Source organism: Convolutriloba macropyga, chromosome 8 (assembly GCF_964194025.1).
Source record: "Convolutriloba macropyga chromosome 8, txConMacr16.3, whole genome shotgun sequence".
Classification (NCBI taxonomy): Eukaryota; Metazoa; Xenacoelomorpha; order Acoela; family Convolutidae; genus Convolutriloba; species Convolutriloba macropyga.
The window spans coordinates 3,079,071-3,223,249 of NC_134475.1; the positions used below are offsets into that span (position 1 = coordinate 3,079,071).

General features: G+C 36.8%; 4 protein-coding genes across 6 annotated transcripts; 1 reads left to right on the forward strand and 3 right to left on the reverse strand.

Annotated features, from left to right (window-relative positions):
* Positions 1-5,103: 5,103 nt before the first annotated feature.
* LOC142344390 (triosephosphate isomerase-like) lies at positions 5,104-6,088 on the reverse strand. Its single transcript, XM_075395996.1, has one exon. The coding sequence runs from the start codon at positions 6,055-6,057 to the stop codon at positions 5,314-5,316; it is 744 nt and encodes a 247-aa protein (XP_075252111.1). The 5' UTR covers positions 6,058-6,088; the 3' UTR covers positions 5,104-5,313.
* Positions 6,089-6,162: 74 nt separating this feature from the next.
* On the reverse strand, positions 6,163-19,604 carry LOC142344387 (dynein axonemal assembly factor 10-like). The gene is made up of 7 exons (XM_075395995.1): positions 19,361-19,604; positions 19,190-19,290; positions 11,694-11,815; positions 11,186-11,299; positions 7,584-7,699; positions 7,087-7,319; positions 6,163-6,806 (listed from the first exon to the last, which is right to left on the reverse strand). The coding sequence occupies exons 1-7, from the start codon at positions 19,577-19,579 to the stop codon at positions 6,599-6,601; spliced, it is 1,113 nt and encodes a 370-aa protein (XP_075252110.1). The 5' UTR covers positions 19,580-19,604; the 3' UTR covers positions 6,163-6,598.
* A 694-nt stretch (positions 19,605-20,298) lies between these two features.
* On the forward strand, positions 20,299-108,107 carry LOC142344391 (MAGUK p55 subfamily member 2-like). 3 transcript variants are annotated; one of them, XM_075395999.1, is made up of 11 exons: positions 20,299-20,330; positions 48,268-48,356; positions 84,615-84,970; positions 86,017-86,266; positions 91,116-91,294; positions 92,172-92,306; positions 101,710-101,881; positions 102,917-103,084; positions 103,387-103,556; positions 106,821-106,991; positions 107,349-108,107. In XM_075395999.1, the coding sequence occupies exons 2-11, from the start codon at positions 48,281-48,283 to the stop codon at positions 107,523-107,525; spliced, it is 1,854 nt and encodes a 617-aa protein (XP_075252114.1). In that variant the 5' UTR covers positions 20,299-20,330; positions 48,268-48,280; the 3' UTR covers positions 107,526-108,107. The 3 variants fall into 3 exon arrangements, with proteins under 3 accessions (XP_075252114.1, XP_075252112.1, XP_075252113.1); XM_075395997.1 differs by lacking the exons at positions 20,299-20,330; positions 48,268-48,356 and adding an exon at positions 67,006-69,474; XM_075395998.1 differs by lacking the exons at positions 20,299-20,330; positions 48,268-48,356 and adding an exon at positions 67,006-69,450.
* A 34,434-nt stretch (positions 108,108-142,541) lies between these two features.
* Positions 142,542-143,864, reverse strand: LOC142344321 (uncharacterized). The gene has a single exon (XM_075395909.1). The coding sequence runs from the start codon at positions 143,862-143,864 to the stop codon at positions 142,542-142,544; it is 1,323 nt and encodes a 440-aa protein (XP_075252024.1).
* Positions 143,865-144,179: the final 315 nt, after the last annotated feature.

Genomic DNA, 144,179 nt, shown 5'->3' on the forward strand with positions numbered 1-144,179 from the left:
GATGTTTTTCTCACCAAAAATTTTAGTTTTAAATTGATCTTCGGACCAATAAAATACGATGCAATGATAACAAGTAAAAAACAGAGAGGTTTTTGGTTCCAATAACAGAAAGGTTTGCTCTTTAACTGCAATAAAAATAAAAAACAAGCTATGAAAAATTTCATCCGATGCTTTTATTTCTATCCAATCATAACTTTTAAGTCAACTGTCGAGAAAAAAATCATAGATCAACTAACGTCGTCAAAAAAAAATGCTCTCGAACGACAGGCGGGGTAATTTAATTCAGAATTTTAGCCAAGAGATTTTAGCGATAGAAAAACTCCCATAAAGGAGGAGTTCAAACCCCTGACCTCCTGGGTTATAGATGCAAGCGTTCACCACTCGGTTATCAGTCCCTTATAAAACCTTGTCTTACAATAGGTTTTGTCTTAGCATCAGACTTAATTTCAAAATAAGAGCAATTTAATTTGGGTCACGGAAGAACAAGCATGAAAAATCGGAAGAAGCAATCGGAAGAATGTTCTAGGAGAAAACGGTCAGGCAAAAAATTTTAAAGATAGACACGTTTACAATAATTGCTTCAAACATCGTTCGCGAACGAAAATAGATGTCATATTGATTGCTCAATGATTCAGTTTATCATTGCTTCCATTAACAAACATGTGACATTTAAGTTAAAATCAAAACAACAGGATAATTCTTACCAAATGCTTTCTGTATTTATTTCAGTCCATACATACTAGTTTCAACTGCTACTGCCATGTGAAAAAAACACTGAAAAATCATTCTTCAAAACGTTTTTTTTTCACATTACTGGCTCCACTGGCAGGTATCTCCCACTAGTTTAAATAGAAACAAGTATAAATTTAGCAAAACGCTGCTTTTTTCTTTGGTATAATTATTCTATTTTGATTGCAACTGTGGCACAAAAAACAGTTCTAATTTAGCCACTCAATGATTTTATACTTTAAAGGTTTCACGAGGAGGATTAAATTGCATTTAATTCAAATAAAAACGCTAAAATAATGAAACATTTTACCAAGATCAAACCAACCTGCAGATAAAACAAAGGCACTTAATAAAAATTCTTCCATGACCTACTATGATACCTCTATTCTTTTGCTTCTTCTTTTTCTATCTTTTTAAAGCGGCAATGTAGGTGCTAGCGCCAAGTGCTAAATTGTAAGAAGACCGAGTTATCGCTGCAATTTCCTTTCTAATAAAGGTTTATTGCTAAGTGCTATTCGGAGGGCGGTTTCGGTGAAAACGCTCTTTTTTGCTATAAGTTTTTTATTCAAGTATTTTAGCAACCAACTGAACTGGAGCGAGCAGGGTCGAGCCAGTGAATTTCCAAATAATAAAGGCGTGCTGCATAAATTTGCAGAAGTCTTTTTCAACCAAACAAAATTTAGCATCGTCATACCTACCAAACGAAGTGTTCAAGAATATAGAAACAATTCGACTGATAAGATAATTAGATAATTTTTGGTGAAATATAGTTTTTGTCATTTTCTTGACTCTATGCTTTTGTTTTAGGCTCATGCTTTCAATTTTATTGCATAAAAAGCTAGCTGTATTAAAATTTTGTCTTGTGATGAACTGAGAAATTTAAAATACATTAATAAACAACATAGCTGGCAGACTGCCAGAAAATAGCCGCAATAGCTTCGTAGATCTGCAGTCTCGAAAAAACATTAAAAGACAGACCCAAAAATTTCGTCTTTTTATTGAAGGCTGATATGTTATATATATTTTGATTAAAAATCTGTATAAGTTTTTGCTGCCTCTATTAGCTGCTCTCAGATAACCTTCACTTAGAGTGACACACAACCAATTGACCTTATCTCTTTGAATTAAAATAAATAAAAGTCAATTTCACAGTGAGGAAGTCATTTTTGAGAGTGAGGTAAGTCAAGTGTGACCAAATATGAACGAAAAAACTCGCTCCACTAAAAGCAAAATGACGTCACACAGGCACTTCAGTTGAAATTGCATGAACGAATGAACAAAAAGCAGATTTGAAGTGGTTGTGACGTCATATGCTCGTAACAAAAATCGTGACGACGAAATAAAAAAAACCAAGAGAAGGCCAATAATAGCCCCAGCTATCGCTGTGCGGCTATTAAAAAGAGGTCCGAATAGCAGAACTGTTTAGATTGTCAAACTCTTAATTATTGGTTTTACAAGATTTTTACGATTTGGCCGCTGGATTCGTTAAAATAACTATTCTGTGCCTGATTATTCCCCATTAGGAACAACGATCCCTTATGTTTTGGGGTGCAATATGATCATATTGACGGAAACTGTTTGTTAAGTGTCCAAAAAAGCCAAAAGCTGTCGATTATTTCGGAGTTTTGAAAAATTACGAAGAAAAATTGCATTTCCTGGACATTATTTTTCAACAAGATAATGCTCCTGTGCATAAATCGAAGATTATCGGCAAGTTTTTTTAAGAAAACGAGTGGAAGGTACTAGAATGGCCAGCATACAGTCCAGATCTGAATCCTATTGTTTAAAAAATTATGGGCAATTTTGAAGCAACGATTTCGAAAACGAGATTTTTGGAAAATTTAGAAGAAAAAGTATGAAATTTGGAATGAAATTAACGAATACGTCATGAGAAAGCTGTATGAAAACTATACAAACCTTCTACTAGACGTTAAAAAAGCTAAAGGTGCAATGACGCGTTATTAGAGAACAAATTTCAACTCAAAATGTTATATTATTTGATGTTTGAATTGCTTTTTAAAAAATCTTTAGGTGTACGTGGCTTTTTGGTACCTTAGTGTACTTCGCCTTCAGTTTTCGAAAAAGTCTGATTTATTTTTCGTCTAATTTGAAAAAAAGGAAGAAAGCTTCACCGGTACTATTGTCTAACCGTTTGTCCTTACTTGGGTTAATTTCAAAAAAATTGCGAACTACTAAACGCTTGCGAACTACTAAATTATGAACTACTAAACGCTTGGTTTAAAAATTTTTCCATCCGTAGGTTATGAGCCACAAATAAGCCAAGAATGCGGATACGAGATTTGAATTTGAAAGTGGCAAACAGTGAACGTATTTGTCATTCAAATTTATTCCCGGGACAGCAAAATTAGAGTTAATACAAATAAACAGGTTGATTCAAGGACAAGGATGTAACTTCACCCGGTTCATTTTGATTTGGCTGATTTGACTACAATTACAATGATCAATTAATAAGTCTACATTTGTTGACCTAACACAAATATTTAACTTACCCTAAGATACTAAAAAACGCCCAATCCTGCTTTCGAAAAAAAACATTCTTCAGTTTCAAGAATCAAGATTCAAATTCATTGCAGTCTATTTTAGATGGTTCTGGAGATTAGTACCAAAAAACCAATAGTAAACATTCGCATTAGGTTTTGCTGAGGACACGTTTCCTTCACAACTAACTTTTGTACCATTTGGCTCTTTTGATCCGACTTCTAAACAGTACCTATTTAGAAGTCTTAGCCTAGCTCAACTGCTCAAAACAATGGATTCCAGTATTCGCCATCACTCTAAATTCTGGCAAGTTGATTTCAACAAGAAATTACAAACTTTACGAAAATATTTACAAACAAGAAATTTACAAACTCAAACCAGTAACTCCATTGAGACCTGCCAATAATGAGACTAGACGACAGGAGACAACACAAAATAAAACAAAAGAACGTCAATTACGGCCATATCCCAAAAATAACAAAATCCATTTAATATTTTGTAACTAAATATGTCCAAAAGTCATAACAACTATTAGATTTCATTTTTAGATTACCAGATGTTAATGGAAGCAGTAATTAGTGCAACTAAGACATACGACAACAACAAACAAAAACAGGTAGAACTTAATTCAAACAATTTACGAAAAGTGCTGAAACTGTTAACCGCAAAAATTATTAACTGCTCAACCGAAAGATCATATGTTCACTTAGGCATCACTTAGATAACATAAAGAAAAAGATATCGACTAGTATCAAATACAAACTTTTCATGAAAACAAAAAGTCATTAATTATGCTTATTGCTGCTTCTATTATCTGCCCTCAAATAACCATCAATTAGAGTGACACGCACTCAATTGACCTTATGTCTTTGAATTACAGTAAAGAAAAGACAATTTCAGGACGAGGAAGTTATTTTTGACAGTAAGGTAAGTCACATGTGACCGAACACTTAATCACGCGAATGAACAAAAACTCTCTCCACTAAGAGTGAAAAAATGACGTCACACACGCAGTTCGGTTGAAACCAATGAACGAATGAACAAAAGGTAGAATTGATGTGATTGTGACGTCATATGGTCGTAACAAAAAATCAGAAAGACGAATAAAAAATATAGCAGGACAAGTCCTGACGTACAATTCAAAGAATTTTCATTGACTAAACAGAAAACTAGACCTAGAACGGACTATGGATGGATTGGGAAAAACATTTAGAAAATCCGATCCAAAAAATTGAAAACAGTAAAAACCAAAGTGAAATTGCTGCATGTGAACAAAAAACCACTAGCGAGAAAGCAATTTTTGTTCAAAAACTGTTTTCTCACTACTTTAAAATTAGAGCGAAAAAATTTCACGCCGCAAAACCACTCGCTTTTTCGCTCCACTTCCTGTTTCGGCGTGACCAATATCACTACTCCAATTTGACTTCAAAAATCATGAAAATGTGTGAACAGATCTTAAAAAAAAGACAGCGCCCCAATACAATTCAAATTCTTTGAATTGTAAAAAAAGACAGCGCCCCGATACAATTCAAATTCTTTGAATTGTAAAAATTCTTTGAATTGTAAAAAGACATGTGGAGTCGACACAAAGAAAGATCACTAACAAGTTCAGCCGCCCAAAAGCGTTTATATAATTAGCGATCAATAGGAATAAATAAACTGCAATATTTGTACGGTAATAAATTATTCATTACGTTAATGTTGAGCAGCTTTAGCAGCAGACAAACAATTATGCACGAACATGGACACCACACACATTGTGAACAAAATTTCGAGCTAAGCAAATTATGAAGTACTCTTCAATTCTGTACAAATCAATTCTGTGCTCTTCGCGTTGTATCTCTGAGCCCAATGAAATTTCCTGGGAGAAAAAACCGGTGTGCTAAGTTTTATTAAGAAAATATTTAGTCAGTTCAATTGAAACTTTTTATAGATTTTAAGTTAAATCGGCTTTGGTTATTGGTTACGATCATTACCATCATTAAATGCTAGGACAGATTTTCAGTCAACTCAAAGTGCAAGTGCAGCGTATTGACCAGTCGATGTTCTACCACAAAGTTAATTCAGTGAAGAGTTTGTTGCGGTTCAATCTCGCGCGTTTATGATGTCAACAAATTCAGGTTTCAACGAAGCTCCTCCTACCAAGAACCCATCAATATCTGGCTTCTTTGCCAGATCCTTGCAATTGGCTCCAGTTACGGAACCTCCGTATATTATCCTGATACTATCAGATACTTCCTTCGAGACCTCAGATGCCAGCCATTTTCTTAGTTCCTCATGGACTTCTTGGGCCTGGTCAGGAGTGGCAGTTTTTCCGGTTCCAATTGCCCACACCGGCTCATACGCAATCACAACTTTCGACCAATCAGAGATTGCATTTTTGATTGCAGTCAGTTGTCTAACATTGACGGCTTCCGTTTGGCCCGCTTCTCTCTCTTCAAGTTTCTCGCCGATGCAGGCGATGACTGTCAAGTCGTTTGCCAGCGCATGAGCGCATTTATCAGCTACAAGTTGGTCCGATTCCCCAAATACATGTCGACGTTCGCTGTGCCCAAGAATCACGTGACTAACTCCTAGATCTTTCAACATTGCAGGACTTATGTCACCTGTGAAAGCGCCTTTCTCAACTTTGTAACAATTCTGGGCGGCAACAAATAGAGAAGAATCGAGCTTGCTCTTAGTATAGTCTAAGTAACATTGAGGGGGTGCGCAAACTGTCTCAACACTGGTGTTAATGCTACCATTCAGTCGCTCAACAATGACATCGATGGCAGCTTTGTTGCCATTCATCTTCCAGTTTCCACCAACAAAGAACTTGCGCGCGGCCATTTTGTTCAATCTGAAAATAAAAGTTTCTATTTTTTATCAAGAAGATCTAAACATCAAAACAACACATCTCAACATTCAGTTAACACATGGTCGATTAAAAACTAATCGATGGATAGCGTTTAACTATTTGCAATAATTTACAATGAACATATTTACATCTGTATACTGCTAATCAAGAACAAAATGAGAGGTAAAATAGTCAACTTTACAATATTTAGCAACAATCAACATCATATACGGCGAAACGAACAAACAGCACTGTTCAAAAAACTTTTTGTGGCAGAAAAATATTGCATAATTAAGTAGCTCCAACATATCACTCAAAATGAATTCAGATCTTCAGGTTCAGCGAGACTTTTGAGAACATCTAGAGAACTAGACAACTAATTGCTGGCACCAAAATCCAATCTAATTTTTGATTATTTCCTATTGTAGCCAAACAGTTGGTCAATATAAAATGGATGTCGGTAAACACAAGCATTGACGTCACTCTACAGCTGTCTATGATTACAAAGGACTGATTACTAGTGACCTGTAGTAGCTATAAAGTATTGAGTTTGGTGACAATTATGACTCGGAATGTCTGGTCAAATGCAGTGCACACAGCCAGACCCATCTTGTCTGGACTCCAGTCGAGTGATGCTATCGGCTGACTGGACATGATGACATTCTGCACACTCTGAACTGTTCCCACCACTCCCTCTTTAGTCCCGTCACTGCACTCCTTCACACGCGAGGAAGGATAGGAACTGAAAAACGAACATACTAATCGTCCAAACAATTTTTCATTTAAATCTGGTTAAAAATTCATCAGAAAAAAAACTTTTATTCAAGCGCATCATCGGAAAATGGGCAGCATTTAACATCTGAAGATTATATAATATTAAAATTAACCTCAGATTTTCTCAAAACGACACTTTCATTTGAGTCGCACAAGGAAACAAAAACTTTGAGGAAGAACATGTTTTTGGTACCAAAAATAAGCAAGGCGCTTCGTTAAGAACTTAGCTCACAACAAAAAGGACTTACTACTTCCATAAATTGAGACCCCCGCTCCCACCACACGTGACAAATACGTCTCTGTTCTGTGGTAAATGTCTCACTGCCCAAATAGTGGACTTATGTGCCTTCTCCGTGAGCATGTCAAAACCCTTAGTAGGATGCTCTGTACGCATGTCGAAGAGGTAGAACTTTGCTTCTAAGGTCGTCGCAACCAACTTATTCATCATGATGTCTTTTCTGTCAAACTCCAGACCACAGATCTAAAATAATCATGGCGCAGATTCAATGCAACAAATACGAACAGAAATAAAAACAAACCTTTCAGTACAAGTATTTTAAGACGCTTTCCATTAATTCCCAGAGTACGTGAAGCCATCCCCACTCAATATATTGAGTTTCTGCATAGTTTTTGATATTTTGAGCTAATAAATCATATTAAAGTGAGAGCGTGGAATTTGAGTGATAACAACCCCTTAAGGTGGGAGTGAACCCAGTTTCTGGGTGGAAAATGTTACATTTCTCACCCCGTTGCCAACATTTTTCTCCCATCTGACTGCCATCTTTTTCAAGTCGAAAAGTTTCAGGTCTCCGTTATCGTAGCCAGCAGCCACTGTCCTGTCCTCTGCACTGTGAGAGTCACCTACAATCAATTTCATGGAGTAATTTTAATTAAAACTAAGCATGCTACAAAGCTGCTGCATAATGGAGAGAAATCATTGCAGCAAACATTTTCTTAAAAAAATTTAAAACAACGAAAAAATATAGAGAATTGAAAACCAAAAGTCTCCAAAATTACTTAAAACTCAGCACAAAAAATAAATTCTAGGGGAGAAAAATGAACCTTGAAAAGTTGAGATGACTGGGTAAAACAAACTCATGATAAGAAAATTATTTTCAATTTAATTTGTTTAAAATGTGTAGCGTTCCAGCGTTTTTTAAAACATTTCAAAGCACTAACATTATAAGTTGTTCTTTTCAATTTACGGTGGAAAATATAAGCCAAAGAAGTGCACACAGGTCAACAGCACCGTATTAAAAGGAGGCCGAAGAAATAGGAAATGTCAGGTACCAATTGAAGAACACAACCGACTAACACCGGAAGATTGCTGCAACGACAGGCGGGGGATTTAATTTAGGAGTGCGGCTTAGAAATTTTTTGATGGGTGCAAAAACTATGTGGACTTTGAACCCGCGACCTCCAGGATATCAGCCACAACACTTATATTAGCAACGAACAATAAGAGCAATCGAGATATCTCAAAACCGTAAAAGTGAGGCGTGAAAAAGTCACTGGAGAAGTCAAAGAATATTCTAGAAAAAAAGCACAAAAAACGTCGAGCAAAAATTTTCCATAAAAAGACCAACACGTTTACAATAATGGCTTCAAATTTCGTTCGAGAGAAATTAATAAACTTTAATCAAGCTAATTTTTCCATTAATTTTCCGTCGCCGTAAAAATTATCCTTAGAATTGGCATTTTTTCAAATCGAGGCGCATGCCAACATGGAGGCTTATATCTTGAAAACTCTAATTGGATTTTTTACTATTATTTTTCATCTTTTTGTGTGAAATGAAGACTAAAACTTTGTCAAATTCTTCAAAAAATTTGATTAGAATATCCACTTGCAAAATCGAAGAGCTAAACAAAAAATTTTGTTTTTTATTTAATCTTTTGGTATCGGTACCTAAACTTTTAAGTTCGTCAGCAAACACGGTGATGTGATTACGAAATTCAAATTAACATTTTGAGCCATATTAATACTAAATCAACACTCGTTTCCAATATTTTTTTTCTACAAACTAACCAACAATTGCTTATTCCTTTGTTTGCAATAAAACGTTAGAGCAAACGCAAATTAAAAATTTTCTTACAAACTTTCTAATAAAAAAATTGAAAACGTCTGTTCTCAATCAATACCCTCCAAATAATAACCATATCCGGAAGATTGCGGGAAAAAAAGCCGCCGTTGACGTGCTTGATGCACATCGGGATTGAAACAGGAATAAACATAGCCGGCAGATTGCCGGAATAGCTGCGAAGGAATAGACCTGCGTGCCATATAATAGAGACAGAAACAGATACAGATCTAAATTGAAAAAAAATCGACGCCTCTCAAAAAAACGAGGTAAAAAACATTCAGCGATAAATTAATAAAGCTAGTTAAAATTCATTCCGCAGAAGCCTCTTATTAGGGACCTGTACTGCACAAATGAGTACCTTTGACCTTAAACAAATTCAAACTAAACTTAAATTTAAAGTGCAAAAGTCATTTTATTGAGTGAGGTAAATCACGTATGATCAAAATCTAATCACGCAAATAACCTAAAAACTTTTGCAAAAGCGAGTGAGAAATGACGTCACGCGCGCAAATGCCGTTAGTGAGAGGAAAAAGTCATTCAGAAAATTTGACTTTTTCAGCTTTGGTGTGTGAACAAATGTAAAACGAAAAAAGAGCGTCAGACGACGAAACAAAAAAAAACAAGAGCACCGCAATATAGCTTCGCTCAGCTTACAGCTTCGCAGCTATAAAAAGAAGCGACAAACTGACTGAATTTTTTAATGTTCTTTTTTCCAGTGGCAAAAAGTGTTCTAATTTGGCGAGAAGTTTCAGTTAGATTCTAAAACTTAATTCTATACTTAATTCAGCTTCTAAACGAAAAGCTAACAAGCTTAATACCAACGTCAGCTACCAAACACTCTAATGAACTTTAATAACCTAATTATCAATGACGGGGCTTTATCGGTTTATCCCGTCTCTTTTAATTTTGATTTTTTGACTGACAATATTCACTATATTGCGTAATTCAATGCAGTCAGAAGTCAAACGTGAAAATCGCGACTTATGTAAAAAAGAAAAACGTGACCAACAGGTGGATCGAATTTTTTTTAAAAAGGAGAGCGCCTAAATAATAGCCGTAAAGAGGCATAGACTGACGGCGGCTATTAATAATACCGTAAAAATAGATCTTCATATCTTTGGAGTAGTTTTTACCCACTTCAATTTTCCGGTTCTGATATATGATTCGAAAGATCAGTGTTAAGCTGTCCTGAATTTTACAACTGGAAGCAAGCAAACGTTAATTTTTCAGCGTAACAAACACTTTAATTGATGAATATGATTTCCCAACAATTTTTCTTCTCATTTGATGCACTTTTGAAAACAAATTATTGATACTTTGCTATGTTTTAGTCTACTAGTGAATCTATTTTACTTTAACGGAATTTCTTTAGCAGTTTCATACTAATAAGTCCATAAAACTATCTATTGAATACTCTAAGCTGATAAAATTTATATATTCACACCTTAAGATCCAAAATGGAGCGTGAAAAGATCGATAGTAAGAAAGTTTTGAAAAAATGGAATACAAATTTCGAGGATTCAATAACTGGCATATCCGTCCAAATTTGATTGCACCTAAAAATTAGCTCAAAAAGATTATTTTTATTGTCATTTTGATAGATACAACCAGCGTCATGGCAAAAATAATTGAAATATTCAAGTATCTTGAGTATCTTCTTGAATTGAAGCCTAATCTATTAAAGCAAAAAAGGACTAATATCGGACAAAATTGCTCTGAAACAAACGGTGGACGGGGCGATCAATTAAAATCTGCTTTAGCTTGTAGGGGGGGGGGGAGGTATTGCCTAAGGAGCTGCAAATGGTTTTACTCGAATACATTCATCCTTTTATTGTTTATAGATTGAAATAGAAAAATGGAATAAATTTTGGAGACTTCCCATTTGATTTTCGGTTGCAAACTTCCGCCAATTAAGCTAGGCTACTGTAAAATCTGGAGGAAGCAAGCAATTTTTGAAGGATGCTCAGACGAGGAATCGGTAATACAAAAAATTGCATTGAAAAAGACCAACAGGACTACAATAAATACTACATACTTCGAGAGGAATTAAGTTTTTAAATTTCAACAACGAGTGCTACAATAAGTTCAGTAAGTCCTGCACAAAAACTGTTATTAAAACGTTAGTAAAAACCTGCAACAAAAGCCATGATTATCAACCAATCACAATTATAATATTGTGAAAATTGTTTCCCTGCCTGACCCCCTGTGGGCCCATATGCATAACACCATTGATGATTTCGTACAAGACAGATGTCAAGTAACCTACCGAATGCTACCGCCCAACAGTCCCGCTTTGCCTCGCCTTCTTGGGGCTCCATTCTGGCGACTGGATAGTCACTTTGCCTTGTGTCCCAAACCCGAACAGCCCCATCTCGCCCCCCTGGAATCCATGTCATATATATCATTTATTAATTTAGACATCCATTCAGTTCGATATGAAACATATGAAATGCTAATTACACTATTTCATTTGAAATTATATCAAACAAAATATTTTAACATTTAAGCATTTTACACTATTTTGAGGGACATTTTTTTCATGACATTGGTCGAATTATGCAATAGAAAGATGACGATCAATCCTTTCCTTACCACAAATTTAACCTCATCCATATAAAAATTTTCAAACTGTTGAATCATCAGATTTATTTGTCGTAACACCCCAGTCAACTCCGCTAATTTACACGTCGGCGAATGCCCTAGCCGAGTCTTCTAAACTATCCTCTTACAATTTTAGCTACCCTTGATTGCGAATGAACAAATTTGGTGCAAACCTGTTACCAATTCGGGTGCGCCCTCTTGGCCTAGACCACCCGCGCCGTCAATCGCATTTATAATTTCTGAGTGAGCACTCTGATGTGAGAACACTGGCGCTTTGCTCAAGTTCTCGATGTCCCTAAAAAGATATCTTCTTGATACACGTATTTCATTCCTCCGTGGTTGGACGAACTAAAGTTACAATAACAATTTTATTAAATGGCCCCCCTAGTATGTACATTTTCTCCCCACTCAAATTTATTGAAATGATCACAAGATTAATAGAAATTGTAACATTGATATAGAACAGACTCCAAAATCTCTTGGCAACCCTTTGTAGTCCCTGGGTGGCCCGAAAACGGCTTTCAAAGGCAAAGAAAATAGATGAATGTCACAATCCTATGTTTATGTCAAATTTTGCCATCGGAGAACGCAATTTCAGGAATAGCTATACTGAAGAGACCTGTCTTATTAATCAAATGAAACCATCAGAATTATTCGAAAAGAAGAATATTGAATGGTATTTCAGAGACATCAAGATTGAAGATGTGACGCTCACACCAGAAGAAAGTCTTAGAAAAAAAACAGCTGTCCCAAACCTCGAGAGTTCTTGACTAACGAAGCCGTTAAAGTTCAATGACAATTCAATCTCTTATTCAATGACCGCAGTCTGTTAAATGTAGAAAGAAGACGCTACAGCAGCAGTTCATGTGTCTCTTCAGGTTATCATAGCAATTTCCGACACCTAGTCAAAAGAACATCTAGACGTAGGTTTTTTTTATTGAAATACCAATTGTTCACAAGTGAGAGTGAAAACTAATTCGGCAAGCAAGCTTATGGTGGTTTCGAAAACTATCAAAATTTGCAAAGCTAAAATTTGAAATATGAAATCAGTTATTAAACACAATCTCCGACCATTACGATTACAATCGAGATTAACAAAAAATGTGTTTGGCTGTATTCTATAACACTCCTAGAACCAAATCATGCACAAGCTCAATAACTTGTTTGAAGATTTTTATGCACAATATCAAAGATTTCCAGCTTGAAGCTAATAAGCTCTTCACTATAGGCAATTGTATTATGGCAAAAATAACTAGGCCTTCCTGACTTCAGATGACAAACATGAAAACCAACCAGCAAAACTTATCGAATCTTTCGGCTAATGTCAACTAATTTGCAAAGCTATTTTGGTAGAAAACAGCTGATAATTGTGTTATTCCTAAAAACTCAATTGACCTCAACTCAGTAGGCCACAACCTTCTCTCTAGTTTCCAGCTCCATGATATCAATGAATACAGAACAACGTCTCGTAACGGAAGCCAACAAATCGAAAAGTTTAGCTTCTGCTGCCGTTATGATGCAGTAGCAGACTTAACTCCTACCTGTTTCTAACCTGTTTGCAACAGCAACTTAAATCGTTTTATAAACGAGTTGTATGACTGGCTAATCGGTTTCGTCAAATTGTTCACATCAACTCGAACTGGCTAATCGGCAACTCAAACGCATAAGTCAACTTCCACCTCGGGTTTATTAAGAGATATCTAAAAAACTACAAACTCAAAAATATATTTATAAACCCGAGTTAGCGCTGTAGAAAAGATAACAAAGGATGCAGGACTTTGAATTTTTTTGATGTAAAAAGAGCATTCGTACCAAACAGAATTGACGTTTCTTTATTTTATTTTACTTAAACGATCAGCTGCGTTCTGCAAAGACAAAATGTGTCTCTGGAAGCCTATTCGAGGATAGAGAAAGTCGATATTCAACAAATATTTCCGCCCAGATTTAACACAAAACTCACTATAAACGATAGATATCAGTGATACCATCCTTTTTCATTTTGTATTTTGGAAAGATATTTGCAAAATACAAAAATTCGGAAAGACAAAATTTTGTGAGACAATCTTCCTAATGTCCTGGCTAAAATTTTTTAGCTTTGACTTCTCAAGCACAATTTACAAAACAGAAAAGGGTCACAATCTGAAGTAATGACTATCATCCGGTCACTGCTCTGCGTCAAATCTTAAAATAATCGAGAAAATAATGTAGCTTTCCACATCAAAATGTTTTTGTTTCGTTTGCTCAAAACAAATTAAGCGAACACCGCTCAGTCATTATGCAACTCATGTATTGCCTTATTTGCGTGTTTCAAGCAAACGAAAAAATTTGTTTCCATTCTGCTTTTTGATTTTTGAAAGCTGTTGATGAGATAAATCACAATTTACTTCCTCCGGAGCTATATTTTAATAAAAAAATATAGGCGACTCTGTAATGTTCAAAATGATCTCCACTAGTTATACAAATTTGAAATCTCAAACGCAACGCTTGCATTCGTCCCCTAAATTGCTAACTACACTATAGCTAAAACTTTTTGAGCCGACGAGAGTGATGTCAGTCAGAAAAAAATTTCAATCGCGGGAGAGTTATTTTCGAACTTTCATTTTTAAATTTTCCTATACTTCGCAAACAATATATCTTTTGATCAGGAGAAAGCTTTTGCCGCAAACAGCTCAGAAATGAAGATAATTGCCGTCATCCAGTTCTGGATAAGGATTTTGAAGATTCATTAGCATTCGAAACAGCCATGTATATCGGACTATTTTCCCAGAAACATTCTAGACTTTCAACCTGCTTTCTCCAACTGAATGTTTTGAAGCAAGGAGCCGTAACTTGTGCTTCTTTCTGGTAAAGCTGAAGCTTTTAATAAAGATTTTATTACAATATTCTGTTACTAAATTTGCGAATGCAGAGCTTAGTGAATTGGTTTGCAATGTGGCCGACGTCAAAGAGGTATTGCTGTCATCAACAATTGCAAGCGGTCCCGATTTCGTTGCAGTAGTCTTTGAGGGTTGAAATGTCAAGAATCTGTTTCTACGTCTGCACTGACTCATTATGTTCTGGATTCTTGAAAAGCTATTCAGATAAAAACAAGTTCTCATAGACCTATAGGTAACCTTGAAACCTTTAATTGCTATCAAAACAAGCCTAAAACTAATACAATATCATAATCAAATCTCATAACCATCAAAAGCTGCAAAAACATTGCATTCAAAAGCCGCACGTGAACAAAAAAATTTTGCTCGCTTGGAGAAAACTTTTTGACACATCAATTTTTCGATCTCTCAAAAACAGCAGTATGAACAAAAACCACTCCCTTTTCGCTCCGCATTTCGTTGCAGTAGAGTTTTTGATCGTTGAAATGCCAAGAATCTGTTTCTACGTCTGCACTGACTCATTATGCTCTGGATTCTTGAAAAGCTATTCAGATAAAAACAAGTTCTCATAGACCTATAGGTAACCTTGAAACCTTTAATTGCTATCAAAACAAGCCTAAAACTAATACAATATCATAATCAAACCTCATAACCATCAAAAGTTGCAAAAATATTGCTTTTAAAAGCCGCACGTGAACAAAATTTTGCTCGCTTAGAGAAAACTTTTTCACACATCAATTTCTCGATCTCTCAAAAACAGCAATATGAACAAAAACCACCCTCTTTTCGCTCCGCATTTCGTTGCAGTAGAGTTTTTGAGGGTTGAAATGTCAAGAATCTGTTTCTACGTCTGCACTGACTCACTATGTTCCGGATTCTTGAAAAGCTATTCAGATAAAATAAGTTCTCATAGACCTATAGGTAAACTATCGGAGCTTGTCACGTGCTGTGAAAGAGTCATCAAAATTTGTTTGCTTTTCTCAAAATATATGCGACTCTCATTTTGGCTTCATCAGAAACTGATCGCTTCTTGCAGTTGCTTTGATTTTAATTCTCCATCCTAAACGTTCACATTTTAAGGGAAAATTTTGTTGCGTCTAATTCAGCGCTTGATCTTGGTGTAACTATTAAGAAAATTTGGTGGAGTAAAATTGTTTCAGTAAAGCTTCAGAAGGGTTATTAGAGCTTAAAAAAATCGAAACGCACTCTGACTAAAGCTCTTGCAAGTCCACCAAGGTTAATTTATACCACTCAACCATTATTTCAGTCAATTCCACTCATCAGAGTTGCGGGCGCCTTCAAAGACAGATTTGAACAGATAGTAAATTTTTCAAAAGCAGACATCAAAATGGATTTGGAAAAACGATTATATTGAAAGGCTACGCGAATGTAGCTTGCTGCCTGCCAGTTTATTTCTGGAGATCAAACACTTACTGCTCGTTAAAAAACGTTGAGTAAGGATTTTCATTTCAATGTTTATGATTTCGTCAAATTTCAGAAGCCGAGTTCCTTTCAACTTTGAAATTCAGTGAACAGTAAATACTCGGTTTCGATTACAGGCGAGAAAACAGCATCGAAGGAGAGCGAGATTTATTTTGGTCCTAATGAGATGTAACGTCTTGGAAATAACGTATTGGATTTAATTCAATTGCCAATTATTAATCGCCAACCCCTGTATCCGAGATCGCAATCCAGCTTCGCGCTTCTTAGGAGCTCAAAAATCTGCATCCGAGGATCCAGGACGCTATAGCTCACGCTTCAATAGGAAAGAGTATCGAAACAGTGAGGTTGTTAGTTTAATTCATATATGCGACAAAATTTACATTTCTCTTACTTTTGACATTTTTTGCCTCTTATATTATATATTTGCTGATAATCGTTTTAATGATATATTTTGAAAATACAAAATTCTTCATGTAATGGTAATAGTAGTTGTTCAGGCTTCTGCAATGCATGGGTTGGAGCACCCTTATTGATCGCTATAAATGAGATTGTTTCAAAATTGGGTTGCAGTTTTTGCGCACGGAGCAAATTCTCAAAGTGCACAAGTCAATTTCGTTGAAACTTCTAAAAACGAATTTCCAATAACTTTCGCTGATCCAATATTTTTTATTTTTGTTGTCTGTAAGGTCTGTGTTTGTTGACAATATTATAGAGATAGGCAGTTCTCGACCAGAAATTTTCCTCGCTTTTGAATAATCGTTTTTTCGTAAGTTTGATTTCACATTTCGCGCCTTGTCTCGTCCGATTATTGTTGAAATGTATATATTTTGCAATGACAATGTTGTATTTATTGTCTAAGAGATCACATAATAGTAATAAGCTATGAAGTTCGAAGTAAAAAGATAGAGGTCGAATTTTCAGTTTGATTAGTCGTTGCTTATATGTGAGAAGAACCTATTATCCATTTCGTCGCATTTTTTGGACTCTTTCGATGAGTACTAGATCGCATTTGGACGGATAACACACTTGACATGCGTAGGATATGATTGGTACAATGTAACCCTTGTATGCGTTTAATTTAACTTGAGGCAGAGTTTTGTGGTGATTTCTTCTGAGATACCAAAGTGCTTTAACAGTTTTCGAGGCTCGTTTGTTGTTTGCGTTTTGATGGCAAGTGAGGTTATCACAAACTCTTATACCAACACCATTTTGATGAGGCGAGATGCTAAGTTTCATTTTTTATTGTGGAGCGTCTTTTTTGAAAAAGAGGATCTTGCATTTACTTTCGTGTAGGCCCATTCCGTTGTTATTGCACCATTCATTTAGTTTTTTAAGATCAATTTGAAATTTTTGTTTGTTATTAGAGCGTTGTTTTCTGTCGTCGCAGTAGTTAGCTATTAATCTGAGCGCTTTTCCCCGATCCCTGATACCGAAAGTTTTGCAACAACGCTGTGGTGGGGTACTGTATCAAAAGGATTCTGGAAATCTAGGTAGAAAACGAAAAGTTCACCATGTGCATTTGAGTTGCTTTCTTTGTTCAGTTTGTCTAGAAAGCAAAACATTTGAATAATTGCTGAACGTTGAGGCCGAAAACCAAACTGGGAATTGTGAAGTGTTTCTTTAATGTGCTCACAAAGTTTCTCGAAAAAATTTGAGGGGCAACATGAGCAATTAATTGGTCAATAAATATTGATTGCGGCTTATCGCCTTCTTTGTGTATTGGTGTTATGTCACTTTCTTTCCAGTATGCTGGAAACTTACCTTTATTAATTAATGTTTGAAAAAGGAGAAGTAAGGCTCTGCTTATTGTTTTCAATAGATTTTTCAGAAGCAGGTTACTTATAATGTCATCGCCGTTGGCTTTTTTCGTATCAAGTTTATTTAATATACTTTCAATTTCTTTTCTGAAATTTCAAAGCGATTCAGATCTTTTTCTTCAACATTGAACTGTTGCTAAACTTTTGATATTTTTGAACTGAAAACACTCTGGAAAAATAAATTGAAACACTCGGCTTTCTCTTCATTCGTATTAGCAGTTCGTTCATTTAGGTGCATCTTGCTTGCGAATGGTGACTTTTTAATTGATCGTAAATATTTTTAAACAACGCTGAATAGACGTGTCGCAAAGATCTCGCTTTCATAGATCACTTGATCGTTTTTATAAAGCGTGTTGACTTTTTCTACGGGGCATACTACTTTGTTTAGTGTGGTTGGAGTAGGACTTGGATGCGCAATTGCTTTTCGTTTTTTTTTCATTTCATGGGATGTGCTTTTTGACACCCACGGAGGGAGCTCTGATCTGTGCTGAGTAACTCTTGGGACACTTTGACCGAAAAGGCGATTGATCCATTCATACCATTGTTTAACGAGTTCGTCAACGTTACTGTAACAATAGGAGTTAAATGGGTTTTTTGAAATGCTGCAGTTGAAATTAATTAAATCTATTCTTTTATAAGCGTATTTTGGTCTGCTGTGATCGATCGCTTGATCGTATTTGAATTTGTATCGTGTTATGTAAGCGTAATGATCTGAGCACTTTTTGTTTTTGAGGGCATAATTATTACCAATTTTGATTTTTGAATTGATCCGAAATTGTGGTTCGTTTGTTAGGAAGACATCTAGCTGTTTTTATACCCCGGAAGGTCAGAAGTTTAGCATTTGTTCGAAATTTTCATCTATGAAATAGTTGAGCTAGGTGTTGTCAAGTTCATCTGGTGACGTCATTTGTTTCGAGTCATTGTTTGAGAAGTTGAGATATCCAGTAATGATGATTGATTTTGGCTTTGTTTTCTTCTCTAAAAACTTTAGCATTTGTGTGAGGTCCTCAAACTTCTGATTTGCATCATCTGTATGGCCTGCCTTTAGGTGTTTTGTAAATGCAGACGATTAGGATTGAGTCATTTTTAGTGTTAATTTTTACGATTAGGCAATCTTCGCATGTGTTCTTAACGAATATTTCTTTAGATAGAATGTATTCTTTTACCGCCACTAGAACTCCTCTATGTTTTGAGAGACCGCTTTTTGATGCTGTCATTTCTGTGAATGACATAGTTTTTGAGAAAGAGTGCTTCGTTTGGAACTTCTTCTGTTATTGTAGGGAATAATTGCGTTTGCAAAAGCAAATCGTCGTAGTACATCAATGAAACTAAGTAAATTGAACGTTAGAATTGATATCTCTTGATTTTTGTCTGGACTTTTTACGAGTCCAGTGGCAAACCGATACGTGGTGCTGGCAGAACCCCGGCCCAGCCAATGATCACCCACTGATGGTCGTTTTCATAATATTATTTTTTTTGAAATTCGGAGAGCAAATATGAAAATATTCGGAGAGCAAATAAGAAAATATAACCCACCAGATCTGCAGATTTCCCTTGAAGTCGCCAGTTGCAATCTGCCGCTGTTGTAGAGATGAGGCCCCGAATGTGGCACATTTGAATGAATTCGTTTTTTCAACCTGAAATGACGTGACAACTTAATTTTGACGGAAGTCTATCAGCAAAAATGCTTTTTAATGCTGAACGCACATCAGTTAACTTCGTAACTTCACCAGCTCCAGAGGTCAGTTCGTATATCTGCATAGTTCCGGTCCCTCTTGGTCTGGAACCCAAAACTACAAAACGCGCACTGCGAGGAATCCACTTTGCATCATAAAGAGTGTAATCAAGACTCTTTTCTACATGCGCAATGATTTGTGGTTTTGTGAACTGTTGAGCTACTCCGGGATTCTCAGGTGCTGGAGACATTGCTTCTGAAAGGTCCACATATATTTATTCAACCAAAATTAACGTTCCAGCTCTTTCTGATAAAATGGATCTTGTGCCCCCAATACGTTATGAGAGAGAGAAACACTTGAATGCAATCTGAATTATAAAAACGATAGGTTAATTCAAATTGAAATTTAAATACAAAGTGAAAAGTTTTTCTAACTGATAATAATGAAAAAAAAAACAGTGAATGAAGTTAATGATGATGCATTATTTAAAGCGGAAATCTCTCCAAGTGTAACCATATAGAGCTATATAGAGCTAGAGGACAATTTTTTTACTATTCTATTTTAAAAAAATGCTGTAAAATGTAGGTCTTTCCCATTTTAGCCCCCCCCCCCCAGCTTAGTGGTGACAGATAACCTATAGCCCCCACAATCATGGTAATTATACCATAATGTGGGGCTATAATTTCATGGGGTCGGCTCTAACGGGAAAGACCCTAAAACGTTTCCAATTCATTTTAAGTCTGCTTAAAGTTTCTTATTGCACCTGGTAAGGAAATCCGGATCTATTCTGTCCCCCCCCCCCCCCAAGATTAGTTAGCATAAATCTTTTGACCCCCAGGTGCACGTGCTATTTTCTTTCATAATAACGTGCTATATAACAACATATAATTTGTAACTGGGGGTTATAAAAAACACTGGGGCGAAACAGAATAGATCCGGAAATCCAGTTCATGGAAGTTTGGTGAAAAACTCAGCCTAATTGTTGTGATAAACTTATTAAATAGTATGAACTTGAACGTGGGAGGCTAATTAATTTCGTTTGAGCTTGTGTGTGGTTACTTATTGTGCATTCAGAGGCCGGATATTGTTTTTGGGTAACCTCAATTACAGATGATTTAAGATTTCGGCGGAAGAAAGAAATCTTCAAGAAATATATGTGTTTACTACGTGGAAGCATTTGGCGTGAGAGTTCTCCGCATTTCCTTGATCGGAGTGAAACAATTTTACCGTTTTCCTTCGCTGACCGCATGCGCTCCTCTTAAAGATGAGAGCAAAGGCTCATCTCACCCAGGAACGCATAAAGCACGACCAACGAACCGCATGCCTGAACATCATTCGATCGCGTAAGAAGGATCTTATGGAAAGCCTTCAGACCGAGCAATGCCACGTAATATAAATGGCTTCGGAAAAAGAAGCCTTGAACTGGCTGAGCTCAAACGTTGCTATTTTACCCTAACGAAGTGAAAATTGAAAAGTTTACCCTATCACATTCTCTCCACTGTTCGAAGTGGACGTTACCCACATAAGACACAACGAGCTCCTAGACAACTTTGCTAAAATCATGAATGACGTTTGCCATCATGTCCATCAAGTTTGCCATCAAGTTGAGCCGACTCTTCAGTTGCTTCAAAGCGAGTTCTTCATACACAAAACTACTAGCACCGATGAAAACGCGCGACAAGACATTAAAGCGAATGGCCTATGAGGGACGAGGGTCAGCCGTTTTTTCTTCGACGTGAAGATCTTTAAGCCAAAGGCCAAGTCATGCCCGAAAAAATCAGTACCAGCGTATGAGTATCATGAGTCGTTGAAATGTCTGAAGTATGAGGAACGAACACTTGTGGTCGAGAAGAGAAACTTTGTTCCGCTCGTGTTTTCCTTTATCGGGGGCGCAGGACGGGCCGCAACGCGCACTATTAAACACCTAGCTAGCGAAAATGCTGAAGGGAAGGACGAGTCACACTCCGCCGCAATAACGTACATACGTACAAAAATAAGTTTTGCTCTGCGCAGCGCTATCATATGCCTCAGAGGGTGCCGTGGTTCCAAAGGGCCGACCGACATTGACAGCTCTTGCAGTGCCAAAGTGCAGGAGGGGACACTACACAGAGAATTCTAAAGCAAATGACTGTTTTGATCGGGAGAAATCCCTTCTGTATAGAAAGTCCCCAACAACAACAACAACAACAACAACAACAACAACAACAACAGCAACAACAACAACTAGATTAAAAAAAAGTAGCTTATAAAGAAACTCATTTCTTTCGACTCTAATTCAGCTCTAAAAGAGTTATAGTGCCTTGTCTTTGAAATTATTTACGGTGCAGTGATGTTTTTAATTATTTTTCTCATGACGCAGCTCTAAAAGAGCTATAGTGCCTTGTCTTTAAAATTATATACGATGCAGTGATGTCTCATAGTGGGGATCATCCGATAGATTGTCCCACGTGGCTTAAGAGCAAACCTCCCTTTGTATTCCTTTGAGTTCTTTTAGCAACCATAGTTTATTCTCAATGCAGTGAAAAATTTGGCGTGAAAGTTCTCCGCATCTGTTTGACTGAATGTTTTCCCAGTCCCTTAAAGCGCTTTTCGCTTCATCCCACTGACTCCCCAATTTAACCAAAAGTAATAATGGCACCACCACCGCCAACGCCCCTTGAGCCAAAATGCAATATTTGTATACAGCAATTTATTCCAGTAACAACTGCGATTTTTGTAAACTACAAAAAGGTATACGTTCATCATGCTTGCTTAGGAATCACGAGCTGTTCAAGTTTACAAGGAATGGTTTTCTGGTCGTGTGAAACATGCTCGCCAACATTTGCAGCTGTGATATCAGCCCTTGACAGAATTACAGCTATGGAGAAGAAAACAGAATGCGTCGACTCACTAATCCGCGATGTTGCTCTGCTTCGAAATGAAGTTGTGTTGCTTAGAAAATCAAATTTTCCATTCCTGAATGCGGCTAAATTGAATTCACAGAAATAGGAGTAACAACCCTTCAGTCTCTCAAAGAATTTTGGGCAGCAAAAAGAGAAAAGCTGCACAGTTCGTTTTGAAATCTACCCAAAGAAAACTAAGGCCTTCAACGGAAGTGAAGACAGGAACAAACACGAGCTCTTCGATATTTTCAGGTGTCAAAAAACCTGATAGACGACGGCATAACTATGTGGGAAGACTAAGTCAGCATATAACTACAACAGAGATGCAACAGTACTGTGCTAGAAACGATGTGGACCTTCTGGACATCCGTCAGATCTCTAAAACAAATTCAGTGCTTAAATCCTTCCACTGTGTCTTTAAGTTCGATGCTGAAAAAGATGAATCACCCAATTTCTGGCCGAAAAAAAACTAGTTTCAAGATTTTATCTAAAAAACACTGCACGTGAATGGCTATCTTGTGTTGATCAAAAATGACGAAAGACAAGAAGCTCCTTAATTTTAGAAAACTCAGCTCAATTTTTTCTTACACAATGCGCGTTCAGTTCGGATTAAGTCAATAGAATTAGGTGCCATACTTGAAATAAACGATATTCATAATGTGTGGAATCTTGTATTAGTAATACATCGGATGACAACTTTTTCCTCCAGCAATGTTTTCCACGCAGATTTAAGTTTTATAATGCCCCACGACTCAAAAAAGAGGTGGAGAAATCTGTATTTTTTACACATCTGACTTTCTATTGAAAAAATTTTCAATTTATTTTGTCTGAAAATTTTCAGTGCTGTTTGATGCTACTTAAAGCTGAAGGAATAAATTTACTATTAGTTGAACGTTTATCGAACTCTTGAAGGTAATATCAGATATTTTATTCAGAACTTCAACAAATTTTCTGAGATGAAAAGGTTGCTTTACGGCAGAATTCTTCTGCTACGTGATCTGAATATCTCTTTTACGACAACCAATGATGCCTCAACTCAATGGAAATTATTTATAGAAGAGTTCAGCTTATTTACGCACGCAGAAAGCGAAAATCATAAAAAAGACGGCTTTTTGATCATGTCATATCCTCCAAAAATATTCGCTTTGAGGTTACAACAAATTCGTTCCTTGCAACGTCAGATCATTCATTAATTTGTTTCTTGTTGAAAAAATTAATTGTAACTAAGCCTAAGCAACAAATTGATAACGAAATTGGAAAAAATTCAACCCCAATATTTATGTGGAAGCTCCTCTAAATTTTGAAAGAAAATCATCCCGCAGATGTTGACAGTGCTGGAAACAATTATCTAGCAGCAGAAACAATCTTGGAGACTCTTATTGCGCCTAAATCTAAGACCCTGACAAGTCACCGATATCCGTTTTTGCTACAAGTTGTTGCTTCTGAAAGAGAAGGGAAGAAAATCAGAGCGTGCTTTTCGAAAGACGAAGAACATTAGCTTAAAAGCTGCCTTTTAAACGAAACGAAAAACATTTTTTCAGACGTTTCGTCAAAAACGTGCTACTTATATCTAAAATACACAAAAGAATGGGTCTACCCGTCAGAAGTTTGCTTCATTGAAATCTTTTCCAAGCAAAGAAAATTGTCAGTAGCCAAGATATGAAAGCAAACAAGCTCTCGTCTCCGAATTTAACAAACTCTTTAAGCAAAAATTAATAATATTATAGTGACAATTGATTCAATCACGTCTCATGAGAACCAATGCATAAGACGGAGCAGGATGTGTTTTTTAGCCTAAAACTTCTGAATGACTTGAGAAAATTAATTCCTCTAGCAGTACGTCTCCGCCCGACAGAATTCCGACGCGTTTTGTAAAATTGTTTTCTTATTCTTACCTATCCGTGCAGTTGAACCCTATAAATTCCTCCTTAGAGCATGGAATTTTTCCAAAGGTTCTAAAAACAGCTGTTGCAAACCCATGCATCAAAAATCAAAACCTCGATGGTCAAAATTTAGCGAATTAGTGTCCAATATCAAATCTAATCTTTATCGCAAAATTATTCGAAGGAGCTGCAGTTGCAACAACTGAGAGATCATCCTAAAGATAACAATATTTTATGCAAGTTTCAGTGCTTATAGAAAGTTCTTCTAAACTGAAACAGCACACCTGAAAATAACTATTGACATTTTGCTCACTTTAGAATTGAGAAAAAACAGGTGTCACATTGGACTTGATATTTCAGTCGCATTTGTTACAATTGACCATGAAATACTTCTGTCTGTTCTTGAAAATTTTCTAGGAATGGGGCATCGTGTTCACAGCTTTATCAGGAGCTACTTTTGTGGTAGATCATAAAAAGTTTTACTTGATGACATTTTTCTTCGACGCAATCAGTAGAAACAGTTGTTCTGCAACGTTCTGTTTTAGGCACTCGTCATTATTCTTGCTGTTTGTTACCATTAGAGCTTATATTTGTGGAGTACAATGTGAATTATCATTTTTATGCTGAAGACACTGTTCTTTATGTTGTCTACACTAACAATGTGACCACAAATATTTTCGATTCAAAATTCGGCACTCTGCAAAAATGGTTTAATGGTGCAAAACTTCAACTAAGCACAAAAAAAAACAGAAATTATGAATATTGCACGGAAAAGCTCGGTGGTCTGTGATATTCAACTGCCAATGGATTCTAAAATTTCGGATAATGTGAAATTTTTGGATTTTATTTTAGATGATAAAATCTCTCTCTCTCTCTCTCTCCAGTCAAGTTAGTTCAGTGTGTGCTGGTTATTACTATTTCTTACTTAAAGTCTATTCCATCAAAGACTCCAGTCAGAAAAACTCTTTAAATGACTTGTGAGAGTTCTAAATTTTAATAAGCTTGATTATTGTAATTCGCTTTATCATGGGTTGCCCGACCTTGTCCTTCAAAAATTACAACGAATAATGAACTGTGCAGGCCGGTTCATTTTTACGATAAAAAATTTAATATTTTCAAGACTCTTCTGATGTATCGTCGCCTTGTTCACAATCTGCGGAGGATTCAAGAGTATCTTAACTCGCTGTTATCTCGAAATGGCAAAGTGACAAGATCTAAATTCATTTATAACTTTCAAACTCCAACTTTGAAGACAGTTTTGTAGCTTCTCACGGATGGAATCGACTTCCTTCGACGTAAAAGTTTCACCAAACGAAAACGCTTTCCGAACAAAGCTCAAGACTTTTTTGTTCCAAGTAGTTAATTGTACTGCACTTTTTAGTATTAAATTAGTGCTTAAACCAATAATATTAATAATAATAATAATAATAATAATAATAATAATAATAATAATAATATTAATAATAATAATAATAATAATAATAATAATAATGATAATAATGATAATAATAATAATAATAATAATAATAATAATAATAAAAATAATAATAATAATACTAATAATACAAATAATAAAAATAATAATAATAATAATAATAATAATAATAGTAAAAAAAGACAAGAGTTCACTAGAAAGATCGATCTTCTGTGGTCTTATATTTTGATATTATTAATTCTATAATTTAATTGATAATTAGCACTCAGGACCCTAATACATTATTTGAATGCTTTCCTGATACTTTAGATGTTGTCAGAAATAAAGCAAAGATTTTTTGCTGAATGCGTTGTTCAATTCTCAAACAATTATTCGATAAGCGGAGCTCAGATGAAGACTTTATAAACGGACAAATACGACTACGACTTTTCTGAACAAATATAAAGGATTGTAACAACGACGACACAACTCACCAAAAATTGTGCGTACTGAAAAAACCAAGACCGAAAAGCAAGCAGATTGCAGTTCCTTTGACCCCACACTACACTTGTTGAACTTTATGCAACGTAGTCTACTATCCAACGCAGAGAATATTGTGAGTGTCACAGATATAAAGAAAAAATATGTAATAAAATCCTTGGGTTTCAAGGTTAGAGATTTAGTTTAAAACTTAAATTATTACCTGATTCATGGCTGACACAAGGATGATGGTTGTCAGAAAATAGTATACACATTTGATTAGACAAATCTCGGGCTTGGAGTTAAATCAACAAAATAGAAATATCTTTGTTGACTTTGTGAACTTGTCACGATGATAGAAGTGATATCGCCTACCGACCAAAGCTATGATTGAATTCTTGCATTGAACACCAAACTTACCATCAGAGCTAACCACTCCAAAGAATCTTAATTCATTTGAACCAACTTTTCTTCCACATTAATTTTCTTATTGATTTAATTCTAACTCTGCATTTTAACCAATTACCACGTTCAATAGCTAAATATACAAACTATTGCGCACGGGCGGCTAACATAATATCATCAAGAAAACAGTTTATACAGTACAACGAAAAAGTTCTCTGTACATGGCGCATTTTGTGCCTTTGTGGAAACTGCAGCCCAATGTCAAAACTCAAACTCTAATCATAAAAACTTGATCTAATTTTGATCTTGCAGGGTTAATAACCCGTGGATGTGTAATGTGATATCCGTCCAACTTATGCTAATAAAGTTTTGGTTGGGTGTGGGGCGGGGTTCTAAAACACTTTACTTCCCCGTTATAAGCTGAATAAAATGTTCAAAGTCAAAGCCTTGCATTAAACTGCGAACTAGAAATAATCAGCAAACGTTACAGAGCTAAATTAAATTAAATTTTAAAAAATAAAATTATAAGAAGAGTTGTAACAGATGAGAATATTAAAGAGTTTTAGTGCTTAAGAGAAAAACAAGGGCATTTTATGAAATGATGTTTTAGTAATGGTCGTTGGTTGTGTTCATGTTAATGGTTAATCTATCTTTTTTTAATGGTTAAATTATCCAATCTATTTTTACCATTTTCTTTTATCGGTTTGTTATTTTCTCAAGGTTATTCTTACTCACATAGGTCCCTGTTAGTTAAACTAACTGATAACAAGTTTAGCTGCGTGACAAATCCCTTTAAGAACAATCAATCCTTGACGTATCCAATCAAGGTCACAATCTGTGATGATTTCCATCATAAATTTTGATGCTTTTCTTTTTGTTCTGTATAAATCCAATTTACTCTTGATTATAGTTTGTTTCCGCTGCTATTATCAATTGTAAAATTGCCGAATTGTGTCTGTTGTTTGTAATTTACAAACATGTCATACGTTCTGTTCTTAGGTGATACTACACTGCCTCCCTCTTACAAAAATGATAGTTTAACTAACTCAGAAGCTTTTTCTAGATCCAATTTCGAGTTCTAATAGTCTTCTGCTTTTTCTATTCCGTATCATAAAGGTTCCAGTTTTTCTCGTCCTCCGTTATATTCTTTGCCTGAAAATAGTTTTGAAAACATCTTTCCGAACACCATTGTCTCGAGAGCACAGCAACAATAAATTTCCGAAATTTTTAAGAATTGTGGTGTTTCTCGCTTATGAGGCAGGAACATAAGCTCATATAGAATAGGAGGAATAGTGAAAAGACTCTGTGTATTTATTGCTTCCATCCTCCTCTGGATGACTTTTCTTGACGTCTGTTCCGTTTTCACCCTATTTTTTTTCCTGATATCTTCCTCGGCATTCTCCAGCTCCCGAGCTAAGCACTCCCACAGATCTACCAGATTGACAAATACCCCTGTCTTTCACTTTGCTTGATTTTTAGCCACTTCCATCTGCTTCCAGCTGCGTGACATTTCAACAGACTTTCTGTAGGAATCCCGCTAAACCCCAGCGTGTAGCAGTAACAATTTTGTTTCTAAAAATGTATCATGTAATATTTAACCTTCTATCTTTAACTGCCAAAGCTCCTCTTTGAGCCAAATCCCAGAAGTTTCCGGAATTAAATTTAGTCCCGTGTATCAGTTTCATTGTTGGCTAATTCGGGCAAAAATTTAGACTTTTTTGTTTATAAAACTACAATGTTTGTGTCATCGTCACACTGTTTAACTGCGATTTTTCTTCTTGTTTTTCCCCTAGAACGTTGTTTGTGTTGATGAAAATACTCTAAATACCCCAGTGGATGAGTGGGTTGATGCGCAAGTACAGGATTATGGCAACTGCGTAACGTATCAATTGACAGGAACACCCGCATGACACAAAAAATGATTTTTAAGCAAATAAAAAGAGTAATCAAACTGGTGGTGACCTACCTGGCTGCATGCCAGATTTGTTTCACATGTATCTTATCCCCTATGAACTGTTTTCAGAAGACACCCTAACTGGTAATTCCTCGGCACAAAACAAACTTTCTGTGACACGGACGACAACTTCAGAGCAATCTCGCTCCTTCCGTGTGCAACCCTAGAGCGTTTTGTTAATTTAAAAAAACTTGCTGCAAGTTTTTTTGGTGTAGTTAGAATCTTAGCTCTCTTCAATTTTTCTGTGTGACATTTTAATAGCTCTATTTGTTTCAAATTTTTTAATATACTTCAAAAATAACACAAAAAGAATTGATCTAGCTTGTAGTCCTTGAAATTTGTCTCAGATATATCTGTTGGTGAAAAATTGCGTTCACTGATCATCAAGGTTCATTCATGTAATATAACCTTCTATGGTTTGTTGCAAAAATTTGAAAATCGTTTTTTTGTTTGTCCTTGTTTTTTACTTGAACTACTAAATTTCTTTTTGCGTTTAACTTGCTGATAAAAACTTATTGTTTCCAGCGTTGACTGTCATTACTATTGTCCAGTTTGAAAACCTACCATCATAAACATTTTCGGTTTTTCAAATTTTTCAAACGTTTATCGTGCTGAATCTAATTCAAATGTATCACCCTGATATAACAAAATTTGCTCTTGTTTCAGAGTGTCTTTAAAATATAACCAAGTTCCATCAGTTGTTTTCTTAGTTACGATGGACAAGGTTCCTATGAAGATTTCTGCATTTATCATAAATGATGTTCCCTTTTGTTGTTTACCTTTTGCATTGATCAAGTCCACGGAGTAGACATAGTTAACTCTTTTCTCATATCGGCTTTTCATGAACGTTTTTGATACTTTCTAAACAAACTCTAAGTCGCTTCCGCCATCAAACATTCAATTAAGTATTTCTTTAGGAGCACTGAAATCAAAATCATTGAGTCCCGGTAACAACACTTTATGTCCCTGCCATAGTCTTTGGCAGACTGAATTTTTTAAAAGGTAAAATATTGGAATTTTATTCGTTTTCTTGTTGAGATATGTCGTCATTCCCACCATATTTTTCAGCGCGGTTACAGTATATGCAGCTCTGTACATGCAGTTTTTTAATTTACTCATGCTCTTCTCAGAATGCATGAGACCTCCTTGGTTTACCTGCTCCTCTTTGATATGTTTTATCTTGCTCCTCTATGATTTTTGCGTCTGCAGATTGTTCTCAAAATCATACACCAAAATCTCTAAAAATTGTGAAAAACCTATTATGATAATCACTTGGAGAAATTTTCAGTTCAGCTGCCCGTTCTAAGGTGATTTCCACGCCCACTGCACTTTGTTGTATCATTTTTTGAAAAAAAAAACGTCATTATCAAATTTTTCCTCTATAACGTTACCCTTGAATAAAAAAATCCTTCAATCTCCGTGGTCTTGTTTTTCTGGACGCACCGCCTCTTTATATCTTTTTTCGCTAACATTCTACAAAGTATGAGCCGTGCTTCTTTTTAGAAGATCTTCGCATTCACATCTTTCGATTTTTTTCCCGCCAGGGTATCCGGCTTCTGCTGTGTGGCTGCTTTGGGCGCAGAAAATTTTGTGCTTCTGCTCTTTTTGTTTTCCTTAGTAGTCATTCGTTCATTTCTGCTCCCACACCTTGGTGCTTCAAAAAATTCCTCCCTGACCGTTTCATTGTCAGTTACAGTGAATTGGACTATTTTTCCCTTCAGGAATAACTTCTCTTTTCTCTGTGTCATTCAATTTGGGAGTGACTACTTCAATTTCCACAAAGTCCAAAATAGTTGTCCTCCGGAAAATTCAATGGTAATCGTGGTTCATTATTTGCCTTGTTATTTTTTTTCAGTCGTAGAATATCTACTGTTAAAACGTTTGAGTCGGTCGTGGTGGACTTTTGTTTTTTTCTTGTTTTCTGTTGTTTTCTATCTTCAATAACAAATTTAAAACCGTTGATTATTTCACGTGTTGTTTGTGGTCCACTTTAAAATGATTTAATTTTTTTGTCGGGCCAGTTTTTATGTTGGGGCTGAATACTATTACTAAATCAACAATTTCATAGTTTGGGCCAAATGCGCTACGGTCACAGTAAGTTTATTGTCTTTCTTGCTCCACGTCCATGCTTTCCCGTTACAGTTCATGATACGCTTTTAGTTCGTCTTTCAAGCAGTCAACTTAAGCACTCAAGGCAGAGTAGTTTTTGATTTGTATTGTCTAAAGAATGCAATTAGTTGGCAGAGCACCAGATTGCCAAAAAAGGAGGTAATAGAGTGATTTGATGATCTGTATGCCATAATTTCTAGCGGAAGGTAATTGATCCAGGTATTGTGATGTTCGCCCTCAGATTTTGCAACACTCTCTCCAATTGTGCAACTAGTACGCGCTATAACTCTGTTTTCTTGAGGATGATAAGCTGTTTTTGATGTTCTGCTAATATACAACTTTTTAAAAATGCTCTTGAAAAGTATCAACATAAAGTTACTGCCCTTGTCACTGTGAGGATTTAGCTACCAGTGAAGCGCCCTGGTTAATCATCGGAATTGCTTCATGCCGTTTTGTAAACTGATCTCTAAAAGAATGTACTTGTTTCCCTTTGGACTGTGCATAAGTTCAACATAATCTCCAAGGCAACTTGCCAAAAAGATTGTTTTGATTTTCAAGTTGTCAGGTTGTGTATGTTTTTGTGGTGTGGCGACTTCTCTTGACAGCAAACTTCGCAAGAATTTATCTACTCGTGAAGATCTTTTCTCATCCCGGGCCAGTAGAACCATTGTCGTACCTGATCATGAGTCTTAGCCCTGCCATGCCAATATTTCCGCAGAGTTCATGGAGGAAGGAATAATTTCATTTAAAAGTGATCTTTGAAAAACATTTGTGTTATGTTGTTATTATCGCAATACGATCGTTTCTCTTAATTATATCATTTTCTATTCGTAAGTTTGTGAAATCAGACCAAAGTTTCCACATTTCCATGGGGGCTTCTGCCATGTTTTCCCTTTGCTGATGTTTCCCGCTCTTAATCAAGTTTCTCAAAATAGTAAGTTCTGCTGCATTTTATTGATTTTCAACTAATTGTTTCACAGTTTTCCCTAGTCCAAGGGACCAGATTTTTTCGTCTTCCGTGTTTACTAGGATCATTTGATAAAAAACCTTGAAGTCTCTTTCGATATATGGGACTCTCGAAAGGTAGTCTTCGCGTGGAATACTCTTTCTAGCTTCTCCTTTGATCTCGCAACCAAAGTGTCCGACTTTTTCTCTCCAACTGGCAACTAATCTGTCTGGTTCACTAAAACTATATGACCACGTGAGGGCACTATTGTAGGTAATAATTAAAAATTTTTGTTCCAAAAGACATTTTGTGAAGTCAATTGTTGAGTGAAATAAACTATAGAAAAAAAGTCGTTTTGTTGCAGAGTGGTTTTGTTGATTTTGCTGATCGCGTTGTTTGTGTATTCAATAACTCTGTCGTCCCATTGCAGTCTTTGGGAAATAATTGCGCTAATGCGAAACCGAGGGGCGTCGGTGGTTATTTTAGGGGGGTCAGTGTTATTTCAGTAACCCAAAATGCGTGCTTTCAGTAGAGCTTGTATTAGTTGTTCAACTGCTGATCCAAATTTTCGCTCCAAAAAAACGTTATTTTTTGTTTAGTGGCTTATATGGCGTCTCTGTTTTTTTTTCAAATCTGTAAAAACCAACCAGTCCTAATGTAGTTCTCATTTTCTTACAGTTGGTGGGTTTTATATTTCACTGACTGCAGCTACTTTCTCCGGATTCTCCTTCACACCTTTATCCGATACAATTTAACCCAGGAAGTGAATTTTTTAAAAAATAATCTGCTTTTTGAGCATTTTATATTCAAATCAGCGTCTTGCCGCCTAAGTGCGAGATCTAGATGGTCGAAATGTTTTTAAAAAGATCTATTGACGATGATTATGTTGTTCAGGATTACTAAACCCACTTCATTAGAGGTTCCCGCCATCATCAGCTCCATTAATTTTTGGTAAGCCTCTGGCTCTGACGGCAAATTCCATGGGCAGTCTCTTCCACATGTAGTTTTTTTGGTGCTACAAAACCTGTCACGTTCTGCGAATTTTTATCCCGCGCCATTTGAAAATATGCCGTTTTTAAGTCGATATTGGAAAAGTAACAATTCCTCCTAGAGAGTGTTTAACGTCATTTATTCTTGATAGCGGCTAAATGGTTTTCTCGATTTGTTTGTTCGAATTTCTGTAATCTACAACAAGTCCGTAGCTGCCATCTTTCTTTTTCACCATTTTCGATAAAATTGCCCAATACAAATGGGTTGGTTCTGTTAGCTAAGCGTCCTCTGTTCCTTCGAATTTTTTGCATTGCATTTTTTTTAACAGAGCTCATTTTGCAAAAACTTCTGCGGAACTGCTCTCCATCTTCTATGTGTTTTTTGTTGTGATCTGTTTTATTTTGTCACAATATCCTGAGTCATTCGAGCTTCGGTATGAGCTCAATCTTTTCTTGATGGCTCATGAAAAATTTCTTCACTGTATCTTTCTGCTGGTTATTTAGATTAGATCCTTCCAAATTTGCTTGTTTTCTATTTGGAATGTTCTGTTTCCAAATAGAAAACAAATATTCACAAATATTCACTACGATGTTTTGTTTGTTTTTGAGATAGGTGCATATTTTAGTTCTTTTATACAGGGTGACTGGTGTGTCCTTTAGATTTTAAAATTTTACCAAACAAGAACCATCTTTCATTCATATCCTGAAGCCGCCTAAATGCCAGCCAGTTTTAATTTCGAACTGTTCAATTGCTTCCACTAATCCTTTCACTCCCGGAATTTCTTCTGTGTTTTCATCAGCTAATAGATTTCTCATCAGACATTCTTTTTTTCTCTGTAAAGAGTTCTTTTCTCCCGCAATTGCAAAAACCAGAGCACCTTGCATTTTGTCTGTGATGCGCAGTATTGAAATTTTAAACTGACTGCTATATAACTTCTGTTCGTGTAAGTTCAATACACATTGATTGGTTTTCAGGATGTCAATTTCCAGCAGACATTCTTTACTTTCGTCTGCCGTTATCAAAAAAATTCTTGTTCAAACTCAGGTAGTCTTGTTTGTAACTGTAGCAACAGCGTTACTCCTCCTATTATTTTTACAGCTGAGTTATTGGCTCCTAACGTTCGTTTGTTTATGTTTCCACAATCCCGGTGTTCCCAGTTTTTTGTATGTGGACCAGTTCAAAAGCGATGTGCTCCTTCCACTGTCTAATAATCCAACGCATCCGTTCTCATGTATGATTTCTGAGTTTAGACATTTGATTGTATTTGTCGAGCAAACACTAATGACATTACAGTTCCCTTTGGTTTTCTTTTTGAAAGGAAATTTTTGTTTCAAGTGTTGGGAGCTTCCACAAAGGAAGAAATTTCGACTTTTCCTCAATATGTGTTCTTCTTGTCGACAGGCTCTTCACTTGAAACCCTGCCTGTCGTTTCTCCCAGACAGTTCGTCTCTTCCTATATTATATGGTAAAATCTTCTTATATCTCTCCTGTACCATTATATGTAAAATGTGAATACGATACAACAAAAGATATTCAATTTTCAGTACACAAGATACAAGTTCTTCCGCTGGAATCTGAAATCCACAGTATTTGGGACTAACCAAACAATGTCCGGCTTTTTATCACTCAATAACAAGCAATCACGAGCCGAAACAAAATTATAAGGCCTCCCGGGTGCAAAAGGGAAACTATTTAAAAAATTTATTACAAAAATTAGGCTAAAAACAACGTCAAATGAAAATGACGCCAAAAATTGTTTATTATTGCACTTTAAGTTCAAGTGGTTCTAGTTGCATAAAAGAATTACTAATGACGTCACTCGACAAGCAACATTACGATCAGGCATGTAAAGGCATAAACGCTGCGAAAAGAAAAGTGTTAGATGGAAAACCGGTAACAAAGCGGCACTTTATTGTTAGTCGATTTAGATTGTTAAACATGCTACACTTTTTAATGTTCCTGCAGCTAAATACTTGGCTTTAAGATATAAATCAAATGGACTAGCAACAGTTCCTGTCGGAAGGTACAATCGAGGGGGGGTCGAACAACATCTTCAAAGATTTGAAAAGACGAACAGAAAAAGCTGGAATGAAATTTTACTACTGAACGACCTCTTTGGTAAATCAAACACCCATGTACAAAAAATACAACGCGTTAAAAGCTCTGTGAGACCAATTGCTAACTTTTATGAGGAAAATTGTCTATAAAATATTCGATAAAAAAAGTCTGTGCGCGTCGCAATTGTTCTGCGACTGTCAGCTGTGAAGAAACACAAGAATGTGTTCATAATTAAAGACAACTGCGAATTACTTATTCCTGCAATCTGCTACGAAACTGCAACAAAAAAACAACAACCACCTTAGAGCAAGCTGCAAAACATTCCACATCCCATTAGTTGTTCTAGATTTTTCTTCTTATATTTTTAGTGGGATATTTTAAATGGAGTTTGCTCGTAAGCCGCGTAGGACAATCCAATGGATGAGCGGTGAGACACCACTGCATTGTATATAATTTTAAAGACAAGGCCCTATGGCTTTTTCAGAGCTGCGTCACGAGAAATATAAACATAAACATCACTGTATCGTATTTAGTTTAGACAAAGCACTATAACTCTTTTTGAGCTGCGCAAAAAAATTTAATTCCTATATAAATCAATTCGTTTTGAATCTAGTCTCCCTTCCTGCACTATGGCACTGCAAGAAATGTCAAAATCTGTCGGCCGTTTGGCACCCACTGAGCCATATAATAGCGCTACGCAGAAGAGCAAAGCTTATTTTTGTGCGTATGTACGTTAATGGGTCGGAGTATGATTCGTCTTTCCCTTCAGCATTTTTGCTAGCTAGTTTTGTTATAAGACGCGTCAGGCCGAAGAAACAACAGTTGAACCTGGACCCCCATCGACCTTCAGCTTTAATGTCTAGTTGCCCGTTTTTATCAGTTCTATTAGTTTTTTGTATAAAGGGCTCGCTTTGAAGCAACTGAAGAGTCGGCCCAACTTCGGCTTCATAGCAAAAATCATTTATATTTTCAGCGGTGTTTCTGATATCGTTGTGTCCTATATGTGCATACCACGCCCGCTTTGTACAGTGGAGAGCATGTGATAAGGTAAACTTTTCACCACATGGATAATTAATGGGCGCATTTTTGGCCTCAATATTATATCTAATGCAAATCACGTCCCTAAATTTGGATTTTGCTTGTGTAAAATTATAACGCTTAAGCGGTAGAGCTGTGAGCCAGTTCAAGGCTTCTTCTTCCAAAGTTTTCTTATATTACGTGGCGTTGCTGGTCTGAAGGCTTTCCATAGGATCCTTCTGACGCGATCGAATATTATTCAAGAGTGGGGTTCGTTGGTCGTGCCTAATGCGTTCCTGGTTAAAATGATCTTCAAGAGAGGCGCACTTGGTTAGCTAAGCAGCGTACTCTGTTTCGAAATCTATTGGCGCCCTGATATTAAGCATGTTTCCCGTATTTGTAGCGAATACAATTGCCGTGCAGATTGAGACACCGGATAGTCAAAGAACGACGGTAGGTCGTGCATTTGGATGTTGGCCTCTGCCTCTGTGAATATATGCCGTAAGTTTGGGATTTTTCGGATCACAAAATTTAATTTTTGTTGCACGCCTTTTTTGAGGCCTGCGTAAGCGTTCTGAGGGGATGTTTTTGCTATCTGCCCCAATTTCTTCAACAAATTGGAATACTTTCCAGCTGTGTTTACATGAAAATTCTGATAGGTTTTCTCATTGCCTATTGCAGTCTTAGATTGCGGCAGCCGTCAACAATTTCAACTGCCGTCCCCTCAAACCAACTGAGTTTGTTGATCTTTGACGTCTCTTTTACTACTAATTGACACTTCGGGGTGTTCAAGCTGTAGCCAAAGAAGAGGAGTAAGTCCTCCAAACGTCCTACTGCGTCAGGCAAATTCTCTTGATAATTTTAACTGCCAGGTTACGGTTGAGGCAGTTGAACGCGTTTTTTGCGTATATTAGGAGAAAGGTTTTATTTTCAGATTTTTCATAGTGCGAGCGCAGAGAGTGAATTAATGATCAATCCCGCATTTTGGCTTAGGCAAAGTTGTGTGTTGCTGCCCAAAAAGCGTAGGTTGTTTTCGATACGCTTGATGATGTTTTTGCCTATGATAGGACGAACTTCTCTTAGGCCAGTAGGCCGAACACCGGGTTTTTTATTTAAGGGGACTAGTCTGCATTCATTGTCCTCTTCGATAAATTTTTGGATACTTTTTCACTGGCCAGATGAACAGCTATGTTTAATAACACTTCTTTGAAACACGTGAAAATTAGTCTCCAATCGTTTGCCGCACGGTCCGTGGTTGCCCTGTGTTTTCAAATCTGTCTTTTTGACTGCCAATGCACCTATGTTTTCGAAGACTCAATCCTGTACGAAGAGTTAACCTCGAACAGGGTGGTACGGGATTGACTCAAACGTGTTTTTTGTCAACTATGTATTTGAGGTTGACTTCGGAAGGAATCGGGGGCTTCTTTTGAGCAGCGCAATTACAGTTTTTTTGTTAATTGTATCGTTTGGTGATATCCCGGATGATAGTTCACCAGTGAGACAGTTAATAGCGTTTGAATTTTTTCCGGTCTCCATGAGTTTGTTGAATTGTTTCATTTAATCATTTCTGCCGATATTAGGGATCTTACGAATTTTCTATTGCAGAGCTCTAGCTTCCAGTAGAAGCTCGTCGAGGAAGCCTTGGCAAAATAACTGTAGACGTCGGGCGAGGGTCTTGTAAACTGGTCCGTCGTTGTCGATTTCAGCAAAAGAGAACCAGGTAGGGGAAGATAGCGGCAACCTTTAAAGAAATCTCTTCATAGATGACCCTTTCTGCAAACTGTTTCAAAATTTCATCATTGCCTTCAACTAGATATAGCCCTGCTGTGTTTTTATTCTGTATTATAAAGTTTGGTCTCCAGTGACAAAATTCTTTCTGAATTCTGTCAATCCTATCGGCGTTTTTCGGCAGTGTATGCCAAAACGTTTCGTTATTTTCGTTGTGTTCCGCTATTTTTCCGGGACCCGTTGCGACTATGGGCCCATCATTGCAATCGTCAGCAAAAACCTGGGCTTCCTGTGGAGGTAAACAGGTTGTATATCTTGACTTTTGTTATGGAGGTCAGTGGGCAGGGCTGTAGTGCGACATTGCAATAACCATGTGCTACTTTTGAAATAGATCGCGGACTTTGAAACTCGGGAGGGTTGTCAGCGGAGCGTTTCAAACCACTGCACTTTACGTGAAGCCAACTGCAACCATTGCCGCAAACGCTCGCATTCCTCAGAAGAGTTTTACAATGACGGCATTCACTTTGATCAATGGGTTGAGCGAAGTGTCACATCCATGGTCGTGGGACATTGCGGCAGAGGAAAATGAATATAGTAGGGATCAAAGCTACTAATCAAGGAATGAAGCAATCGAGCAAATAACTGATTGCCATAGTTTGAAATATCTACATTATCTCTAAAGAACAAAGTAAACTAAAAGCTATTGTCAAAACTTAGGCTGAATACACAAGGATAAAAGTAAAAAAGAACAAACTGCATAGCATTATTTAGCGCAAATTTCTTATTGATATGAGGTTCATTAACAGAAAGAATGGTTTTTGGCAAAATTACAGCTGGAGGATTGAATTTCATATATATTTTTTGAAAAGATTATATTTATCTTTACAATATGTGACTGTCGCAACATTTGGACATCGTTCTAATCAGAAGTAATGGGAAAAATCCCTCGGGTGTTAAACCCCATGAGAGATTATATGTATCTAAAAGATTATATCTTTCTGCAATACGTGATTGTCGGAACATTTAGACATCGATCTAATCAGAAGTATTGGGCGAATTCCCTCTGGTGTCAAACCCCAGGAAACAACAACAACAACAAAACGAGTAAATTCATACACACTTAAGGCAAAGTTATCAGAGCAAATTCATACAACAAAATGCTCTGATAATTTAGTCATGCTCGACAGCGTTTAGCCTAATTGTTGTGATAATTATAATAATTAGTTTCATATGGCAATGAATGATGATGGTGGCAGCTGTGGAGGCTCCCGAAACATCTCCTATTCTGGTGGCCGAGAATATTATTCTTCAGGGGACGAATTGGTGGATGCAGATGATCCTGCCTTCGAGACTCACAGGCAAGCTGACGAAGGAGTGGCCTCAAGGATATGGCCTTGCTTCTCAAAAACACTAAGTCTCATATTGATAATATTGATGTTATTTCTAAACAAATAAATTCCGTAAATGATTGTGCTATTTAAATTAATCAAGTTATAATTGATATCCGGGACAAGACTTCAGAGATATGGTGATTAAAATTTAATGGAGTTTAATGCATCAAAAATTTAACTGTTTGTAATCGGTGGTATCTGTAACAATACCACAAACTTGAAGTTCAATGACTTTGCTGTCTCTCCTGTTCCTCTTGTTGAAGATCTGGGTTTGACAATTAGCCATAATATCAAATCGGATCAGCACATCCCAAAAATAATTTCTTTATGTTACTCTTTATTAATATAGCTTCGTCAAAATCTTCCCTCTAGTTTACATTCCTCTACTAAATTGTGCTTATACAAGTCATATATATTATCTTCGCTTGTTTATGCTTCAGAAGTCTGGTTTCCCTCTACTAGTTATTTGCGGAAGCTGGAATTGATTCAGAAAAGGTGCTGTAAATAGATTTCTTTCGGAACTGTTACAAGGATCGACTAGTTAAGTGCAAGTTCCTACCTATATCGTGTTTCCTACAATTCAGGGATCTGCTCATGCTTAATCGTATTTTATTTGGGCTTTATGACATGCCCCTTGGTAAACGTTTTCATCTTGAATCGAATGTTACGAAGTTCCAACAGGCCGACATTTGTTGTTAAAAAGACCACTAAGCAATCTATGCGGAGAAATTTCTGATTCGAAGTGCCATGTATGCCAACCAACTGCACAAAATTGGGTCATTTGATATATTTGAGCACCCTCATTTGTTGTTGTTGTTGTTGTTGTTGTTGTTGTTGCAGCTGTACAGCCGATGGCCGATGGGAGTCTATCCCTGGCAAATCAATTAAAAAAATCAATTCCAGTTATTTCTGCACGTATGGCAATTACCGGCTAGTTGCCATGTGCAAGTTTTATCTCTTGAAAATTATTTGTTGACAAAATTCAACGTCACCTTCAGGAATCTGTTTTTCCGGCATTCCGTTTTCAGAAAGTCGATAACAGATTTGTTTTTGTTGACAGTTCTCGTAGTTTTGAAGATGCACTTACTTCTGGCTTTCTTGAATCTCACCTTCCTCAGATTGAACACCTCAGAGCTTCGTCCTCTAGACTCCGTCAGATTAGGAAAATCGATCCTGTCCGGTTTTTTGTGAAAAAATTTTTAAAACGTGAGAATGTTATTTAGCTGCATATACATTGGAAGCGGTAGTATAATCAGTAGCCGCAGGCTTGTCAGGTACTGTCCTTCAAGATGGCCGTTATACATTTGACAGATCTTCTTTGAAACTTCCCAATGTTTTGAATGTCAGTTTTCGTCAGTTGGACACATTTCATTCCTTAGAGAAGCACAGGAAAAACGAGTGATTTATACTGTCCCAGTTTATTTAACGTCTTAACTTTGAAGGCCACATTTCTCCTTATTGCGTACAGAACTCTATTGGTTTTCTTGAGACGAGCGTTGACATGTGCTGACCAAGAGAAATTGCTGCACACCGTGATCCCGAGATCCTTTATTTCATGTAGAGAGTTAAGTTTCTCTCCGTCCAGGAGACGGTAGACTTGGCTTCCAGGGAGGATGATTTGGGACATTTCTCAACTCCTAGTTCAATTTTCATGTTTTTCACCCCTCGTTCAATTGCCAGTATTTCCTCATGCACTTTTTCGGGGGGTTTTGCAATCGCTAGGACTTTAAGGTCGTCAACAAAGATGAATGGGCTACTGAATTCGAACAATTTGGGTAGATTGTTAATGAAGATGCAGAACAACGAAGTTTCATGAAGTGATCCCTGTTGTACTCCCCTTGTGACATTTACTGTTTTCGAGGTGGCATTTCCACTCGCACGTACTCTTTCCTATCCTTTAAGTAAGCGTATAGGAGTTCGAGGACGCAGTCTCCGACTCCAATTTGTGCCACTTTCTTCAACAACTCAAAATGTGGAACTCTGTCAAACGCTCTGCAGAAGTCCGAGTAGAAAGCCATGATTTCATCGTGCAAATTTTTGTCAAGTGCTTTGTAGATTATTTTCAGGAACGAAATTGTGTTCATTAGTACTGATCTCCTTCAAACAAAACCTTGTTCGTATTTTGTCAGGTAGTCCACAAAAAACTCGTTTAGTGCTCTGTACATTAGCTTCTCCAGTACTTTACTGTCGATGTTCAATAGGGAGACAGGACTGTAATTTTCCATCATCCTTTTATCTCCTTTCTTGTATATTGGAGAGATAGCTTCCACTTTCCAAAGCTTTTGGTTTTTTTGAAGCTTTTCGATGTTCTTTAGCAGTTTGTGGAGGCACATACTCATGTGGAAGGCTGTTTTCTGGAATAGTATAGGAGGGTATCTGATGGGTCCGCTTGATTTTTTGTTATCAAGAGTGACCAAGATGTCAAAGATTTTATTTTGCGAAAAGCTGAAGTTCGTCAGCTTAGAGTTTTCGTATTTGATATCTGAGAGATTGAACTCAACTTTTGGATTGTAAACGGATTGAAACAAGTCGTTTAGTTGAGCGAAGTGTCACATCCATGGTCGTGGGACATTGCGGCAGAGGAAAATGAATATAGTAGGGATCAAAGCTACTAATCAAGAAATGAAGCAATCGAGCAAATAACTGATTGCCATAGTATGAAATATCTACATTATCTCTAAAGAACAAATTAAACTAAAAGCTAATGTCAAAACTTAGGGTGAATACACAAGGATATAAGTAAAAAAGAACAAACTGCATAGCATTATTTAGCGCAAATTTCTTATTGATATGAGGTTCATTAACAGAGAGAATGGTTTTTGGCAAAATTACAGCTGGAGGATTGAATTTCATATATATTTTTTGAAAAGATTATATGTATCTTTACAATATGTGACTGTCGCTACATTTGGACATCGTTCTAATCAGAAGTAATGGGAAAAATCCCTCGGGTGTTAAACCCCATGAGAGATTATATGTATCTAGAAGATTATATCTTTCTGCAATATGTGATTGTCGGAACATTTAGACATCGATCTAATCAGAAGTATTGGGCGAATTCCCTCTGGTGTCAAACACCAGGAAACAACAACAACAACAAAACGAGTAAATTCATACACACTTAAGGCAAAGTTATCAGAGCAAATTCATACAACAAAATGCTCTGATAATTTAGTCATGCTCGACAGGGTTTAGCCTAATTGTTGTGATAATTATAATAATTAGTTTCATATGGCAATGAATGATGACGGTGGCAGCTGTGGAGGCTCCCGAAACATCTCCTATTCTGGTGGCCGAGACTATTATTCTTCAGGGGACGAATTGGTGGATGCAGATGATACTGCCTTCGAGACTCACAGGCAAGCCGACGAAGGAGTGGCCTCAAGGATATGGCCTTGCTTCTCAAAAACACTAAGTCTCATATTGATAATATTGATGTTATTTCTAAACAAATAAATTCCGTAAATGATTGTGCTATTGAAATTAATCAAGTTATAATTGATATCCGGGACAAGACTTCAGAGATATGGTGACTAAAATTTAATGGAGTTTAATGCATCAAAAATTTAACTGTTTGTAATCGGTGGTATCTGTAACAATACCACAAACTTGAAGTTCAATGACTTTGCTGTCTCTCCTGTTCCTCTTGTTGAAGATCTGGGTTTGACAATTAGCGATAATATCAAATCGGATCAGCACATCCCAAAAATAATTTCTTTATGTTACTCTTTATTAATATAGCTTCGTCAAAATCTTCCCTCTAGTTTACATTCCTCTACTAAATTGTGCTTATACAAGTCATATATATTATCTTCGCTTGTTTATGCTTCAGAAGTCTGGTTTCCCTCTACTAGTTATTTGCGGAAGCTGAAATTGATTCAGAAAAGGTGCTGTAAATAGATTTCTTTCGGAACTGTTACAAGGATCGACTAGTTAAGTGCAAGTTCCTACCTATATCGTGTTTCCTACAATTCAGGGATCTGCTCATGCTTAATCGTATTTTATTTGGGCTTTATGACATGCCCCTTGGTAAACGTTTTCATCTTGAATCGATTGTTACGAAGTTCCAACAGGCCGACATTTGTTGTTAAAAAGACCACTAAGCAATCTATGCGGAGAAATTTCTGATTCGAAGTGCCATGTATGCCAACCAACTGCACAAAATTGGGTCATTTGATATATTTGAGCACCCTCATTTGTTGTTGTTGTTGTTGTTGTTGTTGTTGTTGTTGCAGCTGTACAGCCGATGGCCGATGGGAGTCTATCCCTGGCAAATCAATTAAAAAAATCAATTCCAGTTATTTCTGCACGTATGGCAATTACCGGCTAGTTGCCATGTGCAAGTTTTATCTCTTGAAAATTATTTGTTGACAAAATTCAACGTCACCTTCAGGAATCTGTTTTTCCGGCATTCCGTTTTCAGAAAGTCGATAACAGATTTGTTTTTGTTGACAGTTCTCGTAGTTTTGAAGATGCACTTACTTCTGGCTTTCTTGAATCTCACCTTCCTCAGATTGAACACCTCAGAGCTTCGTCCTCTAGACTCCGTCAGATTAGGAAAATCGATCCTGTCCGGTTTTTTGTGAAAAAATTTTTAAAACGTGAGAATGTTATTTAGCTGCATATACATTGGAAGCGGTAGTATAATCAGTAGCCGCAGGCTTGTCAGGTACTGTCCTTCAAGATGGCCGTTATACATTTGACAGATCTTCTTTGAAACTTCCCAATGTTTTGAATGTCAGTTTTCGTCAGTTGGACACATTTCATTCCTTAGAGAAGCACAGGAAAAACGAGTGATTTATACTGTCCCAGTTTATTTAACGTCTTAACTTTGAAGGCCACATTTCTCCTTATTGCGTACAGAACTCTATTGGTTTTCTTGAGACGAGCGTTGACATGTGCTGACCAAGAGAAATTGCTGCACACCGTGATCCCGAGATCCTTTATTTCATGTGGAGAGTTAAGTTTCTCTCCGTCCAGGAGACGGTAGACTTGGCTTCCAGGGAGGATGATTTGGGACATTTCTCAACTCCTAGTTCAATTTTCATGTTTTTCACCCCTCAATCAATTGCCAGTATTTCGTCATGCACTTTTTCGGGGTGTTTTGCAATCGCTAGGACTTTAAGGTCGTCAACAAAGATGAATGGGCTACTGAATTCGAACAATTTGGGTAAATTGTTAATGAAGATGCAGAACAACGAAGTTTCATGAAGTGATCCCTGTTGTACTCCCCTTGTGACATTTACTGTTTTCGAGGTGGCATTTCCACTCGCACGTACTCTTTCCTATCCTTTAAGTAAGCGTATAGGAGTTCGAGGACGCAGTCTCCGACTCCAATTTGTGCCACTTTCTTCAACAACTCAAAATGTGGAACTCTGTCAAACGCTCTGCAGAAGTCCGAGTAGAAAGCCATGATTTCATCGTGCAAATTTTTGTCAAGTGCTTTGTAGATTATTTTCAGGAACGAAATTGTGTTCATTAGTACTGATCTCCTTCAAACAAAACCTTGTTCGTATTTTGTCAGGTAGTCCACAAAAAACTCGTTTAGTGCTCTGTACATTAGCTTCTCCAGTACTTTACTGTCGATGTTCAATAGGGAGACAGGACTGTAATTTTCCATCATCCTTTTATCTCCTTTCTTGTATATTGGAGAGATAGCTTCCACTTTCCAAAGCTTTTGGTTTTTTTGAAGCTTTTCGATGTTCTTTAGCAGTTTGTGGAGGCACATACTCATGTGGAAGGCTGTTTTCTGGAATAGTATAGGAGGGTATCTGATGGGTCCGCTTGATTTTTTGTTATCAAGAGTGACCAAGATGTCAAAGATTTTATTTTGCGAAAAGCTGAAGTTCGTCAGCTTAGAGTTTTCGTATTTGATATCTCAGAGATTGAACTCAACTTTTGGATTGTAAACGGATTGAAACAAGTCGTTTAGTAAGTCAAACTTTTCTTGGAGTCTGGAAGATGTAACTCCGTTTCTCGTCATCATCTTGGGGGAGACAATTGGATTTGCTTAGGCTTTTCAGATGCTTGAAGATCAAGTTTGTATCACTAGTCGACATCACTTTTTCCTGCTACATCACCCAGTTGGACTCCCAAGTTTCTTCTGTAGCTAGTTGGCTTTAGTTCTAGCTGGTGTTTTTGTATCTTAAATCTCTTCATCCGATTCGAAGTACCGGTGGTGATTGATGGTGGTAGTGAATGACGATGTTTTGTACTCCTGGGTGCGTGAACTTTGATAATTTTTTCCAAAAACTCATGGAATTCGTCGCACATATTTTCGATGTTTGAGTAACAGACTGCTTCAAACTCAGCTTTCTCCTTGGTTCCGAGTAGTCTGCGCTACCACAACTTCAAAAGCTGTCGATGGGGGATTTGATTTCCTGGTTTGGGTTTTCCAATAAATAACATATCGCATCATGATCGGAGAAACTACATGATTTTGAGAACTCATCGTCTTTTAGCGCTACTAGAGAGCAATTATCGAATAAAGCTACGCCGAGTAGGTTGCTTCCTCTCTTCTCGAATTCAACCACCTGCTGTAAGAGATTTGATTCCATCAATTCCAGGATTATTTGGTCCTGATTATCATCACTTGTGGAGTTAATCCAGTTGGCGTTTGGGAAATTCATGTCCCCGCAGATGATTTTTGGGGCTTTGTTGGGTAAATTTTTTAGTAACCTCCTTTTTGGGGACTGTAGAAGCAACAGATGTAGACGGGTTTCCGTCCACAACAATTTTACACGTTACGCAGCATTCTGGTTGTTCGTTTGACACTACTTAAGCATTGAAGGTGTTTTTTATTGCAATGAGTACGCCTCCTTGCATGTTGCTTCCCCCTAGTTGTTTTCTATATGATCTAAAAATTGAGTAGTCACTGAGTAAGAGTACGGAATCGTTAATGTTCGCGTTGAGCCAGGTTTCACATTGGCATATTATGTTATACTGAGACCGAGCAATTGAATTTGCCACTTTTGATCTTCGCTCTATGCTCACGAGACTTCTTGCTTTCAGTAACAGAATATTGATGAATCCTAGTCTCAAGTGCTGGTGCAAACAGCCCCTGCTTGAATTTCAATTTTCTTGCCGTCCTTGAAGAGCTCAAAATTGTGAATTTTGAGCTTTTCACTGGGCACTCCTTCTTCAATGAAATCTAGGCGACGCATTAGACGCATATTTTGTTTGTTTCTTCCTCTTTCGTCAAGGCTGGGAGGATGTAGAGTTTTGTCTTTGCTAGATTTTCTTGCATTTCGATACTTTTTGCTACTGCTAGCCTGGCTTCATGATACGTTGCTAATGTTACTAGAAGAGTCCTTGGTTTGTTTTGGCTTTTGTCAAACTCTCAATCTTTGCAGCTCTTGTATTTATGATTTGACTCCGTTAGTGTTCAAGACCTCTTGTAATACGTCGATGGTAGGAACAAGATTTTCTGATTTTGTTTTACTGGGTCCTCTTTGACCCCTTTGATTCGAAAGCTCTTGCCAATGTCGTGATCCTGTGTTTTTGACTCATTTTTTGCCCGGGAAGGGCCTGCTTCAGCCGCTTTGGGATTGACGGCAATGACAACTGCGTAGCTTTTTGCCACTTTATAACATATTCTATTTACGGCATTGTAAATTTTTTCATGCACAATCGTAGTTAACCTTTCTTCCATACTCTGGAGCCAAACCTTCCCTTCCAGGGAATCTTGCTGGGATTTTCCCTCATTTTCTCAATGGTGTGACACCTAATGAGGGAGTCCTTTTCCTCATTGTCGAGACATGCCTTACAAAGGAGTATTGCAAATGGGTCCTAGCTCCTTTATTCCATTGATGGATACTTGCGAGAGGCCATTGAGACAGGGGAAAGAAAAGTAGAAAGGAGTATAGAAATGAAAACAGAGCGGGTTGATAAGTCGTCACTGAACTATTCAGCTCAGAAAAAGGATTTGCCAGAAATGAGGAGCAAGGATTGTCCGGTACTGAGCATTTAAGCTCAGAAAACCAGATTTAGGTACTGAAAAATTAAGATCAGAGACCTAAATTATATATATAGGTTAGGAGGTAATTACTGGACAATTAAGCTCAGATACAATCCTAGTCATGTACTTACTCAAGAATTGTACTGACTTTCGGCAAGTTTCCGTCGTTTTGTTGCTCGTTGCTTGGCTGTCGGTTTTCGTTTTTTGTTCGAAGCGGTTTCAGGTCGAAGTTGTTGTTTCGAATGATGTTTAAGCTCTATAGCTCGTATTCGTGTTTCTGGTGCAGCTCTCGCAGATCAGCTTTAAGTTCAGCACTCTTCTGTTTGAGACGTGAAATTATGTCAGAGGGGACGTTGACAACAGGAATGTTGAGCTTCTTGAGATCCTACAGTATGTCGTCCGCTCCGTCTCGTTTGCAGTATACTATTTCAACGATCTGAAGCAGGGCCCGTATTTCGTGAAGTTCTGCTGTGAGGGGTTCACGTGGATCAGTCGGATTCTCAGTAATGCCTTTGTTGATTACGTCGTGCCAGATGATCGCTGGTTCGTCAGGGTAGTCGTTGATGATTTTTTGCACTGATTTTCGCTGATCGCTCGAATCTTGATTGAGATTAACACCGAAATCGCTGTGTACGTAATGTTTCAGCACTTGATGAGATTTTGAAGTCCCTCAGGATCGTCTGCTAGCGCTTTGTGAAGAGAACTTGCTGCAACAATCACAACCATACTCAGGGGGCCACAACGGCTGCCACGAAATTCATTTAACTTATTTAATCTAAAGTTTTATTCTAATCTAGTCACTACTATACTACTACTACTACTGTTGGACGCTCTTTGTGGCATAGCTGAGATAAGTGGCCCGTTGTTTACGGATTACATAGAAAGTCGTGGCCGTGAACAGCTGGCTGCCATTTTTTGCATGATGTTGCCATGTGTATTTTATTAATTTCCAATAACTAATCAGCTGCTAATTACTTCTAATTAATGTTATTGTTGTTGTTGGGGATTTTCTTTACAGAAGGGATTTCTCCCGATCAAAGCAGCTTTAGAAAATTAGTCTCTGCAGTGTTGACTGTCAGAACAGATCTGCCACGTGCAGACGTTTTCTGGTTTGTACCGCATCATGATATCATTCCACATTTGCTTTAGAATTGTGTGTTTTAGGCCGTGTTGATTTCCGAAGTCAATGCTGTGATGAAGTCTGTTGGCTATCCTGGGTGCGAAAGAAGAATTCGCCGCGTGATTTTTTGAGTCGTTTTTTCGTTAAGTCAAAGTAATCGTCTCTTCTCATTGATCTGTTTCCTGGCAGAACCGGCTGTTTTGTATTTGTCGGTTGAATTTGTTGAAGACTTGATAATAGTAGAAGATCATTGAGGTGATAGTACATTGGCGAGGGTAGTACATTTGACAAACTTAGTTGTTCGATGTAACTCAGTGTCTTGCTATTTGTTATCCAGGACACAACCTTTCGTTGAAACCGTTCCAAGTTTCGCATATCTCCTCGGTTTAAGTTACAGCACGAGGATCCGACTGTCAGACATTATCCGCGATTAATTACAAAGTAGCATTGTTAAGGGATTATTTTCAACCAAAGTGGTGTCTTCTACCCTCATTAACGGTGGTATTTTATTGTGAGGAGTATAACAGAAAGAGCCACATATTTCATGTGGCATACCAAGATTGCAAAAACTTTTGTAACTCGAGTTTTCTAAACAATATATTTTTAGAGTGCATGCAATGCTTCCTGTGAACTACGCTGGAGATGGTTATCCCGAAGAAAATGGAGTGGGGATGAATTCAATGCCAGCAGAAGGTAAGCAAAGCATCATTTATATGATGAAAGGACTCGACCTCTAGAAATCGACCTCTATGCTCTAAAAGCTCTTATAGGCTCTAACAGCTCTTATCTACCAACTGTTTTAGTGGAATCGGTAGTCATAGAGCTGTCTTAAAATAATTACCGAATCATGCTTTAAATATAGTTTTGGCTGCAAAATCGGATTTTATCATAACCGCTTTTTAGTAGCAGCAAATATATTTCGAGGCTTGATGAGATGCAGAACAATGTCTGGGTTTTCACTATTTCTCTCATTGATTTTCGCAAGTCTTACATCTTGTCAGCATTTTGTTCATTGAAAAATGACGTGATGTTTGAGTGATGCGTCTCTTTTCGATCGTATGAGATTTCACATCCGACAAAGTGTGCAGCAACTGAGTGGTTTTTATTTGCGCATTGTCGTTGTCTCTATGAACCAATGTAAATTCTATTTCAGTGGCTTTTGTGTGCCTGACTCTTGTTTTTGCGTGATCTAAATCGGTCTCGCTCGCAGATCATTTCAATTTCTCTACTCTAATACAATTAAGTTGGAGATAAGCTATTGTTGCCTCGAACCGGTTCCACGGTTAGTCTCAGGGCATTCGTTTTGAGAAGAGTATTCATTCTCAAAGTTTTGTTTCTACTGGGCGACATTTCGTGTTCATAAAATTAGCTGACAGCAAGGAATGCAAGCTAGGACTGCCTGAGGTTCAAAAATACCAAGGGCGAGTACCAATGGCTTTCAAGATGGCAAAGAACCGAACGGAAAAAGATTTGAAAAAAGTTTATCAGAAATATATCCTATCAATCGGCTCGGTAATTATACAGATACGAGAAAGAAAATTGCTTTAACAGCAATTTACACGAAATGTGGAAGTTGCCCAATGAAATATATTCTGAAAATAGCGGCTGCATTTCGCAAATCTTGTGATTACAACAGCTGCAGAAATAACGACATGTTTTAATCACGACGACAGTGACATTGTCTCCACAGCAGCGGCTGTGAATAATCTACAACAGATCCAAAGAGACATCTTAATCGTTTTAAGTGCTCTCAAACAATGTTTGTAGCAAGCATATTCGTCCTGGTGGTCTTTTTAATGCGATTTTTTGTACTAACAATTTTTCGTCAGACCGGTTTTTGAAGATGTGGATTGTATTCGTGCGCTTTTAATGTCAATGAGAAGCCAAATTAGAGTCAAGTTTTTAGTCAAGCTGAAATAGTAACAGGAGCGAAATGGCCATTACGTTCGAAGCGTGATTTTATTCAAACTATATTATGGTGGAGTGAGAATATGGCGTACGCACAAATTCACAGTTTTCGAGAACGAGCTTTTACGTGCTGCAATTTGACTCGTTTTCTGTACTTTGTCAGTGCGAATAAAAAGTTACATATCTGATTTAATTGCGTCTATTTGGAGTTGTCTGAATCCCTGAACCGGCATTGATTTTTTTTTACTTTGAAACCATTCATAAAATATTATTGAATTTGTTTGATGTTTGCCCGATTTTTTTTTTTCATTTCTGTTTTTGCAGCACTTAGTCTTAACAATAGAAACTCTCGAAGGTTGCTAATGAAACAAAGTGAATCAGTTTAATCTTTTTCACTTCATAGCTAAATGTTTCTTCGACTTCAACGCTTATTGTTGGTAGAAAATATTGGCGAACTCTTCTTGTTGGCAGAAAATATTAGCCTTTTAACTTTTGTTTTTAGTTGATTTCTGTTGAGGTTTTGGTATGGTGTAGGCATTCTACGGAGTTGAAGTTTTTTTGTGGGGGATTTTAACGACGCTATTTTGGAAAAATAATTTTTAATTTGTTTTTAGATTTTATTGCTTATTTTCGCATTTCACGGCATATCTTTTGTTGACTGACAAAGTTCGGATGTTCAGATCATTGGTAAATTGAGATCTTTTGATTTTAATTCAGGGCATGTACTAATAAGTTTTTTTTTCGTCAGACCATTTGACTTTTCGTCCTCAAAAACATGACAAACGGGTGAAGACCAGATGGCATTATGTTCTCTTAGAACCTTGCAGCTCAGTACTCGCTAAGTATGTGATTCACCGGAACTATGTACGATACATAAACACATAGTATGAAGGGCGGATCTTAGAGTTTGTCCTCCTCTCAGTTAGCCCTCCTCAGTCCCCCACTTCACCCCTCTCCCATATCAGCCCCCCTCATTTCCACTTCAACCCCCATAATCCCCACCCCTGCAATTCGTTCAGGCCGTAAGGGTCATATTTTATACTTATATCTTATACGTCTCGCTGACATTTCATTTTCAAATGAATTTGATGAAGGTTGACTTTTAGAGTCTGAAACAGGATTTTGTCTACAAAATATTGTTAAAAATTTGAATTGCCTTGTAAGAGGAGCTGCAGAACAATTTTCGTAAACAATTTTTGTAAACTTCGTGGGCTTTTATTGATACGCAGGTGTGATTCAATTACGAAATTGTGAACAGGAATTTTATTTTCCGTGGAGTACATTTAAGTCAGCTGGTCAGGGGTGTGTTAACATCCGTTTTTTCGGCTTTAATGTCTGAAGTTATTCATATTTTCTTCTATGTAGTACTTGATTTTGTTTAGAAATAATTTGACTGAAATGTTTACCAATATATGACCACTTTAAAAAGTTCTTGCAGAGAAGCATTTTATTGCAATTTTCTGCAATGGGAAACTTCGGACTTGTTAATGTAGTCTATTTGATTTCATTCAAATCTTTTCAGGCTCTTCTTAATTGCTCTCAAACGAAGTTTGTAGCAATTATATTAGTCCTGTCTGTGTCTTTAATGCGATTTTTCGCTTGACCAATTTTTGACCTGACCCATTTGACTTTTCGTCCTCAAAAATTGGATAAACAGGTAGTGCCCAGCGGGCATTAAGTGCGCTTAGAGCTTTTCAGCTCACTAGTCGCCAAGTATACGATTCACAGGAACTGTTTTGGAGACTTATACTTATGGCGTTCTGAGGAGACAATTTCATGGTGTGAAGGGCGGTTCTTCGTCTTAAAAGCTGTCACCCCCAATCCCCCCTTATCCCATCGTTGCACCCCTTCGAACTGTTTCCCCCCGACTCTGTTGGCCCCCACCCCACTCTTACCCCCCTCATCAGCCCCCGGTTCACCTCCCGCTGCGCTCACCTCACGCCCCCTTCAATTATGCTAAGGCTAGCATCACTATACCGTGTCTAGCTACTGGCGAAGCCAACTAATCGCCGGTCGTTTGAGAGCAATTCACCCGATGTTAGTCGGTTATGTTTTTCTTTTTGCTTTAGTTAAGCTTTCAGTTCCTGTATTTGATTGTTTTTCGCCAGTATTTTGAAGGCTTTAGTTTTGTAGATGTGAAAAAGAGTTGGTGCTTATTCAGTTTCGTTGAAGTTCCACGTTTTGTACATGTGGGAATGTGGATAAAGTGTAACCTTTTCCTTTTATTTCAATTCAACTTAAGCAAGACGGAAGTGCTGTTCGATTATCTATTTGAGTTATGGCTTCCACGTGAATTTGTGATTAAATGTAGCTTAGTTCCTGATTGAATCTAATCCTTCTAATATTACTCGTGTGGTAGTTGAGAGAAAGCGTTGTTGCAACATTTGCGTTGACTTGAACCTTGTATGAAATTTAATTTGTCAAATCTGATGCCGTGTCCAGTATGACATAACTTTTGGGACAATAAATCTTAATGGAAAAGTAATGGTGCTATTTTTATAAGCGGTTCAAATGTTTTGAGCTTCAAAATTTTCCGGTGATTTACGCACCTTAATGGATCGCCCCCGCCCCCTCTCCAGAAACATGAGGAATTGGGGAAAAGTTTAAAATCCCTGTTAACATAAAATTGTATCAGGGTTCCTAGACAACACCGGGGGGGGGGGGGGGGTTAAATACTAGATGGCACAATAAGTTACAAAAGACAATTCGGAGAGCTTCTGTTCTCAATGTGGTAAAGTGTGTTCTTGAATGGTATCAACAGAAGCTTTGTTCCTACTAATACTGCTGTCACGATCACAAAGACCACAATTAACTGCTGCTCTTCCGGGCGTAGTTTGAAATGTGTCGCAGGTTGCAGACCCAATTGAGTGCTGTTAGTCCACATGCCTGGTTGCAGTTATCACATTCATCTGGCGCCAGATACTAACATTATACGTTAGACAGAAGAATGATGCTCAATGGAAAAGAAGGAATCTAATATGTCATGTTTTAACTTCCACGATGACGTTAACAAACAAAGTAAAAGTTATATGCTATATAGCTTGTTATATTGTCTTTAAATAGCATTTACGCTGGGGTTGCAACATGTATGAGGCTACTAATTTGGGTGAGGTGAGGGAATTGATCCAAAATATGGCCCCATAAAGTCACTCGTTCGTGCTCAAGATCTTGTTCGCGAGCGCCTGATGTATTTTTTGTAATTTTTTTTCTGCTTTTTTGACATTTGCGTTTTTCACATTTGCCTTTCTGTGTAATGATGCTCTTAATCAATAGAAAATGGACCAGTTTTTTTGAGAAGGAATGTGAAATATAGGTCACAAGCGTCATGTCATACTGGTCTTATCAATTGAAACTAACTTAAAAGTTCAATTGTTAAGTGTTAGGAAGAAAGAAAGAAAATCAATTTCTCCGCTTCGAACAAATACCCACATTTTAAATATAAATACAGATACTACAACTAGGGAGAGGGTAGATGGACTGTACGACCCGCCTAATATCTGCCTCGTTTTGAACGATGGTCCAATTTTCTTAAACTTTATTCCCAAAAATGAAAAATCCTTTTCCCGCTTTTTTTTTACTATTACGATGTGAAGTATGAATGTCAAAATGTTTCATTTACGGTTAGTTACGTTTATTTGAAATTTCATCGTTTTGACCGAATGATTGTACACTAAATATTGAACTGGAAATGCATGGAGGTATCGTTTATTGGTTTTACATTGATTGATTGATCTGTTGTTCAAATTTATTGCTAGCAAAGTAAAAGTGAAAAGTGCTGCTGTAAGAAGCTTTTGATAGTTAATTAGGTTCACTTGAAAAGTTGGTGACCTCTTTGTTAAAAGTTTTATTAATTTGAGTATTGTAGTAAATTATTTAGGTGCTCAAAATGCATGATGTTTTCAAATGTTCTTTTACTTCAAACATCATTCACTTTTCTGGGCTGCGTTATTCTGCTTCTGAACCATGTCAGTGTCGTCTACGCAAAGTAAAAAATGAGTTTGTCAGAAACTGGTCATACCAAAATTTCGGACGCTGGGCAATTTTTTGGCACCAAGGCACCATTTCCTGGCTGCCGAGTTCAGTTGAGAAAATGAATTAGGAATTTGAGTTTTTTTTAAATGTGAACAATTAAGAGATAGATTTGCATTGTTTGGTCTTTGTTTTCCAACTATCTAAATTTTGTGGTTGGCTTCTGTCAATGCAATTTATGCCTCAAGAAAGTTGCGCAATTGAGTTTATGAGCAGTTTGGCTTCAGAGTTTTTGAATGGAAATTGCACCAAATTGGTTGCATTGTTCAATATAAATGCACTAAGTGGTAGGTAAATTAGCTTTTTCCTCTGTTTATCTAGCTTTCTATGATGACGGGACCTCACCAGGGGATATGCATTTAGAATCTGAGGTCCCGGCGTCGTTAAAGGGCATTTCATCAGCTGGGAGGCTCTTTTCCCTTAACGCCAAATTTCGGCTATATAAGACGGGGTGGGGTGTTAGCGGAACAGATCCAGATATGATATTTTGTTGACGCTTTGTTTGAAATCGCTTTTGCAAGAGCATTACATGTCTTTTGACTGAAATATTTTTCTTTGCAGAAAATTTTGTTTTAGGCAATGCGAGCAAGCAATCTTTGCTCTTTTCTACCCAGGTACTTTTGGTTATCTCATTGTGAATAGTGTGGTGGTATCAGCAAGACAAAATCCTTTGCTAGACCACTAAAACTCGCTCACATTTTATGTCAATACTTTTTGCCGGCTTTGCTTAGTACGTATAGCGCATGCAGGCAGTCAAAAGTTTGTTTGTTTTTTTTTGCCGCTATCTGCTTCAGCTCGATGCTTCTTGAAAATCTTAGTAATGACATTTGACAATTCTTGTAGTAAAATGCCCGAGATGTAAGTCGAATGCTTCTGCCTTGTTAGAAATTGTTTTCGAAACTTAACTTTGAAGAAATTGTAAAGTTTAACTTACCAAGATAATGTCAGGTGAAGTTGGATCAAGTTTTACATTGATTGATTGATCTGTTGTTCAAATTTTTGCTGTTGATTGCTAGCAAAGTAAAAGTGAAAAGTGCTGCTGTAACAAGTTTTTGATAGTTAATTAGATTCACTTGAAATGTTAGTTACCTCTTTGTTGAGAGTCTTATTACTTTGAGTATTGTAGTAAATTATTTAGGTGCTCAAAATGCATGATGTTTTCAAATGTTCTTTTACTTCAAAGATTATTCACTTTTCTGGGCTGCGTTATTCTCCCTCTGCAGCATGATAGTGTCATCTACGAAAAATGAAAAATGAGTTTATCAGAAATTGGTCATAGCAAAATTTCGGACGCTGAGCACTTCCGGACGCTGAGCTAAATTTCGGACTCTTTTGTTATGTCATTGCGAATAGCGTGGTGGTAATAGCAAGACAAAGTCCTTTGTTAGACCTAAAGCTCGCTCCCTTTTTTTGTCAATAATTTTGCCGGCTTTGCTTAGTACGTATAACGCATGCAAGCAGTAAAATGTTGGTTTGTTTTTTGCCGCTCTCAGCTTCAGCTCGATGCCTCTTAAAAATTTTAGTAATGACATTTGACAATTCTTGTAGTAAAAAGCCTGAGATGAAAGCCGACTGCTTCTGTCTTGTTAGAAATCGTGTTCAAAACTTATATTTAAAGAAATTGTTAAGTTTAACTTACCAAGATAATGTCGGGTTAAGTTGAATCAAGGTAACAAAGTTATCGAAATGAACAAAGCTATAAGTTTAGCTGAGAAAATCAATATCTTGTTCATGCGCTCTGATTTTGATAATTGTTAACAGCTGTAAGTTATTGAATCTTGATTTTTGCGATACCTATCTCTAAGTGCTTATATGGTCAGGCTACCTCTGGAAATAGATCACCATCTTAATCTATTAATCAGATCTCTTCTGTAAATCTGTAAATTCTTGTGTAAAAATCATTTTGCTATTCTTTTATTCTGAACTTGGTTAAAAATTCTTTTTCAGCTTGCAAAACGTTTCATTGCGACTGTTGCCTGCGGTTTCAAGTTATGTAACTGTCAGGTCGCGCAGGTAGTTTTGTCTTGCTATCATACTGAACTTTACTAGGTTATGTAATTGTTGCACTTGATCTAGCATGAAGAGGTGTTCGTTCTCTATTGTGTAGTCCTCTAAATCAGGTCTGCTATGGTTGATTTGGATCGACTTTTGTTATGGGCAGGCGTGGTTGTCTGTATGCTAATGGTACTTGTATAGTGATTCGCATCTAATGTTTCAAATTAGCTCTGACATATTAATCCCTCGTGAGACTGTACCCTGTCCCAACAAGTCCCACAGGTCTTTTGCCCCGAGTTCTACTTCCCCCTCCATCACGTGGGTGGGCTACTGCCTGCTCTCCTTTTGCCCGCCCGCCTGCCTGACCGTGTCTGTCCTAGACCTGCATTGACCATTCATTCAATCACTGGCACTTTCCCACCTTCCGAGCCTCTAGCTATGAAAGAAATGCTATTCCCTAATTTAAGAACTACCTTTTCCCTCCCCTCGCTCTCTCTCTCTCTCTCTCTCTCTCTCTCTCTCTCTCGCCCTTTCTGTGTGTCGCCAATGTCTCTTGAGATTTGGTTTGAGATGTAATTTACTGTAATTTCTAACTGTCATTTTCGCTCTATTATTACCTTTTTCAGCATTTCCTCGCTCGTTTTGCTCCATTTCTCCTCCTGCTCGGCGAGATTGAAAGAATTTCAATCTTGTTTTCAACAAGCCCTCTTTATTATGAGCATTATTCTCTATTTCTGTCTCTTTCTCTCCCTCTGTTTTCAAAATCTACATCTCGTAGTGGGCTGAAGTTTTTATTTGTTGTGTAGATTTGGTGTGTAGATAGCTCCAGTCTGTTGTGCGGAGACATCCCTGGGCGCATAATGAAGTTATTTACCTTGGGTCGTAACAATAGCACTGTCTAAATGACGCTCAAAGCTTGCCCCCTCCTTCCCTCTCCTCTCCATTTTTTCAACAAGCCACCTTATCGCCCGTCTCATTTTAGTCCGTTTCATTTACCCTCTTCGGCCGCAACATTTTTTAATTGTCATTTGTTTGTCCACTTTTTACCATTACCGTATTGTGTTTATTAATTTCTGCATACAATAGCTAGACATTGAATTTTTTTTGAGCAGCCCGTGGCACTATGATTAAAAATTGATATCGAAGGACAAATTTAGTCTACATAGCTCTTTAATTTATAGGTGGTTTTTGTGCGTTACCTGGTTGAAAAATTAATTGAACTGTGCCCAATTTCTATTAAATTTTGACCAAGACTATTTTGGATTGTTTTGAGAGGCCATTTTTTGAAACATGCTCAAAGGCTAACTGCTGAATTCACGTCTGGAAAATTTATGAATTTATGCAATTCTAAAGATGTTTTCAGCCAGATATAAAAGTTTTCTGCAAAACATAGAAGTGCCTGCCACCGCTAAAGAGTTCGGTTGAAAATTTATTGAGTCAATTTTGCGAACAGGAGCATTATGGCGTGAAATTTTTGTTATATTTTGTGACTCGTAAGCCTCGTATGAGGTTGTTTGTTGTAAACATTATTTGCTTTTTTTGCTCACTTAATAGGTGTAACGGAAATGATTTTGCTTGATTTTTTTAAATGAAATATTAGCCTTACCATTTTAATTTAAGAGTTGTTTTTGCCTTTATAATGTTATGGATGCTTTTTAACGGTTTTCGTTTCTCTTTTAAAACTTTTCAGAGCCTTAGGTTATTTTTTTGCGTTAAGTGTTTGATCTGGCTGCATAAAATTAAATTTTTAATACTCGAAGATGTGTATTGGTTTTCTGTGGGTTCTTTTAATGAGGTATTTTCTGAAGACTTGAAATTTCTTTTCACACAATGTCTGTTGTGCCTGAATTCCCACATACCCGTAACCAACGCCACCTAACCCCGAACTGTAACTGTCTTCTGAACCTCCATCTATATCTCTCCTTCCAATGGCATACTTCAATTTATTGAATATTAAAAGAAATCTGCTGCATTTTAATTTTATTTTGTTAAATATCTCAATTTTTAATCTGTGTTTTGGTTATTGATAATAGCAGCACTCATTTTCTCAGCCGACTATTGTTGCGGATCTTTTTCTTTGAAATTCATTAGCAAACATTTTCATGATTTTTGAGGTCAAATTTGAGTTGTGATTTTGGTCCCTTCGAAGTGAGTATTGGAGCGGAAAAGCTAGTCGTTTTGCGGCGGGAAGTTTCTTCACATGAATGTTAAGTTAAAGTACGAAAATGTATTTGAACAAAAACTAGTTTTCTCGATAGTGTTTTTTTTTCACTTGCAGGATCTTGACTTTTTTTATTCAATGAAACTTTTTGAATGTTTTGTCAGTTTCGCTTTACCTTGTTTCGCAGCTTGTTCAACATTTTATTTTGACTCTATGCTTGTTTCATTCTTTGCTATATATAGGTTTGTTTCATTGGCTTGTTTCTCCAGACTTGTTTCATTCTTGACCGATATTTGCACTCTGATCTATTTAGTCTTAGTTACCAGGTATAAATTTTAGTGGTATTGATGCCAAACACTGTATCTTCTAATTAAAAAACAGGTGCATATCTAACTACTGAAGTCGAATCGAATTGGCTCGCACTTCAGAAATTATTTTTTATATCATTATTAGTTCAGTTTCGTACTGTTCATTGAACCCCAACAGGGGTTATGGAAGTAATGGTGGCTATACTGGGGCAATCTGCCGGGTATGTTTATTTCTTGAGTCCATCTTGCAGGTTTCTGTTTTTTTTGCGCATGGAAGACACTTGAAAGTCAAGTTGGAAGTATGTATTGTTTAATAGTTTTGGTAAAACTCGGTGAGTTAAAACTGACTTTTGGTGCTCTTACAGAACGTTGACTCTACCTATGCAATTTTTTACAACTAAGCAAATCCTCTCTCCTGGTTCTGAAAAAATTACTTTTAATTTTTTTTTGTGTTTTGTCTACCCCGCTGTTAGATTTAATAAAAATTTGAACTCTTTTTATGCACTTGTCTGGTTAATTTCTTATTCTGGCTCTGTTCACACCTCCAAAACCTCAAATTAGCACTTATTGCTAGTTTTTTGTTTCTCTCAATTGAAAAAAAACGTGTGATGGTTATTTTTTTATAAGTCACTTAGACTCGGAAGTGAAGTTCAAGACGAAGTACTTTCGGATGAAAGTTCAACACATTGCAACTGTATTGTTACAAAAACCAATCTACGTACTTTTTGAAATCCTTTTATAATTTCTACTTTTTTCCAGCCTGTTTTACTTCAGCATCAGCTCTAATTGATTAAGAAGGCTGATCTGAAGAGCTACCAAAATTGTTTCTGATTTTGTTGAGGAAGACTTAAACGAGATGTTTTCGTATTACCATTTTCTTCCTTTGAATTCTTTTTTTTTCTAGTGACGGTCAGAGTATTTTTTATTTCTGTATTCCGTGAAGTTGGAATTTTCCGAAGCTCTTCTTTATTCGTCCGTGAACTATTGCGCTCTTAAAATAACTCATGTACTAAAATCATGTACTAGTCAGGTGTAATTTGAATAAAGAATAAAGAATGGAACTTTTTGATGGTGGAATCACAGAAAAATTCCTCAATTTTTTTTGGTTTTGTTCAGCACTCTGTTGCATTTTTTGTTTGTTTCGCATAAAGTTTTGACCATTTGAACGTTAGATAAAAATCAAGAGTTCAGTAAATGTGATAAATAATTGAAAATAAGTGGGGAGATTAAAACATAGAATTGTTTTAAAAGAAAGTAGTTTGTTTTTCTTGCCCTACAATTGTTTTTGCTACTCACGAAAACAAAGAAAAGCAATAAAGTTCGCTATCAGCCGTTTTGGCATGTAACTAATGAAAATGTTTTCTTCGCAATTTTCAAGGTGTGTTGAAAGATATTTTCCCTGAATTTTAGAGTGAATTGGTAAATTTATATTTTTTTTAATAAAATTTATAAAATTTATATTTACTAGTTGTCTTAACAAAATCCTGAATTTATCTCGTTTTTCCTTCCAAGAATTTATCTTAATGAAATGAGCTTTTTCATTTCAAACCAGTTCAAACTTGTTTTGATCTGAGAGTTTCGAAATGAGCTATGTCGAAACAATGTGATAACTCAAATCACCGGGGATTTATTGATGTGCTCAATCTTTTTGCAGCATTTTCTTGTCTGATAACTATTAGCGGATATTTATGATAGCCCATGTTAAAAACCCTCACTTCCACATCTTAAAATGCCGAATGTCTGCAGTGCCAGAAGTTTCTACTTAGCCAGAAGTTGACTTTCGTCATTTTAAAACGTGTGCCTTTTTTGTTTTAAGCATGGTTAAGTGACTGCAGAACTCACTCCAAAATTCTGACCTAATATCTCGAACCGTTTCGTTTCGCGGTTCTCGATAAACGCCAGAAGTTCTCAGTGACTTCAAGCTGAGTCACGTAACTATTCATAGAGAACAATCACTGTATCGGAATTTTGGGTGGGTGTTGGAACTTATACGAGTCGTCTTGTTTTACCTATTTGTTAAATAAATGCTTCATAGAAGACGTCTTTTGAAAGCTTCTCTTCTGATATGAATTTGGCTTGAAAACATGACTAAGAGGTCTACCCTCGCATTCATGTCGAGTTTCCAAAAATATTTAGCTTTTTGGCAGCTTTAGTCCGACAAAATTAATCACCTTATCGTCGATTGTCCTTCTTTGTTGAACCGTTTTAGAGTTTTTTTGGATCCTTCTATAATAAAGAAATTGTAGCTCGTGAAATTTATCTGGATTTTTCGAATTTTTGTCGAAGTCTTTATCGAACAAAGTGCATTATGCAGCTTAAAGATGGGACGTTTCAATTTAAAAAATCATTGTTTTCTTTAAAAAAAAGTTGGTTGAAAAGAGTTCACCGGTAAGAGTTTGGTCGTACTGAATTATTTTCACTTGTTGTACATCTTCCCGATTAACTCTTTTCCTTTTTCCTTCTTTCTTTGTTTTATCTGCAGAATTTCCCTTATCCCAATACTGCTTTGTTATCTCCGGCGGAGGGAAAGGAGGCACTGAATGCATATCTGACCCTAGTGCATAGATTAAGCCTCCCAGTTAAGAGTAGAGATAGGAGGGTGAAGAGGACTGTTGGAGTTGAAAGGAAGAGAGAGGGGGAATTTGTGACGAAGGTGGTGGGAATGTGTGAAATGAAAGGCTAAAAGCTATTTGGAAATGTGCCAGGCTCAAGGGCTTTGAACTTACCTTTTAATGATTTGTTCAGCGCCTACTGAAATATTTCACGCCTGTAATAACTTATTACTCTGAGCTGCTTTTGTTGTAAAAACATCTTACCTTACTGTTGTCTGAAGTTAATCAATTCTTCCCTTCAAACGTCTTAGAGGACTTGATTGCCCGTGCAAACCTGAAATATTTGTTTGACCTACGCTTTTTCATATTTGATGGCTTAGTTGGACCGATTAGTAGTTGGAATTTCTTGGAAGCAACGCGGTTGTAAACTAAATACCTTTGTCCGAAAATAGCCTTGGAGGCAATTTTGGTACATTGTATGTACACGCATTGAGAAAATAGAATTTGCTTTTGTTTTCATTGTAATGAGAGGCTTTAGATCATTACAGAACGTCAGCAGGTATTAATATCAAATTGCCATAATTGTATATAGCTCGGAAGAGCCTTACATATTGAGTAAAAGCATTATTTTCTATTTCCTTATTTTATATTTTTTGCATATTAAGACCGTTTTGCAATGCTGCTCTCCCATGAATTAATAAAGGAAGAGGGATTTGGCCTACTTATCCGCGAAAATTGCTCGAACAGTTAGAAGCCAATTTAAAGAGACGGTCTGTAGTGATTATCAGCCAAGATTATTAATTTATATTCGTATTATTTATTATAAATATACATTTTTGTCCTATGTGTCAATTGTTTTTATTCTTGCTTGGGGTCTTTTTGCTGCCCAGTCAGCTCAAATTTTGGTCAACTTTGTTTGAAGTGATATCGAGTCTTTCTATGTGGACGTAATTTTAAATTTTTGCTGTTTATATATTTTCATTTATCTAATGAAACTGCTGGTGCGAAACTGCGCGTAGTGCAGAATGTTCCAGCATACGTCTCAAGTTTCCCAGTAACTTGAGACAAAAACTTTTGATCTGAGGGAAAAAGTTCTCTTGACGTGAAGCTCAAATTGAAGTTTTGTGAAAGCTTTTGTCAAAGCTCAAATTGAAGCAATTTTTCAGGAACAACTTTGATTAAAAGTTTCTTTAAAATGAAAACGAAAAAATTAGAACCCTCAATTTGATATGTTTAACAGATGTAAAACCACATGCTTTCAATTATTTTGCCATATAAGACACCTTTTCAGAACGTTAAAGTTCAACAGGAGCAATCAGTCGCAAAGAAAATTTGTCTGAAACAAACAGCGAAACAAATTTGCATAAGCAGCGGTCAGTTCACACGCTAACAGTAGCAAATAATTAAGTGACTGTGCTTTCCGGATCAGATTTTTTCTCATATAAAATGTACTCGACTCATTAAATCTGTACCAACAATGTGGCTCATGAAGTCATCAAAAATAAGAGCAGGCTTTTGTTTCGTTTAAGTTATTAATGGCCGCTGTCAGCCTCTCAACGGATATTTTTAAGCGCTCTCATTTTTTACAATTCAAAGAATTTGAATTGTATTGGGGCGCTGACTTTTTTTCAAGATCTGTTACACATTTTCATAATTTTTGAAGTCAAATTGGAGTAGTGATTTTGGCCAGGCCTTAACAAGAAGTGGAGCGAAAAAGCGAGTGGTTTTGCGGCGTTAAATTTTCGCTTTAATTTTAAAGTAAAGTGAGAAAACGGTGAACGGTGTTTGAACAAAAATTCGCTTTCTCTGCAGTGGTTTTTTGTTCACGTGCGGCTATTTCTCTGATTTTTACTGTTTTTTTTTCGATTTTATGGATTGATTTATTGCTAAATTGTTTTCTCAATCCACTCCTATTTCATTCAAGGCCTAGTTTTTTGTTTGAACAAAATTTTTCTTTCTCGCTAGTGATTTTTTGTTCTTTTGCTGGAATTTCACTTCGATTTTTACTGTTTTTTCGATTTTTGGATTGGATTTTTCTCTAAATGGTTTTCTCAATCTATTCCTATTTCATTCAAGGCCTAGATTTTTGTTTGAACCAAGTTTCTCTTTCTCGCTAGTGGTTTTTTTGTTCACATGCGGCACTTTGACATTGATTTTCAGGTTTTCTGATTTTGTTTTTGGAAATGGTTTTCCCAATTCACTCATAGTTCGTTCTAGGTCTTTTTTAATTAGTCAATGAAGTTTTTTTGAATTGTACGTCAAGACTTGTCTTGCTATGTTTTTTTCGCTTTTCCTTTTGATCTCACGTATTTCGTTTTACATAAGTCACGATTTTCACGTTTGACTGGTGTCTTTTCTCACTCACTGTTTCAACTGAATGGATTCTAAATACTTTCACACATTGAATTACGCAATGTAGCGAATAGGTCAATGTCAAAAGAGCAAAATAAGAAGAGACGGGAAAACCCGATAAAGCCCGGTCTTTAAGGCATAGTGCATTATGTTATCAAAGTTAATTAGAGATTGCTAGCTGACATCAGTATTAAGCTTAATAGTTTTCAGTTCAGAAGCTGAATTAAGTGTAGGTTTAGAATCTAACAAGCTGAACACTGAAATAGAACAATGTTTGAAACTTCGGGGAAAAATTTTGTCAATTTTTATCTTTTTTGTTTCAATCCCGATGTGCATCTAGCGCGTCAACGGCGGCTTTTTTCCGGCAATCTGCTGGCTATGATTTTTTCTTGGATGAATTGAGGCGAACTGATTTTTCTCTACTTTAATTCAAGAAGAAACGTTCAACTGAGTGTGTCACTCTGAATGAAGGTTATTGGAGAGCAGCTAGTAGGGGCAGCAATAAGTTCTTAATCAGATTCTTAATCAAAATATTACATCTTAGCTCTAAATTTTAAAAGGCGAGACGTTTCGCGGTCTGTTTTATCATCTTGTGAGACTAGATCTTCTGAGCTGTTGAGATTTTGGGTTTTTAGGTGCTGTTTTTAGGTTTGACTTTGCTGTTCGCTTTGCTGTCTTACCACTTAGTCTGAATAATGGCAGGTCACATCGGATTTCTAACTAGATATAAACAAGCCTAGTTTCGAGTTGATAGTTTTTTTTTGTTTTTATTTATTGTTTTTATCTGTGTATTCTCATAATTTTGGGGGTTCTTCTTGTTTTATCATTGCGCCTTTGCATTTACTCACGTCAATTACAGGTCTCATTGTGATTTTCAATAAGGCAAAAAACCTTTTTAGTGTGTACAGTTTTTTGTAAATGTAATTTCGACTTTTGGCAATGTATTTCAATAATTTAATATTTTTAATAGCCGCCGTCAGCCTCTCAAAGGGTTATTATTTTTTTAAAATTCGCTTTACCTTTTGATCACGTTTTTCGTTTTACATAAGTCACGATTGTCGCGTTTGACTTCTGACTTACTTCACTCACTGTGGCAACTGAATGGATTTTAAATTCTTTCACGCATTAAATTACGCACTGTAGTAAATACGTTCAAAGTCAAGAGCAAAAAACCAAAATATCAAAAGGAACAGAATAAGCATATGAAGCCCGGTCATTAAGTCATAGCGCATTAGGTTATTAGAGTTCATTGAAGCGATTGGTAGCTGGCATTAGTATTACGCTTAATAGCATTCAGTTTAGAAGTCGAAATAAGTGTAATTTTACAATCTAACCGAACATGCTGAAGTTGCACACCAATTTTTAAAAAATTCGACAAAAATTCTGTCATCTTCTATCTCCGATTTTTCTCTTTTTCTGTTCCAATTCCAATGTGCGTCAAGCGGGTCAACGGCTGCTATTTTCTGGCAATTTGCCGGCTGTTTTTAAATTTGTTTCGTTTATTGGAAAAGTTTCTAGTTATACGATTAAATTCAAAAGCAAAAATATTTTTCGATGGTACGTGAATGATCGAGGAAAAGGTATGGAATCGAATTTTTGGCATTTTTCTAACTGAACAACTGACATGTTTTCTGTATCAAAACTTTTGTTCATTTTGTTCCGAACGAATAATAATGCTATGATACTTTTTCCGTTGAATCAAATTGTCTATAATATAGAGTCCATGTTTGGAACGCAGAATAGTATGTTCGAGGCGAGAGAAACCACCAAGAAGTTCAGCAAAAAATTTTCAAGTTTGTTTGGTCTTTTCACAAAAGCACTTCTTAGTTGGTCTTAGTTTACAAGGATAGTGAAACTATGTTTTACTGGTCTAAGAGAAAGCCTTAGCTACCGGTTTAAATTTTTCAATGCCTAATTTCTTCAGCAGTGCTTTGTATTTGAGTTTCTAATTTTGATTAAAGTTCATGGTCTGAACAGTTTGCTTTCAAGTTGGTTCTTGAAACATTACTGAGACAAATTATTGATTGAGAAGCTGCTCCATTTTGTTTATTTCGATAGGTGGTCTGTCTGAGTGAGTTAAGAGAAGTGTTTTAATGCCTCGTTAATTAGTGCCGGGCTCGGCTTCGCCCCCTGCCTGCTTTAACAATGCCTAATCCACTCATCTATTCGTTTTTGCCCCCGTCCTTCAGCTGAGTGGGTGCATAATATTCCGTGCACAAACGAAAAACATTTAACTTTTCTCAAAAGAGAACGTCAACAACGTCATGTAGTACCCAAATTGAGTGCTTCTCTTATCAGAGCTCCATGGCCCCATTTTATTCCATTTGCGTGTGATTTTGAGTAAACTCACGTGTTTGACGTCAAGACTCGTGTTGTATTTTGTCGCGGCGGTGCACAAAATGTAGGTCGTTCGGCTAGTTTTATGCACCGGTTCACGTTGGTTTATGAACCTAATAATTTTTCGCTCTTTTATGGGTAGTGTTTATTAGCTTTGATAATTTAGAGCAGACATCCTTCGAGGCTTTTTTTTGCTTTTCGAATTGGCTAAATTGAATCAGTGTGTAAATCAGTGTTAGTTTCAATTCAATCTAATTTTTCTTGGAGGTTGGTAGGCTGGCTAAATGTGTCTATATAATGAAATTTGAGCTGCATTTTTTGTAAGCTGCCTGCTTTTTCCCTACTTTGACCGGAGGCAATTAGAGTGTTAAATTTTATTGTTCGTATCACTGAAGTCGTAATTTTCAACCTGGTCAGCATTTCAATTCCAAGCAAGTCGTGGTGTTATTTGCTGTGTATTGTTTATGGGTATTTATTTTGTTGTTTATTTTGAACATTGACTGTTGACTTAGACGATATAGTGTGGGATGTTTTTAAGGTACGAATATGGCTTAAGTCAACAAGATGGTATATTGCGTTGTAATGTCAAGCAATTGTTTCTAACTTGTGCGTTTCATGTCATAATAATCCTATTTCTCGAGCTGGCTAACTTTCCCCGGGCCTGTTTCTAATAAAATTCATTAACTTCTAATTCCCAACTTAGCTCCTCTGCCTTCGTGTCGTAGCCAGTGCCCCTTCCCCCGCTGGCCAGTGGCTGTTGTTGGCCTATTTAGTCTGTTCTCTCCTTCAATTCATATTTACTTGTGTCTTCTATCTATGTCCTTCAGCTAGGGGCTGAACTTGCATGAACAAGTGTTACAGTTCCTGATCGCATTTCGTCCAAACGTTCTCGAAGTCTATTTGGCAGAAATCGGAGGAATTTTGTTCTATTTTGAATTAGGTCCATCCATTGACAGGAAAAAAGTGATCGGGTAGTTTTTAAACTTGAATTGAGACAAGTCTCATGTTCTAATACACAAGTGTCCGATAAATGATAAGTGTCGAGAAAAAAGGACTTATTCCATGTCGCGGATGCAAATTCTAGATGGAATCAGAGCTCATGAAATGTATCAAATAGAAGATTTAGTAGCATAAACATCGAACTTTGTCCAAATAATGTCATGTGTAGGGACCGTAGAAAACAAAAAAACGAAAACCATTACAAAGTAACTTGATTTTTAGTCCTTTCGAGAGGTTTTCATAACATACCATATCAGGTGGGACCATAAGCTTTTGGCACTCTAAGTTTTTCGGCTAAGTAGTCTTTAGAGCAGTGGTAGTTAATGCTTCACTATTTTTGTTAATATGTGTGAATCCAATCTTAGTATAGCAAAGGTTTGTGTCGGCCTGCCTGATCAAATAAGTATCTATTTCTCCGCTCCCATTTTCCCCTTTCCAGTTGAAGGAGGGAAAGGGTATTCAAAGTAGCCTCCTATTTGTATTCCTAACTGCTCCTTTCCCAGCTATCGGCTTCAACCCCCTCCCCCTATATCACATCTCCGGCACCCCTTAAATACGTAAATTTTAGCCGAAAAAGTGTGTCAGCTTAATTTAAATTAGGTAGCGGTTCAAGTGACTACCAGAGTTTAAATTAGCTGTTTATCGTTTTGAACTTTCATTCATACTTGTTTCAATCAAGGTTAAAAATCTATCAAAAGATGGAGAAATTTTTCATTGCTGAGAGATGCGTCTTTTGCGTAACCTTTGTGCACGTTCGAGATTTTTCGGCTAACAGCTGTGAATATCGGGTGATCAATTCTGATAATAATACTCAAATCACAAACTCATAAATCAATAACTCGTTCCTAAAAGTCAAGTCACCTTATATCTATCTACCATGAATATGCTCACCCCTCCCCCGTCAGACTTACGCCACTGGGAACATACTTCGCCCGCCGACGATCTACCCTGGCCTTTCTTCTCTCTGTTACCGGTGGTGCCCTTACCTTGTACCCGCTCTTGCCTCAAATGTTAACCACTTCTATTCTTACACTTACCCCACTGCTAAATTCTCTCTCTCTCTCTCTCTCTCTCTCTCTCTCTCTCTCCTTGCCTACTTGTTAAGTTGTTGCCCGCTGTTTGATTTTATTCCCGTATATGGCCAATTAAATTGCCAGAAAACAAACTGAAATACAAAATACTACACAAACACCTTTAACTTGTCTATTATCAACTGCGCCCCAGCCCCGTAGACTTCCTTGACCAAGTTGGTCTCTTCCTCGGATTGAGGAAAGACAGAGAACCAATGTGAACCCCACATTTTCAACCATTTTCACCAATTTTTCATTTCCCAAGTTACCAATTTACCATAAATACAATCATTGATAACGGCCACAATCGCTTCCACGCGTTCCCCACCTTGCGTATTGTTAACTGCGCTCAGACTATTGAGAACGAACTTATTAATTAAATCAAAAGTTTATTAATTAAATCCAAAAAATGTATATTCTGCAAATTCAACTACTATGGACTGCAATTTGAAGGCTGTTCGACAGACTGGGCCATTTCTAATCGACCAGTTATTAACTAATTTTTGAAAACAATTTTGAGTCAAAGCATCAGATTATTTTTTGGTATTATTGAACAAATTTTGCTCAAAATGGTGGAAATCTCAACGCAGACTGAATTCGACCAGGTGGATTCGAATCCGTTCTGCTCATTGAGTACCCAAACTACCTCAACAAGTGAAGACGTATTAGCCCCAGCCACATCAGATGTGGAAAAATTGTGCTCTCAAAAAACCCACCAAAATGGAGACTTCGAGTCGAATTGTCCCAGTAGCGATAAGAACCCTCCTCCACTGACGCAACATCAAATGCAACGAAGGTTCCGCTCATCTAGTTTGAAGTCTCATAAGTCGAGAAGTGCTCACAACAAAAATGCTTCCAGTCCGTTTGGAGCAAACGATAAAGTACAAATATCATCGAGGCAAAATTCCGACTCCAAATCGTCAACGATTGGCTCAAGGCCGAAAGGCGCCCTCATAACCGATGCTTCTCAGAGCGCTGTGTCGACCATCTCTGGAAGAGTAACTAATAGTTGTTCGACCGATTCGGAGAGCGTCAACAAGACCATATTTGTAGTCAATCAAGTTACCAAAGCGCCTCCTGCCCTGAAGCAAATGAAAAGTGGCATTCAGTTAGAAGCGAAGTCGTTGAAAGATCTAGTGTCAGTGACGAGCTACGAAACAGCTTTGCAAAAAGCTGGTCCTAATTTTACTGCAAATAGAATTGACGCTGGTGGATGCTATGACCCATCAACTGAATATATGGGCTATTTAGAATGCTCCCACTGCGGAGCCCTCTCGGCGAAATCTCTCGATAAAATTCACATAGTGCCTACAAGTCGAAGTGGCGACTACTTACGTTCTATTGAAAACTCAAACCAGAGCTCTTTGTCCAGATCTCTGGCAACACAGAACGATTTGATGGAGGTTAACAGAACTGGTGTCTACAATGAATTTGGAGGTCAATTCGAAAGGTCACATTCCAGACATCGAGCTAGGGAAGTGTCGGATCGGAGGGAAAGGTCATCAATTTATGGCAGATCGAGAAGCCGGTCAAGAAATAAGCACGTTCATATTTCGAATGAAGTTGTATCCATTAATAATTCTCTGAAACGAAGCAAATCAGTCAAGTCTTCTGGGAATAATTCGGCCAACGAGAATTGCTACGATTCAATAGACTTTCACAACCCCATCTATATAAAACCTCCAAATGTGAGAGGAAATCTGAAAAACAGCAATACTGAAACCAACTTTTGGGGAATATCAAATAACAAAATGCTAAGTCCCCAAAGCCAGGAAGAATCTGGACCATCGAGTAGTTTAACGACAACAGATAGCCACGAAGGAAGTCTGTTATCGGCTGAAAATAATGTGGGGAAAACCTCCCCGAATAGTTATAATACTTCCATTAATAATGTGACTACTACCTCATTAACTTCGTCTTCCAATAATTTTGAGACGAGTTTCACAAGTTACAATAATCACCACCAGACCACTACCACTCATGGCTTTAATTTATGCCACAGTTCCATTCAATCCTCATCCTCTTCTAGTTCCAGTGTTAAGCCCAAATCTCTTTTCCCACCTTTTTGGAAGAAAGGTTTGTCTTCTTGTGCCTCTAAAGGTAGATTTCAACTTCTATTTCAATTTGTACTTTCAACTTAATATGTAAACTTCACTTTCTTTCCTTGCCCCCCTTCTTTGAAAACTTTTGTGATTTGGAGTTGTAGAGAATAAAATTTTGACAGAATCATTTAAGTTGTATCTAAATTTGGCGGTATGAAAATATCAAGTATAGATAGTAATATTATTGCGCAGGGAAAGAAAAACCTTCCATACTAAATATGCTTTAAAAATTGCTCAATAATAGCCGGGTACTTATGAATTATGTTGCGTGGTCTGATGAACAAGAGCTTTAGTTTTAGCTTAATTTATTTTTTTAGAAGTTTTTTTCTCAGAATTATTTATTGTTGACCCATCGCTTTTTCTGATGACATTTCGAGCATTATTGAAATGAATTAAACTAAACCTAGATCTCTTTTCGGGTATTGAAATTTGATTCGATGACCCCTTTTTTTAATCATTTTTCCATTTTGAAGCACATTCAGGCCAATATGAAGAGAATTTTCTGTGGGAGGCTCAAATTATACTCAATGTTGTCCGTAGAGCAGAACTTTGACCGTTAGATTGTTTTTTCACTGCCAAAATAAATAATTAAAATTAAATACTAGCCACGGTTCTCAGGCAATTCATAAACTTCCGCATCCGAAATTAGGGATCTATTCTCCCTCCCCCACCCCTTAGTGTTTTTATGCACCCCTATTAAAATTTACGTGCGATTATATAGGATGTTACTATGTAAAATATAGCATGTGCACCCGGGGGATGGGGGGGGGGGTGGTGCTTAAAAGTTACATGCCCTCTAAGTGGGGTGGGGGCAAAACAACAAATCTGAAATTTTTATTTGAACTGGTTTGAATTTTAGTTTGAGCTTAGGCGTTACAGCTAATGATTATTTGAGTCTTTCCAATTATACGCCCCTAGCTTAGTGCACAGATCACCTATAGCCTCCTCCCTCCCCCCGCAATCATGGCAAATATGACATATTAGGGGGGATTTTTAAATTTTAATTTCTGTAATCGATCTGACAAATTTTATAGCAGTTTTACTAGACCTGTTTTTTAACTGCTCTCGAATTATGTTTCTTGTAGTTATTTTGCTCTTTTTGCTCTTTCCAAGCAACCTTTCATCTGAGTGATTTGACTTTTCAGCTAACTTATTTGACGCTTAGTTCTTTAAATTTGTGGGATATAAATTGCATTTATTTAGAACTTCAAACCGATGAGATCAATTGCCCTTACGAATTGGCGGCGGTTTAGAACCAATAGTGAAAAGAACGAAAATCATTAGTGCGCCGAAAATTGTTGTTTAATTAATCAAATTCAGTCGAATTCATGGTCGGTTATAAATTTTACCCCCAGCTTAATGAGGCGAGGCTAAACTCTAAAGCCCCCGGCTGTTTCAGGTTATCACAGTTATCAATCATTCAGGTTCTCACTCCTCAAGAGCTAATCGGAGCCATACAGTTTAGATTAATTGTTTCAAATAATCACTGGTCGATTTTTAGTTTCTGCTTGATTTTTCAGAAGTTTTTGTAGATACATTTTGATCTTACATGAGTTTTTCTAGCAAACTGTCTAACGTTTCGTTGTTGGTTTCTACGATCTCAATAATCTTTTTATCTTCCGTTTGCGTTAAACCTTTTGGATCTTCATTATTTTTTCTACACTAAATCAAAATTGATCAAAACTCTCGAATGGAAAACAGGATAATTTTAAATATTAATGATCAAAATTATTAATAGACGCAAAGCGCTAGCTGGGGCTCTTATTTGCCTTCTGTTGGTATTTTAACATTCGAAGAATCTGAATTGTATTCGGGCGCTGTCTTTTTAAAGATATGTTCACACATTTTTATGATTTTTGAAGTCAGTGAAGTGATGATTTTGGTCACGCCGAAACAGGATGTGGAGCCGAAAAGCGAGTGGTTTTGCGGCGTGATTTTTTGTAGTAGAGTGAGAAAACGGTGTTTGAACAAAAATTCACTTTCTCGATAGTGGTTTTTTGTTCACATGCGGCAATTTGACTTGATTTTACTGTTTTTTTTCGTCTTTTAACGGATTTTTTTCTAAATGGTTTTCAACTCATAGTCCATTCTTGGTCTGCATTTTTTGTCAAGTCAAAAAAAATTCTTCGATTCGTTCCAGGACTTGTTTTTTGTTTCGTCAAGATTTTTGTTAAGATCATATTTGCTTTTGATAATTTGTTCATGCAATTGGATGAAATCTTATGCAAGTCCTACTTTTTGCGATTTTTGACCGATCGATATTTTTTGTAATTTATGCAAAACCATCCTTAGAAAGTTGTTGAAAAACAATCGAAAAGAGATTTTCAGATTTTTTCTCGTCAAACTATTGAGACTATTAGGGTTCCAATTTCTTCACATTTTTGGCCACCTCGGATCTAAAATATGATTATATATTTTTTATTAATAGCCGCCGTCAGTCTCTCAACGGCTATTATTTAGGCGCTCTCCTTTTTTATTTTTGCTCTACCTTTTGATCGCGTTTTCTGTTTCACTTGTGTCACGATTTTCTAGTTAGACTTCTTAAATACTTCACTCAGTGTTACAACTGAATGGATTTTAAATTCTTTCGCGCATTCAATTACGGAATGTGGCGAATACAGTCAAAGTCAAAAGATCAAGAACAAAAAAGAGACGGGATAAACCGATAAATCCCGGTCATTAAGTCATTGAGAATTAGGTTACCAAAGTTCATTAGAGTTATTGCTAGCTTCTATTGGTATTAAGCTTATAAGCTTTCAGTTTAGTAGCTGAATTATGTTTTGCTAAAAATGTTAAAATTGTTAACGGTAGTGTTATTGATCTGAAGATAAAGAAGGATTGCTGAATTGTTCGGTCCGAGTTTTTTGGCTGGAATTTATGCTAAGTTTTTGAAAATTTTGACTAATATCAAAAATGGCACCAAATATGCTTTTTTAGCCCCTTTACTTAAATTTTGCTGGAAGAAGACACCTTAAAATTGCGGTAATATTCTTCGAAAGTTCAAAAAGAGTGCTAATTGTACACCTGTTGGCTTTGAGTCCTCTGCAATTACAATTACAAGTTTTCCGCAAATTTAAACTCTTAAACAGTTAAATTTTTTCGCTAAATTTAGCTTTGCAACAATATCATGGCTGATTGATCTCAACATGGATCCTTACGGTTAAAAAAATTTAGATTTCTATGGGGCGCGGCTTTTTTAAAAATTATATTTCAACATAGTTTTATATTTAAATTACTGACAAAAATTTCACATCAGGGCTCAATTATTGACAGTTTATTTACAAAAAATGAGCTCAACGACCATATTTTTTGGTTTCAGAGTGAGTTCATGTTTTTTTTGGCTGAGCAATTGTTCTCGTAAAATTTTATGGAATCCTTGTTTTGTTTTCATTTTTTATACTTTTTGTAGTCCAATTACTTAGTCTCCCTAATCAAAGATGCAATTTGGTTTTTGAAGAGGTATATGACAGGTTATGTGTTTAAAAAAGTGTCGATGAACTTCGGAACTTCGCCTCTATTTTATCTTTTTTCTCTGAACTTCTGGCTTAGTCTCAGTAAAAACTGGCTGAAACCCATTTCCTTTCAGTTATAACTTTTTGTCTGTAACGGTTTTATATTCAACTAATGGTTTCTTGGTTTTGATACTACGAGCTATCAATTTTTATTTTGATATTTGAGCAAATCGCACATTAGAAGGTCATTTTGATTGCGTGTCAAATTATCACATTGTTGACGGCTCCAATTCAAAGCAAAGCTGGAAAATGCAGAGCGTTTAAAAAGGCGCATCTGAATGTTGTTATTGTACATATATCTGATACTGATAGTTCTACATTTCTTCCCCAGGACGTATAGCTGAGTCTATTTAAAGATTTCAATTCATAGATATTTGTTTTATTGACTTTCAAAATAACTTTTAAAAAAAATTTCAACTGTCTGCTTTTTGCTTTCTTTTTACTCCTCATGTAATTCAATCTCACTAATAAGAAGTCTTAAATACTTTTGTTGATTCAACTATTTTGTTCTCGGTTCGTTATGTGTTTTGACTATGGCTTCGACCATTTAGTCTCATAAAAAAATTTCGATATTTTTATGCTGTTAATTTGTATTTTTTTTGTTGTAGTTAATTAGTCTTTTTTATAGGGAAAACTTGTTGATGCTCACATGAGAAGCAAGTGATAATTGACAGTTCTTGCAGATAACATCTTAGAGTTATAGTGCCTTGAGCACTGTGTTGTTTGAAGTTTTGGCTTCTTGTATTTGTTATTTTCTAGTCTCCTGACTTAGTCTTATTAATAAGAGGCCCAATTGGCTTCCTGAGGTGTTGCACCCTAATCCATCTCTTTTTCTTGGATGTTGGAATCGTATGTCGGTTATGGCTTTTGAAAATATTTCTTATCAAAAACATGTTCGGATTTCTGATCTTCGCCTTTATTTTAAATCTTTTTTTCGTTCGATATGTAGCTTTTACTCTGTAAAGACAGGGCATAACTTGTTTCCAGTGAGCTGTTATTTAATATTTATAACGGTTTCATTTACAACCATTTATTTCTCGGCTTTGTTACTGTTGTTACTACGAGATTTCATAAAATTACATACGAGATTTTCATATATTTGTACATTTTAAAGGATTTTTGTTTTTTTTATATATATTTATAACGTTCATGGGAGGTGCCATCGGTATTGAAATATTGCGCAACTGATCATTTTTAATGCTCTTAGTAACAAGTTTATGGTTTTAACGGCTTGACTGCCATTTTCGCGCAAATCTTAATTGAAATTGAACTTTTTTTTATTTTGCTGGTATTTGTCCTTCTTTTTGTAGTTGTGTGACGTGCACTGAATAACGACAGGTCTAAATTGCTTCCTATGGAGGTTTAAATGAGCATTTTTGTTATTTCACTTAGCATCTAAAGATATTGATCCATTTGAAATTAGTTGTTTTCAAAAATAGGAACGTTTTTTTGAACTTCGCGCTTTTTTGTCATTTTTTGTCTACCTGTTACCCAGTCGCATTGATGACAGGTCCCATATCTTTTCCAATGAATTATAGGTTAATTTGTTTTGCTTATTTTTTAAATCTGATTCCAGTTTGATTTTGTTTTGATTTTAATATAAACATGGTCGTAACTAATCTTTGTTATTTTATTATTAGTCTTTTCCGGTAATCCTTTTAACAACAAGTTTCATCGGCCCTCTAGCGTGGAAGTATCGTATTGCATTAGTGGCTTAATGAGCGATACGTATGTCAAGAATGTGGATGAGTGGGGTCGGAACATTGTGCGTACGCACATTACCGAGCCTCCTTGTTTTTTTTTTCACTTTAAATCTCACTGCAAACCACCTAGAAACCTGCAGGCTACCCGGTGGCCGCACCCGATAAAAAAGGCTATAACGGAATCGTTATAATAGAATAGTTGGTCGAGAGGAATTCGTCCTACATTTGACGTTTGTTTTCAAAACCTTTTCCTCAAAGTTATTGTTTGTTTCACTGAAAACGTAACTGTTACTTGCTTACGTGACAAACAAAATATATTGGACAAATTTGCAACTATTTAACTATTTCAACCGAACGAAAAGGTCAATTCAAACTGCTTACCAAAATCTATAATACTCAACAATGAAAATGAGTGAATGACTTGTGTATCCTGATAGCGGAAGAAATGGATGACTGAATAATTTGAAGCCGTTGTTTTCAGTAGAAAATTCTTCAAAAAGAATGGAAGCAAAATGAGATGCACGATAGTGTAGTTACTGGTCGACTAGCAAGCTGACGCAGCCATGGCTTGATTTTGTTCAAAAACCGAACTGAGATAACATCAAGGATTTTTATCTATAAGTTTGCACATTGTTTATTTAACGTGTAGGAACAGTATGTGCGAAGAGTACTCCTTGTTGATAGTAGTAATACTAATTCCCTTCTTGGTCTAAAAATCAAGGCTAAACGGAGCATCTTTTACAGGCATCTTTAGCACTTGGGTATTTATATAAAGACATCTTTCATATTGCTCGCTATTCTTGCTTCTTTCCTTACTAAATGATTCCGTTTCCTAATTTTTCGTAATTGTTCACAAAGTTCTGTCAATTTTCAGTTTTTGGTCGTTTTTTGTATGTTCAGCTTCCCTCTCTATTGGGAATGACCATTACTTAGTATAGAGAGTCTACGATTAACGCCCCGTGCGTCATTTGAGAGCTTTTAGTTTGTAGGTTATGTTACGATGGTGTACCTTAATTTTTCCTCTGATTCGTTTAAAATGTTTGATACACGCTTTGGTCGTGAATTTTTACCGTAAAAAGCTTGATATCCAGACTGAATGATGTAATTGGACTTCCACTCATTGATGGGAAGGGAGGGGCCAATCCTGTGCACCCTATTGTTGATACAAAAGACGCCTTTGTAGATAATTTTATCCTGGAATATAGTGTAATTTGAGGCCATTTCTGCTTCAATGCTTTCAAGTCTGCATCGATTAAATGTTGGACTGCGACGTTTATTTTCCATGCAGTAGGATATTGAAAAGGCCACAATCTGATATCGACTGACTTATTTTTAATAAGACTAAATCACCAGTACCTCAATGCTGCATATTTCAAAATAACACAGTGGCTCGTAAATTATTTTACGAGACTATAAAGACATTGGACTGACGGTGCTGCTGACGTACTGTTTCTGTTCAATTTTTGCTCAGTTTAGAGCTTTTTTCTTTGTGATTTATTATTTGATGCTATTTTGCGTCTGAAGGCAATGAATTTTTATCAGAGTGAGTTCATGTTTTTTTTGGCTGAGCAATTGTTCTCGTAAAATTTTATGGAATCCTTGTTTTGTTTTCATTTTGTATACTTTTTGTAGTCCAATTACTTAGTCTCCCTAATCAAAAATGCAATTTGGTTTTTGAAGAGGTATATGACAGGTTATGTATTTAAAAAAGTGTCGATGAACTTCGGAACTTCGCCTCTATTTTATCTTTTTTCTCTGAACTTCTGGCTTAGTCTCAGTAAAAACTGGCTGAAACCCATTTCCTTTCAGTTATAACTTTTTCTCTGTAACGGTTTTATATTCAACTAATGGTTTCTTTGTTTTGATACTATGAGCTATCAATTTTTATTTTGATATTTGAGCAAATCGCACATTAGAAGTTCATTTTGATTGCGTGTCAAATTATCACATTGTTGACGGCTCCAATTCAATCAAAGCAAAGCTGGAAAATTCAGAGCGTTTAAAAAGGCGCATCTGAATGTTGTTATTGTACATATATCTGATACTGATAGTTCTACATTTCTTCCCCAGGACGTATAGCTGAGTCTATTTAAAGATTTCAGTTCATAGATATTTGTTTTATTGACTTTCAAATTAACTTTTAAAAAAAATTTCAACTGTCACCTTTTTGCTTTCTTTTTACTCCTCATGTAATTCAATCTCACTAATAAGAAGTCTTAAATACTTTTGTTGATTCAACTATTTTGTTCTCGGTTCGTTATGTGTTTTGACTATGGCTTCGACCATTTAGTCTCATAAAAAAATTTCGATATTTTTATGCTGTTAATTTGTATTTTTTTTGTTGTAGTTAATTAGTCTTTTTTATAGGGAAAACTTGTTGATGCTCACATGAGAAGCAAGTGATAATTGACAGTTCTTGCAGATAACATCTTAGAGTTATAGTGCCTTGAGCACTGTGTTGTTTGAAGTTTTGGCTTCTTGTATTTGTTATTTTCTAGTCTCCTGACTTAGTCTTATTAATAAGAGGTCCAATTGGCTTCCTGAGGTGTTGCACCCTAATCCATCTCTTTTTCTTGGATGTTGGAATCGTATGTCGGTTATGACTTTTGAAAATATTTCTTATCAAAAACATGTTCGGATTTCTGATCTTCGCCTTTATTTTAAATCTTTTTTCGTTCGATATGTAGCTTTTACTCTGTAAAGACAGGGCATAACTTGTTTCCAGTGAGCTGTTATTTAATATTTATAACGGTTTCATTTACAACCATTTATTTCTCGGCTTTGTTACTGTTGTTACTACGAGATTTCATAAAATTACATACGAGATTTTCATATATTTGTACATTTTAAAGGATTTTTGTTTTTTTTATATAATTATAACGTTCATGGGAGGTCCCATCGGTATTGAAATATTGCGCAACTGATCATTTTTAATGCTCTTAGTAACAAGTTTATGGTTTTAACGGCTTGACTGCCATTTTCGCGCAAATCTTAATTGAAATTGAACTTTTTTTTATTTTGCTGGTATTTGTCCTTCTTTTTGTAGTTGTGTGACGTGCACTGAATAACGACAGGTCTAAATTGCTTCCTATGGAGGTTTAAATGAACATTTTTGTTATTTCACTTAGTATCTAAAGATATTGATCCATTTGAAATTAGTTGTTTTCAAAAATAGGAACGTTTTTTTGAACTTCGCGCTTTTTTGTCATTTTTTGTCTACCTGTTACCCAGTCGCATTGATGACAGGTCCCATATCTTTTCCAAAGAATTATAGGTTAATTTGTTTTGCTTATTTTTAAATCTGATTCCAGTTTGATTTTGTTTTGATTTTAATATAAACATGGTCGTAACTAATCTTTGTTATTTTATTATTAGTCTTTTCCGGTAGTCCTTTTAACAACAAGTTTCATCGGCCCTCTAGCGTGGAAGTATCGTATTCCATTAGTGGCTTAATGAGCGATACGTATGTCAAGAATGTGGATGAGCGGGGTCGGAACATTGTGCGTACGCACATTACCGAGCCTCCTTGTTTTTTTTTTCACTTTAAATCTCACTGCAAACCACCTAGAAACCTGCAGGCTACCCGGTGGCCGCACCCGATAAAAAAGGCTATAACGGAATCGTTATAATAGAATAGTTGGTCGAGAGGAATTCGTCCGACATTTGACATTTGTTTTCAAAACCTTCTCCTCAAAGTTATTGTTTGTTTCACTGAAAACGTATCTGTTACTTGCTTACGTGAATTTGGGGACAAATTAAAGACAAACAAAATATATTGAACAAATTTGCAACTATTTAACTATTTCAACCGAACGAAAAAGTCAATTCAAACTGCTTACCAAAATCTATAATACTCAACAATGGAAATGAGTGAATGACTTGTGTATCCTGGTGGCGGAAGAAATGGATGACTGAATACTTTGAAGCCGTTGTTTTCAGTAGAAAATTCTTCAAAAGAATGGAAGCTAAATGAGATGCACGATAGTGTAGTTACTGGTCGACTAGCAAGCTGACGCAGCCATGGCTTGATTTTGTTCAAAAACCGAACTAAGATAACATCAAGGATTTTTTTTACAAGTTTGCACATGGTTTATTTGACGGGTAGGAACAGTATGTGCGAAGTTTTCCTTGTTGATAGTAGTAATACTAATTCCCTTCTTGGTCTAAAAATCAAGGCTAAACGGAGCATCTTTTACAGACATCTTTAGCACTCGGGTATTTATGTAAAGACATCTTTCTTGTTCATCGCTATTCTTGCTTCTTTCTTTACTAAATGATTCCGTTTCCTAATTTTTCGTAATTACTCACAAAGTTCTGTCAATTTTCATATTTTGGTCGTTTTTTGTATGTTCAGCTTCCCTCTCTATTGGGAATGACCATTACTTAGCTTAAATTTTTTTGCAAGACTTTCAAAGTTTTTAATAAGTTTCATTGTGACTAGATATTCTTTATTGGTTGTGAAGTTTACATTAATACAAATCTTTGTTATCAAACTTTGATTCGGAATCAAAAGTTTTTGCTCATTAAAGGTTCAAACAAGTGTTTTCTTGTTGAAGAATTCTTCATTCTTCTCAATCGCTCTCTATAACATCAGTCCTGTTCTCCTCAAATTTCAGAATTCTTCTCGTTTCAATCTTCATTGAACTCTTGAAAATTATTCATGTTCTCCCCGCTCGTTGGGTGAGACAATATTTACAAACTTAGTATAAAGAGTCTACGATTAACGCCCCGTGCGTCATTTGAGAGCTTTTAGTTTGTAGGTTATGTTACGATGGTGTACCTTAATTTTTCCTCTGATTCGTTTAAAATGTTTGATACACGCATTGGTCTTGAATTTTTACTGTGAAAAAAGCTTGATATCCAGACTGAATGATGTAATTGGAATTCCACTCCTTGATGGGAAGGGAGGGGCCAATCCTGTGCACCCTGTTGTTGATACAAAAGACGCCTTTGTAAATAATAATATCCTGGAATTTAGTGTAATTTGAGGCCATTTCTGCTTCAATGCTTTCAAGTCTGCATCGATTAATTTTTGGACTTCGACGTTTATTTTCCATGCAGCAGGATTTTAAAAAGGCCACAATTTGATAACGACTGACTTATTTTTAATAAGACTAAATCACCAGTACCTCAATGCTGCATATTTCAAAATAACACAGTGGCTCGTAAATTATTTTACGAGACTATAAAGACATTAGACTGACGGTGCTGCTGACGTACTGTTTCTGTTCAATATTTGCTCAGTTGAGAGCTTTTTTCTTTGTGATTTATTATTTGATGCTATTTTGCGTCTGAAGGCAATAAATTTTTAGGCAGAGATATCTTGGCTTCAGTTAATAGGCAAAAAATATTTCAAAAGAAATTTCTTTGAAGATTTGCTTGAAGAGATGATGAAAGTTACTCGAAGCGAGACGATTTGGTCCAACAAATGTTTGCGTCTATCAGAATTTTTATAAATTTTGCAAATACAATCGAGCCACATGCTCGGTGACGGTGTCACATTTTTAATCGATTTAGTTAATGCTGTGCAAAGAATTGCATTTTTTTTAAAAAAAAATCAAATTCTGAAGAACGGGATCACTCAAACTTTTAGTGATTTCCCGGAAAATTAACAAACTTACTGGTTATTAATTGTTCTCGAACGACATTTGAAGCAATAATTGTAAACCTGCATTTATTTTTAATGCAAAATTCTTGTCTGACCATTTTTCCGCTTTGGTACTCGAACTTTTTCCGACTTCTCAAGTTACTTTTCACGCTTCTCTTTTCATTTTGACTGATCTCAATTGCTTTCACTCCGATTGTTGCTGAACTAAAAACAATTGTAGCATGAGAAAGCGCAATGTTCCGGTAACCGGATGGTTCAGTTTTCTGTCAAGGACTCCGCAGTTCGGAGTCCTCACTGGTCGGATTTTTTCCACCAATAATAAAAATTGTTCTAGTCTACGGCACCTGAATTAAATTGACCCGTTTTTCGCTCGAGAGCAATTTGTCCAACGCTCGTCAGTTTATGTTTTATCTTGAAACTAACAGGCCCGCCAAAACCATAACAAGAAAATCATTTACACTTAAAGAAGGTTAAAAGAAATAAAGGTTTCTGTTTCGCACCAACTCGGGTTCCAACCGATGCCCCTCTTTTAGCAGCCATAGGTCTCGCCACTTAAGCTATCTATGCGTATTGCACTTGTCTTTTGCTCTTTCTACAGAAAAATTTCTGGACCTTGGCTTGCTTGTTTTTGTTATACCGAATGCTTAATGAGCGAAAAAAATGTGCATATTAGGAGCTTAAAATGATAGTAAAACGCGTCTCAAAACGCATGTATTACGTTAAGTTGCATGATTAAGGACCCCTAAAACATGTTATGATAGGAGCGCTGTTGACCATTGTGTTCAATTGCGACATTTACTATAAAAAAGGACGATTAGACAATACGACTAAAACTGCTCAAAACTTAGTTTCATAGCAATTTTTTGGAAATTGTAATAGAAAAATAATTCAAACTTCAGATTGGCAGTCCTCCATCTATCGAACTGCGCTATAACCACTACAAACCACCGTTTCTCACCATAGCTTTTATCTTATCAATAAGTATATTTCAGATTGAGAGCATTTGAGATTACAAACATCAAAAAGTAACGCGTGAAAAACTTAATTGAAAGCTAAGTGTTCTAGATTGGCGGAGAATCTTTAAAGCTAAAACTTTGCAAAAAAACACATTTACAATAAGAATTTCAAACTTAGTTACTGATTTACCCAGGACAATAACTCCTCCCTCTGGGCGAGCATACTTTCAGCTCCTACCTGCCTCGTAGAAACCGCACCTGTTAACACTCTTTTGTCCAAGATTCGCTTCTCAACCCATTTACTTTGAGTCTTTTAAGTCATTGACCTTCTCGATATTTTCACTTAACCATGGTGCTCAATGTGGCTCTTAAACATGCGCTATGGTGGCGGAAGAAATGGATGACTGAATACTTTGAAGCCGTTGTTTTCAGTAGAAAATTCTTCAAAAGAATAGAAGCTAAATGAGATGCACGATAGTGTAGTTACTGGTCGACTAGCAAGCTGACGCAGCCATGGCTTGATTTTGTTCAAAAACCGAACTAAGATAACATCAAGGATTTTTTTTACAAGTTTGCACATGGTTTATTTGACGGGTAGGAACAGTATGTGCGAAGTTTTCCTTGTTGATAGTAGTAATACTAATTCCCTTCTTGGTCTAAAAATCAAGGCTAAACGGAGCATCTTTTACAGACATCTTTAGCACTCGGGTATTTATGTAAAGACATCTTTCTTGTTCATCGCTATTCTTGCTTCTTTCTTTACTAAATGATTCCGTTTCCTAATTTTTCGTAATTACTCACAAAGTTCTGTCAATTTTCATATTTTCGTCGTTTTTTGTATGTTCAGCTTCCCTCTCTATTGGGAATGACCATTACTTAGCTTAAATTTTTTTGCAAGACTTTCAAAGTTTTTAATAAGTTTCATTGTGACTAGATATTCTTTATTGGTTGTGAAGTTTACATTAATACAAATCTTTGTTATCAAACTTTGATTCGGAATCAAAAGTTTTTGCTCATTAAAGGTTCATTAAAGATTGGCAGTCCTCCATCTATCGAACTGCGCTATAACCACTACAAACCACCGTTTCTCACCATAGCTTTTATCTTATCAATAAGTATATTTCAGATTGAGAGCATTTGAGATTACAAACATCAAAAAGTAACGCGTGAAAAACTTAATTGAAAGCTAAGTGTTCTAGATTGGCGCAGAATCTTTAAAGCTAAAACTTTGCAAAAAAACACATTTACAATAAGAATTTCAAACTTAGTTACTGATTTACCCAGGACAATAACTCCTCCCTCTGGGCGAGCATACTTTCAGCTCCTACCTGCCTCGTAGAAACCGCACCTGTTAACACTCTTTTGTCCAAGATTCGCTTCTCAACCCATTTACTTTGAGTCTTTTAAGTCATTGACCTTCTCGATATTTTCACTTAACCATGGTGCTCAATGTGGCTCTTAAACATGCGCTATGAGAGGCCCCTTAAACATGCAAAAATTTTGTCCCATTTCAGAGCTCACGCGTTTAATATATAGGAGGATAGGAAGGATAATAGGAAGGATAGGATTAGCATTTTTCATCCCCCAAACACACACAGGAACATAAAACGACTCAGCGTTACAAGATAAGCTCTCGAAAAAAGGCGGCATTTGGTTGATTAGAAATTTTCATGTCTACAAAAGCGAGGGTACCCGACACGTGTTCGAATCCTTGAACCTCAGAATAGAAGTCCTGCATCTTACCAACTGCACTATAACGACTAATACCACCGTTTCTTACAATCACTTTTTATGGCATCAATAATCAAATTTCAGATTGAGAGAATTCGAGATCACACAAAAATAAAAAAAGTAAAGCGTGAAAAACTTAGTTGAAAGCTAAGAGTGCGTTAGATTATCGCAGAATCTGTAAAGCTAAAACTTTGCAAAAAAAAACGTTTACAATAAGATATTCAAATTTAGTTCGGGAGCATTAAAAAAACACGTAGTACCCAGGAGTACTTTCAAGGCCTCTTAGCCTCGTGGTAACTGCACCTGACTAACAGTCTTTTGTCCCAGGTTCAGTTCTCTTCCATTAACTTTGAACCTTCTAGATCACTGACTTCTCTCAATATGTGCGCTTAACCATGCTGCTCAATGCGGCTCTTAAACCTACGCTTTGAGAGGTCCCTTAAACATGCAAAAACTTTGTCCCACTTTAGAGCTCACGCGTTTAATATATAGGATTAGAAGCTGTATCATAAGGAGTAGCAATAGGTTAAAAAACACGAGAACTGCCAATTTATTGCAGGACGTTGTTTTTCATACCTAAGTGAAAACAAAGACAAGACATAAGTGTGGAAGAACAATGAAAAAATTCAAGGCACATCTTTTAAATGCAAAAGGGTAATGTTAAGTCCTATTAATTGAAGACATAAAAACTCCAATTACAATTTTTCAAAGTAGCGGATAGCGTTCTACTATCCTTCAAATAACATAAAGAAGTAATTTCTTATCATTAGCAAATATCGGTTTATTGATTGGAAACTTTTGTTGAAGTTCGTACTAGCAATTCGTATCTAACAAAATTCCTAGGCAAAGTTCCTATCCTAGGCAAAAAGTAACAACGTAATATTTGAACAAAATGTATTTGATCTTTCAACATCTCAAGCAAAGACAAATTTCAGAAACAGGATAAAAGGACAGAGAAATTGTCCCCAGAATCAAAATTTCTACTGTCACTTTCAAATTATACTTTCTCATCCAACTCTGTACGTAGTTCACTTTAACAACTTGTATATTTGGCTTGAAGTACTCAATCGACATAATCGTCATTTTTTGCACCTCGACTTAATCAGTCAAATTGATTTTTGTGCGTGATAGTGCTGTAGATGAGAGGAGAAATTCTTTGCAGATTTGAAATTGACACGACGTCAGTTCTAATGGTAACGCTAGTATCTCTCGAGGATGTGTGAAATAGGTATAAACTTTGGTCTGAGATAGAAATTAAATTCTGAGATTGTAAGTAAGTATTTGCAAGGTAAAAGTATGGAGTACAAAACCAAAAGTAATTTGAAATTTTTTTTGCGCTTTTTTCGATTTTAGTGGCTATTTGAATTGAAAAATTTACTTGTGACACAGTTTACTCAGGTCATTTATGGATCAAGTTTAAATTTTTTTGATCTTTCTCTTTTCGAGAAGTGCATTATGAGATGAAGAGGCTCGATTTGGTGTACAGCCTCATTGAATTTAAACCTATGACCCGATGATTTGATTTGAAAATTTAAGCTGAGTTCATTTAAGCCATTTTTTGTCAAAAATCGCCTGTGAATTAGTGACTACTCATAACGTTGTCGAAAGTGTAGCTGTGGTTATTTCAGTGGCAATCGGGGACGTGGTTCGGGGCATGGGCGACTTGCAGTACAACGCAGGTGCCAGCATGAAAGACCTCATCTTCCTTCGATCTCTGCTAGAAAACCCAGTTATGCACAGAATAGTAAGAACGCACGATTCTCTCGATCCCAATCAACACGCCCAAGGATCAAGCCACGATGCTCACTACAACATGCCTGACCATGATCACTACGTACAGCCTCCGAGGAGTTTCAGACCTGTGCCTGTAGATGGGAATTTGTCTGGATTGAGTAAATCGGTGGCTGAGGATCTGGAGCGATTAGGGAAATATTACAAAGAGGCATCCTACCTGCAAAGAGTACTCTCGTCTTTCGAGTTTATAGTTAGTAGACAAAAATGGTTGTCTTGTGTTATTTGTGATCTGATTGGACTACAATAGAATTGCAGGAGCTGCTGAAACAATGGTACTGAAAATCAGTCAGACTCAATACAAAATGCCTTGATTTTATCTGAATGATAGCATGCTAATTTTTTTAATACTGGTAGTAGAGTTTCTCTTTTGCCCCAAATTTCGGCTATGTGGCAGAAATGATTAGTTAAGATTTCAAAAGTTTCTCATTTATAATATGATCATTAATAGCCGCGTCAGCATTTCCAGGTGGCTCCTAATTTTTTTTTAACGTCAAACAGATTTTTGTTTCGTCTTACCCTGACTTCTTGGAATTGATTTTTTCAATGACTTCAGTGACTTCTACTGCTTTGCAGTTAAAATTTGTGTTCGTGACGTCATTTCTGTTTTTAGGTCAATTGCGTGACATACCTCACTCAAAAAATGACTTCTGAACTCACTTATGGAACTTCAAATTTTATGAACATTTACTACTTAAAAGTCAATAGTGTACATCTAAGTAGTGCCAAACTTATATGCCCTAATTCCTGAGTAATAGAGTCTTGAGTTTTAATATCGAATATTAATTTTGAAAAAGTTCCATTAGGGCTTTTTCCTTGTAGAGAAAATGTGTCTCAGAAAAATGACAGTCCGAATCTAACCCAAAAAGTTTAGTGGTCTATTAAAAAGCTGGTGGTCGATCTGTCAATCTTATTTCCTTAGTTGTTTCAATTCATGGTAGGCCACAAGCGTCTATCGCGGCTATTTTCCGGCAATCTGCCGGCTATGTTAAATTCTTTCGTGGATTATTAATACCTATAACACACCAAAAAACTACTGCCGTTTATTTTAAGGTGCCTTAAAGAGCAATTGCTTTAACTTCAGTAGTATATAAGCTAGAAAAAGGCTCTATTTGCATAGAAAAACATCTCATGTGGAGATGAAGGTAGTTGAGCTCTTTATCATTTGAATCTAAAATGTAGTTAATTACAGTAGGATTAATTCAAGTGTTTATTTAAGTAATGTATTCTAATCTGCAGGGAGTGGCGAGCGCGCATGATCAGATAGCGGCACGTGTCTACGACGAAACGAAAATGCTCCCCGATCAGTTCGACGAGTTAGCCTTAAATGACCCCACAGACACTTCACCCGGAGCAGTGCAGGCGGTGAGGGTGGTGGGGTTGCGCAAGACACCGGGAGAACCTCTGGGACTGACTCTGAAAGTCGAGGACTTCACAGGACAGCTGAAGGTGTCGCGTATTCTTGATGGGGGAGAAGTTGATAAACAAGGTTTCTATTTATTATTTTTAGACCCACCCCGTTCGCTCGCCCTTCCTCGTTTTATGACCTACAATTGTAAGTTATCTTTATCACACTCGATTAAGCTAAAAACTGGAGATTCAAAAAAGCGAGCGATGTTCAATTCTTCCATCTATGTTTGAGACTTTTGGGACCCTTTTGCTGATCCAACAGTTTTCTCCTCTTTAGGTATCTCCCCTTTTGTGTAAAAATGTATGTGCTGGTTGTGTATTCATAAAAAGGGAAACAAATGCTGTTACTATGTAACTGTGTTAAGAAAAGACCAGCTACCTGGGGTTAAAAAAGTTTGCCTAGTAAGCTGGGGAGGAGGAACCGGATCCAACGTTAGCTGATAGCTCTGATTGCTTGCACTGTTAATCACTTTTCCTGTCTAGTCTAATATCTTATAGACAAGCAGGCAGTGATTAAATAGTTGAGTAAATATTTAAAGAAGATAATTAAATCTAAATTTAAAAAGAGCTGCTTTTGAGCAGATATTGAATTTCGATAAATTTTGTAACGTAGCAAAAACAAAAGCAAAAATTAGCCGCTTCAGATAGTTGATTTTCGCCAACTTAAAAACTGCAAAAATACATTTTCACTTTGACGAGCCACTTCAGGACACTAAGCACTAAAAAGCTCTTATAACCAGCTTATAAACTATAATGAAATTTAACGACCACTTCGATTTTCTGTTGTTGTTGTTGTAGTAGCTGTCACACAGAGCTGCAATTCGCTGGTATTTTTGGTGGGATACCGGCGCTTATTGCCGTTTTTAACTGGTGCCCTAGTTGCATATGTGTCATAATAAAAATAGATGTATTAGTAGTAGTGTAACTGCCTATACGCAACTTGCTTGTGGTGCAGCGACCTTTCTGCATCTAGGTCATGGTGAATGACATGAGGTCCCCGGGTTAGGGGGGCCAGGAGCGGCATCCTCAACTTTAGGGAAAGGGTTCAAGGAAGGCGGATTATTCTGTGCAGCGTGGTCTTGTTAGCTTGTTAGACTGATGGTATTAAGTCCAGCCAGTTGGCTACCTCTACTAGTCTTTCCCACAGGCCAATCACTTTCAGGTCCGTGGTGTTCTTACTGCAGTTGAAAATGTGGTTTACGTCATGCGGTGCTGCTTCATATTTTGGACAATGTTATCAACATTTTTACAGATCCTACTCAAGTAAGAGTTTAGCAAGGGGGCAGTGTTCAGTTCTCAGTTGTGCTAATCAGATACATGCAATTCGTGACAGCGTTTGTTCTTCGTCTGCTATCTTTGATGGAGGTGTGCTTAGTTGCTTGCTGTCTTTGTTCAACTGAGTTTGGGCCGTGTGGCGGTGGATACTTTTTAGCGCATTTTTGTTTTGCAATTTAATAGCTTTTTGTGTGCTGTTTCACGCGGTCCCTATAAGTAACATTTGTGTCGGTCTCATGGGTGAAATTTGTGACGAAAACTGGTTGAAAAGGTTGTTTTATGATCAGCACGGTGGTAATTGCTCTGCCGGCTTGAATTTGCTCTGCAGGCTAGAAATTGCTCTGCTAACATTTCTGCGTGAGCTTTAGCAGGCAGCATTACACCTTCATGGTATAAGTCATTGATGTCAGACATATTTACACAGCCTGTAATTTTTACTCTTCGACTTTCTTGCTTTTACCGTTGAAAAACCGTTGAAAGACCACTTTTACCGTGACAATATTTAAAAAAAAAACAAGACAGGGCAACAATACAGTCCAAATACTTTGGATTGTAGAAAAAACAACTAGAAACTGATTATAACTCAACAGTTCTTTGGTTTCATTATAAAGTATGACTGCTGTAAGATTTAGATTGATACTGTGTCCACTACATTCTGCGTGGAGATTGTTCTTCGTGGATTGAAATAGCGAGTTGTTTGTTGTAATCGGTGCCCTCATTGCAATCCAGGCTTGGTTATTTGCGTTCGCACATCCACATAGAAAACTTTTTTAAATTTCACATAATGTTAAATAACTCAATTGACTAAATGAATTGAGCAATGCCGCGATAGGTGGCATATGAGACCTGCCATTAATGATACTAAGAGACAAGACAAACAACGAAATAAAATATCAAACACTAATTACGACCAATACTCGATGTCTATTTATTTAAGAACACTTTATAACAAAACCAATAGGATCACATAGAACCTCAACTTAAAAAGTTAAGTTGTCTTTCATCGAAAACGTTATGGGAATTGTACTTAATGAAGCTAGGTAATAAGTCGACCAAAAATATTAAAAAAAGGACAAGTTCAAAATTAACTTTTTCAAACCAAATAATTTCATAGCAACCATAAGCTTTCAACTAAAAATTATTAAATGGGTTAATTTCAAAGGAAGACGTTACGACTACAAAACATCAAACATAGGCATAACCAAAATTTAAAAAGTATTGTTAAAAGAGCACAGTATTGAAACCATTAAAACCATTATATAAGTTCACTTGCGCCTGTTATGAACATCAACGGGCCCTCTTTTTAAAGGGGACTATATAGACCCGAATATAAAGCAAACAAAATTTTTAAAAATTGCCGAAGCCATCAAACTGTAAATTAAAAGATGAAATCAACCGAGAAATTAGAGTTTGCTTCACCAGAAAATGGCGGGGATCTCGCAATATTGATTTCACGTTAAACAAGAAACAAAACCGGTAAAGTTTATCGATACTTTTATGGAAAGTGGACTTTTCCAAAGTCTAGACTTTTTCATTTCGATTTCCATGTAAAAAAGAGTTCCATACTTTTTCAAAGTATGGAGACTGGACTTTTTCTTATGAACTTTTTCAAAGTCATTAAAACGATTAGCCATCAGTTTTAACCTTTGATTATGTCAACTTCTATCCCCATAAAAAGGTACTTAGAACTGTCAATATCCAGAATTTGCCATACGACGACGTGTAAAAATCAAAAGTTGAGATAAGTTTTGCGAGAAAACTGTCGAATCTTTGAAACCATAATCTACTCACTGAAAACAGTAAACATGCTTAATTGCTCCTTCTTTCAATGTCTATGGAAATAGTCACTAATGAAATAATGCGGCAAGACACCAACATATACCATCAAAAATAGACAAACATCCAAAAAGCAGACATTTTTGAAAACTCGTAGTATTAAAGCCATAAAAACCATTAGTTCAAACCTAATATAAAACTACTATAAAGAGTATTTTTCTCTGTGAATAGCATGCCACCTGACTTTACTGGGACTAAGCTACAATTTGACGGAAGTAGGATAAAATGTGGCGTATTTGAAAACTTTCAACGTTTTAAACAAGTATGTCCAAAGTCATAAGAGCCATCCATTAGCGATGAACAAAAATTATTATGGCCTCACTGATACTACTCGAGGAAGCCGATTGCTTCTTTGGTTAATGGGACTAAGTTTTGAGCCTGCAAAAAGGACGCAAATTTGTACAAAATCATTTTTTTGAAGCCCTAAAAACTAAGAGCTGTTCTGAAGATATATATATATGTTCGTTGGGCATCTTTTGCGCGTAAGTGGCATCTGTCATTAATTGAGTCTTGAGATTAAACAATTCGGGTCTGTAACATAATTAAAATAATTGAGTCAGCACCCCTATAGAATCCGAAGTTGACTGTGGAAAGCGACGTTGAGAGCAAAATTTGGTAGTCCTGCAACTCATTGCTGCTTTTTTTTTCGAAACACTTAGTTTTCCAAAGAGAAAATAAACAGATCATTTTTCGGGAAAACTTCAACATCTGAAAATAATTAATGTGTTTTGATAAATAATCGATTCAAATTTACGAAAAGCTGCTGAATATTTCATTCGAGAACACTCATGGGAAACGGAAGTTAAAATAGCCCTCTTCGAGAATACGAAGACGGTGTTAACATTTTTTGTTCTGTAGTTGCGGTAAATTTCAACAAAATGGGCTAAAGAGGCACATTTGGTGGCATAGTTGATGAAAAAGGCTGAATTATTAAAAATTTTGAGCTAAAAAGTGAAAACGATTCAGCAAAACTCTCGTTTCTTTAAAGGTTAAATCATTAACCCTCTCTTTAACAATTTTAACATGTTTGTTGAAAAATTGATGAACTCCTCAGCAGAAATTACGAAAAATGTGAACAAAAGAACGGAAATCAGGCAAATGTTCTCAAAATTTTAAAGCGCCATAACTCCTCAGAAAAATACAAAAAAAAATCTTTTTAATTACATATTCTACGCAAGATGCGCCTTCCTCTAATAATACTACCCACGACTCTCTACGATGAATATATCAATGGGCGAAAATTGATTGAACAAAAAAACCCAGTTTTGCATATAGTCACCTCTTCCCCTTTCCCGGAACACAAAAGTTTTGATGATATGCTAATGACTTTTTTTCTCTTATCAGAAGTGATTAGATTTTTTTGTGTCAATTTAAAGAGTAGTTCATTAAAAGTGAGCATCCCTGGTTAAATGCGCTTTATTAAAGCTCGCTGAGTCATCGCCACAGTTTTATAAAGAGGTATTGAAAAGAATGGAATTTTTCACAGAATTATGAAATGTGTAAGAGATTCAATAATGCAACTGAGAAAAAGTAACAACTGAAATTTCTTGATTACGTTCAATTAAGCTGAGTATGAGGGGTTCACTCAAGTCAAATAATATTCGAATCCTTTTTAAACAATGCTGCTTTAAACTGATCTCTGCTGCTCGGTTTTAATAGTTCGCATTAATAATCGGGGAGCATTCCGAAGAATTTATTTTTTGAATCAGTGTCTGAATATCTTTTGAACAGTTATAATTGGCAGTATTTTGTTGGCATAGTTAAAGGGAAACTATTTGAATATCACATATCTAATAGAATGTATTTGTGTGCTCCAGGTCTTCTGGCAGTTGGTGACGTTGTGCTGCAGATCAACGGACTGGACTGTGACGGGGAGTTTGTGAAGCTACCCAATGGGGACAGACAGCGAGTGAGTGAGTACCTGAAAAACTACAATGGGGATCTCAAACTGGCCATTCAAGCACTCTCGGAGGAGGACAGACGATACCACACACAGGTGAAAACTCCACTTTAATCACTGTTAAATAACTAAACGAATGCGAACACTTCATAAAAGCTAAGAAAACTTGAGTGAACCAATTTGCTTTCGTCGCAGAAAGTATGAAAGAACTCGCATTTGTCGAAGAAATTTTCAACAACCAAATTGTCAACCACCACTTTTTTGTTTTGATCCATCCTTTAATTTTTTAATTGATCGAAAGTCTTTTTCTTCTGTCAACAAAAAGGCGTGCCTTCCTCCCTTTAGAATATAACCATCTTTGATTAATTGCTCTCAATCGAAGTTTGAAGCAATTATATTAGTCCTGTGGTCTTTTTGATGCAATTTTTTGTCTTGACCTTTTAACTTTTCGTCCTCAAAAACGGGATAAACAAGTGGCTGAACAGCTCTTTACGCTCCTTACGCCTTGCTAGTCTTTAAGTATGGGATCCCCCGAAACTTTTGAGGAGACAATTTTGTGGTGTGAAGGGTGGTTCTTAATCTTAAAAGTTTGACCCCCTCAGCCACCACCACGCACCCCCTCCCCAGCACTCCCCACATCCACCCTCCTCCACCTGGTGATATGAACCCCCTCATCCAGCGCTCCCAACCCTACCATTCCCCCCAACACTTGATCTCCCTCCGCTCACCCCCCGAATGGTACCATCCCTAAGCCCCAGCTGGCTACTACCGAAGCCAACCGCTCGCCGGTCGTTTGAGCAATTCGCCCGACGTTCGTCGATTGTTTGATATTTTTCTCCTTTATAATATTTTTAGGCTGTACAAATCCTTTTCAGTTCAAAATATGCATTATTTTGATCACATAGACTTTCCCAAGAACAAATTTTTGTTCATGGGAAAGGAATCGGTTTGGAAGTATATACTTTTTGTGTAGACATACATGCGTGCTCTCTTCTCCTACAACCCAGAGAAAGACGATCTGTTACCTTCTTCCCAGTTGGGTCTGCAGTTCACAAGTGGAGACATTCTGGAAATAGTCGAGTCTCAAAAGGACCCAAATTGGTGGCAGGTACATTCCTTTACTGAAGAAAAATTCTCTCGCCAATTTTTAGGATCTTGTTAAAACCTAAGCTAGGAGATTTATATGTTTTAAGAACTTCCCAGAATTGTAATCTATTTTGAGGAAAATGTTACGGAATTCCTCGTACAGTCGCATGAAGACTGTTGTCCTGATAGTTTTAAAATTATGGCTCGTGATAAAATTTTTTCTTTGCCCAAAATTTCTTTGCCCAAAAGATTAAGATTAAAATTCAATATTTGCTCACGTCTTCCCAGACAAAACAAAATTTCGTGAATGGTTTTTCTCTTATATGTTTAACTTGTATTTCGAACCATCCGATGCCATCCGTTTCCTCCCCAAATGAATTTATGGGTCAAAATGTACTGAACAAAATTTGGCAGCTACACTTTTAGAGAACTTAAAATTATTCAACACAGTTTTAAGCAGCAAAACTTTTCACCTTATATATTATACAATCAAAATCCTAACAAAGTAAACGGACGACATCGCCATCGTCATTCTTGAATTCATTCAAATTCTCCTTCCAGTTTTGTCAATGGAAAACAGGCGAACAAACGCAATAATGTGATTCACCGATTGGTGTGTTGACCAATTAGCGCTATTTATGACCTGTAAAACTGGGCGATCAGATATTCATTTCTAGAAAGCAAAATGTGCATTTACCTTAGTTTCTAATGATTATATATACCAGTATAAAGAAGTAGCAGGGCGAGATTGAATGCCTTATTAGTGCTAATTTGCTCAAAATATGAGAGCATATGGGTCCATGTTACTGCATACGCAACAATGCGCGGGCGACTTATTAAACAATGGCGTACAGAAAAAGGGTGTAATGGTAGCTTACCTTAAGCCAACCCATTAACATTGTGTGTCGATAAGGGTGTGGGCGATAATGATGATGACGACGGTGATGTTGGGTAAGAGATGGGCGGGAGGGTGAGAGGAGGGGAGGGAGCGGAGAGGATGGATTTTTATTGAAGCTTATCTATCCCTTGGGAAAGAAAAGTGAGACAGGAATTAATCAGCTGGTGATAGATTGGGAAATTGGAGTACTCGTGAAAATCATGCCTTCGTTAACAACTAAAACATGCAAGTTCAGTTAAGGCGCTAACGCTAATTGAGAGGCACTGAAAGTGTCACGGATCACAAAGGAATTATCTATGCTATCTTCCTGTCTGCTGAGAATCTGTCCCTTTCTTGACGATTCTTGAAGCCTCAATTCCAAATCAATGCTTGACTGTGGCTCTTCTTCGTTGATGTCTTAAGACTTTTAAAAATAGACTTTTTTGCTGTCTAATTTTAAATATGAATAACATGCTGACCATCATTGATAATCCTCCGGAAATAAAACACGCGATTACGAAAAGACAACAGTGTCGTTAAGCGCATAAAAGAATTTTGTCACTTGGTTGGCAAGGTTTTGGCTGCAGGAAACGTATAATTTAAAGAAAATTATATTTTATAGCTATAAAAAGTTAGCGTAGCTATATTGCGGTGTTCCTGTTTTTTTTTAAAATTGAATGAATTGGAATTCTATTGGGGCGCTGTATTTTTTACTACTTGAAGAGGAGTGAAGATGGAGCGTCGATATATGGAGTATAGATATTTTTTTCTTTTCGAGTGTTTAGAACATAAAGTCAATGCCTCACGTGAAAACTAAATGTTTAGGTCAAACGGCTGAACGAATTCAAGAGAGGGGAGAGAGAGGAGTGATTTTTTTTGTTAATGCCACACTTTATAAAAATAGGTGCAAAATTCTTTTTTTGGTATGAGAGCGAAATGTTTTGATTAGTGTTTTACTTCACCATCTCAATCATATATAGTTTTATATGCAATCTTGGGCTGCTTTTCTGATGTCGCCGTTTTAGAGACGCTTTTTAGCGATTGTTGTACTCAATCGGGATTTTAGTGTCTTAGGTAATTTTTTGGTCGACATTTTGTTGGTTTTCGTGGCATTTTGATTTAGTTAATATCAATTTATGCTTGTTTTAGTTGAAGAAAGTAGGCACATAAATTGAAGTTTTTTGCCTTCTTCTTCCGGCTTTCAAAAATTATTTGTTCAATTGCTTAGTTAGGGTTGTTTGTAGGGTTATGATTACTTAGTGAAAACAATTAAACGTTTGACAGCAAACATGCTTATAAAATAATTTAATCATTCTGCGGTTTTTATTAGCCGCCCTCATCTTATTAGCCGGCTATTGTAGCGCTCATATTTATTTCGTCCAACACAATTTTGTTTCGCTTTACCTTAGTTTTCAGCTTGTTCAACATTTTGCAATGTTTTTTGAAATCTTTTTGACTTTTCTGGGCTAGTTTCATTCTTCGCTCTTTCTGCTCAAAGTACTTTTAAACAGCAATTGCTCAGCAAAGCAATCTAAAGTTAACAGAATCAGTATCGAAAATCAAATTGATAATGCCAACGGGATAAGCGGGATTGTTGTGCAAAAAGATTTTGTACAACAATCAATGTTTATCAGTGGTTTTCTGTTCCTTCAATCTCAATTGTTGGCATATGGGAAATGATTCAAGTGATTGCAAATGCATTTGGGTGCCGTGTTTGCGCTCAAAGAATGAGCAGGAAATTTTGCGTATCTTTTGTGTGTCGAGAACAGGTCGTTTTAGACATTAGAATATTATTAATAGCCGCCTCAGCTTCTCAGCCCGCTATTATAGCGCTTATATTTTCTTTTACCTCGTCGTAATAAAATTGTTTGCTTTACCTTAGTGCACAGCTTTTTTAACATTTTGCGTGAAATCTTTTTGTCTTCTCCAGGCTAGTTTCACTCTTCTCTTATTCTGCTGAAAGTGTTTTTAGACAGCAGTTGCTCAGCAAAGCAATTCAAAATGAACAGAGTCAGTATCAATAAACGAAATCAAATATAAGAAACGGGATAAACCGATATAACCCAATTTTAGCTGCCCGTTACTCGAACTTTGTTTTTAGTGACCATCTCTAATGCTTATTGGTATTGATACTGGCCCCTGTGTTGTCTCACTACGAAATGGGAGTATGTTTAGCTCAAATGTGACATCAAAATAGTTTGCACTTTAAAATTGTTTGTACAAAAATCCTTATCCGGCTATTTTCCGGCAATCTGTTGTTTATGTTTGAAAATATTTAACAGATTTAGGTTTTGTACTTTATTTTTTCCTTTTTGCTTGGGTTTTCTCATTTTTTGAGATGTATTGTTGAACAGATATATTGATTTTTCCTGATATTTCGTTGCGCGCCGTTAGTTGTGTCAATTTGAATGATATAGTTTGATAACATGGATTAGGTTTTATCCTTTAGTGATAGAATAGGGAGTGAGTGTTTACTTTGAAAATGTTCCGGGTTTTTTCATCGGTCGAGTTGTTCTGAAACTAGACATAAAAGTCAATGCTGCGCGTGTATAACTTTGATTTTCGTTTATTGCTGAACAGAGTTGAAGAGTATGGCAAAATAGGTGAAAAATTACGTGTAAAAAATATTGCTCTAAGCGAGCAAATTTGTTTGATCATTTGTGACTTTTTCAAAGCAGTTCAAACGTTTCAAGATTTTTAGACAAATTGGTTTTTATCATGATTTTTTAACTCATAATTTTACTGAGCTGTATTTGATCATGGCAAGCAATTATTAGACTTTAAGAGGCATTTTAGATGATTTTTTTTGCTTTTGTATACTTTTTAATTGCTCTCAAACAAAATTTTCAGCAGTTATATATGTCCTTTTGGTCTTATGCGATTTTTTGGCTGACCGATTTCAATTCTCATCCTCAGAAATAGGTTAAAAAGGTGGCAAGACTAGAGAGCATTAAGTTCTCTCAGAACCTTTCAGCTCACTAGTGTCCAAGTATGCGATTCACAGAAACTGTTTTGGAGACTTACTTATGGTGTGAAGGGCGGTTTATGAGGTTGACCCCACCACACACACATCAGCCCCCGCCTCACTTCACGCCCGATCCCCACACCCTGATAATTGAGCAGGCCCTAAGGACCCCCGTGCAGCCGAATACCCCCCCCCCCCCCCCGCTGTGCTTACCTCGTGCCCGTTCAATTAAGCTAAAGCTAGCCTGACTAAAACCTAGCTAGCTCCTGACAAAGCCAACCGCTCGCCGGTCGTTTGAGAGCAATTCGCCCGACGTTAGTTAACTTTTTTGTCAAGTGGTTAACACTAAGGGCTCGTCACTGTTCATTTAGGTTTTTGTATTTTTTTTCGTTTATTTTGATTCTGAGTTGTTTTTGTTAAAGAAAATGGAGTTTTTTAAATCAAATTTGGCTCGTTTTACAAGTTTAGCTTTTTTGGTTTTTTGTTTGTTAGTTAATGGACAGATGTTTAATAAGTTTTGTTACTTAAAGGTGACAATCAATTTTAAATACTGCAGTTTATATAATATATTAAATTACAGAAATTTGTAATTTCTTGTTTTTTGTTTTTTAATAGTTGATTAGGATGTCCTTGACAGGGGTAGGTGTTGGATAGGTCACGGGTCATGCAGAGGTTGTCGCAGAAAAATTGATGGGAAACAGCACTTTGCAGTTTGTAGGAAGTTATGTAATAAAAAAATTTTGTTTTCTTTTTTGTATCTCGGTTTTCTCCATATGTACCGTTTTGCCGATTTTTTCCAGTTGGTCTTCGTTATTCGAATAAGAGTTGCTAGTTTTTCATTCAGGCCAATCATTCCCAATCATTCAGGCCGTAAGGGCTCCGTGCAGCCAAAGACCCCCTCCCACCGTTGCCACCCCGATGGCCCCTTGCGCTCACCACACGCTCCTTCAATTAAGCTGAAGAGCCTCACTAAACTGTACCTAGCTGTTGACTAAGCCAACCGCTCGCTGGTCGTTTGAGAGCAATTCGCCCGGCGTTAGTTGGTTATGTTTCATTTTTTCTGTATTGTGAATGTTTCTCTTATCGAAGTCAGTTTTGTATAGCTATATTGCTAATTTTTTCAATTGATGGCTATCAATCTTAGTTTTTGGTAAACAAATTTGATTAAATTTCGTGACAAGTTTTGGTTTTTCGTTTTCACGCTTTTTCAAATATTTTTTTGGCTGAATTAGTTATTGTCTACTTTTTTTGAACTATTCTGTGGTCTATGTTGTTGAACAGGTCATCTGGAAGTTTCGAATGACCAGCTCGTAAAGAAAATATCGAAGAGAATTTTTGTTTAATTGTTGCGAAGCGATAGCTGAGGCTATTGTTGGCGTTCTCATAGTTGTTTTTTTTTTATTTCGTTGAGATTTTTGTTACGACCATAATACGGCACAATCCCTTCAATCATGCAGTTTCAACTGAGTTGCGTGAGTGAGGTCATTTTTCACTCTTAGTAGAGCTGGTTTTTTCATATTCGCTTGATTAAGTTTTTGGTCTCACGTGACTTACCTCACTCTCAAATTGACATTTCTTTACTTTAATTCTAGGAAATAAGGTCATGTCAGTGTTTCACTCTAATTTAAAGTTGTTTAAGAGCAGCTAAAAGAAGCAGCAATAAGTTAATCAAATTCCACGACATCATAAGTTTGACAACTTTTTGAGTCTCCACATCTACGAAACTACTGCGTCTATTTTCTAGCAATCTTTTGTTCAAAAGCCGCCGTCAGCCTCTCAGCGGCTATTATTTAGGCGCTCTCCCTTTTTTTACTTCGCTTTACCTTTTGACATTTTTCGTTTTACTTATATCACAATTTTCAAGCTTGAATTCTGACTTACTTTACTCAATGTTTCAACTTAACGCGTTTTAAATTCTGTCGCTCATTGAAATACGTAATGTAGTGAATACAGTCAAAGTAAACAAAGCAAAAACAAAAGAAACGGGATAAACCGATAAAGCACGGCCGTTAAATAGTGCTTAGGTTATGGAAGTGCATTAGAGCGATTGTTAGCTGAAATTAGTAATGAGCTTTATGGTGTCCAGTTGAAAGCTGAATTAAGTATAGTTTAGAATCTAAATGAAACTACACCGCAAATTAAAACACTTTTTGACACTGAAAAAACAAAAAAAAATCCATTTCTGGGTATTTCGTGTCGTTAACTGGGCATATAGGTACTTACATCTTAAGCAAAAGTGGTAACATCAAATTTCTCCTGGGCAAAACTTGGGTTCTAAAAACTTGTATACTGTCTTGTGAAATAAGTCGAAAGTTTTTTTGTTGTTTTTCGGTTTTCTTCCCAATTTTATAGTCCGATAATTTTTTTTTTAATATGCATCACATTATCGCGTACAGAAATTAATGGTAGGTTTATTGAGAGCTATTGGTTTGGAGTCGCAACTCGTGAAGAATTTTGTAGAAAAAGTGTTATCAGACTATGATTTTTCTCAGTTTTTCTGAATAAAATTGATCGGTAAAATGACTAGTGAAATCTGAAAGATCATTCATTTCATTTATTGGGTAACATTTAGCTGGGGCATACTTGAATGTTAACTTTGAGTCGATTCCAAAGTCTTCCGGCTATGTTTTTTTATAAAACTTTCTTTTCTCATGATGCAAAGTCAAACACTCTACACCGAAAGGAAAAGGGGTTTTAGAATAATTCAGCATTCTAAGAGAACGAAAAATAAGTGTAAAAAGTTTGTTCTAATTTTTTTTCATCACATGTGGCTTTTTATTTTTACTTTTTATTTTTTGGTGAAGTGGTTTTTAACAAGCCATTTAAGTAACTGTACGATTGGAAGACTTTTTTTCCTTCTCAGTCATAAATTAGTTTTAAATGCAATCTTGAGCTTTATTTTGATGTCGCCAATTTAGACGCTTTCTCGGCGGTTTTTGTACTTTTGTGTTTTTCATGTCTTTGGTGTTTTTGGTTGAAATTATTTTTTGTTGCTCTGCGGGGCGTTTTTAGTTTTGCAGCGAAAAGTGTTTGTCTCAACAATTAGTATGGTTGCCCTTTAATAGTTTGTTTGTGAGCATTCCTAACTAAACGATGGAAATATTAGTCTTTTCAAGGATAATTTGAGCTATTTTGCCGTTATGCATGTTGAACGCTTTATAAGGCTCTTTGCAAGCTGATACAATTTGTTATAGCAATTGGAGTCTCTCTTTAGTTGTCTTAGTTTAGTTGGTGATCAATTGATTTTATCGTGATTGATTTCGATTTTTTGTTTGTTTAAGAGAATAGAGAAATTTTGATAAAATTTGTTTCATTTGCTTTAAGAAATTTTGCCTATTTCCTCCGATTTGAGCTTTTGCTGTGGTTTTCTTGACAGTATTTAACATAATATAATAAATGATGCAATTTTGTAAGTTTCAGGTTTTTTTGTTTGCTTTTTCAATTGTTGGTTAGGATATCGCTGACAGGGATCGGTTGGATCGCCGATTGAACCGGAACATAACTAAAGTCTCGTCTCCGAATAATTGCTGGGAAGCAGCAACTTGTGACGATCTTCTATCGTATTTTAACAGATTTGCTTTTCGTCATGTTAATTTCGCTGTTATTTTTAACCATTTGGTAATATAATAACATCAGTAGAAGAACACTAGTGAATAGTTAAGTGAATTGTTAAGTGAATAGTTAGCTTGGGTCTGAGTGAATATATACTTCGAATCGGTTCTGGAGTTTTTCGCCTGTTTTTTAAGTTTCTGTTGACACATTTTCATGACCGTTGAAGTCAAATTTAGGTGATGATTTTGGTCTCGCCGGAGCAGGAATTTGAGCGAAAAAGCAAATGATTTTGCGGCAAACATTCGCTTTCTTCGTTGTGATTCTTTGTTCATATTTGTCAATTTGACTTCGGTTTTTTGAATTTTTTTGCCGGTTTTTTAGTCGGATTTCTTTCTAAATGGTTTTTAATCCATTCATAGTCCTTGCAGGGTCTTGCTGTTTGTTTAACCATGAAAAATTCTTTGAATTGTAGGTCAGGACGTCTCGTCTATTTTTGTTTCGTCGTCTTGCGCTCTGTTTTTAATAACCGCGAAGCGATAGCTGAGGCTATTATTGGCCTTCTCTTGGTTTTTTTTATTTCGTCGTCAAAATTTTTGTTACGACCATATGACGTCACAACCACTTTTGTTCATTCGTTCATGAAATTTTAACTGAAAGGCGTGTGTGACGTCCTTTTTCGCTCTTAGTGGAGCGATTTTATTCATTCGCGTGATTGAATTTTTGGTCACACATGACTTTCCTCACTCTCAAAACTGACTTCCTCACTTTGAAATTGACTTTTGTTTACTTTGTTTACTTTAAAGCAAAGAGATAAGGTCAAGTGCATGTGTAACTCTAAATGTAGGTTATTTAAGAGCAGCTGATAGGCAACAATATCTTATACAGATTCTTAATCAAAGTATAACATCTCAGCCTTCAATGAAAAGACTCTTTTTTGTTCTATCTTTTTTACTGTTTTTAATTGCTCTCGTAGAGAAGCAAAATATTGTAAACGTGTGTATCTTTTCTGCGAAAATTTTTGCTTGACCGTTTTGACTTTTCGAGTGACTTTTACGCCCTTTGACTTTTTGACTTTTAGATCGTTTCGCGTGATCTAAAATTCTCTCATCACAATTTCAAGCAGCTGAACTCATTTGGCGTCAATTTAATACTAAAAGTCAAATGAAAAGTGCGCCGCAATTGAGGCCATTTTTCTTCCGACGTTCCGAGCAATTCTTCCGACGTTTAGTCGGTTATGTTTTTGAGACTGCAGATCTACGAAGCTATTGCGACTATTTTCTGGCAATCTGTCAGCTATTTTGACCCAAAACTCAAATTTTCTGAATAACTTCCTCCTTTCGCCAACGGCCTTCTTGCGCGTGATGTCATTTCTCATTCTCTCTAGTAAACGTTATTAGGTCATTTGCGTGATTATATTCTGATCTTACGTGACTTACCTCACTCAATAAAATCTATTTGCAATTTGAAACTTAAGTTTATTTTGAATTAGCTTAAGGTCAAAGGAAATCATATCATCTGTAATAAACGTTTATAATAAAAAGGTTTACGTGGAGTGAATTTCAACAAACCTTTATTTATCGCTGAATGTTTTTTTCCATTGTTTGTTGAGCGGCGCCGATAACTGTTTCAAATTAAAAATGTATCTGTTTCTATCTGTATTATACGCCACTTAAGTCTATTTCGCAGCTGGAAATACCGCGTCATTTGTGGTTCTGACACGTTTAAGAGTTTTGCCCTAAAAATAGCACACGCCGCTTTTGAATGAGTTGTAATCTTTTGGTTTCGAGAGCAAATTGTGGTTGACTTCGGTTCTGAAGCTTCTCACTTTTTTTTAAAATTAAGGCATCTTTCTCTACTTAATTAATTGCCCTCGAAAGAGGTTTGAAGCAATGTTAGTATTGGTCTGAAGAAAGCACCAAATGCGTCTTAAAGGTCTACAAGTGATCACCCGCCTGTTATTGGAGAGCAATTTAGCAGACGTTAGTTGGTTTATGATTAATTACAGCTCATGTCACAGGTCGTTAAATTTAGGCGCGAAAGTATGGAGAGCAAGGGGCTCGTGCCAGACTTATTCCTAGTCAGACTCTGGAGGAGAGGAGGGCGGCTTACGCTAGACCAGATCTGATTGACACGAAAAAACAGAAGTACGGTGGACTTACGTCTAAAAAGAGAAAGAAGAAAGAAGTCTACTCCGCTAAAAACAGTTCGTAAATTATTATATTTGGCTAATTGTCTCCTAAATATCATACTTGTTTTACATAAGTAAGTATGTTTATGGGGATGCCGTTTATGCCTAAGTTAATAACTCAGAATCTAAATACATGCGATAGTTACAAATTGCTCTCAAATAATGTTTGTAGCTATTATTTTAGTACTGTGGTCTTATGAGATTTTTCGCTTGACGGATTTTCTGTCTGACGCATTAAACTTTTCGTCTCCAAAGACGGAATAAACATGTAAAACCTCGAGGGTTCAAGTCTTTGAGCACCTTAGAGTTCTGCTAGTCTCTTAGTGTACAATTCCTTGAAGCTGCTAAGAAGACATAAAATCATAATGTAGAGGGCAGCTTTTGGCTGTTTCAACCCACTCCTAAACGCCATATTTTGTTGTAGAGACAAAAGATTTCCTGGCCAAAGGTTTCATTCTCAATTTCATTGCTCTCGAATGAATATTGAGGCAAGTATTGTAGATGTGTGTCTTTTTATGCAGTTTCCCTTGACGGCTTTGCGCGTTTGTTCTAGAACTTCGGACTTTTTCACACTTCAGTTCTTCGTTTTTGAGTATCTAATTCGCTCATGTTTAAAAGCGATTTTGAATGAAAGGGAAGCGAAGCAATTGTAGCTGAGTGGTTAAGATGTCAGACTGTGGGATTGTTTTTGGGCATCCATTCTGAGCAACACCCTCTCTGAGTTAAATTGCTCCCTTCGTCGTTCGAGATCAATTCATCCGACGTTAGACGGTTTATGTTATAGATTCTTAATCAAAATATAACATCACAGCAATTAATAAAAATAAGAAATGTCTTGGTCCGTTTTTTAAATCTTTTTGAAACTGCAGATCTACAAAGCTATGATGGCTGTTTTCTGGCAATCTACCGGCTATGTTTTAGTTTTGTCTGACTTTTAATCTGATCAAATGCGCTGAGTTTGTTCTCTCAGACTGCGGTTGAATTTGTCATTGTGGGAGATTGTGCTGTTATATGTATGGATGGTATTTTGATTTGACTGGTTGTTTTCAGACGCCGATTTTGACCGACTTGACCTGACGTTCTACGAGGAGGTGGCGAGGATGCCCCCGTTTCCTCGGAAGACACTTGTGCTCATAGGCACTACAGGGGTCGGCAGGAGATCCATCAAGAACTCACTCATCAAAACATATCCAGACAACTTTGCCACTCCTATTCCTAGTGAGTACTAGTCACACCTGAGAAGCGTAGTAGTGAATTCTGTCAATTGAACAATTAGCAACTGAACCAACAAACTCATTAGCACATAAAAAAACGTGGCCTGTAAAATTACCGGTGGGTGAAATTTGTATGTACAGTATTGATGACCATCAGGAACCATATATGGATAAATACAGAATTTAATAGGCGATGCTTGCATGGTATTGAAGAAAAGAAAATGCATGATTAGATTACTATGACAGCAGGATATAGAACTGACTTGGGAGTAAAAGTCAAATGTTGATCTATGTGCGTGCTTGTAGCAACATCTCGTCCTATGCGTGACGGAGAGATCCCCGGCAAGTCGTATAACTTCGTGTCCAAGCAGGATATGGAACAGGCGATACGAGACAACGGATTCCTCGAGTACGGCGAGTTCCAGGACAACTACTACGGAACCAGCATTCTCTCCATTCACAACATCATCGATGAGGTCAGTCCTGAGGACATCTCAAAATGAGAAGGAAAGTAACATAAACTTTTATTTGGGTTGCCCCTTCAAACGCACATTCTTTTGCAACTGATTTAATTAAAATGCTGCTCAGAAAACTCTGGGTTAAAGGTGACGCCCTTTTTGGTTGACAATCCTAATCCGCGGAGTATTTTAAGTAGTGCAATTCGTCGCTTTTAATGCCTTTTTGATTAGTTTACCACTAAAGCATAGTCTTAATTTTAATAGCGGCCAAGATTTTTTTATTTCGTCAAGATTTTTCTTACGACCATATGACGTCAAAACCACTTCAAATCCCTGTTCTTCAAAACCGCTTTTTGTTCTTTCGTTCATGCAATTTCAACTGATTTGCGTGCGTGACGTCGTTCGCTTTTATTGGGGCTAGTTTTTTGTTCATTCTCGTGATTAAGTTTTGGTCACCTGTGACTTACCTCACTCTCAAAATTGACTTCCTCACTCTTAAATTGACTTTATTTTAATTGAAAGAGATGAGGTCAAGTGAATGTCACTCTAATTGGAGGTGTTTTGGTGGCAGCTAAAAGAAGCAGCAATAATTTATACAAATTCTTAATATTAATATAACATCTCAGCATTAAAAAAGAAATTTTTTGCGTTGCTTCTTTCACTATCTTTTCGAGACTGTAGTTCTACGGAGCTCTTGCGGCTGTTTTCTGTCAATCTACCAGCTATGTTTGAAAATATCATTGCCCAGCTGTTGCTTTGTTTGACGAAGACAGCTTTTGAGTGAAAGGGCTCAAAAGTTGTCAATTTTTTGATGTTACCCAAATTTCTTGCCGTTTTTCGTTGTCATGCACTGCTGTTAACAAAGAATTTTGTTTTAAATTTTAACCGTTTAATGCTATTATTGTATATAATGAATTCTATGTTAGTTCTTTAAGTAACTATGTTAGTTCTTTATATTAGAGCTTTTGACCTTCGTTTTCATTTGTCGTTTTCAATCCATGCTTTCTAAGTTAACTATATGCGTTCTCTATCGAAGGTTTGTTGAATAAAAGTTCTGCCGAACAGTTTTTAATTTTGATTTCATTTAGAACGCTAATTTTCAGAAAAATTTTATTTCAAATGAGCGCGCAACTCATTTTAGTCTTTTGTGACATTTGTTACTGGTAGGATATGCTTTCAATTCAACGCAGTATCGGTTCCTTCGCAGTAAATGAGCTTTGCTATCAATTTCAATTGCTGTGGCGACTATAATTTTTGTAAAGTTTGTCTTTCCTTTCTTTGTTGCCTTAGCACTTAATGTTGTTTGGTTAATTTGTTTGCTTCTGGTTATTATAAATTGGCATGATTTTTCATGAAGCGCAGTTTTAGTCCCCGGCTGTATAGTTGCTCAGATATTGTTTGTCCTAGCTCTGACCAGACTTGTTTTTCAAAAAAACATCAAGTTTTACTGAGTGTTGCGAACACTTCTTGCTGTTTGTTGTATTCATTTGCTCTATCTTGTTAATATATAAATTTGATGTTTTGAAGATAGCGAATACATTTTGAAAACAAAAATTCTTAATGAGATTTGATGAAATTGACTATTAGCAGGAAGTGCTCGCAAAAGTAAGCAACATCTTGGGTTGTTTAATAGCCGCCCTCATTGTTGGTCTGTTGTTGCGCTCCTATTTATTTTATTGCGTCGAATAAAAATTTGTTTTCCTTTACGTCATTTACCGCTTGTTGACATTTTGCGAGAAATCGTTTTGACTTCTCTGGACTACCTTAAGTCTTCGCTCATTCTGCTCAAACTAATTTTAAACAGAAGTTGCTCAGTAAAGCAACCTAAAATGAAATGAATCAGTATCAAAACACGGAAATAAAAATCTAATCGGGATAAACCCATGAGCCCAATTTTAGATGCCGGCTACTTGAAGTGTGTTTTGAGAAGTGTTAGTTACCATCTCTAATGCTTATTGGTATTGATACTAGCCCATTTATCCTCCCTTTAAGTAACAGGAGTATGTCTAATAACAAAATGAAATCGAAATAGTTCGCACTTCAAAAAAAGTTTTACATCAATAAGTTTTTTCCCTTTTTTCTGTTCTTTCAATTCCTATAGGGGTTTTTTTAATCTCGCGGCTACCGCTCAACTATTCCTTTAAGTGAAATGTCTTTGCTAGCTGTGCTAACCAGCCCCCCGCAGTCGTTTGTGTGCAATTCATCCGATGCTAGTTGGTTATATTCACTTTTTAATAGCCGCACAGCGATAGCTTGGGCTATTATTGGCCTTCTCTTGGTTTTTACAATTCAAAGAATTTGAATTGTACTGGGGCGCTGTCTTTTTTTAAAGATCTGTTCACACATTTTCATGATTTTTGGAGTCAAATTGGAGTAGTAATTTTGGTCACGCCGAAACAGGAAATGGAGCGAAATGGTCACGCCGCTTTGCCGCTGGTGATTTTTTTTGTTCACATGCGGCAATTTCACTTTGTTTTTTTTTCTGTTTTTTTTTTAAATTTTTTTGATCGGATTTTTTTCCAAATGGTTTTCCCAATCCATTCACAGTTCGTTCTAGGCCTTTTTTTGTTAGAATCAAAGTGGTTTTTTCTCCCCAGAGGCATTTTGACATTGATTTTCTGTTTTTTTTTTGTTTTTTCATCTGATTTTTTAGAAATGGTTTTCCCAATTCGCGCATCTAGTTTTTGTTTAGTCAGTGAAAATTCTTCGAATTTTACGTCAGGACTTGTCCTGCTATGTTTTTTATTTCGTCGTCAAAGTTTTTGTTACGACCATGTGACGTCGCAACCGCTTCAAATCTGCTTTTTGTTCATTCGTGCATGCAATTTCAACTGAAACGCGTGCGTGGCGTCATTTTTCGCTCTTAGTGGAGCGAGTTTTTTGATCATTCGCGTGATTAATTTTTTGGTCACACGTGACTTACCTCACTCTCAAAAATGACTTCCTCACTTTGAAATTGACTTTTGTTTAGTTTAATTCAAAGAGATAAGGTCAAATGGGTGTGTGTCACTCTAAATGAAGGTTATTTGAGAGCAGTAAGAACTTGTACAGATTTTTAATCAAGATATAAGATATCAGCCTTCAATGAAAAATGAATTATTTTTTGTCTGTCTTTGTTACTGTTTTTTAGACGGCAGATCTACGAAGCTATTGTGGCTATTTTCTGGCAATCTGCCAGCTTTGTTTGTTTTTGGACTCTTCTCGCTTGAAAGTTTCTTTTCTTTTGTCGTCACTCCTAATTATAGATATTGTTGAAGATGTGCTAAAGATGAGTTTGTTCAGGGCAAAATGTGCGTGTTAGACTGCAGCCCAAATGCACTGAAGCTGCTGCGCACAGCCGAGTTTATGCCGTTTGTGGTGCTGATAGCCTCACCGCCATTTGAGCGACTGAGGGAGCTACGAGGAATGGACAATAATATCAACGCAAGCACCACAACTCTCTCTAGACTAAGTGTAAGTCACTCATAAACTATCTTGTTATCTAAATGCTCTCGAACAAGTTTTGTTGAAAGTATTTGAAGCAAAATCATACCTAGGCGAAATATTTTGTCGTGCAATTACCCCGTAAATGCTTAAGCGGCCTTTGAAACTTGATATGAAACTCGCAACTGAACATGCGCTGAAAATGACAGTATAATTAAACATGCTTGTAATGCAAACTGATATCTTTTGGATTATTGTGGTTTCTGCGTAATCGCAGCGGAACAGCATTAGGCCTGCAGTAGCCTGTTTTCAGCTGCCCTTTTTCTTATTATTGATAGTCAATGTTATTGATAGTTTGATTTTACGCAAAGCAAATGTATGTAACAGGATCGAGATCTGAAGAAAACGGTAGAAGAGTCGAAGAGGCTGGAACAGGAATTCCGACAATACATCGACCTTAAAATTGAGAACGAAGAGCCAGAGCTCACCTTCAGGGCACTCTGTGATGCCATCGCACGCCTCTCCTCCGAGTACCAATGGGTTCCAGTCAGGTGGGTCATGTAGACCAGACCATGCTATCGAATATTCAATACGAATCATAACCTCAGTTTAAATAACGGCAACGGAACCACAGCTGTTGCTGCTAGCCCCTCATGCACAGTCCAGTTCATACTCATAGTCTAACCTCGACCATCAGCTCAGTTTTGCTTGGTTAATCACTCATCTATGCCCCTCGCTCGTGGTAACTCTGTTCAGTCTGAAAGCTCTCTGGACTCTCTTACATTCACAAAGGACAGACTTGACAGCAACTAGATCGCTATCACCCGCCGCACGTGAAATACTTAATCTGACTGTTGATGCACAATATTGGCTACAAACAATGCAACAAAACCAAATGCTGCTCTGGACATTTCGTAATCTCCACTCCTCTCTTCAGTCAGTTGGGAAAGATGTGAAGCAACTGTAAACTATGAAGCCCATTTAGAACAACACTTAAACCATTGCAGTCATTCCGACACAGCACAAATAAATACTTGTTTGTGGAATAGGCCATATGTTTGAAAGGTGTATTCCTGTACAGTGTTGAGTATAATTTGCAAAAAATCCGGATCTGTTCTGCCCCCCCCCCCCAGTGTTTTTTTATGACCCCCAGTTACAAATTATATGTTGTTATATAGCAAGTTACTATGTAAGAAAATAGCACGTGCGCCTGGGGGTCATAAAAAAGATTTGTGCTCACTAAGCTGGGGGGGGGGGGGGGGGGGGACAGAGTAGATCCGAAAATCCTATACTTGAACCACATGGTTGTTTGCAGCATTGAGTGGTAGAAAGACAAACAGTTGCACCATCACTAAGCGCCACATGTACTTTAGTCTTGCTCAGTCGTGCTTTGTTAGCTAGCTAATTCTTTGGCATTAAATGATGTCAATCAATTATTATCTTATTTACGGTGTCAGGACAATTTATCCAAAATTGAACCTAAAATTACCCAATGCTACCAAATGGGTCATAAGTTCAGAGCTACTTTAAAACTATAATAACCACGTGAGCATAGTATTGTGCATTTTTTCCACATGCAATTAATGTTGGTTATTTTGTCTGATTCGATAAGTTGGAAATAGATAAACCGCCATGTAACCAGTTTTCAACCACTTTTTTCGAGAAATGCTGAACCTTTTAGGATCAAGGCTATGGGGTCCGTCGTAGTGGAGTTAGTTGCTAGTGTTTCATCATTGTAAATGCTCTCAAACTGCAAACTCGGCCAACTAATCAATTGCAAATTATTACTGTCATAAAGCCCCCCCCCCCCCCTCAAACCCGGTAGATTATGATCCTCTAAAATGATGGATGTGGACTAGAATGGTATATATAAATCGTGATGAGTAGCAACATCTTTACGAAGACATCGCAAACTGTCATCAGTCCAAAAACAAATATTAGTTTGTTGTTGACACACGCACATTCGAATGGAAAAAAGAATAGCTGGCGAGGGGGACAGTTCCGGGAGTCCATTAGCTTTCACATGAGTGTATAGGTGAAATATCATTTTGTAGAAAAGATCAGATCTTGTTTGAGAGCAATTCTTTCGATATTTGTGGGCTATGTTTATGAGAATAAGTTGGTTATGCTTTAAAGCTCTATTTGTATAACTTTGTATCTGGATTTTGTTCGTTTATATCTAACTAATAATTCTGATGTCATTATTATGTAATCTGCTGGCTCATTCTGTCTTTTCTTTCTTAATCCCGATATCTTTCCATTTTCACATATCATTTGTTCAGTTTCGCTCTATGCATTTCAATTTTATTTTCAATATTACTCTAATGTTGCTCATTTATTGTAATTTTCAATGATTTAACGTTTCAATCGACTTTGATGCTATTCATATTGCATCGTCTTATTTTGATGCTGACGAAGATTGCCCCACGGTTTAATTAATATTAGTTTAGTGCTGTAAATTAGTGAGATGAAATTAAGACCCCCCCCCCCCCTCTCTCTCCTTACCTTCCGAATCAAGTATGAAATGTTTTGGCATATTATGTTCATTTAGGCTGCAAATAATAGACGATCGATCTCTTTCTAAACCATTGGCCTTCCTCTTATCACTTTTGTACGTTCTTTCCTCTGCAAAATATTTGGAGACGAATTTACTTTTCATCGATCTTCACTTTTCATCAAGTCAGGTCGAATTATAAAAGCTCTGAATTAGCGCTGACTATTTTAAATGCTATTTTACCACTTAACGGCGGTTCTTGCAAAAAGTGGTGAATTGTGGCTGGCAACTCAGCCTGCGTATATAGCTGATAGAAAATATTTTCCTTACAACTGACAGTTGGAATGCGGCAAGTTGGACACTGACGAAATAGCCGAGAAATAAGGCGCGTGGTTTATATAACGAAGAATTGTGAATCCCTTTTTACGAGGACGGGCTCTGAGTTACCCAGAAATTGACTAAACTTTGTTCCAACAGTGCTGTCTGTCGATCGCACGCAAAGAATAGACATAGGACTAAACAAAATAACGCTGCTGCTCACGAAAAAGCAGCGGGGAATGATCTCTGGTTTTCAATTCTCGACTTTGAAATAAATGTGAAGCGATAGGCCATCATTGATCTCATCGCTGTTTTTAAATGATAAATTTGCATCAATTATTGCAAACGTGTTTTTATGCAAATTGTTTGCTTGACCGTTTTTTAGAACATTCCTTCAATTTTTTTCACGATTGAGTTCTTGATTTTTTTGCGTAACGTAAATTGCTGTTATTGAAAAATGAAGTATGAGTTGCAAAAACAAGCAATTGTATATATGCGAAGGGCCGGACAGCCTCGTGGTAAGTGCTGCAGACTAGAACATAGGTCGCGGGTTCGAATCCCTCCCAGATTGTTAGCACCCATAAAGAAAAGTTTGCAACATCCCCCTCAGAATTAAGAGAAATGGCGATGTTAAATTTTCTGTAACCACTCGATTGCATGTGAAACGGAATGCAATGAAATGCCAGAAGTAGAAAGAATGATTGTTGTGCATGCACTTCTGAGCAAGAAAGTGTAAAAATGGTGCATTACAGATTTCATTTTTTGTTCAGGCCTTTCGTCGAAGCAAGTTTTTAATTTTAACTCTCAGTCAAAATAGATTTTCACACATGTTAGCAATTTATTGTGCGTTTTGAGAGCATTACCGACCATTTTTATTAATATGGCTGCCAACCTGTAGGCTGAGCGTAGCTACATTGCTCTCATTTTTAACGACTCAAAGAGTATTGACGGAGCAACTTTTTTGGCATTTTTTTGGATGTACGTGAAAGAAGAAGCGAAATGCGTGAAAAAGTTTAGGTCAAATTGCGGGAGAGAGAGAAAGAGAGAGGTTTTCTGTGCATTTTGATTATTTGAGAGAGAGCGAGAGAAGCAGGTGTGCAGAAATTTTCAGAAAACTAGCGAAAGTTTTTGATCGCATGCGGCTTTATGGAAGCATTTTCTTTATTTTAACTTCATACTTTACAATGAAAGGTGTTTTCCTCAGTTATCTAAACCGGTACTACTACGTTTGAAAGCTTTTTGACCATCCTAAGCGAATTTTACTCGTTTCTCAATTTTTGCTATTATCTTGCGGTTTTGACTTGCTCTAAGTTTTTCAGCAATTTTTCTATTTTTCTCTTGGACTACAATTGTGACGTTTGTGGTTAAAAGCAGTTGTTCTAGCTCTTTTCGTTGTGTATAAGCTTGATTTATATTGACTTTGTTTTGTTAAAAAAATTTTTTGACAGGTTTTGTCTGTTTTTTTTTGCCTTTTTCTGCCATTTTATGGTTCTTGCTGTACTCCTTTTTGATCAATTCTTAATTAAGAGCAATTCTATTGGTGAGGTTACAATGAAGTGACACTTGAACAGCGCACTTTTCACTGCAGTAAGTTATAGAAGTTTGTAATTTTTTTATCTTGTTTTTCAGTTTTTTTTTTCAAAATTTCTCTACAACGTAACGGCTGGATGACTAATTTGGCAGAGGAGTCTATTAAAATAAAATTGTCACAGAATAAAAGTAGTTCTGGTGACTTTTTTGTTCAATCGGTCCTAAATTGACGTGTTGTTCTCACTTCACAGTAGTTTTGTGCATTTTTTAGATTTTTCTTTAAGGCAATTGTAGTAAATCTTTTTGTTTTGTTTTAAAGTTTTTTGAAGTAGTTTCTTTGAAAAAGATTGGATTCTTCTACTATTAACGATTAAGGGAACTTTTATGGCCTGAACTTGGTTAATTGGTTCTTTAGCACTAACAAAGTGGTTCTGATGACATATGCGTCAAGAACTTCGCCAGTTTTTTTAAAAACCTTTTTGCCAATATTTTCAAATTGTTTAATTTGCCCGTGTTTCTCTGATGTGTGAGAACAATTTTCTTCTAAACTGCCATTTGGCGCTTATCTCGCTTCTAAAAGGATTCAATTTGCTTTTAAGTCAGTTGTCAAAAAAGAAGTAGAATTTTCCACGATTATTCTGATTCTTTTTTAAATCTGTTTATTCTGATTTGATTTTAATATACCGGAGTTTCAATTTGAACAGAGAAGCAATTGGTTTGGGAACCACAAATTTTTCAAGTTGCTTCTAAAGTTAAGAGAGGTCCGTGTTTGAACAGATTTTAGGTCGGTTTTTTGCATCAGCACTTTTAGAGTTGAAATTGATCTATTGTGAACAACTCCACTTTTCTCAATCTTTTAAAAGACCTCTCCAAAAAGCCAAACATGGCGAAATAAATAAATAACTTTTTGATGTGAGAAAAACAAAATCTGAACGACAAAACATTTCACTAACAAAACTCTTTATTACAAAGGAACACAATGATGACCTGTGATATCTCTGACTGTAGAGATACAATTCGTGTCACTAATCCACTTAGAGTTAGGTGAATGGATTCGAGGCGCGAGTCCAACTTTTACTGAATTAGTGGATTACCACTTTTTAGAATTAGTAGCAATCGTGTTGCGAGTGCAGACTAAATTATTGTGAGTGGATTTCCTTCTCAAATCCAATAGGAGCTTGACTAGTGGAAAACAGACTAGATTGAATGCAACTGAATTCAGAAACAAGATTCAAGAGAATGAATAATAATCAAAAGTGGGGGATGTGAACAATCTGAAATATTGACTTTTTAGTCGGCGGTAAATTACTTGTATTATGAAATGATGACTTTTAGTCTGACAAGGACAAGAATAAATTAATTAGTACAACTTAATGAATATGAACTAAAATAAGGTACAACCGTACCACATATCCTGGGCTGAGCAAAATTTTAAACTGCACTGTGCAAAATTTATGATAATATTAACATATGTACTGGTTAGTATAAATAACAAAAATTGTGAGCAACAACAGACAAGTGGTTGATAAATAGTGGAAAAGTGGCTCGAATGTTGAAATAAATTAGAACAATGTAAACTGTTGACATTTACCGTAAAATGCATGCACGCAATATAAATTAAGGCACATTCGCGATGCGAATCCAGCTAAAGTATAACATCGGAGATATGGTTACATTATCAACATCAAATTTAACAAAGAATACCCAACACGAACACAAATTTAAGGTAAACACTAAACATGAAATGAGTGGTAAAGTAATACCATTCCACATTTAACTCAACAATTACAGAATTGAAATTTTTAACAATTGAACAATTAATGATAAAAGTTTAAGTAGTTTTGATTTAAATTTGGTTTTCGGCGTCAAAGACGCTCATACTTATTTCCCGTGCATAATCATCATAATCATAATCCACGGGTGACCATGTTCCTACTGAAGGGGGTGCAGGAGGGCTCACCGCTCGCAATTCGTAATCCGTGTCAGGAACGGGAGGCCGTGCTGCTTCTTCTTGAATGATAGTTTCTATCACAGGATTTGCGGGTCTTTGTTTTTTAGAGACAGGAGCAGCCGAATCGTCACTCAAAGAACACACCGAACTTTCGAATCCATAGTAGTCCGGCGCGCGGCGATTACGTTTAGTGTGTGAAGTCGATGGAGAGTCAACCGATGATGTTGCAGAGGAGGCAGCAACTGATGAGGCATTAGAGTTGTTCAGCGTGGTAGATGTAGTACGGGAACGTTTGCCTCCTGCTTGTGGTTTTCGGGGTTTTCTAGACGCCATGGTTTTAGAAATGCTGCTGTTTGCAGACGAGACTCCCGATGCTGCATCAGACTGGTTGGGGCGATGACGGATTTTAATTTCTCTGCGGAATTTTTTCTTCAAGTCTTTGGTGTGTTGTGCGATCTTTTCCTCGGCCGTTTTTTCTTACGGCAAAGGTCGACGTTTAGCGTACTCCCATAAATCGGTATTTCGTTCGGCACGAGTGCCGAACTTAGCAATATCGCTATTGCGAACACTGACCTCCGGTACTCCTGGTTCCTTAATGACTGTAGTTGTGTTTGATGTACGGACAACTGTACTGCCGGGGGCCAAAGTTTCCCAGAGTCCGCGAAGATTTCGTTTCGAACGCTTCGTTACTTTCCGGGCCAACTTGAGGTCTAGTGATTGCTCTGTCCGTGGGATTGCATTATTCAATTTTGGGTGCAAAATGAAACGGGAGACAGACTTGTTGTGATCGCCATTGTAGCGACGACCCGCGTCTACCTGAGCTCTCTGCATGGCCTCGTCAATCAAGATATCACTGCGATCTCCCGTCACCCATCCATTTTCGTCCAAGTAATCTTCAACTGGGACAGTATCAGCGTCGAAACGGGTGATGAGATCTGGAAAATCAAAAGAGATCTGCCACTTGATTGGACATTGATTTTGATCAATATTAGCAACTTGTTTCCATTGAATAACAGAAAAGCCTAGCTTTGGAAAGAGATCTCGTCCAATGATGGGTCGGTGACCATCTTCCACGACAGTTACATCAACGCCCGTGGTTATCCAGTCATTACACTTTATTGATGTATTGATTACACCTACAATCTTGATTATATCATTGGAAAATGTTTTCAGATCATGTATTTCGGGTGACTGTACCCAATAGCTTTCGTTGCATTCGGACACCACTGTGTCCGCCAGACTTTTGTTTACAATAGTGCATACGCTGCCCGAATCCACCAATGCTTTTGTGTATGTATTTCCAACACAAATGTCCAAATTTACGGGTTCCACTTCACGAGTGTCGTTTTTGATGGAAATTGCAGCTACACAGTTATCGTTATAGTCATCGTAATCAGAATCATAATTTGCATCGTAAATGCTTTTCTGCTGTAGGAGCTTGCTGATATTGTTAACTTGTTCCGCCGCCGTTGTTGAAGTACCTACTGTAGCCGCCTCAGAAACCGGGTCATCTACATAGTTTACTCTAGGTTTTGGTATACTAGGTTGTTTTGATTTGCGACAAACTTTTGCAAAGTGATTAGCAATTCCACAATTTTTACAAGATTTTCCACGAGCAGGGCAATTTTGTCTATGAGAAGGAGTCCAGCCATAGCCACAATTTGGAGTCCAGCCATAGCATATCGTAGGTTTGACAAATTGGTTTGTCGGTGCTCGAGTTCTATTCCACGATCCTTGAACACTATTTATTGATTGACTTGAAATTTCATTTGTAGTGTTGGGAAGGGATGTTCCAGAAATTTTCAATTGGTTTTGTATTCCCATTTCAATGTTCATCGCCACCTCGAGAGCTTGTTTAGCCGTCCGTGTCTCTTTGAGGAGCTCCCTTTGGATTTCACCATCTTGCATATTAGCAATAAAGACATCTCGAATGATCGACTCCTCGTGACTTCCCAAGTCACAGTTTAGAGACAACTCCCGAAGACACCCGTAGAACTTTTCCACAGGTTCTCCTTTCATTTGTTTCCGAGTGAGGAATGTGTATCGATCAAATGTGATATTTCTTTGTTTCGTGAATGCACCATCAAGACAATCCCAAAGAATTTTTGTTGTCACTCTATCTATCTGGATATTCGGCTCTTGTGAACCGAATATTCGTCTCCCTTCTATTCCCAAGCTGAGCTATATTAGAGAGACTGCTTTGCTATCGCAGTACTTCCAAGGTTTTTCTCCACACAGTATGCCAACAAGTTCTATTTTTTGACATCTATTGAGCCACGAATTTTTGAGCTGCTCGTTTCTAGTACGTCGGTCTCGTTCACTTGAGCCCTGCTATTTTTGACATTAACCTCGTAGATGGGTTCTGGGGGTAGAGTGACTTTGTCCGGAGGGTCGTCAAGGAGAGTGTCAATTGATATTCCTTCTTTAGCCATGATAGCCAATTTTAGCATGATCTGCCATCTATCCCATCGCAATGGAGGTTCAAGTGTTGGTTTATCCCAAAAGGGCTCGATTACCAAGAGTGCACGTTCTTTAGTTGCTGACTGCGCCATGTGATATCTCTTACTGTAGAGATACAATTCGTGTAACTAATCCACTTAGAGTTAGGTGAATGGATTCGAGGCGCGAATCCAACTTTTACTGAATTAGTGGATTACCACTTTTTAGAATTAGTAGCAATCGTGTTGCGAGTGCAGACTAAATTATTGTGAGTGGATTTCCTTCTCAAATCCAATAGGAGCTTGACTAGTGGAAAACAGACTAGATTGAATGCAACTGAATTCAGAAACAAGATTCAAGAGAATGAATAATAATCAAAAGAGGGGATGTGAACAATCTGAAATATTGACTTTTTAGTCGGCGGTAAATTACTTGTATTATGAAATGATGACTTTTAGTCTGACAAGGACAAGAGTAAATTATTTAGTACAACTTAATGAATATGAACTAAAATAAGGTACGACCGTACCACATGACCAAACGAATTCAAATTTGATTGTTTTTAAATAAACATCTGGACAAAAATGACACAACAATCACGTAGATAACAACTCAATCATAAAGATTGAACCGCTTTTCTGTACTTGATTTTTATGTTTTTTTTAAAAAACTAATTTTCTGTTGTTTAATTAAAAACAAAGAAATTTCAATTAAGTTTGTTATCTTTGTCTTCTTTCTTTAAATATAATAAGAAGTTTTTCATGAAAGATTTTGCTGCTCATCATCTCACTACTGTATCTTTCATTTGGTCCCTGTTTGAACTTTGTTTTCGTTAAAAGATTTTGAATTTTTTTACGGATTTCAAATTTTTTGGTGGTGAGCTTGAGCTGTAGGAAATGTGTTTTTGTTTAACGTTTTCAGCGCAACTAGTGCCAAATCAAGTTTTATTTGTTTTACGTCTTAAAGATTGAGCTGTGTTTTGAACTTGATTTTGATATCATTTTCGATTTTGTTATAGAGCATTTTTTTAAATTTCAGTTATCGGATCAATTTTCCGCAACAAATATCTCATGATGATATATAAACAACCGAGTATTTTTTTTCAAAAAAAAATAGAAGACGGATTGACGAAGACTTTCCGAGTAACTCTATAAATATTTTTTCAGTACAGTAGACCAATTGTCCCGATGTTTGAGAAGTCTTCATGTTGTTTTATATCGTTTTGAAAAATTTTAGTCTCGACCACTTGGTCACTCTTTAAATTTATCGACGATTTTTAACATTTAACCGAGAAATTTATGTTTGTGACGTTATTAGCTACGCTGTTTAATTGTTCCCACATTTTTTTCAAAAATAGGATATATATGCAAGTCTGGCTTTTTTCTTTAGTCAATTTTTTCCTTTTTGTTTACGCATCGTAGAGCAAAAAGAAAGACAACACTTTTTTAGCCCTCAAGATTTAATTTCCATTTCTATAAAAAAAAATTAATCAGAATTTTAAAAAGGGGAATTCTGGAATTTTCGAAAGAAAAATTGCGAAGGAAAATGAACAATCTCTCAGGGGCAGGGCGTGGGACAGATCGCATTAAAATCTAAGACCGACCTAAAAATTAAACTATTTGACCGAATATTTCCGATAAAAAAGATAAATAATTCTGTTTTTTTCCCCGAAATTTCGTTTAAAAAACATTTTCATCCCTCTTTCTGTTTTCTGCTGGTTAAAAACTATTTTGTGAAGCATTTTTCTTTCTGTATCAAATAGTTTTTTGGGAAACTGAAGACTTCAGGCAATTTAGAGCCCCCAAGATATCAAAACTCAACTTTGAAGACGTAAAACTAAAAGTGGGCAAAAGGTATTATTTTCTGAATTAGAGCATCTTTTTGCAAAAAAAATCATCTTATTTATTCAGATAATAACTCTGGAGCATTTTTGAAACCTTGGAAACGTAGAAAAGACCAGTATCATGATGAAACAAACAACCAAATTCAATATTGAAGAAAAAAGAGAAAATCTTTTTATCTTTGTCAACCTTATAATGTCAGAGCAGATAGTTCAAACTAATCGTCTCTTGTTTAATGCCGTTTAGGAAACCAGCATTGTGAAGCGAACATCAAACCAACCAAATACTTAATTGAAAAAAAGGAATTCTTTTATCTTTTCTACTCGTATTCATTTAATCTCAGAGCAGATAGTTCGAACTAATGTTCTCTAGTATAAGGAAAAACAGATAAACTTGAAAGTTACAGATTTTACGGGTAATCAGGATGAAGAACTTGAAATCAAAAAGTTAAGAATTTTTTTGGGAATATTGAAATTGAATGTTAAACACTTTATGGGCAATCAAGTTGAACAAATTTAGAAAATAAAAAAATTGTTTTCAGTTCCCTGTGTTTTGAATATGATCTTCGAACTTCAAGTTTTCGGGCCTTTTTGTGAATTGAACAACCAAATCCTTCAGTGATTGGGAAACTATTCATTTGAAAAACAGAAACATATTTCGAATGAAAATAAAGAAATTTTATTTTCTTTAGGAGATCTCTAAAAATTAATAATTTTTCCTAATTCTTTAAAACACTCTTATTTAAAAGAGGTAAAAAGCCAAAACATCAAGTTTACTGATATCCAATGCTCCTCAGAGCAACTAAATAAGAGGCTTTCCAAACAGCTTTCAACGTTCCTTTACATGTTAAAAACAACTAGATGCAAAGTGCAAAAACTTTCAGAAGTATTAAAAAATAATTACTTAAGTTAAAAATCTTTGCTTAGAATTGTGGACTTAAATATATTCAAAACCAAAACTGTGCTTATTAAATTTAGCTTCTAGTACGTCTGCCTAGCTTTTAAAAAACGAAAGGACAGATTATACTCATGAAACATCCAAAGTGACAGAAATGTCGGAATAATTCAAAAATTTCATATCCGATTTCAAAGTCTAAAATTTAAATTTTGGAAAAAAAAGTTAAATTTTGATAGCCAAAGAAGTTTTAAATTTTTTGGGTGGTGAGGTTTGTATTGGTTTTTGTGTGTGGGTGCATGTTTGAGGTGCGTATTTTCTATCCTGTTGCTATATGGTAATAGAGGGAGAAAGAAAGTTAGTGTGAGAGAAATCTGTCCTTCAAATATAAGAAACAAATTAGAAATCATGAAAAAGTAGAAAAAACGTAAAACGTGCTTGAAAAAGCGGATTCAAATTTGTCTTATGCCGAGCCTGTGTGTATTTAAATTTCGCTAATCACACGTTTGAGAGGCTCGGAAAATTTAATTGCTCATGAAACATCAAAATATTTTGAGAACCTTCAAACAGTCAAATTCCGATTTTACAGTCAGTTTTTCGATTATGGATACAATTACCTAAAAAAGTCCCAACCTAGTTCTCCAGAAAAACATTCAAGGCATATGCGAACAGTTACAAGTTTTGAGTAGTGATAACAGGACAATTTCAGAAAGATTTTTTAATGTGGGTTTGTATTTGTTTGTTTTCGTGCTTGGGTTTATTTATGGATGTGCATTTTTTCTGTGTGTGGTATGTGTGTATTGAGAGGTAGAAAGGAATAGTTACATTTAGAGAAACAATGCATTCAAAGGTTAGATACAAATAGAGGCCGAGCGCAAAAACTGTCACGAGGAAAGAAAAATTAGAAAAATTTTTGATATTTACTACAGTTGCAGCTTCAAAAATTTCCCAATACTCAAAAATTTTTAAAATCTTATATCGCGTTGATAAAACTAGATTTTGCAAATTCAATTGTCTTGTTGTGCTCATGAAAAAAAGAAATTGAAAAAAAATCCCAAGAACCTTACAAAGCTACGTTTCAAAATTTTGTGTCAAAGTTACAGATACCCAAACAATTGCCTCAAAAAGGTCACGCCTATTTTAGAGCAAAAAAAGACGTAAATGGAGAGTGACCATTCTTGAATACTGACTAATTAACAAAAACGACATACGAATTTTTTTGGTGTTGGCTTTTGTATTTGTTTGTTGATATTTGTTTGTGTAATGTGCGCTGTGTGTATGTGTGTGTAATTGTCATGAATTTTCTGTTTCTCTCACATTGTACGACAGTTATCTCGCTAGAGTTTGGTCAAGAACAAGTTATTTTTGCCAATGCATGTAAACTTCACATATAAATTTTGGAATGTTGCTCTCGGATACTCCCAACGGTTTCTGAGTCAGAAGCAAAAATATGTTTCTGGAACTTTGAGAGGATTGAAAAAATTGGTGCCTAACAATCTACGATAATTGTTGTGTACATGCCTAAAGAACTTCAGCAATAACTATTAATTGCACCAGCCAGATTTTTTGTCCCATTGCTCTGAATATAACACAACCAAACTACGGAAAACTTTTTAAAATCATAATTTTCTCACGCATAAACTTTTTCTAAAATGGAAAGATTGAATTGGTTAAATCAACAGTGTGAAATATATTTTTAATTTGGGTTTGAATTTTATTCTGATATGGAATTTTTGTTTTGCTGCAAAATGTTTCCACTTCAGATTTTTTGAAATTGAGGTCACAGATTTGGTTGATAATCGAGAACGAAACAAACAGAAAAAATTCGTTGTAAGTTTGATTAGGTTAGATTGAAATTTGCCACCATTAGATCTTTACAGTATCATGCTAAAGAATTACAATTTAAAATATAGACTTCGCATAGTTTTGTCTAAAAACATTTTTTAAATCCGTCTCAATGTTTTCTGCTGATAAAAACTACGAACCATTTATTCACCATCAAATTTTTTTTTTTTGAGAAACTAGTTATTTCACGCGTTTCAGAGCTCTCAAAATTGCAAAAATCGATACTGAAAAGGTGATTTCAAAAGCAGAAAGTATTCTTTTCTGAACTCTAGCTTTCGTTTTGCAAATCATTATTCTAAAAACTTGCAAACTAACCTTTTTTTTATTAAAAAACAACTAACTTGGTTAACAGAACGGTGGTTGTCAATACAACAGATCAACAGTTTATGAATCCCATTTCATCGGCATTTTTTATTTCTCACGTGTAAAATGTATGTTTTTATTCTCCCCACTTTGGTCAGGTAAGAAAAAAAAATACTAGAACTGCACATTGATAAGGCTCCCGTTTGTTGCAATCGTTTTGGCAACTCATCATTAAACGACCAATCTGGACTCTTCTTTTTCTGAATTGGTTAAATCTGGCCAAAAAGACCGTGTCAAAATCATTGAGGCAGACCCCTTGATCATATCTGTCGACAATGATTGCAACAGTACTGGATCAACCATCTACTCTCCGAGCGGTCGAGCAGCCAAAAAGCAAAACAGTGTACTAGGAAGCCCGTGCCAGCAACATTTCCGCTGATCCCCGAATAGCGGTGTGTGATACTCTTGTCTATAGAGATACATATCTGAGCCAGAAATCAGCTTAAAGTTTGTAGAGTGGGATTCGAGTTACGAATCCAAGCTTTTATTAATTTGTTGGATTACCACTTTTGGCTTGTTTTAGCAATTGAGCTACCAATGCAATCGCGTTTTATCTGTCGTGGAAATCCTCCTCGAATCCAATAGGATTCTTCTTATTTGAAAACAGAGTAGAATAAAAGCAACTGAATTAAATGTTGAAAGTTTAGTGAATGACAGGATGATGAAAGTGGGTTATGTGAACAATTGAAAACTGGACTTATTAGTCGGAGGCAATAGTCGGACTTAAAATAGGTGAACACTGACTTTTGTATAGGCAAGGACAAACTTAAACAGAATTGGTACTTAAATAAAAAAAATTTGAATTTAATAAGGTACAACCGTACCACGTATCCTCGGCTCCAAAGAAATTTTAGACTGCAACAGTATAAAATTTAGAATATTAATAACATATGTACTGGTTACTATAAATAGTAGATAATGAGAGCAACAATAAGTTAACAAATTATTGCAGTGGAGTAGAAGGACATATGCTAATGAATTAAAATTAGTGTAATTCCTTCACATTTACATTCACTTGGAAACATACAACATAAATTAAAGCACAATTGAGGTGCGAATCCATTATATTGAATTTTTATGGTGAACAGTTACAGAACCAAAATTAAATTGAACTGTAAGGGAGGGACATTTACAAATAAATATTGAATGTCAACAGAAATTTTTTCGCTACTGTAGCACGAATCGAGATCAGATTTAATAACTCACAATTTAATTTAAATGAATGCAATAATTGAAAGTCTTGAAATTAAGATTAAATTTGATTTTCAGCATCGAAGACACTCATGCTAACCTCTCGAGCATAATCTTCTTACTCGTAGTTTTCAGGGGACCATGTCCCAACTGGAGGGGGCGCAGGGGGACTCATTATCGGGAGGTCAAAGGAGGTCTCCACTATGGAGGTTGTGACGCCTCTTCTTATATAATGGTCTCAATGACCGGGTTTGCTGTCCTTGTTCGTTTGGGTGCAGGGGCGGCAGGGTCGTCGCTAACAGAGCACACAGAACTTTCAAAGCCAAAATAATATGGGGCTCTGCGATTTCTTTTGGACTTTGAAGTAGTGGACGAATTAGATGATGATTCGGTCGACGATGCCGCAACTGAAGATGCATTGGACGTATTGAGTGCTGTAGAAGATTGTCGCGAATTTTTTCCTCCTGCTTGAGGTTTTTAGGCTTTCTTGATGACATTGCCTTGGAGATGTCACTATTAGCCGACGAAACTCCGGAGGCGGCATCAGATTGCGTCGGCCTGTGGCGAATCTTTATTTCCCCGCGGTACTTCTTTTTGAGGTCCTTCATATGTTGAGAAATTTTCTCCTCTGTCATTTTCTCATACGGAAGGGGGCGTCGTTGGGCATATTGCCAAATATCCGTCTGGCGTTCAGCGCGAGTGCCAAACTTCGCTATGTCGCTATTGCGCACTCGTACTTCGGGGACTCCAGGTTCTTTAATTACCGTTGTGGTGTCCGATGTGCATTCTACAGTACTGCCTGCAGACAATGTTTCCCACAAGCCACGGAGGTCCCTCTTCGATCTTTTCGTCGCTTTGTGAGCCAATTTCAGGTCTAACGATTTTTCGGATCGCGATATTGGGTTATTAAGTTTTGGGTGTATAATAAACCTAGAAACCGATTTATTATGCTCCCCACTGTACCGGCGTCCTGAATCCACCTGCGCCTTTTGCATAGCTTCTTCTATGAGGATATCACTACGGTCTCTGCTCACCCATCCGTTGTCGTCAAGAAAATCTTCCCCAGCGACTGTATCGGCATCTAAGCAGTAGTGAAGAACGCTTTCATGTGATAAATTAGATGACTTTGGTATTGTACTAATATTGCTTAGTGGTGTGTTTGGCTTTCTTCCAAAATGTGCTTGGAAAGGTGTTACATTTGTGGTCTTTTGTTTGCATATACGCAATTGATATACTATTGACTTTATTGCTTCTGTAATTGTAAATATGTTATTTCTACTATCTAATTTCATGCAACTTAAACGTCTTTAATAGTTTGTATCAAACGCTCCACTAATCCAATAGCTCTATGGTTATTAGCAGGGGCAGTGATTATGTTAATATTGTGTTGTTTGCAGAAATTCTTTACTTTATAACCTATTAAACAACGTGCTTGATCTAATCTAATTTTTCGGGGAACACCGTGTATGTGAATGTATTCATCTAAGAATTTAATTACATTCGGTCCGTTTGCTTTTTCAAATACTTCTACGGTCAGATATTTTTGTTGGGGGTTGTTTTGCAGAGCGCAATCGCGCACCTCTTTGAGAACCGCATCTTTGCTAGTCAATACGGCCAAAAATCTTTTTGTGAATAACTTGGTTAAGTTATTCTCAAATACCTCCTCCTTTGATAACTCTAATTTGAGTGAGTTCTGGGCCTCATTTAATGATCTCAATGAGTTTACCGCCGAATTTGGGGTTGATTGAAGTGTGACCCTGCTATAGGTAGGAGGGGTTTGCGGGTTGGACTTCGGGCTGGTCATATTTAATTGAGAAATTGAATGGATGTGTGTTGAGTTTTTGTTTACTTTAACTAGCGGTTAGATTTGAATTGAGTGTGAATTTGAATTTAAATTGGGATGGATTTGAGCTGCGTTTGCAGAGTTCTCGAGAAACAATTGAGTCGTATTACGATTAATGGCAGAAAGCAAATTGGAATAGTTTGTTGAGTGAAAATGTGAGGCACGTGTGGAATGTGTGTGGTTGACGCTGCAAAAGTGCTGTGATTGACAGGTTTGCTGTGTGGTATTTACATTGCTGCAATAGCGTCACGAATGCGGGTAATTGTTGCGACCGCAATTTCCTCATCGTATTTGTTTGTAATTTTTGCTTCTTCATTTGGTTGGTGGGAAATATAGTCAACCAGCCCCATTTTTGCACCCGGTATATGTTCAATGTTAAAGTCGAAAGGTAAAAGAAGATCTACCCAGCGACCCAGCGAGTTAAGCGACTTTTGTAAGATTTGTTGGACCAATGTTCTTTCATAATTGAAAGTAATGCTCGATGATCCGTGATGATTGTGAATGATTTGCCAAATAAATAATATTTAAAGTGTTCTACGGACCATACAACCCCTAATAATTCTAATTCATTGACACTGTAACGTTCCTCGTTTGGGATAAGGAATAGAGACGCGAATGCAACTGTATTCCAACCTGTCGGCATGCGTTGTTCTAATGCTGCTCCTAATCCCGCTCTAGATGCGTCGCATTTGATCCGCGTTTCCAGGTGCGGATTATAATGTGTATTTTCTGTCGCATTTGCTACTTTATTTTTAATTGCATGAAAATGAGTTTCATGTTTGCCATTCCAGACAAATTGTGTATTCTTTTTAGGTAATGGCCGAAGTGGATGACATAATTGTGATAAATTAGGAATGAATTTTCCTAAATAGTGGATAGAACATAGGAAAAATCGTAATTGTTTAAGATTTTGAGGTGCTGATAGAGTTAAAATTGCTGCTGTTTTTGACTCAAGTGGTTCAATTCCTGACTGAGCAAATTTGTGTCTTATCCATTCAATTTCGGTTTTTGCGAAATGACATTTAGATAAATTTATTCTTAAATTATCCTCATCCAATTTTTTTAACATTTGTAGACTAACTTTAAATGTTCTTCTTTTGAACCGCGACTAACGATCAAAATGTCATCCAAGACTAATTGAAGACTAACAATGACTATTTTGTAGTCCAACTAACGTTTAGTCCGTTACTTTTTGGAATGCCACCGGCTTATGAATTAAACCGTAGAAACCGGTAATAAAACGATATTTGCCAGTTCCCTCACCGCTAATAATAATGAAGTTGCAATGCCGTGCCGTTTCCGGGTCTAAATTAAGTTGACTGTATGCGTACATCAAATCCAAGGTAGAGAAATATGCTGTCTCCTGTGATGCGTTTGTGTTGAAATTTTGTTGAATCGTGTCAATTAAATTATCTATATTTGGCATTTAATATTTATTTTTATCAATAGATTTATTTAAAAATTTTGAGTCTAAAGACATTTTAACTGTTTATCTCTTTTTAGTGTGATAACTATAGGTAAAAAGAAGTTTTTATCGGAGCAACTGTTTAATTTTAATGTGTTTTTCGTCAAGTAATTTTTTAAAGTTCTGCATTAACTAGTGGTTGTAAGTTAATTGGGACTCGACGATCTTTTTAATGTGTTGGTGTAAATTGTTTATGGAATGTGGATTTGACTGAGTATTTTAAAGATCTACCGATTCTTGCTATGAGACCTGGAAAATCAAATGCAATCTGTTTCTTGATGAAACATTGGTTTTGATTAACATTTGCAACTTGTTTGAACTGTGTAAGAGAGAAACCTAGCTTTGAGAATAGATCTCGTCCAATGATGAGTCTATGACCACTTTCCACCACTGTTACATCAAAACCCGTAGCTGTCCAATCATTGCATTGAATTGATGTATTAATCACTCCAACGACCTTGATTATATCATTAGAGAAAGTTTTTAGGTCATGCATCTCTGTTGACTGTACCCAATAGCTTCCTATGCATTCTGACACCACAGTTTTTGCGAGACTTTTATTGATAATCGTGCGCACGCTCCCTGAATCCACCTGTGCTTTTGTCTTCGTATTCCCGACACATATGTCTAAGTTCACCGGTTCCACTTCTCGAGTGTCGCTTTTAATTGAAATCGTCGCAACACAATTATCATCACAGTCGTCATAATCTGAGTCAGAGTTTGCGTCGTAAATACCTTGCTTTTGAAGCAGTCTATCTATATTGTTCACTTGTTTGGCTGATGTGGCTGAAGTATTCACTGTGGCCGCCTCAGAAACAGAATCATCTACATTATTCCATCGGGGTTTCGGTTTATATGGGTGTTTAGGTTTTCGGCAGACTTTGGCGTAATGGTTAGCAAGGCCACAATTTTTACAAGTCTTTCCACAGGCAGGACAATTTTGTCTATGTGAGGCTGACCATCCAAACCCACAGTTTGGACAAGTTGCAGGCTTAACAAATTGGTTTGTTGATAGACGTGATCTATTCCAAGATCCTTGTACATTGTTCACTGATGCACTTGTAATCTCGTTCGTAGCTGTCTGAGCTGATGTTCCAGATACTTTCAGCTGATTTTGTATTCCCCTTTCATTGTTCATGGCAATTTTAAGCGCTTTTTTTGCTGTTCTAGTCTCTTTTAATAATTCCCTTTGAATTTGGCCGTCTTGCATATTTGCTATAAAAACGTCACGAAAGATTGACTCCTCATGGCTTCTTAAATCGCAATTCAATGACTTTTCCACAGGTTCTCCTTTCAGTTCCTTCCTGGTTAGAAGGGTATACCAGACAAAGGTGAAGTTTCGTTGTTTCGTAAACACTCTATCAAGGCTTTCCCAAAGATCATTTGTTGTAACCCGATCAATCTGGATATTCGGTTCCTGGGAACCAAATATTCGTCAACCCTCCATCCCCAGGCTGAGATGCGTTAGGGTGACCGCTTTATTATCACTATGTTTCCAGGGTTTTTCAACACACAATATACCTACGAGTTCTATTTTCTGACAAAGATTTAGCCACGAGTTCTTCAGTTGCTCGTTTCGAATTTGTCGGTGGCGTTCGCTCTGGGATGTGCTGTTTTCAACATTATCCTCGTATATAGGTTCGGGAGGTAGGATTACCTTATCTGGGGGATCTTCGAGTAGAATGTCAATCGAAATACCCTCTTTTGCCATGATAGCCAACTTCAACATGATCTGCCAGTGGTCCCATTACAAAGTTGGCTCTAGTGTCGGTTTCTCCCAAAAGGGTTCGATTCCAAGAATTGCAGGTTCTTTGGTTATTGACTGCGCCATCTGATACTTTCGTCTATGGAGATACGTATCTGAAGCACAAATCCGCTTAAAGTTTGTAGAGTGGGATTCGAGGCTCGAATCCAAGCTTTTACTAATTTGTGGGATTACCACCCTTAGATTGTTTTAGCAATTGAGCTACCAATGCAACCGCGTTTTATCTGTCGTGGAAATCCTCCTCGAATCCAATAGAATTCTTCTTTTTTTGAAAACAGAGTAGAAAAAAAGCAACTGAATAAAATAATGAAAGTTAAGGGAATGACAGGATGATGATAGTGGGTTATGTGAACAACTGAAAACTTGAATTATTAGTCGGAGGCAAACTTAAAATAGGTGAACACTGACTTTTGAATAGCCAAGGACAAACTTAAACAGAATTGGTACTTAAATGAAATAATTTGAACTTAATGAGGTACAACCGCAGGACACGGTGATTGACAAGGATTGCATTAGTTTACAGAAAGCTACAGACATCCACTGCGCTTGGAAGAAACGATTGTCACTTAACACAGCCAACCGCTTGAGTGTTTTCTTGAAGGTTGCTGATAAGTCGGGACAAAGATGTTTCCGGGGCTTGACTGGCTTTCTGGTATTAGGTTCTTTTTTCCACTACTGGTGAGAGACTCGCAGATGAGCAAGCAGACGCTATTTTATCCCGAATCCGGTCACGTCTTGCAATTGCATCTCCTTGACCGTGACACGCAATGGCATGATCCCCCTAGATGTCATGAACTCCTGCTTTACAGAACGGGCACTTCCTTTCGGCGTCGTAGACAGGGACACCCAACCTGTACTCTGACTAATTCTAAACTCTTTTGGTGGCATATGAAGCCCAAGAGCTAGAATGGGGGGAAGCAGACAACCAAGCTCCAGCATGTCGAACAGACAATGAGAGAAGTCGGGCGGATTCTCTCTCACAAGCTAGAGTCTCTTCGAGACCATGAAATTTCATTATCAAGAGCATGCTGAATCGTCTTGCGAGAGGTTTGAAATGTCCAGTTGTGCTATACTGGAATGAAGATCCTGAAAACTTGGCAGTTTTTTGGGCTTTCACCGGTTATTTTTGAAACAAGATCTTCAGAGGAGAGAACAGAATCAACGTATGATGCTTTGTACTGGTCTTGGCATTGGCAAACAACCAACCCTGAAAAGGTTATGGGCAGGGTTGCTTGAGTCCAGGATTCTTCTGGAAGAACATTTCCAATGGTATTCTCAAATTTTTCGCGCTGTACGGCATCAAATTCTTTTAAGGATTTAATAACTGGACTTGTGGGCGTTTGACAACGCAAAGAATACACCATTTTGTGGGACCCAATACAGTGGCGAAGGATACCTAGGGCGCACTGAGGGTCATCAAGATAGTTCAATTTTTCGAAAAGTACCCCTATTTTCCCTATCTTTGCTTTAAGTTTCATGCAGACAAACTCTGGTGTTCCTAACGCCGCTCCAAGAACCTCAAGGCCCGAAATATCATTTCGTTTTATTCTTATATCCAGTCTGTCTAAATCTACCGTGGACCACAGGTCGCACTTATCGACCCTGACGTGGAGGCCGCGATCAGGTCCTAGCTGGCATAGAAGATCCCAAGGTCTAATGAGATCGTCCTCTGAGCCCACCAAGACACCATCATCTAGATACCAGGAATGTTTTGAAGCTCTGGCGAAGTTTCATGATTTTTCTCTATAATGGGCCTGAGCGTCAGAGAGAAAAACGAAGGGCCTAATAGGTCGCCTTGTTGGATACCGCTTTCACTGCTAACTACAAATTTGTCCTAGAATAATTGGCTGTGTTGTGAATAACAGTAATTGGTAAAGGCGGCAATGCCTGGCATTGAACTGTTAACGGCTTTCTGCATTTCACTGCGTCTTGTCGAATTGAATGCAATGCAAAAATCAATTTGCAAAAAACCCCAGGAACTGGACGAGGTGAGTATTTTCACATACGAAATCTTAGTCGAATGTATAATGGCTTCCGCTCCTCCCTTCACTCCCACACCCAATTGCAGGCTCTGGAAAAGTTCCTTTGCTTCTAAATTTGCTTCCTTGTCTAAACATTTAGCTATTAGCCTCCTCAAGATTTCTCCGACTGCAATAGGGCGAATACCGCCTTTCTTGTTCAGCAAAGCTGATAACGATGCACTACATAGAGCTTGTGAAACCAATTCGGGAAGTTCCCCCACGGCAGCTTATGTTTACAAGCTTAGTCAGTACTCTCAGACAATTTGTGGCTGATCTGAAGCGGTACACTGTACAGCATGCCAAACATGTTCGGGAAACATTTTTGAAGGACCAGCTGCTGTAACTCTTGAAAAGGAGTTCAACTGTTCCGAAACATTTTCCTCACTGAATTGATAGGCTTGTGATGAAAAATTTTGGAGTACAATAGGCTTTTCTTCAGGGGGATGCAATTTTTTCAAACTATCGAGAGTTGCCTTGTTGACTGGTGCAAAACCATCAGAAGCCAAAACTTTTGCTGCTCTGCCATATTGGTCCTGGAACCACAAAATTTTTGCACGTTTGATAATGTCTTCGGAGTTTGTATCGTTTGATCATTTTGATTGTTTCAAAGAGCAAGCTTCGTTCCATAACCCTCCAAAGTCTCCGCTGTTCCAGCGATTAAAATTTTCTAGAATTCTTGGGGCGTTGTTCCGCCTGTGTGTTTGCTCTCCTCTGTTTTTTTGCACGTAAAATGCATTTAGACAATCAGAAGAGTTTTCTCCAGATTAGTTCTGTATTAGAGTCTTCAATGCAATCAGTAATGACGTCAGAGAAAAGCTCTGACCATTTGTACGGTACATTGATAGGGACATAGCGGATAGTCGGGACTTTAGTGTGCAGCAACGTTTTTTTATCTGGAAGGTTACCATCTGTTCTAATTCTTTCGGAGTTCAAATTGGTTAATGCCTCGTCTACATAGAGTGCGCTCTCGTCATTAATTAGCAGATCGTCAACTTTGTCTGATAGTTCCTTGGAGATTCCTTTCAATTTACATAAAAGTTTTTTGAAACACCAATAGGACCCCATCCAATGTATCTAACTTTCATTTCTTCCAAAAGATATTTTAATACCTGGATCTTATATAATTTGTTGGTTGTGTCAGGAATAAATAAAATAGAGCCAAGTGAAATGTGAAACTTATTTTCTTTTGTAAGGTTGGACATCTCTTGAGTTAAAACACTGCTTGTGTTGGGATTTACCTCATTCTCGGAACAAAAGTCTGTCTTTGGTGAATTTTCAATTGTCAAGGCTTCTTTTGCTCTTAAATTGTACTTCATTTTTGAGCGTGCGAAAAACTGTTTATAGGAAAACAATATACCACATCTCCTCTTTATAGACTGCCACAGTACTGAAAACTGGAATTATCTCACCGGGGAACCTGCAACTTGAGACTGATGGATTTGTTCCACCCGGTGGGACCTCGGCTCCCCGCAGCAACACACTGCTGAGTCGACTTCTTGTAGATAACAGGCCACTAATTTAAAAAAATGTGGGGGGGGGGGTGTTCAATTTTGGGTGCTATTGATTCGAATTTCAAGTGTAAATTTTTCTCAGTTCTTGTTTTGCCCGTTGGATTTGAGAGATCAACCGGGTTCATAAAGTGGACTGCAATTTAACCAAAATTATTATTGAAGAATAAAGTTGAAAATCAAAACCAATCTCTCTTTGTATCGAAAATTTATTTGAGAAATCGAACAGTTCGGGCAATTTGGATCTCCCAAATAAGAAAACACTAAATTCGAAATTGTAAAATTAAAAGCAGAAAAATGTTCTTTTCTGAATTCTGCAGTTGATTTTGCAAAAAATTATTCTGATCTCGTCAAATCCAACAGTTTCAATTTTAAAACTCTTGAGAGGCTAAAAAACGAAAAATAGGCTTAAAAAGTAGTCAATAAATCAACAAAAACCAAAATTGGCAAGTGAACTGAAAACCTTTTCCCTTTTTTTATTTGCATATAATTTTATTTGAAAATTATAAAAACAATATTCGATTCAGTATATTGACTTTGTGTTCACTGAATCGGATAGTCAGAAGTCTTTGAGCGTTTCTGTAAATTAAAAAATTATATAGTTTATTGACTCTAAATCTATTCAACTAAGAAACAAAGATCGTGTGTAATAAAACAACGAAAGTTTCATTTTTTTTAGTTCACAAGTTTTTTTTATTTCCTTTCAAAAACTCTTATTTAAAATAAAGAAAAGGCAAAAACATAAAAGTTACTGATCGTGAAAGTTTGCAATGCTACTAAGTATGAGCTTTTAAGGACGGTTTATAATGTTCCTCTGCATGTTTAGCTGACAAAATTAGAAGCAGAGTTCAAAAATGTCAGAAAAAAACAAATTCGAAATCTTACTTTTAAATTTTTGTCTAAATAAATTAACAACCGAGTTTGTGTTTACAAGAATTTAACTGCTCACAAATGTGCAAGATCTCAAATAAACTCTTGGGCCGATTATGCCAAAAAAACGTCAAAATGAGACAAATTTTCAAAAAACATCGAAAAGTTTATTTCAAACTTTTTACGACTACAGAAACGATTGCCCCAGAAGACCATAAAATGTAGTTTTGCAGAAAGAAAATAATGAGGACCTCAATGACAGGTAACGAAGCTTGAGTACAGATCAGATGCCAAAAAAAAATTTTTGTTTGGTTGTCTTTATTTGTACTTGCGTGGGCGCTAGTGTGGTTGTATATAAGTGTATGCGTGTGTGTAAAGTGTTTGGTATGAGTGTGTACGAAAATGAGAGAAAAAAGAGAGTTAATGGGTGAGTGGAGAGTCAGATGCTTGGTTCCTTTATAAATTATTAGTAAAAAATTAATTAAAACCAGAAACAAAACTTTGATTAAGTAAATCTCGCTAATGACAAATCTGTAAGATTTTAAGAAAATGAAACTTTCATCATGATCGTCAAATATCAAAGTAGACAAACATAGACTAAAATTAGTAAAAAAAATACTGAAATAACAAAAATGACTAAAATTTTTTTCAACGTTTAGTGTTGAAATTGCATTCACTGACAAGATTGCCTCAAAAATTCAACATCCAGTTTTTTCTTAAAAAAATACAAAGAAAACCTAAATGAACAGTGACGAACCTTTAGTAATGACCCATTGCCAAAAAAAATCATAAAGGGTTCTTTTTGGTGCTCTACTTTGCAATTGTTTGCATGTGTTTTTCTTATAATATGTGGAATGTGTGTGTGTGCTTTTTTGGTTTTTGGTGTCTGTGTCTTTCAAAATGTACTACATTTCTCTTTCTTGTAATTGTTGAATACTTTGTTTCTGTCCGTGTGATACCTGATCATCTGTATTTCTTTCAGTGCAGTAAATTTTTTTTTGCGCTTCTGTCCATTATTTTAATCAGATCCTAATTCCTTTTTCCCGCTTATTAGTTGTCGTTTGATCATCCCTATTTCATTTCCCGCTTGATGATCAGACATGTCTGTTCATACTTTCGTTTTGTTGAAAATCACTTCAGTTTTCATTTTCCTATCTTTTCAATTTAAATTCAGTAATCAGAGTCTCTTTTGACTTCGCTCCATAAAGCAGAGCTCATAATTTAAGTAATCATTTTGCGTGGCCAGATTCAATCCTAAATTTGAATATGTGGCTTTGCGAAGCCGATAGAAAAAAAACAAAAAACGACATCATGCAGTCAGATAATAAACGAACTCCACTGGGAATCGATGCTTTTTCGGACAAACCTACAGCTGATCCACCTATCCGTAGGAAAAGTGGAGTGCAAAATACAAGTTAGCATTGCCAGATGAAAAGATTATCATCTTGGATACATTTCGCGGCCCTAAACCAGAAAAAGTAGAACTGCCCCGGATCCCATATAAGACGAAATGATCATCGGTATTTCAGCACGGTCGGAAGGGGAACGTAGTGCTCAAAACACTAAGCAGAAAACGAACTGGCAAAAGAAATGCCAACGACAAATAGAAATTGGCACAATATATGGGGATAAACCATGGCCACTCTCCGACCAAAAAACTGTTTCATTGGTGTGGAGGGGCGCCAAATTCTTAACAGCAAGAACCTACGAATCATGATAGATACTCTTTCCAAGGCAGAGTTTTGGAAGATAGTTGAGCAGGCGTTCATCAGACCCCGACATATAACGTTTAATTGAAATGTTTTTCTCATTAGGAAACAGTGGAATATTTCTTTGGAAAAATTCGAAGAACTAGCGGATTAATGCGACCTTTAGTTTAAAGGAGAGACACTAATCAGAGACCAACTTCATCACCACCTTGATCGACCCTGATATACAAAAAGAGTTTTTGAAACAAACAGTGAAACCGAGGAATGCTCTCGAGTTGGCAATTAACATGGAACTCGGGATGCAAAATAAGTCACAATTACAAGCCCACAAATACAAGCCCTTGCTCAGCGTTAAATCAATACTATATCCGCCCTGCACTCGCTCCTCACTTTGATCTTTCACAAACAATTTCCGCAGACAGGGCTCTCGACCACCACCATACCACTGTCCTAACTGCTGGGTAGTAGTGGTCCCTGGTCACCGAGAAAAATGCATTGCCAGAGGAAAAACATGTAACAATTGTAGTTCGTTAAATAGTAGTTCGTCATTTTGCCAAGGTCTGCGGAAAAAACAAAAAACCAAGAGAATGCCCCCAAACAAGAAGAAAGAATCAGTCAACACAGTAGGAGAAGAACCTCAACCCGAGGATTAATTGACTATTTACTCTCATTGACAAGACTACAGGAGTGGAGAGGATAATGTGGTTGCCACAATCAACGATGAGCTCAAGAAAATTGATCCCCATCAAAACCGAAAACAGTTCAACCGCTCTGCTCGTTGATTCAGGAAGTGCATGCAGTTCTTTGAAAAGTTACTCGCAGCCCGGGTAGTCAAGAGTAATCAACATGCGAAATCGGTAAGCAAAAGCATCAAACCACAACTGCAAACATTTTCCAATGAACCAATTCATATCGAAGGACAAATTCGTACCCCGGAAACGAACATTGGTTGGTATATACTAGCTGCCACCTTCACGGCCTCAAACCACTCATCGATTGCAAATCTCTTTGAACAACTTGGACTTGCGGTCACACAACAGTAATCCCAAAAAGCTGATCAAATGATTAACGTTCCCCTAATTGCGCGATTAAAAAAAGCAGCACATCAATTCTCATATCTGGTATCTCAATCTGGAAAATTGGAAACTATGTAGCTGAATCACAGTTCCACAAATATTTCCAACAACATCAGAAAGGGAGACGGATCCCTATTAATTAAAAAATAAATTCTTAACTTAGAAAATTACTTGATGAAAACAAATCAAAAAACTTACAAATTGCCCAGACAAGTACTTTATTTCATCTATTGTAGTCACGGTTAAGAAAGACCATAGTTAAAACTAGCACTTGATTCAAAAATCCTTAATAAAACAACACAATAATTATACATCAAATGCCAGTTATTGATACACTAATCGGGTCAATATCTCAAGCAAAATAGTGATCCCGCGTGGCAAAGCACTACATTCTTTTCGAAATCAGATCTCTAATATGCATATAGTCAATTAAACGTAGGTCCTGAGACTGCCAATTACTATAACTCTAACATAATTATTGAGATGTGACGGGCACATGCTCATTTCAAACTGGATTCCTTGATCTCACAGATATGCTTGCGGAATTTCAAAAAGCAATGAACTGCACACTAATGTGATTAGAAAATACCTATTGTTTCTTGGATGATTTTCTGATTGTTAGCAGAGGATCAGAAGAGGAATATAAAAAATTTTTGTTCGACTGCCTTCACAGACTTGATGAGGAAAATCCTACGATAAACATTCCCAAATTTCACTTTGCAAAACTAGAAATAGATTGGATTGGTTACGAAGTTTAACAAACAGGAATTTCACCCATCGAAGGTAAACATCCGCAATTTTATCACTTTAAGCACCAAAACCGTAAAAAAAATTCGTTCCTTTCTTCTTCTCTACACAACATAAGTAAATAAATCCCAAAACTTGCAGAAATTGATCACCCATTGAGCCCCCAATTACAGAAATTAGTTGAGATTGTTTGGACAGATATTCATGAAAACTGTTTGAAAAAAATAACAAATCGCATTGCAAATGGAACTGAAAAAGTCCGTTATAACCCGCAACTCGAAACACGAGTTAAATCCGACACTTCACGTGCAGGGCTCGGTGTTCTAGAACAACTAACTCTATATTGTAGGAAACCCACACTATTCACATCTAGATTCCTAAATTCACGCGAAAAAAGATATAGTGTTAATGAAACAGAGCTATTAGGTGTAGTTTGGTCCAATGAGTACTTCAAAATTTACGTGCGTGGAAAACAGTTTAAATTTTACACCAAAAAGCACAACTATCAATACCAAAACAAAACCGTTTCACACAAATCTTACAACAGCTGTTTAGCACGTTGGGCAGATACCAGTTTACAATTGAACACATGCCAGGGGCCAAAATGTGCCTCGTTGATTACATTTCTCGATACCCAAACCAAAGAGCTAATAAAAAATCTGGCTTCAAAGCTAAATTCATTGTCGCAAAACTAGGATGAATTTCTGCCTCTGTAGAATCGTGAAATTTGAATTCAATACAATCCGCACCTCATTTACACAACTTATTTAAAACACATGATCCCGCAGCGCAAATCACTACACAATGTCATTCTGGCATAATTCCAATAAATACAATTAGCATACTTGATACCCATTTACACACGCGCGCATTTCACATGTCACCCGCTAAGCAAAATCTTTTAGTAAACACCATCTATATTTCAAACCGTTGTAAAATTGCAAACCCCGCGTCACAAATACCAATTAACACATCACTTGCAAGGTGAATTCTACCTCATTTCATCAATACTATCCAAACTAACAAAGTAAGCGTTCCCGCAAGGCGAGAACCGCAATCATTTGAGATTAATCGTTAGCAAATTATTAGACACGCCTATCTTAGTTGCAAAACAACAAACCCAAAATCAGTGCTTTTTGTCCAAAATGCTTCTCGAATTCATTCGCATCATCTCAACTCAAAATCAAACTTTGATTGTACCAATAAATCTAGTTCTAAAAATCAAAGAATTCTCGTAAACAAAATCACCTTGCTATCAAATGAATCAAAGAAACGTACAACCCGAGTCGGATTCGGTGAACATCTCGCAGTGCGAATCAACCATCTACCCCAACACTAGCTTCACCAGCCGAATACTCCAATGTTAGCGCGCCTCTCACAGCTAGCCCTTAAACACCCACATCCGCCTACATAATAGAAAAGGTTTCAGTATAAATCTAATAGCCTCCACTACACGCACAGATGCCGTGCTCAAAGAGGTACGCGGTTGTATCCTCATTAATAACGAGGAACGCCTAAAAATGATTAGACGGTACATACATTCCTACTGTCGGGACCGTAATGTGGGATCTGGTTTTGTATGTATTGACTAAAAGATTACTAAACGTACTGAAGGAAGCCCTTTTACAAGACATGCAGGCTAGCCACCCGGGTACCTGGGTTATGATATTTGTGGCCACATATTGCTGGTGCCATACAAGAATAGGGAATTGATCGTCAGGTCAAAATAGTGTAAACCCGGCACTGCAATCGTTAAAAATGGTATATCAGTAATTCCCGCTAAGCAATTCCATCCTCATATAACTTGTGCTCAACCAAACCGGGAGATACGAATTGATTTTGGAGATCCTATCTATGGCGAAAAAGGCAATCTAAAATATATGTTCTAACCGCAGTAGATCGCGTTTCTAAATACCCAACGCCATCTATATTTGACAAGGGAAATGGCTCAAATGTAACAATATTTTTGGACATATCTTGTGGCATATCAAGTAGAGACCTTTTGTAACGGAAATAAGGTATATATTTTTGAAACTCCAGTTGATGATCAATTGGACTGGTCTAAAGATTTATGCAGACAATCATGAATAGACTTTCAGCTACTAAAGAAGAAAAATCGGGAACAAACTCGTTCCACATGAAGCATGCATTAAAGATAATCGTCCAACAATTGCAAATTTGTAAAAAAAAAAGAACAGCAGAGATCTCGCCCCCTGAAGCACATTTTGTTAGAAAACCTATTACCCCGCTGAGCGTAACTTGTACAACATCTAAGTTGTCTAAACTCTTATACGAGAATATTATGAAATATTATTCAGATGAGGATACAATTCCTCCTGAGGTCATTTTCCCCGATGACAAACAAGTAAATGGATATCGGAGCGACATCTCCATTGAAGAGGGCATAATGAGAGCAACACGAGACACCAACGAAAGAGAGAAAAACAGCACCAATGGGTAATCCCGATTTCTCCATTCTAATCTCTGTCGACCCATTTCCGGCTCGAAACGTGCTGTAAAATGAAACTGGCCCGTAAAGTTCGTGGGGAGAGGAGGCCAAAAAACAACCTTGAGGGCTTGTACGATGTGCTTGCTCCAGAGTCGAAGATCATAAGAGTCAGCCATACGACGTCGTCCACCAAAGAACCAGAAAAATTGGTGGTCACGTTGCGCAATAGTGATATTGCAAAGTTCGCAACCAAACTCGAAAACCAAACTCCACTCAAAGTGCATGCTGACCGTTGCGGGCCCAGAACCAGTGAGAAATAGGAGGAGCAAAACATTGAATGCCACGTGAAAAAGTTCGCTCACGAAATCAAAATTGACAAGAAAGTTATGCATAAGATACGCAATCCGGTTAGTTGGGGTTGGTCCTCAAAATCAATTTTTGCACGCGCGATGTGGGGTCGCGTCCCAAAGACACCAATTTCTCGGCCATCAAAATCGAAATTCTGAACTGAATGAAGTTTCCCTGGTCAAATTGAATATTGCACCGCCAACAAATGCAATGCCAAGAGCCTTGCAACAAAAATCCTCATCTCAAGCCAACTCAATTGAGGACAAAATATCAAGTGGAAGAACCAGATGAATCCCGAGTTATTACGGTTACGAAGAAACATTCTCTGATTCACTGATCACCACCCCAACTGAACGCCAACACAAAACCGTTAATGTAGAAAACTTCCAGCTCCCCCAACACATCTGTCGTAGAATTTGTCCAAACAACAGCAGAACAAGCTCCGGGAGAAACAAAAATCCCACCTGTAATACGACCTGTATCTCCTCCCGAACCGCTTGTGAGGTACTGGGCGGATAACAGGAGCCCGACGCCCAAAGAGGATATATTTTCGATGACCGTTTATGAAGCGGAATCGAATTCCAATTCCGAGTAGTTTTTCTCAAACTCGCAGTTTTAAAACTGTATTTTAATAAGTATCGCTAGCTATGATATCCATTACATATATTGTTATTACATACTTAAACTGGGCAAAGTGATAATATTGAAATTACGCTAATATTAAGAAATACCATTCTTTTGCACAATTTTTATCAAACTTCTAGGGTTTATGTGATACCTGATCGTTTTCATTTAGTTTAGTGTAGTAAATCCTAATAAGAAGCAATATTTTAGTTCATATCGACTTGTGCTTCATTCCTTTATTTTATTCAGGTCTTAAACAATAGAAATAAATTTCCTCACATATGTTGCTTTCAAAAAAATTTTGTCGGGTTCTCTCTGGCAAAACTTAAAGCTGACTTTTGCTATCCTGATTGTAAAACTTTTCATATAAGAAAAAAAATTTTTTGTGTAGAAATAAAAAGAGTTTTTTTTCAGTTCAAAAAAGTTTTTATCTTCAAAATACTCTTACTTAATGTACAGAAAGTGGCAGAACAAGGAAGACACTGATCATTAAGTTTTCAAACTCTACTAAGTATGAGCCTCACTTAACATTTGCCACAAATTGGATTATATTTATCTAAACATATCAACAACAAAAATTGTGCTTACGAGAAGCTAGCCGGTCAAACATCTAAAAGATCTTAAAAAAACTATTAGGCCCAATATGCTCATAAAACATAAAAACAGGAAAATAATCTGAAAAACTCTGAAAAGTTCAATTAAAATTTCATGTCAATTTTACGATTGCCGATACAATTGCCGCAACAGTCCATATATAATGTAGTTTTCCAAAAAAAAATAAAGAAGCCTTCAATGAAAGGTAACGAAACTTGAGAAAAGATCAGATGCCAAAAAAGTTTTTGTTTTGTCTCTGTTTTTATTTGTGTGAACGCTTGTGTGGGTGTATGTATGTATGTGCGTGTGTGTAACGTAACTAGTACTTGTGTGTAAGAAAATGGAAGAGAGAAAAGGAGAGTTAGTGTGTAGGTGGAGTGTGCGATGGTTGGTTCTTTTATAAATTAGACATAAAAGGTGGCAGAGTGCAGCAGTTGTCAGATATCATGACAAAATTAGAAAAACAATTAAATTTTGTTTCAAAACGTGGCTTTAATTAGGCCCACAGCCAAAACATTTTTTTTAGCTCACAAGTTTTTTTTTATCTCCTTTCAAAAAACGCTTACTTAAAATTAAGAAAGGGCAAAAACATAAAAATTACTGATCATGAAGGTTTCCAATGCTTCTAAGTATGAACTTTAAGGACAGGTTATAATGTTCCCCTGCTTGTTAGACAAAATTATAAGCAGAGAGCAAATATGTCAGAAAAAAACAAATTCGAAATCTTACTTTTTTTTTCTAAACAAATTAACAACTGAATTTGTGTTTACAAGAAGCTAACTGCTGACAAATATGCGAGATCTTGAGTAAACTCTTGGGCCGATTATGCTAATAAAACGTCACAATTAGACAAAATTTCGAAAAACACCGAAAAGTTATTTCAAATTTAGTGTCATTTTTTACGATTACCGATACAATTGCCCCAAAAGTCCATAAAATATAGTTTTGCAGAAAGAAAAAAATGAGGACTTCAATGACAGGTAACGAAACTTGAGTACAAATCAGATTCCAAATAGTATTTGTTTTGTAGTCTTTGTTTTGTATTTGCGTGAGCTCTTGTGTGGTTGTATATTAGTGTGTATGTGCGTGTGTGCAAAGTGTTTAATATGTGTGTGTACAAAATGAGAGAGAAAAAGAGAGCTAATGTGTGAGTGGAGAGTGAGATGCTTGGTTCCTTTATAAATTAGCAATAAATAAAAAATTAAGTCCAAAAACAAAACTTTGAGTAAGTAATCCTCGCTAAGGACAAATCTGTGAGATTTAAAAAAATTAAAAATCCCATTATGATTATGAAATATCAAAGTTGACAAAAATTTTTGAAAAAACTTCAAAATAGTTACTTTTCAAAGTTTATTGCTAAATTTGAATTCAAAGAAAAAATTGCTTCAAAAATTTCACTTCTATTCTTTTTTTGAAAAAAACACAACAAAAACTTAAAGGAACAGTGGCGAACCCTTAATATTGACCAATTGCCAAAAAAAATATTAAAAAGGTTCTTTTTGGTGTTGTACTTTGCTTTTGTGTGTTTTTGTTTTTATGTAATAGGGAACTGTGCTTGTTTGGTTTTTTGGTGTCTCTCTGTGTGCGTGTACTTGTGTATTTGTGCTTGTTTGGTTTTTTGTTGTCTGTCTTCCCAATTGTACAACGCTTATCGCTCTTGAAAGTGTTGAATAGATCATCTTTATTTAGTTTAGTGCAGTAAATCTGAATACGACGCAATATTTGGCTCATAATCATTTGCCCTTCTTTGCCTTATTTTATTCAGATCTTATTTCATGTTTCCCGCTGTTTAATTGTCATTTGTTCATTTCATTTCCGTCTGCATGACCAGAAATGTCTGTTCATTTTTGCTAATGGTTTACAACTACTTCACTTTTCATCGACTTATCTTTTCAATTCAAATTCAGTAAACAGAATCTCTTTTGATTTCGCTGAACAAAGCTGAGTTCAAAACTTATGTAAGTATTTCACCTGGCAAAATTCAATCCTGATATGGAAAGTGTGTCTTTGCACCGCGAAGCCGATATCAAACCAACAAAGTATGACAGTCTGCTAAAAACTCAGCACATTGTTTGGTTCAAACATTACAAAAACATTTTTCCATATAGGTTGCTTTCAAATAATCCTAACGGTTTCTCTCTGGCAGAATTTAAGAATGACTTTTGCAATCCTGACTGTAAAACTCCTCATATAAGAAACAAAGATTTTTGTGTAGGAAGAAAACAAATTTTTTTTAGTTCACAAAAATTATTATCTCCTTCAAAATTCCCTTACTTAAATAAGAGAAAGCGTTAAAACTTAAAACTAACTGATCATCAAGGTTTCCAACGCCACTAAGTAAGGTTCTTTAAGATTCCTCTAAATGGCATACACAATTAGAGGCAGAATACAAGGCTGTCAAAAATAAAAACAAATTAGAAATCCTGCTTATTCTCTGCCTTAAATTGGAATATTTTCATTAAAATATATCAACAACCAACTTTGTGTTTACAAGAATCTAAGTGTTAACACATCTCTCTGGTAGAATTTAAAACTGGCGGTTGCAACCCTGAGATGTATGTTGGAACATTTTTTTGCGACGAACAGACTCGCAAATGCCGTCTTGTTCTTGATTTTCTCTTACTTCTATAATTTGAGCAATTGTTTTGTTGGTTCGATTGCCACTTTCCACCCAGCTCTTTTTGCCACTCTCAACGCTGCAACAATTGTGACCAGTGGGGGGACATAATTGTCCAGTCATATGTCAAAAAATACCATTTTAAAAATTCCTTATTGTTGACCGGCTGCTAACAATTTATTTCACCGATAAGCTATGCTGCTGCTGCTGTTATGTTTTTATAGAGTACTGAGATTTAGGCAAAAATATATGAACTTCTAGAAAAATTTGAACTTAGCTGGATGTCTTTGGATGGCTAAATTGGGCCTCATAATTTGAATCTAATCTCCCAGCATATGCTTTCATCTCTAAAACGCAGTTCATTTATGTGATTGCATATATGCATTTAACTATCCGGATTCGACTTTCAGAGCATCGAAGCGATTAGTGATGAATTTCGAATTCTGCAATTTTGTTCTATCCAGTAACTTGATCGTGTCGTTTTTGAGACTTTTCTCATCACAAAAATTCATAGCAAAGTCGTCTACTTTTATTCTGAAACCTGATAAAATTCATTCTAAAAATGCTTTTTAAATTCTAAACGCTTTTTTCTATTCTTCTACTACTACTACCACAATCTTCTTCAACGCAAGAGGTGCCGCTCCAACGATGTTTTCACATTAGTGCTCCCTGAGTAGAACCTATGTGCAATTTATGGTCATAAATGACATTACAGTCCATCATAATAAAACAGTACGTGCACCTCATGTAGTGAAAACATATTTCTAGCATTGAAAAAGTCAAATTCAGATGTTTTGTTTCCATGTTTTTTTTGGTAACTGACAGTTAGCAATGTGGGACATAAAGTCAAGTTTTTTGCGGCAAATCATCTTAACTTCCGTATTTAGCCATCTTGAAGTTGCATCCGCAACATGCTTCACGGGGGCAACAGGAATAAGAGGGTAAAACACGAACAAATCCACCAAATAAATATTGTTTCCAATTCCAGTTAGAATCCATAAACCCAAATTAAATTGAATAAAACTATATGCAACCCCCTTTGCCTAAAACCGGAGCGCAAAAAATATCAACAAAAAAACTAATCAGCGAAAACACGGGCGAGACCGGACACGGGGCGGACGAAGGTGCCGTAAGCCGTTTTCACTTTAACTACTCTGTTGTTACCATCTCGTCCAGGGAACACTTCTTCTACTCTTGGCAGAGGCCAAATACCACGTGGGGTGTAGTCTTTCAGGATCCACACCACATCGTTGACTTTGAGTGAATTCCCGGCGTTTTCGGTCCATTTTGGTCGCTTTATCAAGGTCGGTAGGTATTCCCGGACTACTCTCCTCCAGATGTGGTTGAGGAATTGTTGAACATTCTTCCAAGACTTCATGTTAGCTGGCTTTGTTGACGGGAAGATACCAGGGGGAAGAGAGTTGTAAGGACGCTGAAGTAGAAAATGGTTTGGCGTCAATGGTTCTTCGTTTTCCATGGCGTCCGACACGTTTGTAAGTGGTCTGGAGTTCATCATAGCTTCGGCTTCAACCATGATTGTGTAGAAAACGTCAAAAGTAAACTTTCTTGACCCTAGAATGATCAGGAGCGTCCGCTTGACACTCTGGATCAGCCGCTCCCAAGCGCCGCCAAAATGAGGGCCATAAGGTGGGTTGAAGTGCCACTTGGTGTTCTGTGCCGCAAGTGCTTTGTGAATTTTATCCTTGTCGAGATCATTCAGACACCTTTTGAGTTCTTCTTTGGCACCAACAAAAGTCTTACCGTTGTCACTGTACAAATCAGCGGGCTGACATCTTCGCGAAGTGAAGCGGCGGTAGGCGTTCAGAAAAGTGTCTGTATTCAAATCTGGACAGGTTTCCAAGTGGACAGCTCGCGTTACCAGACAAGTAAAGATGAGGCCGTAGTGTTTCTGAACCTTATCTTTTCCTTCCTCAATGTAAAATGGGCCGAAAAAGCCTAATCCGCAGTTGGCAAATGTAAATTGTTTGTTTTCAGTAGGGAAGCGGCAATCAGGTAGCGGTGCCATAAAAGTCTCAATACTTTGCGGTTCGAAACGTCGACAAAGGAAGCATTTGTATCTAATGCTCTGCAGTGTTCTGCGGAGGCCGATTACGTAGTACCTTTGCTGTACAAAAGCCTTAGTGGCTTCCGTTCCCTGATGCACACAGATGCGATGGGCATGTTCGAGGTATAAACCACAAATGTGATCTTTTGCATGAAGTAGTATGGGCCGCTTGGCCAACTCGAGTTCACTGGGAGCAAAAATTAGCCTTCCACAGACGCGTAGTATACCGTTCTTATCAAGCATTGGGTTTAATGACCTGTGTTTGAATTTCGGGTCCAGTTTACGGCTACTTTTTAGCAACTCGATGACGGTTGGGAAGCTATTGACTTGCGACATTTGTATCAAGTAAGATTTTGATAACTCAATGTCTTAAACAGTGTATTGATGGTGATTGTCACGCTGTTTTGTCGCTCTGTAGATCAGATTGAAAACAGTAGCTATCGTTAGCAAAATCTTTGTCTATTTTGAAAACTGTTTAGGGTCGAGTACTGGTTTCTTGGTTCTTAAGGCAGATCGTGTTGTTGCAGCACAAATCGGCAGTTGCTTTGTAGGTCTACAAAAGACATCATCTGTGGAGAGAAAATCTGGTGGCTTAAACCATTTTGCTTCAATTTCCTTGGGTTCTAAACCACGAGTACCATGATCAGCTGG

What these genes read in the sequence shown, in the direction of transcription:
- LOC142344390 (XM_075395996.1), bottom strand. Translation starts at nt 6,057, where the DNA reads ATGGCCGCGCGCAAGTTCTTTGTTGGTGGAAACTGGAAGATGAATGGC.
- LOC142344387 (XM_075395995.1), bottom strand. Translation starts at nt 19,579, where the DNA reads ATGTCTCCAGCACCTGAGAATCCCGGAGTAGCTCAACAGTTCACAAAA. An exon ending in AAGGGAAATCTGCAGATCTG is followed by an intron (nt 11,816 to 19,189) that starts GTGGGTTATATT and finishes ATATCTTTTTAG; the next exon opens with GGACATCGAGAACTTGAGCA. An exon ending in CGCACCCGAATTGGTAACAG is followed by an intron (nt 11,300 to 11,693) that starts GTTTGCACCAAA and finishes CATGGATTCCAG; the next exon opens with GGGGGCGAGATGGGGCTGTT.
- LOC142344391 (XM_075395997.1), top strand. Translation starts at nt 67,944, where the DNA reads ATGGTGGAAATCTCAACGCAGACTGAATTCGACCAGGTGGATTCGAAT. An exon ending in GGGAGAAGTTGATAAACAAG is followed by an intron (nt 86,267 to 91,115) that starts GTTTCTATTTAT and finishes TGTGTGCTCCAG; the next exon opens with GTCTTCTGGCAGTTGGTGAC. An exon ending in AGGACCCAAATTGGTGGCAG is followed by an intron (nt 92,307 to 101,709) that starts GTACATTCCTTT and finishes CGTTAAATTTAG; the next exon opens with GCGCGAAAGTATGGAGAGCA.
- LOC142344321 (XM_075395909.1), bottom strand. Translation starts at nt 143,864, where the DNA reads ATGTCGCAAGTCAATAGCTTCCCAACCGTCATCGAGTTGCTAAAAAGT.